Genomic DNA, 144,179 nt, shown 5'->3' with positions numbered 1-144,179 from the left:
GTCCATTCATACTCCTCTATGGTTCTCCAACTGTACCTGCCTACTGCATACTATTCACCTGGTATGTTAACTAATAGAGGGCCTTATCTGGTATTCCTAGTGGTGTCTCTAGTGAACTCTCACCCTGTCCAGCAGTCTGACAAACATCCCTAGGTGACATCACTCCCTAGTCATCTACATGGCCTGACCAGCTAATGCTTTTCTCACTCCTGAGGCCTCAGATATTACTCCTCTGCTCTGTTCTCATGGCTGATGCCCTGCCTCACACTTTAATGTAGAAAGAGAAGCAACTGGAAGAGAATGTTCTCCCGCTCACGAAGGCTGCTCCTGGCTTGCATCTGGAACACTGTCACCTGCTTCCTGTCTGGCTGGAGGTTGAGGATTTAGTGGAGCAGGCCTCTGTTTCTCATCCCATCCTCTTATTCAAAGACTTGGTTTTGGTTGTTATTGTTGTTTTATCCCTTCCCTATTGAAGGATCCAATTTTTCTTCTCTATGGGAGCGTTACTACCAGTTTTAAAATATTTGTATTTATAGATATTCTTTCATCCTGTAATCATCTTCACTTCCAGCATCATTTCTTGGCTTTACTAGAAAACAAACAATGTCAAGATAGCTTTTCTCCATTGCCCCCACTCACGGGGAACTGGAACCACTTGTATGAACCTTTGTCCAATGTCTTCCTGTTTCTCTTCTCCAGTGAAACATCAGCGTCACTTGTGACTTTCTTTCTTTTTTTTTTGTTTTTGTTTTTGTTTTTTGAGACAGGGTTTCTCTGTGTAACTTTGGTATCTGTCCTGGATCTCTCGCTGTAGACCAGGCTGGCCTTGAACTCAAAGATCCACCCGGCTCTGCCTCCCAAGTGCTGGGATTAAAGGTGTGCACCACCGCTGCCCAGCACTTGTGACTTTCATGTTGAACAATCCAATGGTCAATTTTTCTCTGTATCTTTTTTTTTTTTTCTAAACAGCGTTGGACAAAGCTTACCAATATGTTTTTGGTGTTTTTTCCCCTTTTTAGCATTTAGACAAAAATTAGGGGCTCACAGGTAAAGAGCACTTTCTGCACCCACAGAGTGCCTGGGTTCATTCAGTTCCTGGCACCCACATCATGGCTCACAATCATGTTCCAGGGAACCCAATTTCCTATTTTGGCTTCCAGGAGCACCAGGAATCACTTGGCATACTTACATATATACAGGCAAAACATTCATACGTATAAAATAAAAACAAGTCTTTTAAAAGGGAAAACAAAAATTGTATTTCTTTCTGTATCCATTGTTTGCCTATTTTCTTATGTTCAAACATCTAAATTTGTAGGGTTTCAGACTTTAGGTCTCACATGTCTTTTGTGCTGAGATTACTCAATAGATATTTTGTCTAAAGCCATGGAGCCCTATGTCATTAACTCCCCAAAGTTACGGCCCAACTCTACAACTTAAAGAAAGGAGACACTCTGTGTTTTGTTCTCATTATGAAGGCTTCCGTGTCCATAGTCACTAGGTCCCATGAGCTTGGACAGGACATCATGGTGGAATGGGCACACGGAAGAGGTAGCTGTTCACTGTTTGGCACACAGGAAGGAGAAAGAGGGAGGGTCCTGGAACCAGGTATAACTTTGAAATGCATGTCCTTGGTGACTCACTTCCTCTAGCTAGTTCTCACCTCCTGAGTTTCTATCTCCTCCCTCAAAGAGTGTCTCCAAGCGGGGACTCAGCACTCACTCCATGAAGCTGTGACAACAGCTAGGACCATCTACAATCCTGATAATTGCCACAGTTGTCTCTCTAGCCTTGATCTCGTCCATGAACTTCAGACTCCTACCACCTCCCTGTTACCTCAGGACTGCTTATAAGGTATCTCAAACCCAGTGCACCCAAACCCAAATGCTTGGCTTTTACACATAAATATGTTCTTCCCAGAACTTTCTAACCTAGTTCTGGGCTTGACAGTCTACAACGGTCTACGAGAACAGCATTGATGCTTCTCTTTCTCTTGTTCTGAAGATTTCACCCACCAGGATGTGTTGTCTGTTTCAATTTAAATAAACAATATATCCCAAAGTATCTGTCTGATTCATCATCAAACCTTAGTCTCACCAAGCATGAGCCCACTCCCCTGCTGATGCCTTGTTCTGACCAGTAAGATAGGAGGTTAGCATTAGTCTAGGATCGGCTTCTTCCTGGGTGTCTGGAGACTCAAGTATAGGATGCAAATGTGTGTGTGTGTGTGTGTGTGTGTGTGTGTGTGTGTGTGTGTGTGCATGTGTGTATATAACATGCATGTTTTCATGTGTGGGAGTAGGTGGACAGCTTCTATATTTGACTTCTTATTGGCTTTTTTTCACCTGAACTAGCAGCAAATACCTCTACATTCGTCTCTCTGTTTCATTGGTGACTGTCCCAGCCCCATGTCCTATTCACTACTTTCAACCTGGATGATTCTTGTGAATCATAAGCCACTCATTCTCTTGCTGACATCTTAGGCACTTTCCACACCATTGGAAATAGCCCCAGTGTCCTAATGGTGCAAAGCTGTTCATGACGATGGCCCTGTCACACTGTTCCCCACGGTCCCTCTACTGTAGAAGCCCTGGAGCTCCAAACCCATGGCTCTGGCTTCCATTGTATTCCTCTAACCCAGCAGGGGCAGCCCTCTGAAGCTTTGTCCTAAGTATTCCCGCTCTCTGGACTCTTCCTCTCCCACACATCTGCGTTTCTCATTTTCTTCACTGACATTCCTTTTCAAATTTCACCTCACCTCTTCACAGATGCCTTCTCTGTCCTCCAGTGGTTTGCTGAAGCCAGCTCATCTCAGCATGCAGGAAATTCCCTGACCTTTTGAGGTGATGCCGTGTTGGTAGTCAGAACCTGCACCAGTGAGAAAGTTTATGGTATGGAATCAGTAAGCACTGTCAATTGGTGATTCCCCCACCCTTTTCTCCTAAGAGCACAGCACCACATCTGGAACACTATTTCTCTCATTATTTTATTTTTCTTTGTGACACTTAGTACTATCTGTATTGCATACTTCTTCTCTTTGCTGTGACAAAATACCAAACGAGAAAGAAAGGAGAGTTTCTGGGGCTCACATGTTGAAGGTGTGCCTTCCATTATGGTGAGGCAGGCATGACTGTAGGACAAGAGGCAGGCTGCTCACATTGCATCCCCAGTCAAGAAGCAAGGAGTGACTAGGAAGTGGAATCAGACTATAAAGGATTGAGCCTCCCTTCCCCCTCACCCAGTGACCTACTTCCTCCAGCAAGGCTCCCACTTCCTAACGGTCCCATGACATTCTCAAACAGGGGGAAATGAGTGTTGAAATGCATGAGCTTCTGTGGGACATTTCTCATTTAAACCACAACACTAACTAACACTTTCTACATAGTCATTTGCTTTTCATTTTCCCCAGTGGAATGTAAGTGTAATGAAGGCAAAGGTTTTGATCTATGTTTTTAACCATTTTATTTCCAATGCCTGGAACATGGCAGAGCAAGTCAATGTTTTAACTTTTCACTGACTGAACACATACACAAACCGCACACTTGAAAAGTCAAAATCAGGCATCTGTTTTTACTCCATTATCCATCCTTCCTACTCATCCCTCCCCTTCACCATATAACTTCACTACTTCCTCAGTTTCTATTCTTCCCGCATGACCCTGGTCTCCCCTTCCCAACATGTTAACTTGCTTTGGTTCCCAAACCTAGACTCCTTGAGTTTCTAATCAAAAACCTGAGCCGGGCGGTGGTGGCGCACGCCTTTAATCCCAGCACTCGGGAGGCAGAGGCAGGCGGATCTCTGTGGGTTCAAGGCCAGCCTGGACTACCAAGTGAGTTCCAGGAAAAGGCGCAAAGCTACACAGAGAAACCCTGTCTCGAAAAACCAAAAAAAAAAAAAAAAAAACCTGTGAGTTGTCAGTCTCTGGTGTCATCAGGTCATTTTCTGACCCATCTCTCAGGTACCAGAGTTCCACACAGCGAGATTCTGCCTGCCTAGGGTCATGTCTAATTCTTACTCATAAGCTCATATGCCATGAAAGCAAGAAAAATGAGCTGTATAGACACAGCAGAAAACAGGGAAGGAAGGAAGTGGAAGATACTTTCCCATACCTGGTGTATTAAGGAGGTAGGAAGGGTTTTATTTTTAAACAATAATTACTTCCCTGTTTTCCAGCATATGCCTCCCATTTTCAACTTTGTGACCCCACCCCTACCCCTCCACAAACACAAATCCTGTTTAAAATCCTTCTGAAGTATCGAATCCGTATTTTAAAAGCCATTGACCTGAGACGGATTCTGTTGAGCTCTGTCTGTTAATGGACTTAATGTGCTCAGGAGTGAGCAGCAAGGACACTGTCGCTGTAGCTGATGCCCCCGCGTTTCATTACAGGGGCTTGTAGACAATCGATACGGAGGATGGAGATGTATTCAGGTAAATAAGCAAGCATGTTTGGATTCCCTTGTATCTTGTCAGCAAAGTCCTGTGTTTGCCGAGCTTCTCCGAAGTGGGGGGCAGCTGCTCGATTTCTTCAGAGGCTGAAATGCAAAGGAAGGCTGATAAACGGGTGATGGGATCCTTGCTTTCTACTGTGCTCAGAATAGTAAAATGCAAGACAATAACCAACTGTGTTTGCCATACTCTTAGAAAATGAAAATTTTTAAATGATCTTTTTTAAAGACTAGTTAAAAACACAAAGGTACCATGCATGCCCCATCTCCAGAGGAGAACCATGTGACAATGAAGGACATTGTCACTTCTTTCTCCAACCTGGACCCCTCATGTGTCACGAACACTCTCACAGTCACACAGGTGTTTTAATAATAGACTGGAACATGCTTCAAAATGTGTCCTGAGATGTCTTTTTGGAAGGGATTAAAGCTAATACTGATACTGTAAGTATATCAGACAGAAAAGCCCCAAACTAGAGAAGGGAGGCCTGATTTGGGGTACAGGTAGAAGAGGTGGCAGCCAGGCACAGGTCCCCAGGGGAGTAGAGACAATATCCTGGTTTCAATTGCTCCCTCAGCTGATTTAGTAAAACTTCAAATTGAAAAATTGAAGACTCTCCTTTGCCTTAGTGATTTTAAAATAACCCTCTCACCCAGGTGGAATAGATAATTTCTGTTCTTTGTGTATGTCTACATATGAGTCTGTGTATGTCTCTGTCTGTGTTCTCTCTCTCTCTCTCTCTCTCTCTCTCTCTCTCTCTCTCTCTCTCTCTCTCTCTCTCTCTCCCTCCCTCCCTCCCCCCTCTCCCTCCCCCCTCTCTCTCTCGTGTGTGTGTGTGCATGTATCTCTTTTGCAGAAGTGTTTGATTTTAAGAAGCCATATGGAGTATCTTGAAGATCATGAATTTTCTGTGTGTGCCGTGTATATGTGCATGTGTACATGATGTATGTGTGTTAGTGTATATGTACAGGCAAGTGTCTATGTGTGGTGTTCAAATGTCCTTGTGCATTTGTTTAGTATATATAACATGTTGCTTGGTGTACAAATAGCTGTGATTATGAATAAGCATGTGTACATGACATGAGTATACCATATGACTGTGATCCCTTCGTGTGACTTTCTGTATGTGGCAATTATGAATGCTGAGTACATGCCTCTGTATGTCCTGTATGTATGTATGAAATGAATCCATGTGTGGTTGTATTAGTACATTTTCAAAAGGCAGCTTTGGGCAGTCAAATGAAACACAGACATGATGGCACTCTGTTGAGGGAGATAAAAAAGAGAGCCATGAATAGGGAAGGGTGATAAGTTTTTTCCACTCTGATAGGCCTCTCCGCCGATGCAGCAATCCAAATCAGACCGAATCAGGAAAAGGCCAGGTTTAATGGGTTAAGTGTTCCCGGGTAATTCCCCAGCCCCTCAGAGAGGAGGCGGGGATGGGAGACCGGAAGAACCACATGTCTGTTTTCTGGGATGCAGCTTATATACCCTGTGGGAGTGGTCTTGAGCCTCTCTAGGGGAGGAGCTGTGTTTGGCGGGCTTTGAAGGGGCATGTTTAAGGATATACTCTTTGGGTATAGGGATGCCAGGGTGCCAGGGATTGAGGTGGAGTTCCCACCCAAACAAGGAGGTTTCAGAAGACAGAGCATCAGCCGGAGGGAGAGGACTGTGTTTCCTATATCCCCTTTTGCTCTACGGTTTTTCTCGCATCAGCCCTGGAGGTTTCAATAGAAACATTTAGTTCTTATTGACTGGTGTCTTGTGAAAGTGTGTGTGTGTGTGTGTGTGAGAGAGAGAGAGAGAGAGAGAGAGAGAGAGAGAGAGAGAGAGAGAGAGAGAGAGAGAATGTATATGTTTATGAAAGAGGCACTTCCTGACCACCAGCCCTCAAACAGCCCTCCCTCCCTCCCCCCCCCCTTCTCCCACCCTGGTCATTTTCTCATTTGTCATGTTCAGAGCTTACTCTTCGTTCTTTGTACATTGGGAGTGTGTGGCCAGCAGCGTGTGCTCTCCCTGAGCAGCGATAGCATGGGGAGAAGCCCTGTTAGCCCTTCGGAAGCCTCAGAGCTATTCCTGCTCTCTCGCTCAGGGCCTGGGCTACCAGCAAGGCCCACATCCCAGAAGCACACGAGAGCGACAGGCACAGCCGAAGAGGGAGGTGGTCCCGCCCGTGCATGGAGCCTTTGCCGTAGACTTTCAGGAGAGACCTGGGGCACTTAGCCCAAGGTCCGGGCGGGGGGGGGGGGGTCCGGGAGGCTTTGAGTAGCAAGAGAAAGAGAAAGCACGGGATGACCTAGAAACTGTGTGTCCTCTGTGATACATACAGATGAGGACGTCAGAGAAAGGAAGGGACAGAATGATCTGCTCTGTGACCGGCTCTGGGTCAGGCTCCCTGGAACCTAACACCCATGCCTCGTGCTCTAATGACTCCGGACAGAAGCTCTTAGCTTCTCTGTTCTTCAGTTTTCCTACCATTGAAAGTGACATGAAAGCCCATGAAACAACAAAACATAAAATATGCTTTTGTTTCTTCTTGGATTAATAGAAAATGTATAAGGCAGTTCCTACATGATTTGGAACCTGTAAGCATTCAGCAAACTTGGTTATTGTTGTCCCTATTATTTTTTATTGTCACTGCTTGGGTTTGTCCTTTAATCTTCTTGCTGTTCTCACCAGACCCCCACAGGCTGCTCGAACCTGGACAAATAGCTTCTCAGCTATTAAATTTATGAACTGGGTTGAGGCTCTGTTACACAAGGTATAGCATAAAATGCTGTGGGAAAACATTGATCATCAAGAAAACACTGCCTGACATCTATTTACAATCCAGTGGGGTATGGGAGCCACACAAAATTACAAGGCACCTCAAAGAAAGGCATTATTTGATAAATACTCTAAGAGAGAGATAAACAATGGGCTACAGGCCCTCGGGAAGACGAAACACTTCCAGCTGCTGGTCCACTTATTCATGCTGATCCAAGCATGGGTGGCTAAAAGTAATCCACAAGAGTGAAGGGATGGAGGGGAAGACCAATTCGGGGGCTGGAGAGATGGCTCCGTTAACAAAATGCCTGTCTTGTCAGGGAAAGGATCTGAGTTCGTTTCCCCAGATCTCATTGAAAAAGCAGGGAATGGAGGCATGCATGCATGATTCCAGGAAGGGTGAAATGGGAGGCAGAGGCAGCTGGATGCCTGGAGCTATCTGGCCATGTAGCCTAGTCTAGCTGACCATGTCTCATACAGATGAGAGGCCACATCTCAAAAAAAAAAAGTATAAGGTGCTTGGGTAATAGTATTTGAGATTGTCCTCTTACCTCCATATGGACATGCACACACACATTTATTCCATATGCATGAAAAAAACAAACAAACAAATAAATAAATAGTATTTCAGAACTATAGGCACAAATATGTTGCCTAAGAGGAAAACTGCCATATTCTAAGCTTAGAAGTCCAGAAAGATGACAGACAGATAGCAATGACAATAATGAAGGAAGATGAGCTTTTGAAGGAAGAAAAGTGTTGCTTGCTCATCCATGTGGAGGCTTGATCAAGTAAGTTCCCTTCCTCATCCAAACTGGATATCCGCCTTAGCCGCATTCTCCCACGGAAGGCTGTGTCAGTGTAGGATGATACTTCCTTTTCTTCACTCCAGCCCCAGAGTTCACTGGCATTCTGTTTTATTATGTCATCATGGAGTCGTCTCCTATTCTGATAATACTGCCCATTGGAACGGTCATCAGTGAGTGAATTTCCTCACTGCTGGGAGCTGATGACGGTCTATACATAAAGCAGCAAAACCCTCCCGTTCGTCTCGCCACCACAACTCAGAGCCCTCAGTAACGGCACCAAAACCCGAAGAAACAAGCGCGCCTCCTTGAAGCCAAATGATGCTGGCTATAGATCACACCTGCTCCCTCCTAACAGATGCTTGCATGCTGGTGACATATTGGCAGAAAATTCACACTCGGTGGCCCTTGTCCTTTTACTCCCAACTGTGCCGTGTGCTATTGTTAGTATTTTGGCTCAGAATAGAACACATATTGTAGAAATACCAGCTGGCTCCTGCGTACGACACTCGAGTTAATTTTTCTCCAAAGACTGTGTTCCTGTGTTCATCTGGACTAATTATTTTTGTGTTTATCCAAACAAAAGGGCATATTGCAGAAGAGAGAAGTCACTATCGTTTTCTGCACAAGCCTTCGGGGCCATGGTTAAGCAGAATTGGGGGCTCCGAGAGAACTCAGACCCTGTGTTCTGACACCAGAAGATGCTAGTGCCTGAGAGCAAACTTCATAGTTACTATTTACTTACAGAAAATGAGACAACCGCACAACGAACCAAGTAGCATGGTTATTGCTGGAGATAAAGGGAGAACCAAGGCTGAAATCTAGGTTTTGTGAACTCTCAGAATCTCAGCACAGAAAGAAAGAAAACAGGAGGCAGACAGGTAGATACATGCATGACCACGACCATCCCTCTCAGTCCTCAGCCTCGATGCCACCGAGACAAGACAGTGACACCATCCGTACACGCTGAGCTAAGGGGATCTTGCCAGAACCTTCAGATTGGCAAGCGGTTGTTTTTCCCATAAAGCAGGGCATGTAGGCTAGGAACGCTGGAGGAAGAATAGTGTGATTTTCCTCTCAGCTCTTGCAGGGATCCGTGCTCTTCCTAAGCTCACAGTACCGAACGCACGCTGACTGCTAAAAGCACCCATCCACTCTGCAGTTCGGCTGTTTTGTAAAAAATCGAAGGAGCAAATGGGAAGCTCTTGGAGGATGTGTTAAGACCCTTCACTACCCATGAGTTAAATGGATCTGAGAGAAGTCAGATCAGCTTTGTGTCCTTCTCTTCAGGAAATGAATTCAGGAGCACATGCCTATCTGTTCGAGCAGCGTGTGTCCCTTAGTCTCACTCTCTCAACTCACTGTCACCCCTTCTCCTACCTTGCGTGACCCGGTTGAATCTGCCCCCCAGTAGATTATAGGGCCTCACCTCTGAAAACTGTGCTAGTGTGAAAGCAAGGAAGGGTTGGGGAAAAAGAGACCAAGCCATCTAAATGCAAGCATCAACTCCATCTCGATGGTCCCCAGTCAGTCCCTCCTTACTGACTTTCAAATGACCATGAGCCGATACAGGCTGGATGCACAGGTATGGATAGCCTTCTTCAAGACACACTCAAGATGTAATAGAACACAGCTGCTAGCTATCAGTGTCTGTTAAGTGCAAAACGACCTAACTCTTTAGGCATTTGTGAGTTTGGCTATAAACATGGCGTCATGCTACATCGGAATCGAGGAAGACAGCAGTTGCATTTGCTTCCAGATTAATGTCTCCTAATTCCCAGTTTCCTTCAGTGTAAATGCACTGGAGATTTGCGGGGGTAAATAATTTCTGAAGACATTGACCTACCTTCACATTTCCCCCTGTGATAAAAATGAAACAGACTGTGTCTTGACAATGATAGTCTTTTGCTCTGAGTCAAAGCCAAGTAATTTGCTGGGATGTGGATTTTGGTTCTAATGATGGAAAGTCTGTATTCCTAATTCACCAACAGCTATGACAAAAAGGAAGTCACTGCCTCTCACCAGCTGCAGCACTCGGGAGAGCGGCTCCTACACCTCACCAGGGCAACACAGTAGAGCTGACCCCATGGTGTAGGTGTGGGAGAACCCAACCCTGAGGATGTGAAAGCTGAAAACTGGTCCACCCCTTGCTCATCGCTACTAGGTGGCGAAGACAAGGGAGAGGTAGTGGACTGACCAACCCTACAAGAACCCAGACCCAGAACCAGGGCTACATGTTGCCCCTCCCCCACTCCCACCCATCTCCATCCCATGCTCTGTACTCCAGCAGAGTCCTATGGACCCAGGGATGCAGGATCTCCATGACACAGGGCTGCAATGGATGTCCAAGAGGAGTCCAAATGAGGTGTAGCAGAGACCAGGGGCCTTGAAACCAGACCAGTGATTCTTTTCAATAACCACCTGCATGTAAAAATAAAATATATGGATAAAGCAGTATATTGCATGACTCAATGTGTCATACTATAGCTTCCATGATGAGATTTCCCCCTTCTTATTTCTTCCTTTCCTTTTTTTAAATTTCCTCTTAAATTTTATTTTGTTTTATTCTGGGGTGGGGAGGGAGATGGGTAGAATTGGGAGGCATGGTATGAAAGACACAAAGAATAAATAAAAAAATAAATAAAAATTTTAAAAAAGGAATCTGGTTTATTCATTCTTAGTAAGGTAGGCATTCCAGTTTATACCTGGGAGCTTCCCAGCTAGTCTACTTGATTACTTTCCGAAGTGAAGAAGAGGCAGACTGGGTGAGCCTTCCTTATTAAAGATTAAATCAGCCACGTTACTTTTTCCGGGCTGTCAGGGTTCTATACTTACCTCTTCTGTCCCGGTGTCTCTCAAGTCAGAATTCAGGGTTATTTCTGAGCTCTTACATAAAACAGGAGTTAAAAATACCCTTCAAACATCAGCCCTCCCTGCTGACCACACGCTTGGCCGGCCTCTTTCCTCACAGACAGTGAAGCTCAGCCTCAGGCCTCAGGCCTGGCCTGGTTTTATAACAGGTGTGACCAGCCCAATGAGGCCCTTTCAGCTTTCCTTTTCTAGAAATAAGCTCAGCCAGGTCCACAAGTGTGCAAGCTGTCTTTAGTCTCTTCCATATTACCACCGGCAATTGTTTGACCAACTATTCTATTAGATAGTGTATTTAAAAAACAAACCAACATGGATTTCTCACGGCATTTCTTACCTTCACCCATAGAACCTGAAGTTCTTGCAAGTCAATTCTCCCGTTCTGTGGCAGCCCTACGCTCCAGCTACCAAGTCTACACTAATGACGCGTTGCTACTGAACTCTATAGCTACGCTTAGTGGTTGTTTTCTTTTCTTTTTATTGAAAACAAATCTTTTTTCTTCTATAATTTATCCCGATTACAGTTATCCCTCCCCTCTATTCCCTTCGGGTCCTCCCCACCTCCCCTCCCATCCCGATCCACAACCTTTCTGTCTCTCATTGGGAAACAAACAGGCTTCTAAGAGAAAATAGTAAAATATAATATGAAATATTACAATGAGATAAAAACAAAAAGAATAAGACTGAACAAATAAACAGAAGGAAAAGAGCAGAAGAAAAGGCACGAGAAACAGGTAGCGACACCAAGACCCACTTGTTTGCACGCTCAAGCAATCCCATAAAAATACAAATTGGTAAGCCATAATATATACACCAAGGGCCTGTATTGCAGAAAGAGAGAAAATTTACAAATACTAAAAAAATAAAAATTAAATAAAATTATAAAGAAAAAAATGGCTGTGACTCAATGTTAAAACACAAGGACCTCCAAAGATGCCATTGAGTTCATCTTCTGTTGGCTACTGATGGGCATGCAGCCTACCTTAAGAAGGGTTTGTTTCTCCAGTGAGACTCCCATGGGGAAAACTAAGCATTCACTTATAAGTGGTTATCAACTGGAGACAGCTTCTGTGTTAGGGATGGGAGGATGTGTCCACTTCTTCTTTCAGCCCTACGACTCTGTCTGATATAAACCCATGCTGGCCCTGTGCATGCTGCCTTCGTCTCTGTGAGGTCATATGTGCACCAATCCTGTTTATTTGGAGACCTGTTTTCCTGGTGTCCTCCATCCCCTCTGGCTCTTACATCTTTCAGTCTCCTCTTCCACAGTTCCATTGGAGGGTGTGGAGGGACAGTGATGGGGAAATCCTGTTTAGGGCCAAGTGTTCTACGGTCCCCCACTCTCTGCATAATGATGTCTGGCTGTGGGTCTCTGTGTTTGCTCCCATCTGCTGCAGAAGGAAGCTTCTCTGATGACGGTAGAGCACGGCACTGGACTGTTCTACGAGTGTGGGACAATGCCATTAGGGGTCGTTTTATTGCTATGTTCTTTTAGTAGAACAGCAGTATTTGGTGTTGCTTGGTCACTCAAGCCATATCAGGTATGGGCTCCATCTCATGGAGTGAGCCTTAAGTCAAATCAGATGCTGGTTGGTGACTCCCAAGCTTTGTGTGACCATAGAACACCATTGTAGGTCAACGGTTTATAACTGGGTTGGTGTTTACATTTCTCCTTTGATATCCTACAGAGTACCTTCCTGTACCAAAGACTAGCATATAGGGGTGAAGGCTCTAAGTAGGCACCAGCTCTATTTTTCAATGTTCAATGAGTTGTGTATGTGTTGTCTTCAGCAACAGGTTGTTGCTGTCAATTTGTGGAGGGCAACTTACAGTCTTGGCAACAGCCTAGGTTATTTGGGCATTCCCATGACACTGCTTTAGCCAATAACTCATTAGATGTAACCCAAACCTGGTACTGGAAGCTTCAGTTGGTGATAAGAAATGGCAACTTGGGGCTCTGTCTCTCCCATTAGTTGGCAATTTCAGGTAGATTGACTTCAAATATATGTTTCCCCTGTTATTTAGTTATATCTTGGAGATTGCCTTTATATATGTAACATATTTTAGAAAGCTTCTACTGTATTGGGTTTCCATACTACCTCTAGAGTGGCCCTTAATTTTATGTCTCTCCCTATATTTCCTTCCTCATTCCCTTCTCCCCATTTGATCTTCCTGTTCCACCTCCCAGGTCCATCTACAACTATCTATTCTATTCCCCTTTCCTAGGGAAGTCTTTCTGTGCCCTCTATACCTTTCTTTATACCTAACTTCTGTGGTTTTATGGGTTGTAGCTTGATTATCATTGACTTAACAGTTAATATTCACATATAAGTAAATACATACCATATTTGCTTTTGGAGGTCTGGGTTATCTCACTCAGGATGAGTTCTTTTAGCTCCATTCATCTACATGCAAATTTCAGGATCTCATTGTTTTACTTTAGAGGACAGGTTTTCTTTGTGTAGCTCTGGCTGTCCTGGAACTCACTCTGTAGACCAGGCTGGCCTCAAAACTAACAGAGATCCATCTGCCTCTGCTTCCTGAGTGCTGGGATTAAAGGTGTGAGCCACCACTGCCCAGCAAGGATTTCATTTTTTTAATGCCTGAGTAATATTCCATTGTGTAAATATACATATTTCTTTATTCATTTATCTGTTATGGGACATCTAGGTTGTTTCCAATTTCTGGCAACTATGAGTAGGGCAGCAGTGAACATAGTTGAGCAAGTGTTTCTGTGGTAGGATGAAGCATCATTTGGACATATGTCCAACAGTGGCAAAACTGGATCTTGATGTAGATCTATTCCCATCTTCCTGAGGTACTGCCATACTGACTTCCATAGTGGCTGTACAAGTTTGCACTCCCACCAGGAATGGAGGAGTGTTCCCCTTACTCCACATCCTCTCCAGCATGAAATACCACTTATTTTATTGATCTTAGATGTTCTGATTGGTGTAAGATGAAATGTCAAAGTAGGTTTGATTTGCATTTCCCTGATGGCCAAGGATATTGGACATTTCTTTAAGTGTATCTTAGCCATTTGATTTTCTTCTTTTGAGAATTCTCTGTTGAAGTTCTTAATTTTTTTGATTCCAGAGTTCCCTCAATTTGTTGTTGTTGTTCTCCTCCTCCTCCTCCTCCTCCTCCTCCTCCTCCTCCTCCTCCTCCTCCTCCTTCTCTACTTTCATGTCTTGAACTGTTTCATTCATTTCCTTCCACTGTTGTATTTTCATAGATTTCTTTATGGGATTTACTCATTTCCTCTTTAAGAATACCAATAATATTCATAAAGGCTATTTTAAGGTCTTTGTCTTGTGCTTCAGCAATGTTACAATTCTCAGGGCCTACTGGGGTAGGGTGGCAGGGCCCTTATGAAGACATGTTATGTTGACTGTTATTGATTGTGTTTTTATGCTGGCATCTAGGCATCTGGGTTTGGGATGATTGTAATTCTAGCTGCAGATATCTGGTCTTGTCTTTGTTGGGTGGGTGTTTTGTTCCTTGGTTTCTGTTGCTCTCTTAGGTTCTTAGGAGGGTGTGGTGACTGTGTGTTGCCCAGCAAGGAATTTTTCTGGGATCCTGATAGGTGTGGCTATTGGGGATTCCTGGTAAAATGTGTTTCTGTGTATAGAAGCTGACATTTAAGAATGGGGATAGGCTAGGAGAGGGGCACTGAGTGGGTTCTTAGGAGGGAGGCAAACAGGGTGTCCCATCAGGATCTGCTTAGTACCATGGGAATGGGGGCAGAAAGTAAGGAGAGGTCACAACAGGTGGTCTGTTAGAGCTGAGGATAAAACTGGAGGATTGGATTTGGAAGGTGGGGTGAATAAAGATCTGAAGCTTGCCTACTTACTTGGCTGACCTACTTGTTTCTCTCTCAAGCTCGGGAGTTCCCAGAGAATGCCTACTGGAGTTGGAAGCTGGGATGACAGGATGAGTAAGAATGAAATTTGAAGAACATTTGCCTGATTCATTGGAGATGGGGTCAGAGAGGAGGGAGAGGCTATGGCACGTTGTCTACTACAAAGCTGGAGGTGAAACTGGGGAACTGATTTGGAGGAGAGGAGAGAGGGGTGAAGATCCACAGTTGGGCTACCTGCCTCCCTGCCTTGAGTGGCCTGGGGGCTCCCAGGAAATCCATGTAGTGGTTTTAAAACAGCAACAATTCAGTTATCTGTCAAGTTTGTGATTCAGCTAAGATGTTCTGTGGCTCTGGGTAACCTCTGACCCAGCTTCTTGGGCTGAAAACTCCACAGTGGCTTGTGTTCTAGCTTGAAGGTTATTCTTAGGTCATCCTGGACCATGTCCTAGGATGCCTACTTATGGCCTCTTCTTACAGCCTGTCGTTCCTATAGCAGAAGTGTTCCCAGAGGGACCCGCTGAAGAGTAACCATTAATCAGGAGAAAATGGAAGCTGCCCACACTCTTGGATTAGAAGCAGATCTGGTCCATCAGCCTGTATTGTGTTGTACAGGTTAGAACTTAAGCAAGTCAAGTTCCAAAGGAAAGGAGTGAAGTTATTGTTCAGGCAAATGTGCATCCCTCTTCACCCTCCTTGTCTTGAAATAGCATTTTCCTTGTGTGCTTCATCTAGTTTACGGAGCCCCTTTCTTCCTCCCCTTCCTCTTAAGCTCACCTTTGCTACAGAGTCCCAAGCACCGTGTGTCCTCTCACGTCTTGTGCCAACTGGAAACATCACCAGATACTCATATTTACAGGGTAGGCGCAAAACAAACAAAAACATCGGTAACTAAGCTGCACTGATCATCGCTGCAATATGATTAGCCCCATTAGATTCTCTACCTTTGTACGCATTACAGATTTCTCCACTGTGAAAAGTAAGAACAGGCTATATATAAGCAACTGGGATATACTCTTAATCAATCATCTCGAGGCAGCAGCTAGCAGAGAGCAGCGCCTTTGTCTGCTCTAGAACTTTCTTTAAAAACTTTGCAAAGTTCTGAAATGCACACAATGTAGTCACGGGGAATCCAATTAAATGTGTGGATTTACCTGGTAGCATAATATAGGATACAGGAGAAAGACATTGTTCTTAAAATATTTAATGGCCTAGGCCTTAGGAGGCAGAACAGTATAATTGCTACACTGTCCAACTTGCAGCAACAGAAAAGAACCTGATGCAGACTTCGTTACGTACTCTGAGTTGGAGACACAGCATATCCAGACGGATTTATAATGCTCTTTATTATATTAAGATCTGATCATGTGTTATCTGAGACACGGACCCATAATACTTCCTGGGCCATTTGAGCACCGCAGAGGCATTTTTTAGCTATGCACTGCGGGGTAGCAGCAGCAAGAAGTGGCCTGGCTAGCATTGACCAGTGTGACTGTGTTTGGGGGTATGGCTGTGGGACAAGAGGGACAGAACAAGGTCAGTGACTGAAGCACAGACTTAAGTGTCCACGTCACAGGGCTGATGTCTTGGTAGGAGATTCCTTACTTCCCTGCCTTGAAGTCTGCTGGCCAGTTGGAGTCTGATGAGTTCATAAATCTTATAAAGGCAACTGATAAATTAGCTGGAAATAATCACAGACATACTGAAAGCCACTGTCCTGTGTCTCCAAACACCAGTATCCTTAAGACTTTTATTATATCGTGAAGTCTCTGCTCCCCTGGCACAGCTTTCTATTTTGACTATCTCACCCCCATTGATGAGCTGACAGCAAGTGGACCCCAGAAAACTGCTATTCCATCTTTTTTTTTCCTTTATTGGCATGCAAGTTCCATGAGGACACAGCTAATATTTGTCTCATTCTCAATATCCCAGACAATACCCTGGAGTGTTCAATGATTGACTGTAGGCTGAAAAGCATAGTTTAAGGACATAACATAGTTTAGTGATGTCCTTAGTTCAAAGAATTTCTTTCACTGATACTAACTATAACTTTTCAAACAAGCATAAAATAACTTTTTATTTGGTCACTGTCATGATTTTCCAAGTTGATGGTAGAGGTCACTTTAGTGATGTCACTTAAATAGGGAACATTTCTGTTTAGATGCACTTACTATTCAGATGTACTTCACCTTACAAATGAACAGGTGGATGGCATCAGTTTGGTTCCTAGTCTACCTGGCGTGGGTTCTACTTACCTAGTAAAATAGTAAAATTTATTTTGGGAAAACTCTACCTAAACACATTTTAACTTTGAGTTTACTAAAGCTGCCCTGTAAGTTAATATGTAGCATGTACTTACAATTAAATCATGAAATATATATTTACATTTATATTTATATATGCAAACATAAATATGTATATATTTATACTTGTATATATATATTTAAATTCGTCTACCTAAAGTTATACCATGAAATATGTATTTACATTTATCTTTCAATGTAAATATACATGTTTATATATGTATGTGTACATATTTTTAACTTGTCAGTCCTTCCTATATTCTTTCATCAAATATAAATTGGCTTTTAAAGTGACTGATCAATGTAGGTCTGAAGTGGGACTCAATTATGATTGTAAATTGAAGAATTATCAAAAATACAAAGCATTACAAGCCCTTGCAAAATACTCTGCAATAAACGTAGTCCCTTAGCATTATTTTCTCTGCTCATACTCATTAATGCTAACTATAGGCAATATTTTTCTAGTTCCTTATGGTTTGGAAAGTACTTTCACAGTCTTTCCCTGTCAGTCTTCATCATAACTCCACACCTAATATATGGATTCTGTCTCCATAAAACCATAGCTACAATGCTGTTTTTTTTTTTCTCTTGGTGTAAAAGTTGAGGATTGAGTACCTTGATTGACTTGTCATGGTTTTTAACCTATCGGAATTCTCATTTATTTAAATGTCATGCATTCCGGGGCGTCTTAATTACACATAAAGCCCTTTAAATGTTTTCATTCTGCGCAGTCAGTAGACCATCCACGTATCAGGAGTGATGAGGATACTTCACAGGCATCTGGGGGCACATGGTTAAACAAGCTTAAATGCCTAGACCAGGGAAGCATGAAGACATCTTATGACTAAGTTTCCTTCTTTCTGAACAAGTTTGTAATCATTTCACCCCTCTAGAATCCACATCTGTTCATGACATAATGCTGTAGGTCAGCCTGGGTTCTGTCAAAATGAAGCCTGTATTACCAAATCCCAAATTACAGTATGTTTTACTAACCAGTTTTATAGACTAGACATTTCAGTCAGGCAGAAAGGAATTCCCACTGCACTTGAGGGGTAGCAGAGCCTCATGAGCAGGCAGGCTACTGGTTCTGCGTGGGTCTGCCCTGCCCACAGCCTCCAGACACCTCAAGGACAGAGGAGCCAGATACAGCTAACGAGGGATGAAATGGTGGAACCAGACCCTTTGATTTTATTTGCCCTTGTTTGTGGATGTCATGACCTTGAGCTGTGTTCCAGCCAAGAGTTCAAATCTAAAAATAAACCTTCTTAAAGGCAGCAAACTCAATTCCTGGTGATTTGTTTCCTTCGTACGAAGAAACAGGAAGACCAGAAGAGAGTGAGAATGTGCTCCCAGCTACCAAACAGAAGAGAGGAGGGTGTCTCAGCTCGGGCTTTGTTTTAGAACTTGTTGATGAACTTATTCAGAGCTAACGTCAATTTTTTGAGACATCTTATTTGATGCTTTTTATTTGGCTTTACTTGGTGAAATTGCATTTAAATATGCTATTTTATTTCTCAGGAAATCTTGTGAGCATAGTTGCCATTCTAGGGAAAGAAATTATAAACAAATATGTGAAGCAGAAGGAAATGAAGAGATACTAGACTCCTAACATGAAAACAAAATGCAGGGCATGGTCTGAGGCCTTTGAAAAACATGTTTATTCATGCACTAAAATGATTGCCAGTCACAGTTCTTAAGAGAACATGTGTTTAAGTATGTGTGTAATAAGGGTTTCAGATTTATGGCCTAAGATCTATACCTACCATAATTTCGTTTGTCTGTTCATCTGTTTCTTGACATTCCAAATAAATAGTTACTGCATACCTAGCATGAGCCAGGCAGTATTCTTGGATGAAGCTGAGAACCACGAGGGGGAAAAGGTGCCTGCCAGCCTCCTACTTAGGGTGTAGTGGGAAATATAGATAATATTTATAGATAATATTTGCAAGTCAGCAAATAGACACAAACAATTTCCGCCATAAATCAGTGAATGAATAAGGAGGCAAACGAGGTATGAGTCTAGCAGGTGAGCAGGACTGGGCATTGTTTTGGTCCAGCTGAGTTGGTAGCCTGTGAGAAGAGGGCAGAGACTTGATCTAGCTGCCAACTAGCAAGAACTCTATGGAGCTTCATGGATAAGTAATGAATGAACTCCAGGCAGATGCTGACTCCCAGCTGAGTTGCTTAATCACCACGACAATCCCTGGGTACTTATCCGGGGAGAAGGGATTCAAGATGAGAGAAACAGCCTCCATGTTCAGAAATTCAGGACCCAAGCAGCAGACAGCAGACAACTCTTGAGCTTCAGCATGAGGCGCTCGCTGTCCACAGGGTCTCCAGTGGTTTTGGACGCTGCATGTTAGAGGGCTTGAGAGATAAACCAAAGGAAGAGAGCTGCCGCTCCCACAGCAGGACACTTTCTTTTTCACGTTTATGACTGCTAGTAATATGTGACAGTGGCACGGGAGAAGGTCTCCATCCTATGTTGGATGTTCTCTCACCTCTCCAGACCATCAGAGAATAAATACTGCCAGAGAGGTGTGGAGTGGTAGAAGCACGCTTGGATTTCCCCACACCCTCTTTCCTGAGAAGAATTCATTCACTGTAAGTCAGGTAGAGCTAGACTCACTGTGACAGTGACGGTAACAACTTTTTGGCCCAGTCAAAATATGCTTTAAAAAGAATATATATATATATATATATATATATATATATATATATATATATATACACACATCACTGAGGGAAGGGTGTTTGACACACACCCTGCTTGTGAGAATCCATGGTAGAACGTTTCCGAGGTGATGGGTTTTCAGCAGACAGTTTTTATCTCTGAGAATCCTAAAGTTAAAAAGACCGTGGCTGCCAGCTGCCATTCCTGACAGCCATTGCTTCATAACAAACAGAGCTTCTGTGTTGCTAGAGTTTTCCACCTTGCCCACAGTCAGGACAAATCTTTGTCACCCGCCAGTCCCACAGCCGCTCAGACCCAACCAAGTAAACACAGAGACTTATATTGCTTACAAACTGTATGGCCGTGGCAGGCTTCTTGCTAACTGTGCTTATAGCTTAAATTAGTCCATTTCCATAAATCTACACCTTGCCACGTGGCTGGTGGCTTACCGGCATCTTCACATGCTGCTGGTCATGGCGGCATCTGGCTGTCAGTCCTTCTGCCTTCCTGTCCTTTTATTTCTCCTCTCTGTTAGTCCCGCCTATCCTTCCTGCCTAGCCACAGCCGATCAGGTTTTATTTATTGATCAATCAGAACAACTTGACATACAGACCATCCCCCAGTACAGCCAAGTGCAGACCATCTCAGACACCTGCACTCAGGCCCATGGTCCTAATCATCCTCTATGCGGACCTGCTGGGTAACGCCACAAAGAACCCAAGAAGGGCTCCCACAGGACATACAGAACATCCCACAGCACTTCTGAGGGCAGGCAGAGACAGTATCCTGATGACAATTATGAGCCCTGGCTCCATTTGAAGTTATAGCTGTAGATAACCCTTGTATATTCCTGATTTTGCTTTTAAACAAGTTTGCTTGGGGTTTCTATAATAATTAATGGAAGAAAAAAACAACATAATGATAACAAAGATCTAGAGTGGCCACATGAGTGGAAAGGAAAAGACATCCAAGGCTTCAGCAATTGACCCAAGTCAGTAGGTCATGCTAGAAAATAGAGGACTAGTACACAGAAGAAAATGAGACCCACGGCTGTCTAGAGTCATATGTCATGTGCACAAGAACCCCTAGGGAGAAGGAAATGTGAGCAATATTCCGTGTGTTCTACTGAGAGTCTACCCAAGGGCGTTGCCGTTTATTGTTCCTGATAGACTGATGCTCTCGGGTTAATATGGTCACGTCTTAGTTAGGGTTTCCAATGCTGTGATAAAACACCACCACCTAAAGGAAGTTGGGGAGGAAAGGGTTTATTTGGCTTTTGCTTCCACACCACAGTTCATCATCAAAGGAAGTCAGAACAGGAACTCAAGTAAGGCAAGAACCTGGAGGCAGGGATGACCCGACCTACAATGTGCTAGGCCCTCACCAATAAATCTCTAATTAAGAAAATACCTTACAGGTAATGCCTTATGCAGGCATTTTCTTAACTGAGGCCCCCACCTCCCAAATTACTTTAGCTTGTAATAAAACATAAAACCAGCCAGCACAGGCCTATGAACCCACTGGCACTTGAACCCACTTTTTTTTTGATAATTAACATTTTTAGAATGGGTCATAGAAAGTTCTGGATTTTAACATTCATTCAGCACACATGTTCTAGGACCGTGAGGTAGATTCTGGAAAACAGGGACAAGCTTGTTGCTCTTCTGTAACATTTGTCAAAAACAGCTACCAAGCTACCACACTTCTAGCTTTGCCTCAACAGTTGGAAAAGTCCAATGTCTAGGTCAAAAAGAATGTTTTGTTCTTGCTTCTGAGGGGAAAATACCAAAACAAAAGAAGAAAAGAAAGAAAGGAAAGGAGGAAGGAAGGAAGGGAGGGAGGGAGGGAGGAGAGGAGGGAAGGAGGGAAGGAGGGAAGGAGGGAGGGAGGGAGGAGAGGAGGGAAGGAGGGAAGGAGGGAGGGAGAAAGGGAGGGAGGGAGGGAAGGAAAAGCCCACAATGCCTAAAACTTCCAAAAGAATACATATCAAAGAAATATATATGATACTTAAATACTTCAGGCTGCCTTGTAGAAATATTGTGCATGTATTTGGAGTTGTATTTTTAGAGAATCTTTAGAATACAAGAACATTGACAAGAAGGGAGCGGGACAGATCTCAACTGATTCTGGTCCCACACTAGCCTAACCTCGCCCCCAGAGGGGCATGTTTGCTATACCTGACACACCTAATTGACACATCAAAATCACCCAAAGTCTGCAGTCACACTAGGGTTCATTTTTGGCATTGAACTTTCTATTGCTTTGGACAAACATATAATACTGTATGTTATATACACCCACCACATAGGATCATGCAGAAGAGTTAATACTCTAAAAAGTCTCTGTACAGTCAGGCATGGTGAATCAGGCTTTTGATTCCTTCAGCTTTGGAGGATTAGACATGAGAATCGCAAGTTAGAAACCTGGCGGGACAATTTGCAGAGTCCTGTCAGAATACAGAGACAGGGGCTGGGGGTAGATCTCAGTGGCAGGGCGATCGCCTGGGCTTGTCAATTTCTACTCCCATGAACATTGTTCGCTGTGTAAGTGTGTGTCGTGAGATAACTTTTGCCCAGCCTAGAGGAATCAGCTGGCTTACTTTCTCATTCTGGAAGCTGACCTAGGTCAGTCAGTTCCCAAGCCAATGGCAGTATTGCTTTCTGGAGATGGGGTGCACAAGGCAAGGTCATCTTTTGAATCCAGCCTTTCTCTCCTTTCTCTCTCTCTCTCTCTCTCTCTCTCTCTCTCTCTCTCTCTCTCTCTCTCTCTCTCTCTCTCTCTCTCTCAGAGAAAATGGTAGCCTCTTCCAAATATAGCTCTTACAAAAGCACTTGCTGAACACAGCCCTGGTGATCACATCCCTTGTGGTTTACCAAACTGGTGAAGCCGCACACAATGGCGGAGGTACCATTGAAACCATCTTCAGACACTTGTCCTTCTCTTGCCCCAGGCTTGTTACCAGGAGCCATGTCACTGCTTCAGGGATGCAGTGAAGGATGTCACTGCATTTGGGGTGCAGGGATTTGGGAAGCGCAAAGCCCCTGGCAAAGGTTTATGTAACAAAGAGAAGAAGAGACAGTAGGAACTAGAAAGAAGTATGCAGCATCTCCATCTTCCATCCTGAATGGCACACCCAGCTCTAAAGGAAATTCCCAGTGTCTGAGAGATGAACTAACTCAGACAAAGGCACAGCATCCCTGCAAAAGAGACCTGGACCACCCATCCTCTGCTGCCCTGGGCTTATGTGACTACGCTGCTCTTTCCTTTCCTCTCACAGTCTTGCATTGTTCAGCATGCACTGAACATGTAGTAGAAATCATTTGTGGTCCAGGACTGTGGCTACCAGGGTAGCTCTGGGCATATGGCCAGCCACCTCAAGAGCAGAAGAGGGCAGCTGCTCCTGTGTGCTCTTCAAAATATGAAAGAAAAAAGAGGTCTAAATGTCACTGTGCCCTCTCAGAGGCGACAAAGAACAGACTTATCAGAGTTTCCGACAGGGCATGCACAGTTCATTTAAACACGTTCAAATTAACAGACTGTGTTGGCTGAAGGGTGTGTTTCTCTCTGTGTTGGATAAAACCTAATTGAAATGTGGTGGTACCAGGCTGGGAGCACATTCCTCCAACGAAGTAAACAAATGTTATTGCCATCGCTTAGAGATTCTTGCCCAATTAGGTTGATTACAGTGGCCACAGAGAAGAATCCTGAATGCAGAAGGGGGTAGGCATGTGCAGATTGGTTACGTAATATTTATAGACAGTGGTAAAACTTCCGATGATTCAAAATATACAATCACGGTTTTCCACGGACTAGCAGAATGCAATCCACATGTTTGCTAAAAGTGAGAGGCAGAATCAACAAATTCCCTGACATTTGCGTTGATAAGACCTTCTCAGGGGAATTGTAAACTCCCGCTGGCAACTGCTATTTTAAACAACGGCAAAGCAGCTTGCCTCTGTCACCTGTGAGCTTTACCTTAAATCACAACGTGGTCTTTACCTGACTTTAGAAACTCTATCATTTCCTCCCTGGCTGGCTGACTGATGGGAGCATGTTCTGTGTGAAAATAACATGGCTTACACATAACCCATGGAATTCATTTCTATCATGTCCAAAGTATTACTATTAATCTGGCTTTCTTAGATACGGCCATAATGAAAGGTAGTGTTTGCTGTACTTCTACAACTGTAGCTTACTAGGTCAAGGTTGTTTTTGGTTGTTGCTGTTTGGTTTGTTGGTTGGTTTGTTTTTAACAAAGGAAACACTTCAAAAACAACTCATGTTCACCATAGAATATATATTTATAACAATTGAATTGATAGAGTAGTAGGTATGGCATAGTAAAAAAAAAAAAAAAAAAATCAACTGTAAAACAGGGTGAAATTGTGGAAGAGGATTTAATCTCCCCAGGCCTGAGTTTCCTCATGTAAAAGTATGGAGTTGCCCTGTGTTATGCCATAGCCACAAACCATCTGTGATCTTGAATTGTGAGCACATTGGTACTATGGGCAGTCGTCAACTTATTCAATGATGTGGCTTGGTTTGACACATCTTTTTAGATATTTGAAACCCAAAATACCAAATTCATTGAGAACAGAAACACAGTCAAAACTAGAACAGCAATAAAGGAACATAATAAAGAAATATTAATGCATACCCACATATACAAATATATGTGTGAAAAACATATTTGCATTTAAAGTAAATACTTACTTCAGTTCTTGTGAATAATACATGTTTTAGGAGAGCTGGCTCACTATTTATGAAAATGACCCAGTGGGCTTCTTTGAGTATAGAAACTGAACTTAGTTTTGGAATAGAAGAAAGTTGAGGTGGGCCTCCATCCCAACCTTATGCCCATCCCTCTCCATGATCTAAAAATGGGATGAAATCACGACTATCAAGCACCATTTTAATTGCATTTGGCTCGGTATCAAGCTTTCTCCTGTTGATGGCTGCCTAATTGATTTGCTGTCTTGAATTCATTCATTATTAACAGGGGCTGGATCACTAACAGGGCAAGGGTCCGTTCTTGGTAGCAGTACAGTTTGTTTAAATATTCCACCATTGCTTCAGTCACCACTCGCCAGTTGCCAGGCCCTAAGAACACACGGATCACTACCTGGAGACTGTACCAGAAACGCTGAGAGTCCCGGCTCACAAACTTGGAACGTCCATGAATCACTGGAGAGATTGATAAGATGTGTATTTCTGGATCCTTCCAGAGAGATATTGATTAAGAGATGGTGATGGGAGCCAAAAAAAAAAAAAAATCCATTGCTATCAGTCTTTTCCAGGTGGCTGCTGCAAGTGAAGAGAAGGTTCTATTCTAGAAGTTCCAACCTATCACATATTCTCTGCTGGTGAGTCCACAGACTTCCCATACTTGTCACTTGTAGTCTTCTCCTAGGTGTCCTACCTTCTGCAGCCATCATTTGTATGCCCAGTCTCTTGGCAGCTTGAACAACTGACCCTAAGACAACATGAAGTGGCCTTGAACATCATCATAAAATGATACTATAATAGAGCTGTCTTTTTCACACTGGACCTGACCAATGCTTTCTGTAGTGGGAGCAGTTGTGATCACTTCCATTAACATTTCCTTATGGAAGGAGAGAAAGGGCTCCCACTGCCCATAAGATCCTCGCAAAGCATCCTTCCTTGAGATCATGTTGTCTGTCATCAGCCAGGGTCAGTCTCCTTGGAGGTATGCCTGTGCGTTGCCCGGGGATCTCATCAGGAGTGCAGTTTTATGTGAGTCCTCCATGCTGCCACTGGGGCTCTTCAGCGGTGCAGTTTGCTGTGAGTCAGAGATGCCAAAGGTCTGAGTTCTCAACAGTGTGCGTGCTCTTGAGTTCCACGTGCTCCTGTAAGCAACCCTACTACAGTCATTAGTTCACTAAGTAGGATGTGGCTAGAACCCTCTCTTGGGTAGGTTGGAATCTGCTCTATCTAAGGAGAATACGCACAGACATTTCCCACACAGAAAAACTCATATAACAGATACAAAGAGTAGACATTGGGTAGCAATTATATGAATTTTATCATCAATTCACCCCAGTTAAGACAGGTTTTCATGAACATTTTAGACTTGAACCTGACTTTTACAAAATTAAAATCACCTCTGTTTGCTGACATTCTGTGTAGGTCATGTGACATGGAAAGACACAGATAATTTTTAATTAGGATCTATTAAACTACAGTGGAATACATTATATGGATAATTGAAAGAAATCTAGATTCTATCAGTTTAGTAATGATTATACCTAAATATTCCATGGTATATAAAGAAGGCTTCTTAAAGCATGGAGGCAGTGAAGTGAAAGCATAGATATGTTAATTAAGAGAGTTAGATTGATGCTGTATTCTGAAGTAAATAATAATAAATCTTTTAATCAATCTTCCCATAAGCTTTTATCATGCATCTTTGCATGGGGTCACCTGTGCATGTACTAAACCAAACCATCCCTTGGATAAAAAAGAGCAGATGGAAAATAAATTGGAAAAAAAAATCTAAACTTTGGGTACTTGGTTTGATTCATTCTTTTCCATAATTGTAAAATGCATGTGGGAGTGAAATTTATGATCCCTGTGCAATAGAAAGCATCGCCTTGAGGTAGGGGGGTGATGGGACCAACTGCTGGTTTCTGAAATGTGGTTAGGATGTGTATTTAAAGAAGACCCTATCAGGCCTTTATTCTATAAAATACCTAGACAAATAAATCTGAGGCATCTGAGGGTAATGGCAGCTTGAGAGATAATGGATATTCAATCTGGGAGATGGGAGAGAGATAAAACCTTGGCGAGGGTATGTTTTAAAAAAACCCCTCAGACGGCCTGTTAAACTGCAGGATACACTAGTCTCTATAAATTTTCAAAGAGTGTCCTGGGTTTCATCCAGGAGGCTGCTACAGATGAGCTACACACTGTTAAAACTCTCCCTCAGTCTTTGAGAAATTTTAGGGCAAGTCTCATGTAATGTATACCTCATGCCTGGGGTCAGTCATCAGTAGTTCTTGGCAGAAACAATCTGTAATGCACTTAAAAGAACCCATGAAAGGGGGTAAAAAAAAAAACTCCCCAGCATTTTACTACAAATCTGAGCTGGGTTCCCTACCTTGTCTCCTACGCAAGAGTACCCAAAAGTTGAAGGAAAAGTGAAGGAATAACCCATTAATACTTCTGTGTGTGTGCTCCCAGGGAGTTATGTTATTTTACCTAGTTTGTTTGCAGAGAGTACTCTTTCAATCCATAGGCTACAGGAGTTGAGTGTAATGTCTTGTATATGTTTTAGGATGCTTGTGGTCACTTGTATTATCCTTGGAGCAAATGTCTGCATTTACAAGCAAAGTAGTTTTTTTTATTACTATTGCTTTTGCTCAAATTTCCTAGGTGATATAGAGATGGGAAAAGGGTGCAAACAAATAGGGCACTTTACAGTTGGTAGGTGGAATGAGTGTAAAAACCCATCCCTCGTGTGTTCTTGCTCTCTGTCTCAATGTGACTTGTCCCCCGTGACCTTCTGAGTCTGCCATTAGATGAATGCACAAGTTGCTGAGTAGAGGATGGGAGACCAAACCAGGGTGATCCCAACTGCTCCAGCAACATGTTTCCCTAGACAGGTCATCTGTCGGCAGATGTCTTTCAAAGATACAAGACAGTATCGTCAGAGACCTGAACTCATCACGAACATGTGCTTGTTCTGGTTAACTCTGAAAGTCCACCCAGATGACTTAGAGTGGTTAACGTCATCTGAATGATAAAAAGTATTAACGGTTATAAGCCACAGATATTTAGGTATTTTTATAGCCAATACATTGATATTGCTGAGCATATTAACAAATAGGCATTAATGGGGGGCATATATTTTTCAGGGGGCAAAAATGTCTATGCTATGTTTTCAAGCTACCATTTACGGTGAGGGGCAGTTCTTTGACTCTTGGTTTCTGACATGAGAAATATCCATTACAGAGATGACAATAGCATTAAGAAATTACAAGAGAAAAATCCCGAAGAAATGTAGATGGACCTCACAGTGATGGAGGGACATTTTCACACTTACTGTTATTTTTTAAAAGGACCTTCAGATGTGTACCATACATCCAAGCTATGCATCTCATTATGCTATATATTTCATTAGGCTATAGGCTTCATTAGACACTCAAATCAAGAATCTCATTACACAAACCAGACACACATCTCATTATGCTGTGCATGTCATTAAGATCCCAGCCAGGAACAGATGTAAAATAGACACATTTCGGCAAGGCTTTGATTCCAGCCCACATGGCACTCTCATCAACAACTGAGCAAGGATGGACCAACAATTGGGTGACTTTTGAATGACACTTGGCAAACAGGAACCAGCTCAAACAAGCACTATGAAATAACTGAGAAGTAAAAAATAGCCTGGTGTCACATTCCACTTCCCTGTCCACTCTAGGAATGTGTTCCTACTGTCAGTCAGGAATCGCCTATCAGTGAAAAGCTGGTGATGGGGTGGGAGAGGGCATGTGTCTGCAACAATGCAATCATCTGTCATGAGAGACACACACAACAAAAGGTATCATCAATGTCACCTTGTGGTCCCAGCAACTGTGGCTGTTCTGTGTGCCCAGTTGGAATCTCCTTCGGCATCTTCGTGGACAGGTTCCATGGTGACATCCCTGGCTAAGTAGTATATCTGTGGTCAGAAATGATAAAATCCCAACTCACACTAATGTAAGATTAGAATATTATAAAAAGCCCAGAGGTGTGAGAGTTTCAAGGCCAACCCTAGCCAAAAGTGACACCACCTATGAGGACATGTATTCTCTGTCTCTTGGTTCTGATTTAATGGGTGCCAGCTTCGTTGTTAAGTATACTTTCTACATGAGAGGGTTCTAAGCTTTTAAAATAATTTCCATAGCTCCCAATTCTAATAAAACACAGTGGATGTCTTCTAAAAGATACAACCAAATCCTGGAGGATGGTTCCAGCAAGGGTCGAGCAAGAGGCCAGCCTAGCCTAAGTTCCTACCACTAGTTAGTATGCCTTTGCTGAAGGTCATCCTGATTTGAATGTGAATGAGGACCCAAAGCCAAGATGGTGACAGGTAGATGCAAACATGTGTATAAACTGTCCCGGACTCTTAGATCTGGTAATAACGGTGCAATAAATTCACAGTCTGAGAGCTTTGGGGGAGGGGGGGCTTTGTTTTTGTTCACCTGAAAACTGCTTGTCACTAATGAGTAAGGGGTGTGTCTTAAGCATCACGGAAGCTGGATAAATAGCATGGTTATTTCTCGGGCTAATACCAAATGAAAATAATTCTTATTCTAGTCATTTAAGCTTGTGTGAGGAAAAATGCTTCATATATAATATGGCTTCCACACACCATCACGTCTTCTGTTCGAAATAGCTCAGAGCATTTTCTGTAACTACTGTCTGATAGGTTTAGGAAGGTTTAAACGGAAGGAGACACACACCAAGAAGTATGGATAAGGGGTACAGCACTTGCCTAGCATTCAGGAAAGCTTGAGTTTGGTTCCTAGTACTACCAAAAACAAAAGAACAGCAAATACACACACAAAAACCAAAACATAAAAAAAAAAAAAAAACACCCTAGGGGAAAAATACAATTGATCAATGTATGGGTACAAATGACACGGTGAACACCTTCTTGAGAGTAAATTATGAATAGACAGTAAAGCGGCGTCCTCAAGACTCCCCTCTGGATAAAAATAGAAGGACGGGAAAGAAGATATGGAATAGAGGAGGGGGCGGGGAGCAGCCACGAAGGTCAAATATACTGAAGGCAAAATGCTTCCACTTCATGGCCTGCCTGGGGCTGTCCCCAGGTAGTACTCTGCAACTCTGAATAAATAAGAATTTTCTCATCTAGGAGGAAAGTGGTTTTGTTATACAGGACTGTGAAGTGATGTCCAACCAGAAACAGTTATTAAAGAATTTTTTTAGTGGACTTTTCTGCCAGTATTACTCTGAGAAAAGCAATCTCAATATAGCTGTGACCTGCGCGTCCTTGTGAAACTCTCGTGTGCGCAAACACTGCGTGTCCACATTTCTTCCACATTCTTTGGAGATGACGTGCAGCCTCCACAGGCTGCTCAAAGTAGACAAAGCAGGTTCCTTTTTCAACAGAGGGATTTTCTCTCAGAATGGTATGGCTGGAAGATGTTGGAATAAAATGATTCTGGGTCAAATTTAAGCTTCATATTGTAATGGACTCCCTAGAGTACCATGCTTCCCTGAAGCCAAAGGAATAAACCATTTTTTCCTTTGTAATTGATTCTGAATCTAGGAACACCCAGGGATAGAAGAATTGGATACAATAGGGTTGCTGGAAGTTGCAAACTTCTTACACAGTTAAGAACCAGTAATTATTACTTATTATTAAGGGGCAAATATAGTGACTAATAAATCACAAATTATTAAACTTTTAAACTTTTAAAATTTAAATTTTCATCTTTCTTCCCTCCCCCAACTTTGTCTAATATGATCTGTCTTCGAACTTTTTTGTTTTCATTTTCCATTTACAATGACTGAGTTCAGATCACAACAGTCCTGAACGTCAGGAGTGATTGGTCAAGAGTTTCAAATTCTTAGTTCTAGTGATTGGGTAAGAGTTTCAATTCTTAGTTCATTCACAGGCCCTTGGAAATATTCTCATTCTTTGGTTCAATCACTAGCTTTGAATTAAGAGAGAAAAAGGACACGTGTCTGTAACAACTTAACTGGCCATTCAGAATTAGAAGCAAGCTATCTTCAACTCTTTTACTTAATCAGCAAAATTTTGGAAACTCAGATTGAAATGCAAATGTACTTTTTTTAAAGAAAAAAGTCAATGTGTTTGCACAGAGATTGTGACAGGAAGCTCAAGAACTGCAGGGCTTCAAACCAGATAAAGTCCCAGCACAGAGAAGGGGAAGTGGACCCAAGTCCCACCCCTAACCAAGAACCTATTTGCAGTTGATACCTCCAAAAGGGAAAACTGCTTCCTCCAATGGAGTCTCACAGGGTATAACAAGCACACTCCAGGTGAGCCCAATGCTCAGGAGTAACGGCCAATACAAAACAGACTCCATGGAGAGTGTGTGTGTGTGTGTGTGTGTGTGTGTGTGTGTGTGTGTGTGTGTGTAAGTGTGTGATTTTTGCTTTTTCTTAGTTTTTTATTTGGGTTTTATTTGTTTGTTTATCTGAGAGGGAGAGAAAGGAACAACATGACGTTGGGTGGGTAGGGAGGTGGGGAAGATCGGAAAGAAATTGGGGGAGGGGAAAGAGTATGACCAAATGTATTGTATGAAAAAAATTAGAGCCAGTATGTTAGCTAGGGGATTTATCTACGAATAGCCCTGAAAAGAAGGACTCTATGTCTTAATTTCTTTTCCTGTTTCTGTGATAAAATGCTCTGACAAAAGCAATTTACAGGAGGAAGGGTTTATTCAGGCTTACAGGTAAGGTCCTTCGTGATGGGGAAGTAGGGTGGCAGGAGCTTGAAGCAGCTGGTCACATCACATCCATCCTCAGGAAGTAGAAAGGATCCATGCATGCTGGTGCTCAGCCCTCTTTCTCCATCCATGCAATCTAGAATCCCACCTAGGGAATACTGCCTCCCACGGTGGGCAGAGCTTCTCAGCTCAATGAATACAACCAGGATAACTCCCCACACATAAGCCTAGTGGCCTTTCCCCTGGGTGATTCAAGATTCTGTTGACAGTTAGCACTGGGCTTTGAGATGATGAGCTTTGGAATGTGCGTTCATGCCCATAGCGAGTTGGCCGACAGCTCTGCTTCTAGATAACACAGGGGAGATGGTCCTGTGAGGGTCTCCCCCATAGTGCCATCTTTTTGAAGGGCAGGAAAGGAGAGTTAGAGAAGAAACAGGGACCGCAACCAGGCCATTTACCAGCCATAGCTGCGTAAGAGTCTGCTGACCAACTGTCCATTCTGGACCTCTCTCAACCTGTCCCAGAGTTACCTGGTGGTATGTCTGGCTCAAAATTTTGAGCAGAAACACCTGCTGTCTGGACCATGAGTCCTTCACCCACACAGTGTCTCTGCTCTCCTAGCAACCCCAGGTAGACATCTCCACGTTGTTGAGAAACACTTGGCACTTGGATCCCCTTTGACATCCACAATAAATAATATTTAGATTTCCAAAGCTGGAAGGATGGGTTCAGTACTCTAAGGTGGCAGCAGATGCTGAAAAAAAAAGTGTTCTGACCTTTGGGTGAACAGAAGAATTTAAGAAGCTATTGTTAAAATGTGGCACTGGGAAAGCATGATTTAAATGTAAATCTTTTATCTCCAAAGCCATAAAAGACTATGCCTTGGAGGTACAAGAAAATGCAAGCTCTAATGTGCAGCATATAAAAAAAAATAAAACATTTAGTGCTGCAGCAAATCGGCTTTTCTGAACTGCATTTTCCTCATAAAGCACTTGGAGTATATAGTATTTTATTTATATTTAAAAGGAGTTGTTCTTTAACCATCTCATCTCCAGTTCCTCCAGTTGGAGTTGTTAAACTTGGCATCTTAGCTCCCTGGCAACACTGCCTTTCCCTTGCTCTTCGTCCTCTCGGGAGTCCCTTGTGCTTTTCATCGGGCGGGGACTTGAATGCCCTTAGCGGGCAGATTGACCCCCTTGGATCCTCTCCAGCCCCGAGGGCTACAGAAGTCTCCAGGAAGGGTAGAGTCAAGATCAAAGTTCACAGTTCCATATCCACATTATTTGACCCGCTCCATGGCTTTGGGGGGGAAAGAAATAAAAAGCCTGCAATTATTTGGACTAAGCCTCGGGTGTAGTGGGCTCCTGGCAGGCGTTGTATATGGGTTGCAGATTGAGCACAGTGGGAGCCCAGGTTCTTGCCCAGACTTCCCTCCTCCTTCTCCATATGGCTCTCTTGGTGCTGATTGTACCCCTCTCTAAACCAAATCTGCTTTCCCCTTTAGGAGTTCCCGGCCCCTCCCCCATGCTCACCTTCCCATGGTGATTGCCCACCCACCCCTGGCATTTGTTTCTCGGGCCTTTTCTCTGATAACGCACTTGGATTGGGCAGATTTCTTCTCTCACTGTTTCCAAAAGAAACAAATTCCTTGTGCCACTCTTTCTTTTCTGTGAGGTCAAGCACTCTGGCAGCACCTTGAACTAGGAACTCCATCTTTTGGGTCCCAAGTACTGGCAAACAATAGACATTTGATTGTGGTGATCTATTGTGTCCTCCAATATATTGTGCATCCTAATAAACTTATCTGGGGTCAGAGAACAGAACAGCTGCTAGATAGACATAGAGGCCAGAAAATGGTGGCACACACACCTTTAATCCTAGCATTCTGAAGGCAGAGATCTCTGTGAGTTCAAAGCTACACTGGAAACAGCCAGGCATGGTGACACACGCCTTTAATCCCAGGAAGTGATGGCAGGAAGCAGAAAGGTGTATAAGGTGTGAAAACCAGAAACTAGAGTCTGTTAAGCTTTTGGCTTTTAGCAAGAGTTCAGCTGAGCTCCATTCGGTTGAGGACCAGAAGCTTCCAGTTTGAGGAAATGAGATCAGCTGAGGAATTGGTGAGGTGAGGTTAGCTGTGGCTGGTTCTGTTTCTCTGTTCTTCCAGCATTCACTCCAATAACTGGCACTGGATTTGTTTTTTATTAATAAGACCCTTTAAGATTCATGCTACATTTGATCATCCTTTTCAATGTACAAAGAGACGTGATTTACACGTAATTTTCATTCTGAATTTATTTCTTTAACATTCCACATAACCTGAGGTTAGTTTCCTCTGCCAAGAAGCCAGCCCTCCTCTCCTATCCCTATATCCAGACTAGAAACTTTCATCTCCTGTGAAGTCTTACATACCCATGTGTTTCTTCATAGCCCCAGTGCAATGATTAAAGCATGATATGCATAATTTTATATTTATTGCTTCCCCATCTAGACTCTAAGACTATTGAGAACAGACCAGGTTTATTGTGGTTTTCTCTGTGTTTATAATGCCAGGGCAATGCTTGATGTTTAAGGCTACGGTACTATTTTTCTTAGCTGAAAGACGAAGGGTGTAAGCCAATGATTTTCAAGGAGTGTGCGTGCTCACTCATTTTCCTATCTGTGCAAGGTAGCTCTAGCTATTCTTTTAAAATCTGTGCATTTCCTCCCAAGTGTTTGTTACTACCCAGATTGTTGTTTACAACCTCTCGCATTTTGTTGATTGCTCTGCCATGGCAGTCACACATGTATTCAGAACAACTTCAATACAGTCCACATCGTGCTGGCTAACTTTCTGTCAACTTGACCTGAGTGTGTGTGTGTGGGGGGGGGGGAGACATCTGGGAAGAAGGAACCTCATTTGAAACAGTGCCTCCATCACATTGGTCTGCAGGCAAGTCTGTGAGGAATTTTCTTGATTCATGATTGATGTGGAAGGGCCCAGCACACAGTAAGCAATGCCCTGGGCAGGGGATTCCAGCTGTATAAGAAAGCCAGCTGAGCTAGTTGTGAGGAGCAAGCCAGTGAGCAGCACTCCTCCATGGCTCTACACCAGTTCCTGCCTTGAGTTCCTGCCTTGAGTTCCTGCCCTGACTTCCCTACATGGTAGACTACAATTGTAAGCAAACTAAACTCCTTCCTCCCCAGTTGCTTTTGGTCATGATTTTTATCACAGTAGAGGAAGCATGACTAGGACACCCACATACACGCTTGTCCAACCTAAACAGGTACCCTAAATTCTATCATTGTGAAAACTAAATCAGAAGCGTTTCCATTCCTTCAGCACATAGGACAATATGTGTAACAGTTTTCTATAACTTTCTACCTTAAAACCATTATCCCTGTGAAGCATTGCCATCGTGTCTCATATTTAAACAATGTAAAGTCCCCTGTTATACAGTAGATGATTATTGATTCACTCTACCGCACACAGGTTCAACGTTACCATTAGTCAAATGGCTACCGCTTTCTCAGGTGCCATCAGAATGCCTCTCAGCTGGGGTCTCCACATTTATCCCCTCCAAACTCATGCTGGAGTTCAACTTCCACAGAAACACATTGAGAAGGAGAAATCCCAAGGCTTGACTAGGCCACGAGGGACCCACCCTCAGAGGCAGGATAGGTGTTGGTGTATAAGGGAGATGTTTGCTCCACCGTGGCCCCGTGTCTTCCTTCCTGACCTTCTGCCATGGGATGATGCCGCAAGAAGTCCCCTGCTCAACGCTCTGAAGCAGCTCCTCCAGTTTGAACGTCCCAGCTTCCAGAACAATGGACCACTCCATGTCTACTCATTATTTATGGCTCAGTCCAAGGCTCTTCGCAGTAGCACAGACAGACTGAAACCTTGTCTCATCACTCAACAATCTTCCTTTTTGAAATCTAGCATGAGGCCATTATGCATCTTTTTAAAAGTTTATATAACAATGCTTTTCACTGTGCTGGATCATATGCTCATCTAGAAAAGTAAATTTAAAGATAATTCATGGGATAGATAATGGCATTATATCAATATTGAATTTCTTTTTTAAAAAAATACGTTGCCATGTAGAAGCATATTATTTTTTAGGAAAATATACAGGAAAGAGTTTGAGGTATGAGGGGAGTAAGGGACAATTAGTTCTCAAATAGTTGAGAAAGTGTGTGTGAGAGAGAGGTGTAGGCACAAGAGAGTAAAATGTAAACAACTGAGGTGGAAGCTGTTTGGAAGCACCTAGACTAATCTTGCAACTTTTTCTCTAATTTTAAAATTACATGAAAACAAAATGTAACATTGCAAGCTTTTAACGGTGTTATTTATAAAAGTGAGGGGGGGAATAGAAACAACCCACATGTTAAAAATAGGAGCAAGGCTAATTAAATTATGATGCATTTACATGATGAAAAATAAAGAAGACATTACAAGTGTTTACCAAAAAAAAAAAATTGCCAAGGAAATGGAAGGATGCTTAATTTATAGCAAAGTAAAAATAGTTGAAGAAAGTTGTAAATATAATATTAGCTAGTTAGTGTTTCTATTGCTGTGAAGAAACACCATGATCATAGCAACCCTTAAAAAAGAAAACATTCAATTGTGTCTGGCTTACACTTCAGAGGTTTGGTCCATTATCATCATAGTGAGAAGGATAGCAGCTTGCAGCAGACCTGGTGCTGGAGAGGTAGCTGAGAGCTCTAATCTGGATCTGCAGGTGGCAGCCAGAGTGAGCCACTGGGTGTGACTTGAACATCCGATATCTCAATCGTGTCCTCAGTGACACAATTCGTCCACCAAGGCCATGCCTCCTACTAGTGCCCCGCCCTACGTGCCAAGCATTCAAACACAACCCTCTGGGGGCCATACCTATTCAAACCACCACAGCTTTGTAAAAATATATACTTTACCAATCATTGATGGGACGATGGGTGATTTTTTACTTTTCATCATATTATTCCTTTTCTCATACAACTAAAATGACTCATTCATTAATTTTATAGAAAATAAAAATACATTATTTCCTGGTCTTTGTTTTCTTTTTCTAGGATGTGTTTACTGGCTAGGGATGATGAAAGAAAGCTTGTTCTCTAGAAAGGGCTAGTTTGGAGTCCAATGTTAAAATCCAACTCAGTATCAAAATGGCATGCGTCCTATTATCCCACTCTGTAGATGCTTCTAAAAGTCTGTACTCTCTGCTTCCATGATAAGCTTCCGGCATGGAAGAGTGTACTGTGGCTGTTGTTTCCTAGTAGTTCTACGTCACATGGGAGAGCTATCTCCGTGCTGGGATGCTGTCTACTCTGCATCCTTTGCAGTGTCTGAAGCATCGGCTTAGTGATCAAGAAAGCCGAATTTGAAAACTGACTCGGAACTAACCATGTGACCTCGCCAGAATTCTTCAATCTGTCTGAGCTCTAGTTTTCTCATCCATAAAGTTGGCATGTTAGCACTTAGCTTGTCATGTAGCTATAAAGATAACGGGGCTAAGTCGTGCAATTGATGGGTGGTGCGCCTCCAACATGTCAGGCGCTCGTGCCGGTGGAGAGACAGTCTCTTGATCTTTTCCATTCTAAGATGAAAAAGGCGATGCATATTCAATTCTCTTTAACCAATAAGCCCCGGGACCTGCACAAATATCCTATGATTTGATTTTTTGACACTAAAGACAAGATAAAAGAGGACAAATTAGAAAATCATCATATTAATAATGTTGAGGTTTTAGCAAGTCATGTTCTTGCCTTGAAATTCAGAATCTTTTTTTTTTTTCCTGAACTCCAAAAGACGTGTGCTCCTATGCTTTTGTGAAGGGCCGAAGACTAAAGATAGTCCACAAAACCAACCCAAGTGTTTCTTTGGATTCCATCCCCTGTGACACCATTGACAGAGAGCTACTCACTAGAAATACTGCTCTCCTCCCGTAGAGCTACAAGGCTTCAGTGCTCAGTACACTGTGACACGATGGACAGCAGCCACACACAAGCCAATGGCTCTGGAAGCCTCTCCCTCCCCAGAAGTTGCTCTGCTTCCCAAGGGCCTGATGCCTGGGCCAGGCTGTCAGGAGGCAGAAAGGTTTGAAGGACCGTCTCTGCAGCGTTCCCACATTCCAGGAATGGACTTTTAGGGCCTGATGTCTCCCCTTCTGGGTTTCCATCCCACTTTGACCTCCTCTGCCTCCCCGTTTCTCTATTTCTCCCTCTTAGAATCGGAATACTTAGCACACATCTGTCTTATCATCGCACAGTCCTTTCATGGACCTGGAAGTGTTGAATTGTGTTTTGTTTTTTAAAGGGGCCTAGAGCCCACGTTGCATCTAGTTTACAGAAGCCTGCAGGAGGAGTTCTGAGTAATGCTGGAGTAGCTAAAGCTTTAGGCATTCTCAAGGACCAGATGAATGCAGTTCTCACTGTGAAATACATGTGAGTCACTGGAAGCCAGGGGTAGAATGGTAGAGGCTGGATATTGATTAGACACTTAATGGTTTGGTCCCCATTAGAAAATGATAAAATCTTTAGAAGGCAGGGCCTCGTGAGCAGTCTCTTGAAGAGCACTATGAATACCCAGCATATTCCTCCTTCCGTTTTATATTTCTGATATGAGTCTGTACCGCCACATACATCCCAAGTTTTCCATTCAGCACTTGCCCCAAGGCCCAAAGCATGGCTCTATCCAGTCATCAATAGGAGTTACCAAAACTGTAAATCAAAAGAAACTTTTGCTCTGTAAATGAACTGCCTCAGGCATGTTGTTACAGAAACTAACACAGCCCACAGAACAATAACATCAACTTGGAATATTTCAACCCCCCAAAACAATGCATACATTCAGCTTTGAGGAAACCTTGAGAATATTTGGGCTCCTGAATAAAGATGACACTGTCTTGGATCTTTATTATTGCTAGCCTTTTTGGGGAAAAAAAAGATAATCAAAACTCCACATTTTTATAAACTTCCCATAAACTAAAAACACTCTAATACAAACCTGCCCAAAATTAGATCCCCAAGTCAAATTGTTTAAGGGTAAAAGTGGAGGGACCAAATAATTCTAATGGCCAAAGCATTTATAAGAAAGGGGTTTGTGAGCATGAATGTGCTTCCAGCTTCCAGATCCCTCCTCCTCGACCACAGTGTTCTGTCCTCTCTCCTCTTCTCTCTCTTTCCTTTTCTGCCCCCCCCCCTGTCCCTCACTCCTTTGCCCCCTGCTCCCGCCTCTTTTTGCGCAGGCTCACCCACTCACCCACCAGTCTCCATTTCCCATCCTCTAGCAGAGCTTAGCTGGACGTGGATAAATCCTAAGTATTCACTAACACTAATGATGCACCCTGCTTCACCCCAAGGGTGTTTGTGTGGAGGAATGCATATGCGCATGTGTAATAAGGAAAGGAAGCTCCAATAATGAACTAACTAATAATGACACCGAGCTTGAGATTTGATCTTACGATCACTCATTATTTGTTGTGGGGGTGCCCCACAGATGCCAACCCCCAAGACCTTACAGGGCACACTAGTGAGGAAACACTCGTCATTCAGTCAGGTAGTCAGACAATTCTTTAGTATTATTTATTTTGATATAGGATCTTCCTGTGTAACTCTGACTGGCTTGGAACTCACTATGTAGTCCCATTTTGCCTTAAACTTGTGGACTAGCCTCCTGCATAGGCATGTGCCACCATATCCAGGTCTTAGAAAATATTTTTTTCTTTTTTTTTTTAATTTTTTATTCATTTTACATACCAACCACAGATCCCCCTCATCCCCCCTCCTGCCCCCCCTGCAGACACCCCCAGATACCCCTCATCCCCTCCTCCAACAGGGTAAGTTCTGCCATGGGGAACAGCTAAGCCTGGTACATTCGGTTGAGGCAAGACCAAGCCCTTCTCCGATGTATCCAGAGTGAGCAAGATGTCCGACCATAGGTAATGAGCTCCAGAAAGCCAGCTCATGCACCAGGGATCAATCCTGATCACACTGCCAGGGGCCCTTCAAACAGACCCAACTACAAAACTGTCTTGTATTCAGAGGGTCTAGTCTGGTCCCATGCAGGTTCTACCGCTGTAGGTCTAAAGTTCATGAGTTCCTTTGAGCTTGGTTCAGTTGTCTCTGTAGATTTTCCCGTCATGATCTTGACTCCCCTTGCTCATAGAATCCCACTTCTATCTCTTCAACTGGACTTTCAGTAAGAGAGAATGAAAGAGATATGTTGGAAAATATTTTTGTGTGTTGATAAAATATACAATAGTCCAACTGCTATTTAGTTCAGGGCAATACTGGGTTACCCAAAGCATGGAGAAAGCTCCTCTGACGAGGGGATTAAGGTGCTTGATGATTACCAGGGAGCAGCCAGAGAGCATTGTTCAGTTCTCATCTCCTGAGCAGCATGAGTTGTGCCCATTCTACAGGTGTTGGTGATGAAACAGAACAGTTCATGGGCTTAGCTCAGGTAATCCAGCCAGTCATGGTGACCCAACAGCATCTCTAACCTCTAACCGTTTTCCCAGACAGACTTCAGTCTTCCTCCTTCCAAATTGGGTCAGTGAGTGTACACTCATGATGGCACTCATTCTTCTTAGATGTGGTATGGATAATGTGACTCAAACTTTCAGAACGTTCAAACTCAAATCTGAACAACATCACCATCGTTCACAGACTCAAACTAAAGCCCCTTCTTCTTGCTTTTAGGGAGTGAATGGGAAATGGTAATCCAATTCCCCAATCCATCTGTTATTTATGAGAAAAAATAAAATGTTGGCTCACTAGAAATATATACATGTGTGTGTTTATACTGTGTTTATAAATATGAGTAACTATTTTATATTATGTTCAATTTTTAGAAATCTTTAAATCTTAACTGAAAAGGTATCTGATTTCACCAAAGCCAGAGAGCCAGATCTTGACAACATCGCTGTCTTTCAAGCCCCAAAAGTCCATTTATGGATTCATTTAGTGAATGTTTGAAGCCTATTATATTTGGTCATAGTAAGGGGACCTCAGAAAGGTCAGTACCATAAAGGCGCTGCCTTTCAAATATGTCAAACCCTGGTGGGAGGGCCTGCCATGGAAAAGAAGAACTTGATTTCAGTTAAGTTCTGCCAGGGGACACGTGAGTCACCTAATCCAGACCTGAAAGCAAAGGACAAGGTGGCCACTAGGGCAGAGAAGTGGGTGACATTGGCATTGGGATTGACTCAGAGATAACTGGTAGCCAGGTACACAGACAGCCAAGTGACTGCTATGTTCCCACAAGGAAACAATACAGGCTGCAAGGAACTGGAGGAAAAGATGGGTAGGGATGGTACCGGAAGGAAGGGCTGAAGCCAGAAACAGGTTGAAAATTGGAGCTCTGTGATGGAGAAGTGCTGAAATCTTTAGAGCAGATATGCAACATATCGGAACGGCTCTTTGGACAATGACTACAGATCTGACTGTGGACTAAGAAATATTACAGAAGCATTTTTATGTGGAGAACATATCCAGGATGAAATTTTTTTTAAAAAAAGCTGAATTCCACCAGATAAAATACAACTTCATTAACATAGTGCTTGCTATTAAGAAAACTGGTATTTCAACCTAGGTTGAACTAAAATTTACCTTTTCATTGTTGTAAAAATTTTAAAGACAGTATTGAATGAAGACAAGATTGCTGTGCTATTGTGTTTTAAAAAGCAGCTATGTTTTTTTTTCTGACTTTGCTGCAGTCCTAGGATAACCATTTATACATCAAAAATGTACTTGGATAATTACAAATAAATATTAGTTATTCATTAAGGGAGACCTGGCATTTCACTGATCTTAAAATTATAAACCTGCATTTAAAAAAAATAAAACTAACACATGAGTAATTTAGAACTGGCTTCTCTCCAAAAGCAGGGTTTACTTTAGCAGCTTTAACTGATTTGCTCACAATGTTAGCAGGCAATTTTGGAATTGTGTAACCAAAATCTAAATGGCTCTTAATAGCCCCAAAGAATTAATATGTCTTCTACAATGTGAGCAGTTTATTCCCTTCACACCAGTAGATTCTGGTTCACTGATTATTAAATTCGGGGGATTATTTGTAGGAAAAATAGATGAACAAAGTCCTCTTGTAGATTTGCCCTTTTTTTGTTTGATTTTGTTTATTTTCCTTGGGTTTCATCCACCAATAGTAAGTCATTCATTTCTCAAATATTGGGCACAATTGTGCACCAGACATTGCAATGCACTGTGGGACGTGGGTGATGACGTTTCAGTTCCTGTCTTCAAAGGATCCACCAGATGGTGAGGGACACTGGAACAGAGATGACGTGTATTTAAATGATAAAATAAATCCCATGGCAGGAGTTTAACTCGGGTCTTAGAGAACATGGCCGAGCAAGCACCCCCCACCACACACACACACACATGGGTGCAGCTTCTCTGATCAGAGGGTTCCTTTGAGAGCCTGATTCAAACCTATCATTGACGAAAGGCATTTTGAACAAAGAAACAGAGATACAAACATTGCTGAGTGTGTTGGAGAAAGTCAGTTAGTTGAGACTGAACAGAGATCTTTTCTACAGAAGTTAAAGGAATGTGGACTGCCAACGGAGGTGAGGAAGTGAGGCATCTCACAGGGGCTTCCCATTCCATGCTAAGTATCTCGGCAGCTGATAAAGGGTCCTCACCAGAGTTCCATGTGAGCCTCCAGCTTCCTAGGCATAGATCACCCTTGATGTCTGTTTTCATCATTCCCAGAAGGTGTTGGCATCCTAAGCAAGTGAGAGAGCAACAGCTGATTATGAGAAATCTAGAAGTGAAGCCCATGGTCCCTCAGGCAGCTTCCGATATAATAACGTCATACCTGCCACAGGGTTTTGTTTCCAGGCCTTCATGTGTACACTCACATAAAACTAAGAAAAGGCTTTGGGAATTAAATCCCACTGATTTAATTTATAAAATAAATGGAAGAATAAAATTAAAACAGAAAATTAGTGCTTTTAAGAATAGTTTCTCTGAGTGGGTTTCACTGGGCAGACTTTAAGAAGCCTGATGGAAATTCATAGCTAATTTTGAAACATTTGGTGCTTTTCAAAGACATAAAAACAATGGAGAGTGGGATATGAAATGCAAAGTGATATCTCAAATCATGCATGCATATGTCTGCATACATGCTTGAGTACATGTTATATGTGTAGACATGTGAGTGTTCGTTTTCTTTTGCACCCTACCATTTAGGCAACAGTGTGGTTTCCCAGATGTGGTAACTATTAGTAGGGTGAGGTATCAACCACAAGCATTCGCAGAAAAACATTTCAAAGACTTAATTTGAATATTAAGAGCAAACACAGGAAGCCTCAAAGCAAAGCAATGACATCATAAATCTAGGAGTAGGGGGAAATTTGGAGAGGAGAAGACCTCCCTGGGAGCCTTGATCTGGAAATACTCTCAATCTGGGATAGGAACATGAAAAGGGAGACCTCAGCTTCCCGGAGAAATCTGGTTCCCCTCTCTATTACCCACTTTTCTTGTTGCTGTCCTAAGATACAGAACGAAACAACTTAAGGAAGGAAGCATTTGCTGTGGCTTACAGCGCAAGACGATACATCCCACCATGCAGCGGGAGACATGGGGGCAAGGACAGAGAGGCAATGGGTCACATCGCATCTGTCAAGAAGCAGAAAGTGAACAGGAAGTGAGGCTATGCTGTAAAGCCTCAAGACCCGCCCCTAGCAACTCATTTCCTTCGGGGAGGCTCTAAAAACAAACGCAGCACTTTGGGACTATTTCAACACAAGCGCTGAAGGGTACATTTCACATGTGAACCCCAACGCCTCGGAACCTGCCTTCTGGAGATGGAGAAATCTGAGGCCCGAGGAAAATGGTTGCCATGGAAGATCTGGGTAGGAGATGGGGTATTTTGCTTTGGCTGTCTAAGGATTCCTCTCACAATCCGATTTTCTTACATCCACAGTCCTTCCCATTATAGAACCTGAGACTCTTAGGAAGAGAGTATGGGAGAAGGCAGCCCTGTCTTTAGAAAGATAAACAAAAGCTAAAGAACAAGAATACATCCTTACAGCAGTGGTGGTGCACACCTTTAACCCCAGCACTCGGAAGACAGAAGCAGGAGGGTCTCTGAATGCAAGGCCAGACACCGGAGACCTTGGCGGGTTGGACCAAGGTGCCCAGGTGAGGAAGAGGGAGGGGGAGGGGAAAGGGTAAGGGTAAGAAGAGGCTGGGCAGGTACTCCAAGGAGCAGGTCCCCGTGGGGTGATTCAGAATACTAACAACCGCCCCCCACACACACACAAACCATAAAACAAACAAACAAACAAACAAACAAACAAACAAAAAATATATCATTGCATCCAAGATCCTTGCAAGTCATACTTTATAATCACATGAGATGTCTGGAAGAACCTTTTTGTGTGATGCCAACTAGTCTATTATCTGATGCTCAGTGCCATTTAGAAAAACTCAATCCTATTCTCTAAACATCTAAGGCTTGAACCTTTTGACAAGATGAAAAAGGGAAAAAAAAAAAAAAAACAGAAAAAACCCTCACAACCAGAAAGCAATCAGGCCAAGTGGTCAACCATGGGAGAATTGTAGAAAAAAAAGTTTTTTTTCAATTGCAGCCCTTGTGATTAACTGTAGAAAACAAAACTGGTCTCTACAAGTCAGGACCAAGAAAGAAGCATGAAGTTACTAATTATACACTCAGGGGTTTATCCTTCCCTAGATACGGATGCCTAACTGGCTTCAAAATGAATCAGAGTGGCAGTCAAAGGTGGCGGGGACACCGGGCGCTGTGGCAGCAACTGCAGAGGTAATGAAATCCTCTTATAAGCCCACGTGGCCTCATAACGATGGAGCGTTTTCAAAGCTCGAGTTCGTTAAATAGCGAAGACTCAATACTACTATTCACTGTGCCGCCTTCCAAGGGAAAGCCTCCAGTGTGCACTGAATATTTTAGTATTTTCTTAGAAATGATTAGTTTTTTTAATTGCTACAAAAAAAAAGTGTTTGGGCAAAAAAACACTTTCACAATTATTCCAGCAAGGAGGACAGGCAGGAACTAAAGAAAAACAGAATTTTACCAAATCCTTCATTTTGCTCTTTATTTATTTTTTTTAGCAACATTAGTGGACAAAGCCATGGAATAATATTTTGGCATGTGTGCGAGGTGAAAGTGTTGCAGGGTGTTATTTATGATAAAGAGTTGGAGGGTAGAAAAACGTTATAAAAGGAAACGGTATGATACATTGGTAAGCAGAAACTTGGATTGTCGCTCCATGTATTTACACACACTTAAAGGCATTTTCCTTCAGCTCAGAGACTGATACCTGGAAAGAAACTAAAAAACACTAGTGGAAAATATTCTTACCTCTAAAGTCTGCTATCTACAGATGATCAAAGCTTTTCCATTTTTCAACACACCCCCCCCCCAGATACATTTAGTATCTGGATCTATACAGTTCAGATTTAAACTTAACATTTAATGGGTATACTTTAGTATATTTTCATTAAGCAATTTGTGAAAACATTATTTTAATCAACCAGGTCACTGAAGGTGTTATTTTAATTAATTTAACAGGCCGGGTTATTTGGGTCCTATTTCCCCTACCCTTTAGTGCTATAAATAGACCAAGGGCTACATTCTCGCCCGTACCTTCCTCTATATCAAATACTGAATGGATTTCTATGAGTGAGATTCCTTAGTAGGCCATTTTGATAGGCAATGCCTACTGAGAATACTAAGACAGTAAAAGCAGGGAGACAATTGGAAAGTCAGTTTTTCACCTACCTTTTGCTAATAGTTGTCCTTTTAAACACAACCCCACTCACTACTGGGTTCTTAGTATATTTTCAAAAATACTATGGCATGATTTTTTTTTATTATTATTATTATTATTTTACAACACCATTCAGTTCAACATAATAGCCACAGAATCCCCTGTTCTCCCCCTCTCGCCCACCCCTCCCCCCAGCCCACCCCCCATTCCCACCTCCTCCAGATCAAGGTCTCCCCCGAATGACACGCAAATTCGTGGCATGATTTTTTAAAGAGGACATTGGTACACTACTGCAGTTCCTTTAAGGTTTGATTTTTAGTGTCTGTTAGACCATGAATGAAGTTCTGATTAGTGAGGGGACTAATGGTGTGAATGATAGTATCCATTGCTCTGTCTACTATACTTAGGCACTTACTTTCACTATTCTTATTTAAAAAAAAAAAAAAAACTAAGAAAGGACTCAAGACCAAACCTGGGCCACCCATACTGTGCCAGCCACTCTTCTCCTTCTAATCCAGAGATTGTTTTGGTAGGGCATGTGACAGTCAAGGCAGGAAGCAGGAGCCTTTGCGGCATTTGGATATTGTGGCTGAGACAACACCATGGAATCTCTGCTGACTGTGCTACAGACCTATGTGTCTGGTCACCATGAAAAGAATGAGGCTGATTCACAAGAAAAAGAACCAAGAAATACAACCGAGCATCCTGAGACATTGTTTGAACCTCCAATCCAGAAATTGGAATAAGTGGCTGGGGCCAGAAAACAATAATATTGTTGAAAAACTAACTGGCTTGAGCTATGAGTTTATCACTTGCATGAAAGGAACTTAATTTCTATAATAAGAAATGACCATTTCACTGGGTGGTGGCTGAGCATGCCTTTAATCCTAGCACTCGGTAGACAGAGGCAGGTAGATCTGAGTTTTGAGTTTGAGGTTAACCTGGACTACAGAGCAAGTTCCAGGACAGCCAGGGCTATACAGAGAAACCTTGTCTCAAAAAACAAAACAAACTAGCTAACTAATAAACAAAAAAGACCTTTTCTTGTATAATTACCCCTGGTTAGTAGCAAGTAAAAGAAGCTGGACTCCACCTCAAATGAATGCCAGGAGAAGATTCCAGAATAGAATTGCCCCCACAGAACAGCAATGACTTGAGAAACTGAGGTAAAATGTAAGGTAAACCTTAGGCTGTGCCTCTTGCATGTGCAGGTGGCTGTATGCATTGGGAGAGCAGGGAGTTTTACAAACACTGCCTGGTGCACCATCCAAAGGAAAGTTCTAGAACATCTGCCCACCCAAGTGAACTAACCGAGATTGCTATTTGCATATGATCTTCTGTTTTCTTTGGAAGCTCAATTTTATTATTTAGAGACTTTAGAGCAAAATGCCTGTCAAGTTTGAGCCACAGAAAGGGAATCATAGGATTTAAAGCAATTCGAACAATCCTGCATCACCAGGTAGGGAGCACCCACTTCTGAGATCTCCAGCGGTCCGTTTTGCACGTGCAGCTTGGAGGGTTTAGAAGCGACTGCCTAGCATTCATCTTTGAGTGAGATCAGCAGAGCTTGTTCTGAGACTTGCCCAGATGGAGTACAGTGAAGAAGCAACTCGGTACGAGAAGGACCTCGTTCGTAAAAGCATGCAGCCTTGCTCCAAGTACTCGCCGACTCCCGTCACACATGCTCACATATGGATGCACATGAGAGATCACACACTCAGATGTACAAGCACACCGGCTATGATGTCAATGAGCCATCATTGTGATAGCAGGTGCTCATTGTGGGAGAGGGAGAAAGTACTGGAAGCCATCCATAAACGTCTAATGTTTCATTTGCACTTGAGTTTACACTGGTAAGGAGGAAAATGAAGGATGTACTAGCATTTTGTCATTCCCCGACAGTCATTATTTGTAATAAATCCCCAGGAAATCTGGCCTCTTTAATGCTCAGATGCTCCCAATCTATTTGCACGATTTAGCTGAGATCTACAGATGCCCCGCCCCACCCTCTCACATCTTGCTCTCTGTCTCCTTGGTATGAATTGTAGGGGCAAAGTAAACAGTGGGCTCTGTGCAAGTTTCCTTTTTTACAAATGAGCCATAAAATTGTCCATTAATCAGTGCTGGTTCCCAGGGGCCAGTTTGCATTGTGGACATTTCCTTTTCCTTTCCTGATCCCCATTTTGTTGAAGAGATTATTCGGAGAGAGAGAAAAAAAAAATGGCATGGCACACAGTCATAAGCCCCAAAGAACAGAGTTAGGAAAGCCAGCTTTTGTCTCTTCCTGTATGCAGTTTCTGGTCTGAGCCAAATCCTCATCATTCAGCCATTCAGATTCCAGAATTTGCTCTTGTTCACTTTAGACGTACTTTAACATTTAAAATACTCTTTCTCCTTCACAGAGGACGTGGAGTGCCCATTTACTCAGACGAGTGCTACATGGAAGCTCTTTAGTCCCTTAAAAATCCCCATAGGATCTTCAGGGCAGAAAGCCATGGTCACATAAAGACTGAGTCACCGAGAGTCATCCAAGTTCTGCATTTCAGCACCCCCACCCCCGCCCCAGCCCCCGAATTCCTGCACAGGCTATCGGTTCTGACAGCCTCTGCACCTCTCTCCAGAGTGTTTCCTTTACAAGACAGAAAGAAGAGGAAATCTATATGAAGCTACTCAAGACAACAGCAGGCCCAGACTGCCCACCTTTCAGCTGTGGCTTTCTCTCCCGGGAGCAAGAGCAGAGGCCAGCATAGTACCTGCATTATTTTCCCAAACAGCCCAATTGGATGAGACCACACACACACACACACACACACACAAAAAAAAAAAAAAAAAAAAAAAAAAAAAACGAACAGACACCCCTGCACCCTCATCAACAGACGAGCTGTTTACATCAATATATTTAGTACCCATCCGTTTTGAGTACAATAAAAAAAATATGCAAAAGTCAGTACAAAATTAGTGCAAAATGTTGCTTTGGTTTGGTTTGGTTTTGAGGCTTGGTCTTTTATTGTCCAGGCTGGCCTTGAACTCACTAAGCAGCTGAGGGTGACCTTGAACTCCTGATCCTCCTGCCTCTTACTCTTGAGTGCTGGGATTATAGTGTGTTACCATTCTCTGATTTATGTGGTGCTAATGATGGAACTCGGGGCTTTGTACTGACTAGACAAGCACTCTGAGCTGCATCCCCAGGAACCCTCAAATTTTTTGATGGGTCTCACAAACTTCCTTCCTTTGGTTCAGGGTGCCTGGTGCCCCTTTCCTTCTATTTCTTATTTTGCATTTAGCCCCTTATTTACATTTAGAATAAAGCTCCCATACCCTCTCTTAAGGGATTTCTTTATTTTGCTTTACCATTGTCAAAGAACTAATCTTGTTGTCTAACCCAGTGCAGAGGGAGATCCACAAGGATAGAGTAACTAGTGAGAGTTTATATTTCTCAAAGAAAGTCACCCTGAGCTTAACTTGGAAGCTAAATGGTTTTAAAAGTTTATCTCATAGGCGTTAGGCAAAATACTGATCACCCTCTGTAAACTAAATACCTTGATCTAAATTGATGTTCATGAATCTTTGCCCGGGAGAGTGGGTGGCTCCATTATCTGCCTTCAACTCCATAAGCTTTTCTTCAATAACGTTGCCCATCTGAACGTCTGGACTTGCATTGGCTGTGACTCACTCACACCCCGTGAGCCGTTGCTCTCATTCAGAGAAGCGCAAGTCCCTTGAATCATCGATTTTGTTAGCACAAACATGTTGGATTTCGCTAACATACTTTAAGACTTTATTAGCCTACCTTCCTTTACATGTCCTACAGGCTTTGGCAGTTTTGCACATTTAATTGAAACACACTGGCTTCTATAAAAATTAGAAAGAGAGAACATGCTTGAATTAAAAAAAAAAAAAGAATTTCTCATAATCTCTCTGATATGAGCACTTGGACGGCTGACAGTCCCTGCCTCGCGTCCCACAGCGTTGTTTACGCAGCTTGGATCTGAAGTCTCTCATCTGACCCAGGATCTGGTTCAGTCAAGCTGTGTGAAGTCTCTTGGCTTTCGTGGGGGTGGGGGAAGAAGGCTGGGGTGCTGGGGGCAGACGGCACTGTCCAGACTGGAAGCCAAGAGATATCTTCATTATGCATGCTTCCCTTGGTGTCTGTATCACCCAGGAAAAAAAAAGGTCCTGGGAGAGCAGTGGATGGAAGGGCAGCTCCTGTGTCAAGACAAGAACTTGCCAAGTATGTTCCGTCCATCTGCCCAGGCCCACTGACTGACTTCTGTGGCTTCCTAAGCAACTTAACCCTGATTTACCTCTGGGCGAGCCAAGGACTGCTGAGCTCCTCTGTGAGGCAAATCACATCCTCCCCCTTGGAAACAAACGATGCATTTTAAGAGTAACATATGCAGGCCCTGGCCTCACTCTCTGGCATGTTGTGAGAAGCCAAAAGTGATTCCTGCTAGGACAAGGTGGCCCAACTAGGAGTAGGTGAAAATCTCAGATAATCCACCTTCCCCGTGTAGCCATTTCAGTAATTCGTTCCGTATTGACCTTCACAGGAGAGACCAGGTTGTTCTTGGATAGCAAAGCAGGATTGCAGACACACTCACACTTCACTGAGAAGTGAAGGAAATGTTCTACCTCCTCTGTGGGTCCGTCACAAACCCACCCAGGCACTCCCAGAGCCATGCACAGCGACCTGCTCAAACGTAATTCAGGTCAGCAATTTAAATTGGTTTTTCCAGACATGAGGTGAATGTTTCATTTTCTTTTAATCTTTTCATTCTCTTGTATCTTATAAAAAAAAGAGGGCTTGTGTGTTTACAGAGTGAAGCTGTTTATCATCCCATGGATCGAGGCCTGATGATTATGAGCCAACTGAGAAACTTGTGGTCTGCTCCTCTAACTCAAAGCTTTTAGGAGCATCGGCCACCCAAGAAGGGTGACTGAGTCCTACCTCTGCACCAACTAATGGCATGACCTCCAAGGTGAGGAGGTGAGTTCCAGCACGTTCTGGATGTGTGATCTGTGCTTGTGGGCCTCAGTCCCTTCCCACCTCATGTGGCAAGCTCAATGGTTAACACAAGACTCCCAGAGGCCTTTGCCACAGTACTAAAGTTAGAGACGTCTCTAAGAGAGTGGTTCTCAAACTTCCTAACGCTGTGACCCTTTAATACACTTCCTCACGTTGTGGCGACCCCACACCAGAAGTTTGCTGCTACTTCGTGAGTGTAATTTTGCTACTGTTATGAATAGCAATGTAAATTTCTGATATGCAGGATATCTGATAGGGGACCTCTGTGAAAAGGTCCTTCCACCCCCAGCGAGGTTGCCACAGGTTGAAATCCACTGCTCCAAAAACATCGACCCCTCCCCCCTTTTCTCTGGCCACGAGGTTCCTGCTGAGGCTGATCTGGGGGACAGCTGAGACACATCCCTCCTCTAAAGCTCACATAATTTCGAATGACTTCTTTTTAGGAAAATGGGGTAGGAGGAAACACTCAGTACTATATATATAAAACCTTGTACAGAGCTTAGTATTATGGAGAAAACAATTTTAAATGAAATAATAATCTTAAAAACTGAAAATGACCACAAATATAAAATAAGGAAAAAGAATCATTTACGTTTCCACCAGAAAGTTTTCATTGTCTCTTCATTTAACAATGATTTTGTATTATTTTCCATAGAGTAAGAAAATTGATGCTGGATCTACTATGGCTTATCAACATTGGCTTGCAGTGTTGAGCGTCGAGAAGTTAAGTTCACATTAAGAACATGGTATTCAGGAGGCCGTATAAGGCAGATTTGTTTCTGGGTTCGCTTCCTGAATAAGCTTTAACAGTACAGAGGATTTCTAGCTTGTTCAACGGCTAATTTCCTATGCTCTCCAGTTGATAGCATTGATTGCCCAGTGTGCTGATTTCTGTGGAGCACTCATGCATCATAGCTTTCAAAACGTCATCGTCCCCGTGAGGATCTTGTATCACATTTGCAAGAAAATTAAACCTTTCTCCAACGCGCTTATCCTGTCTCTTCAAGTAATCAACCAGTCCAAAAAGCTGACTCATTATTTCGATAGGAAAATTTATTTCTTCTCTGATATGACTTGAAATAAAAACTTGCATTGCAATTTTATTTTGGGGTGGTGAAATATTTTATCAGATTCATAGAAATACATAAGCGTAATGTCGTTGTCTAGTCCACTTATAGTTATGAATACTGCATACAAAGCAAATTCTTGGCAGGAGAGAATTTTAATATTTGAATAGGTAGCAATGAAAATTGAATCCTCAGTTAGGACTGTATGAAAATGGTCACTGGAAATATAATTTTACAGAAACTTCTGGTCTCATAGCTTTCACACATTGTTTTTCCTTTGCCCAACCAACTGAGAAAGAGAATATGAGAATTTTCTGGCTTCATGCCTTTATACCAATAGAGTTACTGTATTGTTAATTCTAACTATGACAAGGCAGAACAGTGGTAAGATCTTAACTGTGCAAAATCTACACACTATTAAGCCTTCTCCACTAAAGCTGCATCTACACTTCCCCAAATTAATTCCTTAGTTTGATGCTAATGTCATTTATTAGTACTGCGGTGAGCAGGGGCCATTGTTAAGGTTACCTTATTTTTGTGAACACACAGCTGGAGCTGGTTCTAGATGTTGCAGCTCAAAACTCATTAACTCCACTGTAAATTCATCAATAAATGAAACCTTCAAAGGAAACCCACGTAGATAGTGATCATGTCAGAGAGCCAGGGTGACTGGAGAGGTACAGTCAGGATACAAGAAACACAAGGGGTATACTAACTGTGGAAGTGATTTTTGAAAATAACTTAGTTACTAAATAAAAGAAGTCCTATTTATGCTTACCATGACCCAACAACACTCAACAATGTCAACAATTAAACTATCTCTTTCCTCCAAAAACATTTTACTGGTTTAAGTTCCAATTGCAATTGCAAAACTAAGTATTAAATGTTAGTAATGTGCATGCAAATCTCAACCTAACAAATGTTTATGGTATTCTTTTCATGCTGTTGCAAATGGAAATTTACTTGTATAGGGTTATGTCCCCAAACATGCTCATCAATACATGTTACTTAGACACCTGCACTTAGAGGGTGAATGGCCTTTTCAAACTCATGCAGATGTTAAGCACCATTTCCTCCCTTACACCTGATTGTCTTCACCTTCCCCATCCAATCTTTGCCAGGGCTCTGTCTTTCTAATGCCTCAGGCCAAAACCCTTGGTGACAACTTGAACTCCACTGCTTTCAATATCCTACCACCATTTCACTAGATACTGTTGGCCCTAATGCTAAAGATATTCAGAATCTAACCTACCCTACCCTCCCCCCCCCCATTCCTGTGTCATCCTACGTCATCTCATCTAGAGCACTGTGATGGAATCCGTTCTGCATTTTCCATGTCAATGAGGCCTCATAGTTAGCAGTGTCTGTGAAAGCATCCATTGTCCTACCCTTCTCTGAGGGGAACTATTGGCTATTGATGGATGCTGGAGGTCATTTCCTTCAGTGTGTCCCCATTGGTTAACCCACCCGCATCCACTGCACATCCATAGCCTCAAGGATGACCAGGGTTAGACTCGTTGGCTCACAGAAGAAAACAGAAAGGCATCAAAGTGGGGAAGAGCCTTGTGGGGAAGAGAAAGGGCTGACAGTGAGAGAAAATGATGAGAGTGAATGAAATTCCCACTATGTGTGAATGAAATTCCCGCTATATGTGAATGAAATTCCTGCTGTATGCGAATAAAATTCCCACTATATGTAAATAAAATTCCCGCTATATGTGAATGAAATTGTCAAAAAAAATATCTTATCAATAAAAAAGACTAGAAGGGCATATATTGGAGCCCACCCCTTATCTGTTTGACACTTCCTAGTGACTGTCCATTTTTCTTTAAAGTGGCAGTTCTCATGATTCACAGGCAGGATGCCCAGGATCCTCCTGCAATTGTGCTTAATTAAAGAAAGGTGAACAAATTAGAAGGAAAAAAATGGAACTTAAAATGTATGTGTCACTAATACTATTTCTAACAATCCATTCTCAGGAGATAATCATGAATTCAATTTCAAATTTACATACCCTCCTTCTAGTGTTCTTTATAACATTCCGTAGTAACTGACATGGAGTGCATATTGTATGATGCAATCTGTCTCCACCCAGCAACATGAGATTATAGGAAGATGTGGCCATACATTGTTTTACATGGGTAGCTTGGTATTTGAACTTGGGACCTCTTGATTTCACACCAAGTACTCTTATGCTCTGAGCTCTCTCTCCATGCCCTAGCTACAGTATTTTTTAATCTATAATAATATGTGATAATATTTATGAAATTGTTAGCTGAAAAATGATTAGACAATGCAGGATAATCTAACCTTAACAAATATATGCACACACATATGTGCATATATTCATACACACACACACACACACACACACACACACACACACACACAACCATATAAAACAAATGTCAGAAGAAAAAAAAAGCCCCTAAAGAAAAACTCAGTTTCTTGAAGAACAGTCCATTTACTAGATGGCTGTTATCTTTATTTTTATTTTCTTATTTTCTGTGTCTTCTTCTACTGCATATTATTTTCATGACTAGTTGAAAAGGTTAAACTTGTATTCCAGACTGTTCATTGAATGGCTATATCGTTAAGTTCACATGAAAATTGTCATAGTCGGGTGTGGGGGCACATGACTGGAGTCCCGACACTTGGGAGGCCGAGGCAGTAAGATTGCAACCCGATGACATACTCTAACAGTCGCATATACTACAACAGTGTATGATACGGCCATGATGAGTTTCCAGTGTTTTCTTATCAAAGAGATTTTCTAATTTTTCCCTCCTTAAGTCCCAGTGTTTGTAAGAACCCATTTACTTCAAGATGTATTTAAGTAAAGTGTATATGTGCTTGCCCTCCTGAGTTTACGTGTACTGTCTGCAAACAGGAGCCTTGAGAGGTCAGAATGGGGGGGGGGGGGGCGTCAGATGCCCTGGAACTGGAGTTACAGACAATTGTGAGTCACCATGTCAGTGCTGGGAATCGAACCTCTGAAAGGGTTGTAAGTGTTCTTAAACCCCAAACCCATCTACGTTAGGAGTGTGGATGGTTTTACATATTTTAACCATTGAAATATATATATATATCCAAAGACAGAGAACTGCAAGGTTCTTCAAGGATCTTGCGTCTGAAGCAAACCTGAATGCCGCTTGCTAGAATTCCTGCCCAAAGCAAGGAAACATGATTATGGATCGAGGTAAATCAGATAGGATAATGTAACCCGGAAGTTTCAAAGTTACCAAAGCTCCTCTTCTCCACCTTTGCAGAGAATCTTCAAGGAGGTGGCGGCGTACACCAAGAGAGGCTGTGCTGGCAAAGCTCTGCTGAACTGCTTGATGAAAAGGCAAAGGAGAACCATGTTATTGCACTTGAACTATGATGTCATTCGAAATGCGTTCGGCCAGCCTTGAGAAGCAGAAACCTCAGCAAGCAGAGCTGGGTGCTCCCTCATCTGCGTGCACATACATGTCCAGACTCATTTTATCCTTACCACAGGAAGATACAGGGGGAGAAAAAAAGAGGAATACGGAGGTGAAGAAATAATGTCAATACATATAACTATTAAATTGCGGGGCTGGCTTTCAAACCCAAGCACTGAACTTCATGGTCTCTTCCTTCTTAATCTCACTCCCTGGCCACAAAAGAAAGAGGGACTCCCCAGCTATTGCAAAATACATTCCTTGTGATCTGAGATATTATTTTTTTTAGAGGGGGAGGGGTTGTATTCTGTTTGTAGAAAGCATTGATGGTATGCAGGTGGTGTGTGTGTGTGTGTGTGTGTGTGTGTGTGTGTGTGTGTGTGTGTGTGTAAGTGGGAGATTTGCTAATGCAATCTTTCTTCTGTCCTTCTGTTGCAGTGAGGCTGAAGTGCCTTCCTGCTGGCAGGAATAAACCCTCAAATAAAGCTAGGAGACACAGTTGCTCTCCTCTGTGAACTGCTTGAAGGGCAGACGATCTCGGGTCCATCCATTACCACATAAATAATTAAATACCCGGAGCCTGCAGTGAGCCCAGGTTGGGCACTTGGTGAAGCAATTCACATTAAATATTGGTGAGCACACACTTGGTCAGTCATTAGCTCCTCCTAGTGGTTCCTTTGGCCTTTGGTCAGGAGGCAGCTAAGGTGTTGCTGTCTTGGAGGAAGCCTTAAGTTTCTTCTGCAGGCAACCATCTCGACCTCTCAGGCCACAAGACCTGACCACACTGGAAATGGCCACAACCCTGAGTGCCAAAGCTGGTTTTGTCAACAAACCAGCTTCCCAGAACCACAGCAGAGCCCTGACTCTTCTGTGCCTGTGGCATTTACCACAAGTCAGTCAACTCCGATGCCTAAGCCCATCTAGAAATAGAGCCCAGCTACAGTTCTGTTCTCTGCTGGAGATGGGTAGGCCTTCGGATAACGGACCAAAAAAGTAAAATATAAGTGACCTACAGCTGCCTTTTAGTCACACTGTGCTCTTGCATGTGAAGGAAAACGTAAGTGCCACAAGAAAGTTTAATCACTTCAAATACAGTAATGAGGCCACAGCTTTGTGGAGGGAGGGAGCAGGGGGGCGGTGATGGAGACCAGCTGCTTCTGATTCCTCCATCCAACCCTCCTACTCACCTCTCCTGTGAAAATGACTCCCCTTTGAGAATTAGTAGGTCCCAGGCCACACCACCGCATACTTGCCATGCATGGATTTGGCAAGGTCCAGTATTTAGGTCTCCGAGGACATCTTGGCAACTCAGAGGGAGCTGAGTCTCACAGGTAGGATAAGCATCATTAGTGAACTGGAAAGAAAATCCTTAGGCAAACCTAAACTAGAATTGCCTGCCTTGAGGAAGCTAATACAGAACAGTGACAGGCAAATCCTAAGGGCACTGTAGTCAAACATTAGGGGGACCCCTCTGTTCCTTCAGGGTGTAAGTGCATGCTCTATTGTCTAGGTTGACTTGTCAGGGCTCAAACTTGCCAGTCCATGTGCAATCACGGTTAGATATAACCCCTGTAATCTACCCCACACTAAGTCAATATACATTGATTTTTATTATCCGTGCCATTAAAATTGGGCATTAAAATTCCACCTGCCCCGCCCCCACTGGAAGTCACATCACAGAGATGAAAAGGGTTGGCATGGTTACTCACTCAGGAATACTTAGAACATGAACATTCCCATCACACATGCTTGAGAACACCCACCACCACCACCACCACCACCACCACCAAACAGCCTGGGCTGTTCAGAAAGGCTTTAAGCCTTTGAAAAACCACCAGCCATTCTGGATACACTTCACTGTGGAGAGAGCTTGTCTAGAAAAAAAACTAGGGATTGGAATTAGAAATAAATCTAGGTTAATATCCTGGCTTTGCCCTTGAGCAGGGTCCCCGTAAGCAAATCTGGTGGCATCTGTTGGTTCCAGCGTAGAGGAGTGCCACTAACACCCGATTTGCGGATCTGCCTGTGGGAAGGGGCTGATCCTGTGAATGAACTACTTAATCGAGACAGCACCAAGTCAACTTCCAAATGCCCAGTGCTCTGCCCCTTCCCTTTCCTGTCAAATTGCTGTTCCGGTGAATGTGGGTGCAGGGGTGTCAGGGGGCAGGGGGGAGGTAGGTGTGTGCTCCAGAGAATGTGAAAACTCTGGAATGTTCTTTTCCTCCTATCTGCTGCTTGGAGATTGCCTGGTGAGATCCTCTTTCCTCCATCCCCCAACTGGCACATCTAAAGGTAGCTAAATATCCTTGGGTATTATAGATAGATCAGTGTCCCCAGAATGGATTGGCCTGTCTTGGTCTGTCTCCTCCATTTACCTTGTGTTGTTCTCAAAACCTCTGACTCCTCCCTAGGTTCCTGACTCACTCAGGCAATTATTCAGGAAATATTTATGATGAGCCAATCCCCCTGGGATACCAGGGTGAGCAGTGCCGTCTCCGCTCTACCTTCATGGCGAGCCTGTTCTTGAGGAGGAGACGGACAGGAGAATACAGCAAGCACACAATGCTTTAATTATAACCCGTGACCCTCGGGCAATTGCTATGACAGGGCTCCAGGAGACAACAGACGTGTCAGTAACTGGGGGTGGGTCATCAAGCTGCATGTGCCGATGAAGTGAGGATCTTTGGAAAAGAATCATTACGGGAAAAAAAAAAAAAAAAAAAAAAAAGTGGGGATCTCAGCCAGGAGTGTCCCATACAGTATTGCTCGATGGGACCCATGTAATTAAAGTGGGGAAAGGGGGTGTTGGGGGATGAAGGGCACCCCATCACTTTCTTCTCCAGATTCTCCTCCACTCCCACAATGCTGAGCTCCTGCCTAAGGACTGAGCCACATAATCTCCTGTGGCTTCCTCTTGTGTTTATCTAGCACCTTATTTATCTCTTGCAACTTTTTCTCTGTATGGGTCTTTTCATAAGCCGTATCCCCACTGCTCTTACCTGCGCACACCCTCCCTCCTCTCCCTGGAGTTGTTTGATAGTGTCTCTTACAGTTTCTGTTGTTTCTCTGGTCTCACAGATGCTCCCAAGGGTGACATGGGTGCCAGGATCCCAAGACTGCCTCAGCATACTGGTTTCCCATAGGACTGTCACCCAGGATAGACCTTTACTTCATACTCTGCAGGGTACAAAACACTTCTAACAGCACTTTCCCTGAACAGTCTACAGCAGTCAGCTCCCGCCAAAGAGTCACATGCTTCTGGTGGCCACCCTGTCCGCTGGGCTCTTCCCAGCATTTTCTCCCGAAGGCTAACACGGAGCCGTCCCCCGCCCCCCACCCCCTGCCCCTAGCCGATGCTCTTTCTAGAGGGCATCCCAAGTTCTTTTGGCACATTTTCTACCTCCGTCCTCTCCTCCTCCTCACTCTCGCCACCCCACGCAGATCCTGTGCTGATTGACTAACGTCACTGGCTTATGTACCAGGGAATCAATCAGAAGATGCCTTCCCACGCAGAGCAAAGCTCTTGCCTCCCCGCCAGCAGGCTGCTGCCTCTGACATTTCCTGCATGCCCAGACTGAGCCTTTGGAAGCCTCGCCCCCTCTTGTCGCTCTGAACCAGTGGTTCTCAATCTGTGGGTCGTGACCCTCGGAAAACATGTATTTCCAATGGTCTTAGGAACTGAGACACCGCTCAGTCGCAAAATTACAGTTATGAAGTAGCAACGAAAATAAATTCATGGTGGGGGGTGGGGGTTGCGGAGTCTGGGCACTCAGGGGCCTGGCAGCGGTTGCTCTGAGTCCTGACCACCATTCCACACTGGCCTGCTGATTCTCCTTTGCACCCTCAGCTGAGTCCCGATTTCTTCCTGCTGGCGCTCTCTCACTGTTTGAATGGAATCCAGGCAGGAAGGGCTCCCTGAAGCCCTAGATTCCAGCAGCTCACCCCTTGCAGCCTTCCAGATAAAGGATGTTGGACCAGCTTCATGGTCTTTGGTTCATAAAAAGAAATCAGCTCACCAATGTCTTTACCCAAGCCACTCAAAGATCCCTTTGTGCAGACAGTGCCTGCTGGCCTGGGCACTGTCCTAATTTGATTTTTAGAAGCTCCTCTTTCTGCCAGAGTGCAAGGGAGCTCAAGGACTGAGGGAATTGATAAATGGATTGTATTTGAACCTTGATAGAGGGTTTTTTTGTGTGTGTGCCCCTTTGAAGCCAAATCCTTCCTCTGCAGTCTAGAAAGAAAAGAATTCCTCTCTTGCTGTCTCTTCCCACACAGATGTTCCCTTCTCATGTTTCTGGTTCCATTCCAGGTAGCTTAGCTAGATGCAGAAACCACTGTTTCTCCTTATCCCAAATCTTAGCTTCCCCCCTCCCCGCCCCCTGTACAGACCAGCTAGGAAATACAGAGAATGGAAAAGAATTCAATTTACAAATCATTCTTATCCAGGAATCAAGAGCTAATAGCTGTTCACACATCAGAGTATTTCTTTGCAGTTTTCCGCGTTATAGATGCAAAGAATAACTAACCACATGTGTTCTCTCTCTCTCTCTTTCTCTCTCTCTCTCCTCTCTCTCTCTCTCTCTCTCTCTCTCTCTCTCTCTCTCTCTCTCTCTCTCTCCCCCTGTGTATGTATGTGTGTGTCTGCTCTGTCTCTCTCTTTGCCCTCTCTGTCTCTCTGCTCTCTCTTCTGTCTCTGTCTTTCTCTGTTCTATCTCTGTCTCTCTCTGCTCTATCTCTGTCTCTCTATCTGTCTCTCTGTCTGCCTGTCTCTATTTCTCTCTGTGTGTGCTCTCTCTGTGTCAGTGTGTGTCTGTCTCTGTCTGTCTGTCTGTCTCTGTCTCTGCCCCCACCTCCCATATGTTAAAGAACTATCACTTGGCACATCTTTTAACCTGTTCTGATTTCATAATTTATGTCTCTTTCAGTCAGGATTATTCTTTGATCCAGCTGTTGACCTTTAGAACAGACAGGTGCATCCAAACACATGTTAAGATGTTCACCAGAACAACCATCATATTTAGTTGTCTATCAGCTAAATATCTTAGAGTCCCAAAAGTATGTGATGGGACACAGACATTGTAGGCTAGTCATGGAATATAACACTATGAGAACATTAAAAGTTATAAATAATACCTGCATTCAGTACACGTGTGAACATAGAATATTGTTTAAAAACTCATTGCGTTAAGTGAAACAACCAGACTTGGAAAGACAAGTGGGCACACTATCTCTTTTATAAGGAACCAGATTTAAAATTGTTTAGGTGTGTGTGTATATGAAGAAGTTTATGTAAGTCCTTAAACTTAGAAATGGAATCAGTAGAGGGGGGAGAGATATTAAGGGTGAAGAAAAGTAGAGAACATAATGGATTCTACATAAAATAAAGGCAGAAGGACAAATTAGTATATTTCCTGGGGTGTATGCATACATGGATCTCATCTTTGAGAGAAGACCCCAAGTATCGATTTTGTTTATCTGTGGACAGATGTTTTCTGAGTATAGTGTGTTTACAGTCTGGTTATCTCAGTGCATTAAAAATCAACATTTGTGTTTGTGCAAAAATTTAGAAAGAGAAAAGCCACTTGGGATCATTTTCTTTTCAAAATCATTATTTTTCTCAAAAGTGACAGTCCGTGGCTGAATGCCACAGTGTGTTTAACTACTTCCTTATCTCAATTCCCTGATGCTATATTGAAGGGTGGGGTGGTGTGGCATAGGAACAAGAACTACTGGACTAATTTAGGGACAAGCCTGGACTAGACTCGCAAGTCCTCAGTTTCAAAAGCCTAAAAAAACCTCATCTCCCTTCCTGGCTGGCATAAACCTAGTAACAGAGGATCACAGTGGTGTGTGTGTGTGTGTGTGTGTGTGTGTGTGTGTGTGTGTGTGTGTGTAACAGACATATATCTACACTCAGTGTCTTACATTACTGGTTTCAAAGGGTAGTCGGGGCTATACATTTGCACCTCAGTATTCTCTGACCCCCAGGATGTAGGTCACCAATTTCTACTCTAATCCCATCTCGGCTTTCTCTGTGGCCCATGGGGCTGGAGTCCCCATTCGACAGCATTAGAACCTTCGTGTGGCATGATGAGGAATGCAGATTCTGGGGCCTCGTCCAGGCACGTAGAACCTGATACTCTAAAGGTTTGAAAGTCCAGGGACCCGCCCACTACCATGCTTGAACTGGTTCTCCGGGTGCCTGACGCTTGCCTTCCTGAAACCACAGCAGAGCCAGCAGGCAAAAATCAGGAGAAGACAAGCCAGGAGGAAAGTTAGGGTGGCCTAGGTTAGCATGTCTTTCCTTTCTTAGCCTGCCGGCCCTTCCACCTCATTGTCTGCAAATGAACCCAGAAAATCCTAAGAACCTGGATTTCAAGGTCAGATGGCCTGCGCTTACAAACCAATTCACTCACTTGTGAATTCTATGAGTTGATGTGACCTGCCTGACATCTTCATTTCTATTTTTTCATGTACAAAGTGGGATGAAAGCCAGTTCCACCCTGTTGGCATTACTATTTGAGCCTTGTTTGGCTCCTAAGGATCTGTATCAGATTATCTCCATTACTGTCCCCAGTCTTGCTGTTGCCTTTTGTCCCATCAGAAGTGTCACATGCTGTGAATACCTCCCAACACCTACATACCCGGCATTGGGCTTCCCAAGTGTCACAGGTTGACTGAGAATTTTCTTCTCCTCTAGACTCTATTAATGGTTAGTTTCAGTGGGTTGAGTTGTTTTCCTGAAAAGCATTCTTTGTCATAAAGCAATACCTGTGAACATGACTTCATCATATACATTACCTTTATACATTGCTATCATTTGGGTCTTAAGTGTTCCCCCAAGGCTATGTGTTAAAGATTGAGTTCCCAGGGTGGTGTGATTTGGAGGTAAGAGAAACTTCAAGAGACAGGGTCCGATGAAAAGCCTGCTGTTCATTGGGAGTGTGACCTTGAAAGAGATGATTTGACCTTAATTGCTTCCTCTCTTCCTTGTTCTTTCCTGGATCTAAGGTGAGACTCTTGCTTGGCTATATTCTCTGGTCATAATATGCTGCCCGGTCACAAGCCAAAAGCAATAGGCCCATTCATCAGGATCATCAACAATGGATCGAATCCTCCAAAACTGTGGACCAAAGTAAACCTCTCTGTAAGTTGAGTTATCTCAAGTCTTTGTTATCCTAATAGAAAGGGGACTAACAGAGTTATCATAGAGTTAAGATGAAGCCAGTCACACCATGGAAGGGCAGGCCCTAGCTCTTCTATGATGAGGAATGTTCAGACACAGAAACACACAAGAAGGAGACCATGTGGCATGCAGGTGGGTATTGGAGTTACACTATATAAATCAAGAACAAAGATTGTTAGCAACTGCCAGAAGGTGCATGTAGGCGAGGAAGGCTACTCCTCCTCTACCACCTTTAGACTGAGAATGGGCCTGCCAACACCCTGACTTTGGACCTCTGTGTGACAGTGCATGAGTGCTATTCTGTACATGTACATTCAGTTGGTGGCAAATTGTTGCATCCACTCTGGCAAAATTATATGTGAATGGTTTGTATAATGGTTTGCAATTATAAAAAAAAAAAAGATACTGGTACTTCAGAGATGGGAATTTAGGGTCAGGTAGTACACAGAGAAAAAGTAATCTTATTCAGTAAGAACCATCAAAGTACATCGTGGTTTCATCAATCACAGTACAGTGATTAATGACAATCATTACGACTCCATGCTGTTGCATAAAGCTTAACTTGCATGTGTGACAGCAAGACTATGTGAGGCATTGCACAAATGTTTCTCTCCCAATTTGAAGGCCAAATACACCCAAGCAGTAGGAGAGTAATTTTATTCATTCAGATATTTTCTTCCCAGTACAAATACTTTCATAGTTTAAGTTCAAGTACATAGACTCTTGCAAACTCTGCAACAGACAGACAACCAGTGAATGCTTACTTATTTTGCTCCTACAGATAACTGAACTGCAAAAAAAAAGCTTTTAGAGAACTAATGTTAAATAAAAAGTATGAAGTACATTTTTGGCTAATGTTTTGTGAAAATAATACACGTTAAAGAAGAAATGCCTCTTGAAGGAAAGTCTAGTACAGTTACACTGTTCCCCTCTCAAAGGAACAGAATTCAATCCCAAATATTGCCCCATTTCTTACCAATCTAATATGTGTGAATGAACCTCTACTGTGGCTATTATTATTGAATAAAAAATTAAACAGAAAATATTGTCCCCAAACACAGCAGGCTAAATAGAAAATATGCATCTGTAAGGCCATGTTTAAAAAAAAAAATTACAGAATATTAACCCCTTAGTGACAGAATTTCGTACTCAAGACTTGCATTTTACAGCTCTGGTTGATGGCAGAAACTTCTGCCTTGTTTTACTTTCAAGAAATCCTTAAAACCAACAGAAGTTTGGACGGTGGGTCTGACTTTCACATGAACACTAACTGCCGGAAAAACCCACCTCAATCTACTCACCCAAACATGCTTTCCTGGGATATGTTTAGTTCTCAGAATAAACCATTTCTATCCTGTCCCAAAGCTTAGGAAGATCAGAATACAGATGATAACCACAGCTAGGAATTATAAGCTATGGGAACCTGAAAAATTGTAATTATTTATCCTGGAAAAGGTAATTAGCTGGCAGATGCCTTGCCCTAATTAAAACACTCTGTCAATTACCTGGCCCCATTTATCAACATCTCCAACTTCTCCAGATCATTTTGTTGCTCAAATTATTATGTGCAGGGATATTTTTCCACTCCCTTCATTAGACTAATATGCTTCTCCTCTTGTATACTTAGAAATGATAGTAGAATCTGGTTCCACTACCTAACACCTCTCCAGGCACTTTCCCATGAGAGGAAAACACTTGAGACATCTTTCAAGATCATCCCACTTTAATTATAATGAGTTTTAAAATATTAAATAACGATCACATACAGTCGCTCAAATAAAGAGTAAAGAAAAATGAAGGTCAAGAGGCGAGATTCACGTTGGAGAAAGTATTTGCATTGGAAGACTTATTGAGCATTAAAAATAAAAACACCACCCACATTGTTACAGGTCTTGCAGAAAGGTATAATAAAAGTCCAAGATTGTCTTTAAATTTTAATGTACCAAAAAAATGAGTTTTCAAGAGTCTTTCCTACACTGCAATAATGGGAACGCCAGCTCTGTATGAAGTCCACCAAGGGCAGGAAGGAGACACAGTAGTCATTTATATATTTGTTTGCATTTTACACAGTGCTGGGGCATAAAAAGAGGAGGGCTAGTTCTGTCTTGATTTACGACTTCGAAAAAGTATGGAGTTGTGGGTTGGTGAAATCACCCTGAGAATACCAGAGTCAAGTTGGGGCATCACAGCTCCAGAGAGAAGGCAGCAGCAGATAAATTGGAAAGAGTTCAGAGACAAGCATAGAGAATGATAAAGGAATTGGAAGACATGACTTATGTGGCAGATCGACGCTCCCGACGATGCATCCATTGAGGCTAGCTTGCCAGAGTGATGAGTAAGGGGGTAACATGATAAGACTTGAAAATCATAAACAGCCAACTAGGAGAGCAGGAGGATGGCTGGGGTTCGAGGTGCTTGTAACGTTCAGAGACGAGACAAGAGGGAGTAGTTTGAATGTCAGGAACAACTATACTCAACAACGAACTCAATGTTGCTCAGTAAGGTAGCTTAATGATCGCTCTTAGATCATTGGATGTATCAGAGAAAGGAAAGAAAGCCCCCATGGTAACCATGGTTACAGTGCCTTCCCAGGACCATGAGTTTTTGGACACAACCTACCCAGATGAGTCAAACTAACCATCTTGAATGATGATGTTGATGCCAGATCTTCCATAAGCTACTAGGACCCGTGTACATAAAACATCTGGCATTTTAATGGAACCCTTTCTTAAAGGTATATAAAACAGCTGAAATAAACATCTGGAGAAATACAGGAAGTTAAAGCATTGTATTTCTTAATTCTTTTTAAGATTAACTCTTTTTAAGGTCCACAATAATACATCATTGGAGGGGGAAGTTTTTCATCTTATTGATTTCCTTGTTTTTAGGTTTGCCTGTTTTGATTTTCACTTTTGTTGTTGAATTTTTTTGGTTGTTGCTTTTTGCAGGGAGTGGCATGCTATGATTTTCTACTTGAGTATTAGGAATCAGAGCACAAGTCTTCATGTTTGGGCATCAAGGACTTTAGCGGCTGAGCCATCTCAGCAGTCCAGAAAGCCATTTTACTGGGGCTAACAGGTCAATGCCTCAAGTTGTTCCTGCCATCCAGTTTCTGTGTTAAACACTCAAGTCTGCTACAGCCATGGGAAAACAACCATGAAGGAGATAGAAACAAGTGGTGTGACCATGTTCCAATAAAACTTTATTTATAGACATGATGTGGATAGCCTATCACTTCATGGGCTGTACCAACTGCTTGTCCTTTGACATTTTACTCATTTAAATATGTAAAACATCTTTAGCTTGAGTGGTTAAGAAAAGTTAACAGGGAGGTAGATTTCCTAAGCTAAGAGGCTGAGTAGCGTTTGATTTCATTTCTAGTCACACTGTCTGTATTATATGACTAAGCAATTTCAGATGCTACGTGTGACATTAAAACCTGTGAACAGAGAGAAAGGCCTTCAGCCACAACACAGTCAGCAGAAACTTATGAAAGCAAAGATGATGCCCCTGAAAACAGAGAGGTGTGTCCTCATCAAATGTTATCTCCAGGGCCCCCTAAGATTAGCTACTGTTCCTTCAAAATAATCAGGTGGATTTCCCCTCCCCCCAAACCATGAACAAGGAAAATAACAGGCAAGCACAGTGTCTACTTACTCTATACTCTTTCTTCAAGTTCCCTTAAAAGAAAAGGCCCTGCCACCTAAAACCTCCTACCTCTGCACCACAGAAGAAAGCAGAGACGATAGATCATTCTGCAACCGTCACCCTTCCTTTTGGATGTTCGAGTCCTACCTGCTTCCTTTCTGCAGGTCGGATGGCTGATAGGCAGTGGTATTTCCATGTGCTTCGGAGTCACTAGGCTGCAGGTGAATGGTTACTAACACATGGCCGTTGAAACAGAGTCCAACTCACCATTGGGGTTGGTCAGCCACTGAGCTCTTCCTGTAAATGCTGAAGTGCGGGGACACTTCTCCTGTGCTTTTTTTTCATGCAACTGTTTGGAATTATTCCCTGTGAACTGGAATGTTCATCAGACGGCTAGCGTGAACCCTGTGTAAACAAGCCAGAATCTCAAGGCAGCATTCAGAGATGGGACGGTCCTGTCAATGGAATGATTGTTTTAAAATTGATGCCTCCAGCTCAGAGAGTGACTCACGGCATGGCAGCCTAAATGTTTACCTAATGTTGTCTAGGAGAGAAAGACGGCTTTGGCTTCTGGTATTGTCAACTCACGTGTGGGGGGGGGGGGGAGGGTAATACAAATGAATATGCATAGATATTTGTAACTAAATAGGAATGACTAGTTCCTCTCAAGCTTCATTCAGTGTACTGAAAACAAGCTGTGACTTCCCAACTGCAGCTTTCCCCCAGATTTATGGGGATAGTTTTGCGGTTTTCAATATCTTTTAATAGGCGTGCAGCATCAAAGCTGGCAACGTTTACTAAAGTCAATAAATAACCGCATGGTATTATTTGAACGTCTATGTCCCTAAAAGGTAACAAATTCACTACTTGTGGGGGAAAAATATTTCATGACACGAGCGTGGAAGACAAGCGAAGAAGAAACATACCTGCCCCCTAACAGTTGTCAGGCTGGTTGAATTACTGGCGCTTTGTAAATCACCTTCAGCAGTAAGAAGTTGCAATAAAAGAATATTGTCTCTGCAAAACAAATTGCAGGTTTGATCATTGCTACTAACTTAAAGGCATAGCCCATACCACCACAGAGTGCATAGTCAAATGGGAAAATACAGTCAATTCCACAGCAAACACATACTAATTTTGATAAATTTGTGTGTGTGTGGGCGCGCGTGCGAGTGTGTGTGTGTGTGTGTATGTGTGTGTGTGTGAGAGAGAGAGTATTTAGTTCCCAGTTCTCTAAGAAAACCAAAGAGAGAAAAACACATAAATTAGAAGACATACTAAAGTTTTAGAACAATGCCGGGCGGTGGTGGCGCACGCCTTTAATCCCAGCACTCGGGAGGCAGAGGCAGGCGAATCTCTGTGAGTTCGAGGCCAGCCTGGGCTACCAAGTGAGTTCCAGGAAAGGCGCAAAGCTACACAGAGAAACCCTGTCTCGAAAAACCAAAAAAAAAAAAAAAAAAAAAAAGTTTTAGAACAAATGGAGGGGCCAGGGATGTAGGTCAGTTAGTACAGTGCATGCTTGGTATGCACGAAGCCCTAGGCTCAATCTCCAGCATGTGTCTGCAATCCCAGCATTCAGGAGGTAGAGGCAAGGACATCAGCAGAGTGAGTTCAAGGCCAGCTTGAACTATATCAGACTCTACCTCAAACAAAACCCAACAAAAGGACAAATGGAATATGTGCCCGTGGGACGCTGATTGGGCCCAACCGATGGAATCTCAGAAGCCAGCAGGGTCAGGCCTGGTTAGTACTTGGATAGGGCAACAGTTATAACCAGTTGATCAAAATAGAACCCATGAGAACAGTGACACAGGAAGAGGTGTTCTAGAAAGTGGGAGGTAAGGAGGGAAGAATAAGGGGAATCCCAGAGCTCCAGCTTGGCTTGCAACCGATCAGGAGTGTGCCTTGTGAGGACTATTGTGAAAACAGAGCTGCATGTAAACTCATAAAGTCAGGAGTGTGGACTCAGCAAACTGAAGCTCTGTTACTCTCTGTGTGTCCAGGTACCTCAGCTGCTGTTCTTATGAAGGGACACCATGACTGAAGCAACTCTTACTCCGTTTTAGAGGGTTAGTCAATGATCACCACGGCCAAGAGGAGGCGTGGAGATGGAGAAGTAGCTGGGAGCTACAGCCTGATCTGCAGGCTGCAGGCAGAGAGACAGACCGACACTGGGCCTGGCATGAGTTGAAATCTCAAAGCCTACTCCAAGGGACACACGTCTTCCAACAAGGTCACACCTCTTAACCCTTCTAATCTTTCTCAAACAGTTCCACTCCCTGGTGACTAAGTGTTCAAATATATGAGCCTGTGATGCTATTCTCATTCAAACCACAACACCTAGGTAAGCTATCTAGCATTCTCTTCTTTGGGTTTTGTTTTTCTTTCCATCTCTAAATGGGAGTAGTGCCTCCTTCACAGATTTAGAGTGGGGACACATTGTTTAATATACATAGAGATGTCTAGAGCATTGCTTAAGAGTAAAACCTGTGAGCACTGGTGAACAGTAGCTTGGGCGTCTTGATCCCTTTCTCTTCAACAGCCAAGATGATCACAGTAGTCTTTACACCACATATAACCCCTCAAAGGCAAGTCCAGGCTTTACCCTAGTCTGCTGTCTCACCCAGTAGCTCCTCCTTCCTCTTACCAAAATCTCCCTTTTCCTAAATCCCGTCCTTCCAGATTGCTAACTATGGCATGCTACAGGTGATAAGCTAACATTTCGGAAATGTGAGGCAGGCTCTAGCTCTCCTGCCCAGCTCTCTCCCTATCAACTCATTTGATTTCATTGGACCCCGTGGGGTAAGAACAGAGAACTGAAGAAGGGATGCTTTGAAGAGTGAGTAGATGTCACCGCATCCCACAGCTAACAGATGACAGACAGGGGCAAAGTAGAGGCCGAAGAGGCAGGGCTGAGCTCTCTACAGAAGAGAACTGCCACCATCCTGCCACTGCGAACCTAATTGGGAGCCAAGGCAAAAACATTCACACGCGCACACTGGTGTATCTGAGCAAAGGGCCCTGGGGATAGTGCCAGAACTCCTCACGCCGGTTACAAGCACACTAATAAGGAAGCGCTGGTGGGAAGGGCATTATGACTACTGCCCAGTCTCCTCCTCTCATCATTTGCCCGTAACGTTTCCTCTGCCAAGCTCCACTCAGCTTTACAGGAGTTAGGAGAAATCCACCCTGGGTGGGAGCCCTGAAAGGTGGGTTTGTTTCTTAAAGGAGACGAGACTTCTTCCCACCTTAAATCACATAAATAATTCAGCTCTATTTCTCAACATGAATGTAAACACCAATCAGAATTTGTGTGTGCCTCTCACACTGCTTTCATTAATGAAAAATATTCATAGTTACACGATAGATGAGAGACAGAGAGATAGATGATATGGAGATAGAAAGTTCCATATGCACTATATACATACATAGGTAGATACATAGACATATAGATACCTAAGTTCATGTTTTAATTCATAGTTAGCAATTCACTTATTCATTACTAGCTTCCTGATAACTGTTTATCTTCATCAGGTGACATATGACAGACCCAGCTTTGACACACTTCCTTCAGTAACAGTCTCAACAGTGAGGACTTGTTCAGTAGGTTGGGCAGTTAAAATACACAGCACTGGGCAGAGCGTCACTCAGCTTTGGAAAACCTGGCAATTGTTACCCAGTTCCTGGTGAAAACGACTAGTCAGAATCCATAACACCAGGAAATGGAAAAACAGCTTCCCTCCCCAAAATGATGAGAACTAAGGAGAAAAGGATCCAAGGGCTATTTAGAATGGCACAAAAAAATGATGCGCATAAAGTGTTTGTTATGAAGTCTAAAGTCCAGCTGTCAAGGTGAATGCTATGAAACAGAAGCGGAAAAAAAATGCATTTCCTTCAAGAGCTCCCAGCTTCCCCAGCTAACTGGCTGGCTCAAAGAATGAATGGGTACCTGCTGCCAAGCCTGACAATCGAAGTTTGGTTTCCGGGACCTGCGTGGTGGAAGGATTGAAAAGATTCTCACAAGTTGTTGCCTGACCTCCGCACCCTACTGTGGCACAGCCACACACTTGCACACACAAAATAAATGATTAAATAAGTAAATATAACAAAGTTTTAACAAGAATCCAAAGCCTCAGATTGAGAAGTCCTACATTTGCTCTGATGGGCCCCCCGTTTTTTTTTTTCATTTTTATGTATGTATAGCTATTTTATTTATTGTGGGAGATTAGAATGAGTGTACACACACACACACACACACACACACACACACACACACACACACACACACACACTGAGCCTAGAAGCCTAGAGACCTGCCTAGAAGCCCTATTTTGAGTGAGGACCAGCCTGGACTATATTCAATGATGGCTACAGTTCTGCTCATCTCTGGAGCAGAGCAGACTAGACTGCCTTTCCTGAGTGTTTGCCGGCTGGTGCCTGCAGTGGAACACACAGACACCTGAACTACACAAATACAAGTTTTACTTGGTTAAGCAGCATTCTCCATGAGACAAGAGGTCAGTCTTCACACAAAGGAAAGACCAGAATGGCATGCTTTTGTGGCAGCCATGTAGCTAGCTCTTGAGAGGAAAAGGGGTTAGAATGAGTGGGCATGGATGAGTGAACACCATGTGCAGTGAGTTCCACATTGAAAAGTCAACACACTTTGATTCTGGCCGTTTTTTTTTTTTTTTTTTTTTTTTGCTTGTTTTTTTGTTTTGTTTTTAAATCTCTGCATTTTCAGATTTTGAGGCAATAGTTCCTTAAAGCTTCTCAGGATCAGTGAACGCTGTAAAATCCTCCTGATCGCAGATTGAGCTGCAGTTTAGAAATGCCTTCTCAGGCACGAGCTGCGTGACAGGTAAAGTCAAAACACGAAGTTAAGAAATTACGCTTCCCTCTCCCCCTCCCTGACCCAAATACTGACATGCCCAGACCACTCGGAGAAGTTTGACATCCACCGGGCACCCAGCTGTCCAGTTCTCCTTTTCTACCTTGCCAATCATTCATTTGCTCATAATTCATCGCGGTGAGTGTGATTTTAAAAATTAATTCCCCTGCTAATGGTCAGATGTACGGCCGAGTATTTCTCTATGAAACTGACTGCATTGTAAGGGGGAAAATGCAATTTCTAAACTGTCTTCACACTGAGTTTGGATGGGTACATTTTCCATCCAGGAAACTAGGTCTAATTTATGATTCAATCATTTTTTAAAGATAAGCAATGGCTTTAAATTTCCAGCAGGTTAAATTCTCAAAAAGATACACATGTCTTTAATTTTGGAAGGAAGACAGCCTGTACCAGAAGGAAGCTAGAGGGGAGGGTTCTTGTGCCTGGGGTGTCTACAGTGGAGCCCATCTCATGTAATCTTCCCATGTGTCTTCTGGAGAAGGTGTCATTAACTTCATTTTATGGGTTAATAATACTATTCAGGCATAGACCGGCCAGACAATCGTATGCAAGGGCCCCACATACCACCTTAACAAGCCATGCCTTCCTGTCCCCCATTACTCTGTGCTTGTGGGATCAGGGTCAGGGTGACCTGGTACCCTAAAGTCTTTTTCACTCTAGGGCTTTTCATGCTGCTGCTTCTCTGGCTCCTTCCCACACTTCCCACGCAGCCGAGATCTGAGACCCTCCACGTCCACTCTACCTGTCCCCAAAGCCATTTCGATTTCATCTCGGTGCATGCTGCCTGTGGACTTCAGCAAACGGTATCTGGTTGTTTGGTGAAGCCCTGCTCTTTCACCCACTCATCCGACTGAAACCTTCACATGGGAAAGTCCATTGCATCCCCAGCATCAAGCAGAACACTGTAACCACACAGGCTTCAAAGCACCAATGAGTTCAGAAGGAGACTTCTTGCCATTTGCCTTGTATTTCCTTGGGGCTCTTGATAAGAGGGTAAGGTGCCACCGTCGAGTTGTGCCCCCAAACTTCCCAATCCAGGCACCTCTAGAACACTCACCACCACGTTGGGGCTTTGGCCAAAGACACACAGGGGGAGGGCACGAGCTGGAAGGATTACTGGGAAGAAGGCAGGGACGCTGTCATTTTCACAAAGAGAAGTGCAGTGATATCAGACTCCACAGAGCAGAGGCAAGTAAGAGTTCTACAACACTAAACAGAAGTTCATCCAGAGGCCGTATTCTTAATCAAAGTTGTCAAATATTTTTCCAGAAAACCTCTGCATATGTTGTTCCCTTTTTTCCCCGTGACTTGGATATATTGTTTTTATAATTAGGAAAAAACGCAAGCCATTTCTCTGTTCTTTTTATGATACCAGGAGGTGCAAGCCACTCAGCTGCCTCGCTCCCCCTTCCCGTTGCCCCTCGGAGTGATGTAGTTGCTATTCATAAGCCAACACTTGATCTCCTGAGCTCAGGATGGAGGGGCTCTGATCAGTATTTCAAGATCAGAGCACACACGTTTCAAACAAACAAACAAAAAATAAACAACCCTCCCCCCCAAAAAAAATGTGAAAATCATTTTTTTGATGTCTCTCCAGGTCATTCTGCATGGTCACTATTATATCTGAAGAGTGAAAATGTGAAAATATGCAGGGGTGTGTGTAGTTATGTTAGACAAGTACTCATCTTTCCCATGGTTCATTGGGACATGAAAATATTTCAAAAAACCTTTAGGCATTCCATGTCTGTCAAAAGCAACCTTTGTATTCTACATGGGGCATGTATGGACAAATATTCATTCTGATCAACCAATTCATGGGCAGATAGAAGTTCTCTGACCGCCCAATAGAGCACATGTTTTTTAAGGTTAAAAAAAAATTCAGACTAGCAAGGTGTCTCATACTGATAGCTATTCAATGGGAATCTGAGAATTCATTGGACACTGTTGTGAGGTATTTAAACAACCCAACAGCAAACAAGGGAGTAATATAATCCATCTTGCAAAATAAAAGTCTTGTTACCATGATTAAAGACATAAACCACTAATCCAGGGGATGTGTACTTATGAAGAGGCACAGATGACATACAGGCACGCACGTCTTTCTGTGTTTTATTCCTGTCTTGCATTTGGTTCATCTTTAAATGATTTGATAAATATAACAATATCAATGGTTAAACATAATTTTGTAAACAATGAAGAAAATAAACCAGGTTGCATTAAATATTAATGTGCCATATGCTGCTTTAAAATTATACATAAAAGAGGAATTTTTTTATATACAAATACACAATTGGATAAAAAGTGAAGATTTAATTCAACTGGGATTTGGGGGCATTGCAGCTTTAAATAAACATCTGGATTTTCTCTGAACTAAATGCATTAGTTGGTTTTTAAACCACATACAATGAATATATTTAAATAATTTTTAGGAATATGGAAAACAGAAGGATCTTATAGAAAGACAATTAGAAAGAAAGGAGACTGGTTTTTCCTGTGTGTTCTATAAGCCAACTCTGAAAGCAATTAAATAAAAGATTTTTCAAAAAATATTTTTAGCATCCACGAAAACATATGAATGTCAAGGTTCAAATTTCATCTGTTCTCTACCACAAAAAAAAAAGGCCTCATAGTCTTAGGAAAATAACTTAGACACTCTAGGCGCAATCTCCCATCTCCTCATCTATAAAGATAAGAATGGTGTCTGTCCCGTAGTTTTACAAAGATTGGAAGAGAATGAACTTGAAAAGCTGGCATCAAATCTTCCTCGCTGTAAGTTCGTCGTCCCTCTGGCTGCTATCATTATTCTTTTATTATTATCGTGATTGCTTTCCAGGATTTTACTGGGCTTGTTAAAAAGCCAGCGTTTCACTTACTGTCACGCCGCTTCTGATCCTACGTTTTAAATACAGCGCAGATAATGCATGAGGAGTCAACAGACCGTTTGGACCGCCTGCGAGTCGTCCTCAGTGCTATGGCTGTTGGCAGATACTGCGTTAGGAAGAGAGCAAAGATCAGCCAGATCAAGAGCGCATGTGAAGAGGTGTTGTTAAGTTCAGGCTGCATTAGGAAAAGCTGTGCCATGGTGAGGCTGCATGGCATCAGTGCGGTGTATACAGAAAATGCAAGGCTTTCTGTGCCCGGCATCTTGGATTTTTCCCCTCGTTTGCGAAGACTGGAACAAGAAATAGTACAATTGGCTTGTTGCTGATGCCCACGCGCTAAGCACTTAAGAACAGCCTGCGTGAGCCTTTGAATCCTTCCTGGCTGGGCTGATTTCTAGATCCTTCGGGATTAAGTGCTCATTGACAGCTAAGCCTGGGAAATGTCTTGAGGGTTACATTTGGTACCAGTTCTTGTTAATAAATGTTAAAATACTTCTCTAGAAAATTGGATACAAATCCTGAGCAGACCGAAATCCAATTCTAAGAAGAGCAGTCAAGTTTGGGAGGATTTCTTGTCTGTTTTAGTGAAAGCATAGGTCTCACTCACGGCAAAACACATTTAAATATAAAGACTCCAGGGAGCCGTCAGTACTTCCCTATGTGAATTTTCAGTAAGGGGGAAAAATGGGCCTTTCACGAAAAACAGTCTCCAACTACTCCCTTCCACTTGGAATTCATAATTATGCTTAATCTGCCGCTCTTCCTGGCTTGCTTACAGATCCTGTTGGCAGGTAGTGAATGCAAGATCATTTAAATGGGGGGTCCCCTTGGGAGTGGAGCAAAAGTTTTGAGCATTTACTGGTTCACAATGGAGGGAGGCCAGCTGTTGTGGGCGGTGAACTCACCCCCCGCCTCCACCCCCGAAGCAACGATGCGCATGCGCGGCTTCCAATCCACAACCTGGGAAAGACAAGCCGGCTTGCAAAGGATGACCCAGTGTGGGAATGGGGAGACAGCCAAGCACCCCATGATCATGTGCTGGCCTGCAACAAAGCCAGACAGAAAAGCCGGGTGAGCCTGAGACTTAGCCTATGCCCGGCATGGTGCACACTCCTCCCTGGGTCGTCTTTCCTTTGGCAGAGGTCTGCCCCTAGGGGCAGGTGCTAATGAGACCAAGCACTGGGAGATAGGACAGGCTTGGCCCCAGCAAAAGGCTCATTCAGCGTTGCCCTGTCTCTGCCACCCACTCAGGATCCGCCAAGCCCAGCTTAAGTTACCATCCTCACAGCATACCTAAGGATATGGTTACTTCCATACCCTCCTAGAAGTGAAAGAGGCGTTTCTCAGTGTGTGTGTGTGTGTGTGTGTGTGTGTGTGTGTGTGTGTGTGTGTGTGTGTGTGTGTTCAGCGTTTTGCTGTATCCTGTTGCTTCAGTGTATTTTTTATATTTAAACTAGATTCAAAAGCAGAGCATTATACCAACTCCAAAGGCAGTTCTTTATTTTTATCGGAATCATTCTCTCATTTATTCTTTTATATCACTGACTTATGCATTGGAATAAATATGCTTGAGTATTTGGGGCATCAGATGTAATGCACCTTGCCCTTTTAAAAGCTGAAGCTGTTGCTAATGAAATTCCTTCAGCTGTTTTTCAGAAAGACACTCATCCTCAAGGCAGCACCATGGTGCACACACTTCGGGTTTTACCTTTTATTTCCTCTTGGGAAAAACAATTTACAAACAAGACACATTAATTTTACTTTTGGTTTCCATAGTTTCTTAAACCTACACACAGGGTGTGTGTGTGTGTGTGTGTGTGTGTGTGTGTGTGTGCATGGCATTCATCCCGAATGCCTCTGTAGTGCCTCTGTCTTATTTTGAGGAATTCCCCTAAATTAAGTCATGGTCCAGTGAGTGCTTAAATGGCAGGGACCATATTTGCTGTGGGTTGTGGGGCCTGAGGCAGGGCTTAGGTGCAGTGGCTGCAGATGAACTTATACACAGGTCTGGTAGTCTCCAAGTGAGAAGGAAATATCTGGGATCATTTGTGTGGTCCCCTGGCATCTTTAAATTCCACAAAGACTCACAATGGCTCAATATGCCATTTAAATAGCAAAGAAAAGGAAAAAGGCCCTGATCCGAGGAACTTGTCTTAAATCATCCTGGGAAACTGCTCAAAAACCACACAGAAAGCACAGCACAATTCAACAGGTTTTCATTACGGGGAATATTTATGAAATATGGTTGGGAACTGTTTTGTTGTTTATGATAACAGCTGGCTACAAGCCATACAACACACACAAGTGCATATCCCCATTTCTAAACAACAGACACTAACCAATGCCAGTTAAATCTACTCCAGCGCTGTTCGGGTGACTGGCATTTAGCTCCTTTTTGTGTCCTTGAAACCCTGGCAATTTGTGTTTTTCTTTGTTCAACCAGATTCATTGAACTTGTCTTTTGAGCCTGGCACTGTTCGTGCCTTCCCACCCACCCCCCAAGAAGTTCACAGCTACATGATTTATAGTCAAGAAGTATTTGCACAGGACAAAATGAATAATGGGAGAAAGAAAATATGAAGTGACTAGCAGTTTTTATGATTACTTGAAGTCACTGAGTTAAAATACAAGTCCAAGAGCATATACTAGTATATGAATAAAGGAATGGGAAAAACAGAAATAAGAGGTAAGTAAGCTTGGGTCGGAGGGAAAGAAAGGTCAAAGGAAACATGAAGAGAGCCTGGAACAGCCCAGTGCAGCCTCGAATTAGCAACAGTGCAGGAAGTACGAGATCTTTTGGCTGATTGTCTTATCCCACTATTTCCCATGATTCCTCCTGAACAGAGTCCAAACGGAGTTCTATTCATATGAGGTCTCAGAAATCCAGGAACAACGGAATTAGGTCTGAACACCATAGAGGGGTTGTAGACAGCTTGTTACTCTTTCTTTTCCTTTCTTCAGCTTTACTTCTTTGGTTTTTCTGAGACAAGATCCCATGAAGCCCAGACTATCCCCCCCCCCAAAACTTGCTTTGTAGCCAGAGATGACCTTGAACTCCTAATTCTCCTGTGCGTACTTCCCCGATGCTGGGATCGCAGGCCAGTGCCACCAAGCCATGTTGGGTACAGAACTTAGAGCTGTGTGCACAATAGGCAAGCATTTTACTGGGCTATACACACAGGCCTTTGTACAGATTTCTAAGGCATTTGTATTGTGAGTCCAGGAACCATGATCCCATCACTAGTCCTACAACGGCAGAGGCTGCTTGATGCTTCCTCTTGCAATGAGTTAGCTAGCGTCAGGATCCCAGGTGCAGTGTTCTTTACTGGGTTGTTGTTTCTTAAGTACCTTTCCCTTGCTGTTCATGTTTCTTCCTGCTAGACTAAAAATAATCATTGTCAGGAACGTTCTGGATCTCTGCAGCCTGAAGGAGCCCGGCTGCCTTTCCTTTCTGTTTCTACAGTGTGGCATCGATACACGGAAGGTGGCTTTCAGCTGCCATCTTCTCCTACTGCTGTGTGCCCCTGGTGATCTTTCTCTGTCTTGTAAACATCACCACCCTCTTGTCTATAATCCTACTGAAAACACACACACACACACACTCATCCCCCCTCTGGATGGTGAGCTAGTCACAACTGGTCTTACTATCTGTGGTTTTTTGTTTTGAATCTGTTGAAAAATCAGCACTGCACTGACCCTTCTTCTCGGCTGCTAATGAGGTTCCTCGTCCAGGTGTCCAGGGCTGGGTGTCACTTTATTTCTCCTTTGTGATGCTATGCTTTTTCTTTGCTTGCCTGTCTCCTGGCTCTTGACCTCCTCAAAGTAAATATTCCTCACTATTACTTGTATATAGCTATGATTGAAACATGTATGTAATTACACATATAGCATCCTTTGCTCATAACAATATGGCTACAATCCTGATTCTTTCTGATCTTGTCTAATGCGCTCCATCTTCAACAAAACATGAACCACGCTTGCATTTTTTCTAATCCCTGAACTTGGCCAGGTAGCCCTGCCGCTGAACCAACCATGGCTTATTATTTTCTGCCTCTTTTCCCCAGCCCCAGCTCTCTCCCAAGTGGTTTCCTTGTTGCCCTTAAAAATCACAACTCAAAAAATCTTACAAAAGATGACTTCCTTGTGGGGACTAGGTTAAGGGATGTAAACGATGAGGCTGGAAAAGCCCTTTGTTCTAGAAAGCAAGCAGAAGGATGTGTTTAATCAGTGATAGAGATGTGTACAAGGGACACAGAAGCCCAGTATGAAAGAGCTCTCCGGAGCCAAATCTGAGACACCCAGATCAACAAAATAAATATTATAAGATGATTCAAGGTATTGAATAAAGTGGAAATCAAAGAGAACTCATGGATATTAAAAAAAAAAACCGTAAGTAAGAAAAGAGAAAGTCAGTTCAAGGTAACGGGAAGGGTGGGATTAGAAACCAGCATTTGGAAACTATCATCATAGTTAATGAGTCAGGCAATAATTAGATGAACTGATCATGAAGCTTTCAAAGTTGGAGAAGTAATGGGAGCTTTCTGCTAAGCATCACCTCAAAAGATGCTTCCTGATTACCAGGGGGGAAATGGTAATTTCATTGTAAGGAAACATTAGCTTTAAACAAAGGATCCGATTAGAAATGGGGACCAATTAACCTCATGTGCATGTTGATATGATGCCTAATGTTGTTTCTCTTGTATTCACACACACACACATGCACACAGTGTTGCTCTAATGTGAATGTACAGTTTTCCTCATAGACTCATGTATTGTGAGTACCTGGTCCATAACTGGTCATGTTGTTCAGGGAGATCACGGCCACCCCAAATACAGTGAGTTCAAGGCCAGCCTGGACTACATGAATGAGAACCCTTTACAACAGAGAGAGAGAGAGAGAGAGAGAGAGAGAGAGAGAGAGAGAGAGAGAGAGAGAGAGAGAGAGGAAGAAGAAGAAGAAGAAGAGGAGGAGGAGGAGGAGGAGGAGGAGGAGAAGGAAGAGGAAGAAGAAGAAGAAGAAGAAGAAGAAGAAGAAGAAGAAGAAGAAGAAGAAGAAGAAGAAGAAGAAGAAGAAGAAGAAGAAATGAAAAATAAAGAAATGAAGAAAGACAGAAGGACAGGACAACAGAAGAAAGGAAGGAAGAAAGAGAGAGAGAGAGAGAGAGAGAGAGAGAGAGAGAGAGAGAGATCTGTGTCCCCCAACCCAATCCATTGTTGTCCCAGTTACAGGCCAGCAGGGAAGACTCCTGCAGGCACACTCCCCACCAACACCCCTGATCAGACCCTGCAACCTACAAGACCCACCCCCTACCCCAAACCCACCCATCCCCCTGTGACCTTAGTGGCTCCAAGATACAGAATCTACCAGATCTGATTGGACCAAAAGCTCTGATTGGACCAAGAGTGGTCACCTGAGACATAGACACAGGAAGCACAGATTGGACCAAGAGCAGCTCCTTCAGACACAGACACCTTTTGCACCTATTGGAGGAAGAAATGCATAGATGCCAGTGCAAAAATGCATGCAACAACATAAAGAGCAATATGGCACCACCAGAACATAGCGATTCTACAACAGCAAGACCTGAACATCACAATGTAGAAGAAGCAGAGGAAAGCATCCTTAAAAATAACTTTATGAAGATGAAGAGACCTTTAAAGAGGAAATGAAACTTCCCTTAAAGAAACTGAGGAAAAGACAAACAAAAAATGGAAGAAATCATTAATTCCCTTAAAGAAAACCAAGAAAAAGCAATTAAACAAGTGAAGGAAACAGTTCTAGACCTGAAAATTGAAATAGAAGCAATGAAGAAGACACAAACCGAGGGAATGCTGGAAATAGAAAATGTGAGTAAACGGACAGGAACTACAGATGTAAGCATAACCAACAGAACACAAGAGATGAAAGAGAGAATCTCTGGCATGGAGGATACAGTAGAGGAAATAGACTTGTCAGTCAAAGAAAACACTGAGGCCAAAAGAGTCATAATACCAAATGTGCAATGTATGTAAAATGAATAAAAAAATTCTTAATAAAAAAAAGAAAGAGAAGAAAGAAGACAGGAGAGAGGGAGGAAGAGAGGCAGGGAGGGAGGAAGGGAGGGAGGGAAGGGAGAAAATTCTTCCCTGGCTATACAGTATCTTTCATATTTTATTTACCTCTTCTGTACTCCACTTGCTACTATTTATTTTACCTTTGACTTTTTTATCACTAGTTTATCTGTGTGGTTCTTACCTGCCCTGCTAGAATATAAACTCCCAGAGGAGAAAATGCTTGGCTTTCTTACTTTTGATAAGAGCCATTGCTAAAAGTGTCTGTTTATGATTCTAAATTTCCTGACCTGTCTCACTCCATTTAGCATTGCTATTCTGGGTTCAGTCAACCTCACACCCTAGAGAGGAGAATTCTGGCTCCTTTGACATGGATTCTCTTCCTTCATTCTTGTTCAAGTACAGTTCACTTACCAAACCTCATCAGTAGCACCACTTAGAGATGCTACCCGGATTCCCTTTAACAAGCCAACAGATTCCCTTCTGATTGAGAATAGAAATGTTAAGGTCGCCCCCACGGCTTACAAAGTCCTTTGCTTCCTCCTGCAGCTTTCTTCTGCCTTTCTCTCCTTTTCTGAATCAGGGTCACTTAATAGCTATTTCCTGAGATAAGGATTTTTTTCCCTTCAATCTCCTCCATTCCCTCATAAACCCACTCATATATTGCCTCCAATACTCCCTGATTCATTTAAACAGTCTGCCCCGTGCTACCAAAGTATTGTAGCTCCTTAATCTAAGCCATTTCCGAAGAAGCTGTTCCTTAGACTCCAGATCATTTAGATCTCACTGTTATTAAACCTGTCATTTTCTTTGTATTTATAATCCTGTCTGACTATTGACAGGAAGGGAAATACAGTTAGAGCACAGTTTCTATGAGCTGGTGAATATTCTATCCTTAGCCTAGGCACACAGTAGATGCCTAATTAATTTGTATGAAATGAATCAACACTTAACACTTACCAGACATGGTAACTATGGCAACAGGATAGTTATAAATAAGATTTGGGATACAACAGGTCTTTATATCCAGTGAACTGGAGCAGTCAGTCATTTTTCTTGATACACTGTTTATGACCAAGACATGGATATTGTCCATAATCAACATTCTCTAATATAGAGAACATCTTACTCAGCAAAGCTATTTTCATATTTATCGTAGACCTTTTTGATTCACGAGTGATAAATGTGCAACTCGTGCTCACAGGTGTCCCATGAGAGCTCATTGTCCCCAGAATTACATTCATAGTTTACCCCAACTGAAGGGACTCTTGATATGCTGTGGGCACAACTGCCTAGCTCAGTATCACCACCCTGTACTGATCAGGCTGACCTCAGCTAAGCACCAGCTGCAGGTGGCCCACCATCCTATGGTTTCCATTAAGGCACCAACATCTCTCAGCATGCCCCTGGCATTCTGTGAGAGGTTTGTTATTTTGCCTCCATAATTTGGGATAGACAGGAACAGTTGCTGTTGAAAGCATAACAATAAGAGAAGTTCCTAAGAAGGTAAATTTAAAAAAAAAAAAAAAAAAAAAAAGGTGGGGTGCTTTTCTATGGCTTTTCTAGTCTCTTTTGGAAACTTCCCCCACATCGGTGAAAACAAGATAAAACATCTGTGCTTAATACTCTTAAGTCTTGGCTTCTAGTAAAGGGGGTGGAGTCTAATCCCAGAGACCTGATCCCTTAGCTCCTTCCTAAGGGCAGGAAGGAAGCTTCATTTTATAAGCAAATATTTGCCAAGCTCTCATATACTGTTATGCTAATAATCAGAATGACACACAGTCACCCAAGGAACCAAAGTATCATACTGGAAAAAAAAAATTTAGAACCACACATACTTGGTTTCCAATCCTAGTTTTACTACTGTGTATGACTAATAAGTGACCTTGGTTACAGTATTTAATCTCAGTGGCCTTTCAATTTCTCAGAGGCTTTAACTTCTGCCTCAGTAGGATTTAGGGAGGATTAAAAGAGGAAACAGATGTTTGCCACCTAGCATGGAGTCTGACACAAAGTCAATGTTCATCGATTAGACCATGCCCGTTGTGGTGGCCTGGCACATACAAGGCATGTGATAAATATTTGCAGAATAAAGTGAGAACTGCCCAGGCCTTCCTCTTTATACTAAGCCAAGACCCACACCATCTCCTAACTTTCCTAAGAATCACAGGAAGAATTTGCCTGTGTGATTGGTTAAAATCACATCGTGTGTCCTCATAAGCATTGCCAAAGGGGTTATAACAATGAATCTTTTCAGATAGAATAAAGCAGATAAGTAATTTGGTAATAGAAACTGGTAACAGAAATTTATTTTGTTCTGCTGTCCAAAAATCTCATACAAATTGCAAAACCTTATTTCCTAGCAGGTGGCTCTTCCAGAAAGAAAAGAAAAATAAAGGAAATTTAATCCGTAATTAAACTAAAATGAAATTTCATTAATATATGCATTGAGGCCCATTGACCAGAGTCATACATTTGATTCTGAGTTGCTCGGTACTTCAAGAAAACTGCCTTAAATTGAACGAGAGTCACTGGTCACTCCAATGACCTGAAGTCACTCGTCCCAGCCCCATTGTTTATGGTGGAGACTTATGGTCAGGCCTCCAATCCTGCATTTATCCTTCAGTCTGGACACAGATGGACTACATTTCCCATCTCCCCTTGTAGTCAGACACAGCCATCAACCATAGCCCAGTCAACAAGACAGAGCCTAGAAATACAGTCTATCATCTCGTGTGTGGTCTACTGACACCTCTCGTTCAGCTCTTCCAAGTTTTTCTGCCCTCAGCAATGGAGAGAGTCTTGAAGTGGGCCCAGAATTTGCCATCTGAAGATGGCTGTGCCCCTCTAAAATTCAGTCCCTGGATGACCTCTAGAAATATCAATTCCACCAACACGTTTATCTGCCTCGCGGTGGGCATGTGAAATAAACTGCTTTTGTATTGAGTCCTAATACAGATGGTGGCCCATTTGCGAGAGAAATTATCCAGCTCTGACAACATACTGCCAAGAAATGACAGGCTCTCTGTACCAATCATCCCACACACAAGTGAAAGGAAGGCGAAAATCAACCAACATCACAGTGAGCACAGAACATATGCAGAATTCCTAAATTATCTTCCTTAGAATTTCTTATGCAAATTGAGGCATTTCTTCTGGTCCTTGCTTTCTCACATCCTGTGGCCCCTCGGTGCGTCTTGTACTGAACAACTACTTTCACTAGCATGGCAAGAAAGAATACCCTTTACTTCATTTATTTCCACATTTCTATCATCAGTCGTAAAAAGAGATGTTGCTTCCATGTTTTTGTATGCAGCGCATGGCAAGAATCTGTATACCCTTTCTTCACTCCATAGGAAGAACTTCTAGAGGACAGAGCCAATGTCACTTAACTATGAATACCTGGTAAGCACAGGCATACAGGGGAGGCACTAGGTAAATGTCAAGCTCCCTGTGAGTAAAGCCACATTGTCATGGGAACATTTCATACTCAGAGTTTCTATAACTATAGTCCACTAAGAGCATACACGGTGCATAAGATGTTTGTGCAGAGATACTACGGGCTACTCCGAGAATGGTAGTCACAAGAAAGACACAAGAGAAATGTCCTCTTCTCTCAGTAATGAGTTCTGGGGAAGGCACAGCACAGCAGGAGTACTGAGCTGCAGTATGTAACCCCAGCAAAGGGCAAGTGCTGAACTAGGAAGCCCGGAGCGCCTCTGGTTCTGAGCCTAACGCATTTGCGCACACATCTTCTGCTACAGTTCTTAGGGGCTATTTTAAGATTCGGCAGCCTTTAAGCCTTTTTTTTTTTTTTTTTTTAAGAAGCTTTCCTAAGCCTTTTTTTGTTACACAAAGAAAAAGCTGTTTCTCCAAAAATAAAGAGTTGCTGAAAGCCAGGAGCTTTTGATTTAACAGAAAACTCCAAACTCATCGATTTTAATCAACGCTAAAGTGGGAGATCTCAGAGTCTTAGATTCTGTGTGTTTCTTAACATCCAGTGTTTTAGAGAATATTTAATTAAATCAGCTAACCTGGAAAAAAATATGCAAGGAGAAAAATACAGAGAAATGTCTTGAGGCTTACATAGAGGATCCTTTTATTCATTGCAAAAGCTGAAGGTTCATGGGCCTAGAAGCCAAGAAAAAATAGTTCATTCATCTTTAACCATATGCATGGATAGGCTGCTCTTATATTTGCCTTGCCCATGCTAATTCATAACTGTCAATCAACTATTAAAAACCTTAATTATGTATGATGACATACAATGTCACTGTTTGCCACTTAAATGGAGTCTTCAGTCTGTTTGTATTCCCTATTCATTGCACGTCCAAACAGTTTTAATATTGTTATGTAAGTGATATACACATATAATGCACAAAAGGCAGGAGAAACAAAGAATTAAGCAACTTCAATTAGTAAAGGAATTTGGACTTGTTTTAAGTTTTATCAACCTTTCTAAAAGGCTTCATAATGTGTTTTCTTTTAGCTCCTACAATAGAAAATTTATGGGATAACATTTAGAACTCCTAAAATAATCTGGGTTTTGTACAGGAGCAAAACCTTCATAGCTACGAGTCCATCTGTTCAATTTCATGGCCACATATGGACACCACCACACTTCCTGCCTGTTTTTGAAAATAAAAAATGATCTTGCGTGACCTGTTTACATGTAAGTATATTATTTTCACTCTTGCTCAATGAGTTTCAATTATTTGGTGAACACGGTGCATAAAATGGATACAGTTTTTTCAAAAATATATTGAGGTTGCAGAACAAGACCTCAGGATGGGTCTCACGGTGGAGCTCTCTCCTAGCCTCCACACAGCTCTGGGCTAGATCCCCAATGCCACACAAAAGTGGAATCGTTACACAGTCTTGTCTCTTTTTCTAAACTGTTGTCTCCATCTCTCAGACATCCACGTCCACCCACATCTTGTCTGTATTTCCAGAGTTCCTTTGCACACACACACACACACACACACACACACACACACACACACACAAACACACACACACACAAATTTAAAACTACTGTGACAATTTTGAGACCAACACAGATTCCACCTGTTCCTTAAGGTCCTTGTTCTATCTTTATGAAGGAAAACGCTGAAGATCACTTATAAATTCTAAAAATGTCCTCCAGATAGCCTGCTCTAAACAACAAAACCATTCTTGTCTCATTATCACAGAGAGAAGGAATTTACTTAGAGAAGATCAAAATGGTAAAAATCAAAAGACACTATGAAAGGCAAAGGCTAATGTATAAAACACGGATTGTAAAACAACAGAAAAATGCTGCCGTCTGGACACCTTGACAAAGATGTATCTTTTGTCAGCTGCTGACTAACCTTGGTGGGACTGGTGAGGTCAGACTCATTTCTAAACTTGAAGGATAAACAAGAAACATGCTTTAAAAGTCACTGGACTCATCAGATGGTCCCCTTTCTAGTTACTAACAGTTCACTGCTAGGTACGACGACAGCAGAGCAAATAGAAGCTTCTAGTGGCATGTACATCCTAATGGGAAGACTTGATCCTTGAGATACATGAGGAAGGAAGTCGTCTGTGTGGAGATGTTTAGGCAGGTTTGTGAGATGATCTGTAGGTGGGAAACATGAAGGAGGTGATGAGGATGGATGATGTGTTTTGGGCACAAGACTCAAGAGGAAGAAGTTGCATATTGGCAGAACCTGAAGGTTCTTGACAATGAGTTAGAGCAGTGGTTCTCAACCTTCCTAACGCCATGACCCTTTAGTACAGTTCCTCATGTTGTGTTGACCCCCCCAACCACAGAGTTATTCCGTTGCTACTTCATAATTGTAATTTTGCTACTGTTATGAATCTAATATAAATATTTGTAAAGATAGAAGTTTGCTGAGGGGATCACGACTAACAGGTTGAGAACCACCAAGTTAGAGTCTACTAGGAATGTGATGGACAGATACTTTCTCAAGAGGGGAATGACATGCTCTTGTAACCTCTAGGGTGTTCACACTTGAACTTCTTCCATATATTTGGTCACTGACTTCCCACATAGCTTAATTTAAATAAAAAAATCCCTTCTATTCTGTTCATTCTATTCTATTCATCCCCAAACCTCCACTGTAAGGGTAATAACAACACTTTTTTTTCTTATAAAAGTCCTGAAGAGGTTAAACAGCTCTGCCTCCTAGGTCATGAGCCCCTCAGCTTATTTGGCGGAGTCTCTAGCAAATGTGTTTAAATCTTGATATCCACTAGGATCAGTCCTTTCCATGACTGCAGGAACTCTTCAGTCTGAAGTTTTTCAATGAAAAAAAATTAAGGGCTAAGATTATAGATCCACAATGACCTTAGAGGCTTGTATCAGATTTCGTGGGGAGACTGACCTACCTACTGTTACATGTACATAATAATAGAGTGTCACGTCATTGAGCAATTATCTTTAGAAATCTGAACTTTTCTATTTCATTGCTTATCTTGACTGACAAAGGATTTTCATAAAATAAAGTGCAGATGTTTGAAATGGCTTATTACTGGAAAAGAATGGTTTTCAGTTTGCTGATAAGATGCACATTACTAGAACACGCTTGTGTTTGCTGCAGAGGAAAAGGAAGAAGAAACATGAGTTCCCCAAGATGAAGAGGGGAAAAAGCCAAAACCACTTTCCAAGAATGAGAAACTTGGCAGCAGCAAAATACTGTCCATTTATCTGAAACAATTTAGGAATGAGTATCATCGGGAAGAATTCTTGCCCACTTTACTGGACGGACTCAAATCTCTTCCTGGCAAAAACGATGGATAAGGGTCAGTGAGGTGGCTCAGAGGGAAAAGACTTCCACCGCCAAGCCAAGAGATCAATCTCTGGGCGCCACATGCTGGAAAGAGAAGCCCAATTCCTGCATGTTGTTCTCTGACCTTAGCTCATGCTCCATGGCACATGTGTCTCAGTCACATACATGTGCATGTACCTAATAAAAGAAAATAACAATAAATTTTAACAAAACCAATGGGTACACAAGAAATAATAACAGAACCTTTTTATGTAATATAAAGATATTAAAGTGTGTAAATATATCCAAGCAACACACACAATTAATTTAAATTATCTTAAGCTGCACCTCCTACCTGCTCCTGCATATCTGCTTAGCAACATTTTTTTCTTTAAACAGATAATACTTTGTGCGGAGCAAGATAGTGACTATTTTTATATCATAGATGAAAAACAGAGATCAGGGGCTGGAGAGATGGCTCAGCAGTTAAGAGCATTTACTCTTCTTCCAGGGGACTGGAGTTCAGCTCCCAGCATCCACATCAGGCATCTCACAACCTCCTGTAACTCCAGCTCCAGGTAAGGGCATCCTTCTCTGGAAGCTACCAGTTCCACACTCACAGGAGTACATACACAAACCTAGAAACACGGAGACACATAATGAGCATGAAAATAATTTTTTAGAACAGAAACAAAAACATAAAGAAAATTAAGTCTCAAAAGACAAGATCTGTTTCCGTCATCTGTTACATTTGAGAATATCACCCTAAAGTTAGCTTTTTAATTTCTTTGTTTTCTCTCCAAATGTCACCTTTCCAGAAAGGTAAGGTAACAAGGGAGGAGAACTATGTATGATAAGTTTAAAAATCAAAACAAAAAAATTTCCTTCTTGCCATAATAAATAACTCTAAGGCCTTAACCTAATCTACTGTATGAACATGTTCAGTGAGTTGTAATGGTGATCCTCCTGCCTCTGCCTCTTCATCATATACTACTGGCGTGTGCCACCACAATTGGTTCTAATTATAATCACATTTCTCTCTCACCATGGAGTCCCATCTCAACTTTATGAAGACTTCCACAATAATCTCTAAGCTATAATAGGCCAGCACTGACTTAGAGCTCCAGCCAATTCTGCATGCCAGCCACAGTCTCTGTGAGATGTGCCTCTAGGGATCAAGTTCTCAGTTCCTAAGTCGCTTGATGCCATATGGGGGATGTATAAAAATATAGGTGCAAAGGGAGGCTGGCTTGTCTTCAGAACAGTTGGACTAGCTAAATACATGACAGAAACCAGCACTGGCCTGGATAAATAGTAACAAGACGAGAGGTTTCCCCTTTACTAAAATGAGAAGAGGGATTCTGGATCTGAGGCATGCCTCGATTGGAATGCTTTTTTTCAGATGACCCCAAGGAGGGCTGTGAGTTATTAAACAGGACTTCTTCTGTTTCCTCATGAGTTGGGGTCAGGTATCAGCAGGACGGAGAGCACACAAGTCAGGAGGTACGTTAGAAGCTCCATGAGTAATACACTCTCAAGCCTTGCCCCAGACCTAAACAGTGAGGACATGAGTGTAGGTCAGTATGCTATTCAAGAATAACTCTTTTTCCTCTCTCTCTACATCCAGTCTAGAGAAACATTTCTCCCCGTCAAACCCTGAAATTGTGAATCTTAATCCAGTCCTATGCATAGCACCTTGCTGTGTCATTTGGAGGAAAAAGAAATTTGCTGGTGAGGCTTTAAGAAAGGAGAGAAGGGGTTCACATTCTGCCTTCTCCGGGGTCCTACTCAACCATTCTGACCAAGTACAGTGAGGGAGAATCAGAGGCCAAAGTGGACCGCTCTTCAGAGATTGCCTGTGGAGCCAGGCATCAGGTGAGCTTCTGGAGGGCCTTTTGTCAGAGGGGAGGAGAGCAAAGGTCACTTTGAAGCCTGCTCACACACTGTGATATCAGAGTGCCTAATGCATAGGAAGTGTTGGCAGCATCTGTCAAAGTCTGGGGCCCCTGGATCACAGCAGTGAGGGATTCCCCAGGAGTATGACCAGTGGGTGAACAAGCACAGTTTGAGTCTCCTGATGACATGCTACTTTGGGCTCGTGGGAAGCATTCCTTTAAGTGTGGCCCTAAATAACTGGGGGTCCACTGCATTGCAGGTAAACCTAAGTCCTGCTACTTGGAAAATTAGCCTATTGAGGTAAAGGATAATTGGTACTGTAAGGCTCTTAGACACTGAGAATTGATTATAACATTCACTCAGTTTAGCCATGATTGATATTCAAAAAGTTACCTGAAAGATATTAAATAATTACTTGACATGCAGCCCTGTTTATATCTTGGTCATAGGTTTTAATATAGGTGTCTTATCATATATTTATTAAAGTATAAAGATATAAATATTTTCATAATGCACATATAAGTATCTTATTTAACCCCTGTTTATACTTTAATTATATTTTTGTCATCAGATATCCTGTGTTTCATATATTTACATTATGATTCCTCACTAGCAAAATTACAGTTATGAAGTATCAATAAAATCATTTATGGTTGGGGGTCACCACAGCATGAGGAACTCTATTAAAGGGTCACAGCATCAGGAAGGTTGAGAACCACTGCTCTAGAGCAATCATTTTGTATGCAGGACATCATCAGAACAGGAGCTGCTACTACATCACCACAGTTCCTGCCCCAGAAACAGCTCTGAAGTCTCTAGCATCATTTTCTGGAACAGGTTTGTTCTCCTAGAGATGTGAATCAGAAAGTTTTGCTGTAGACAAAGTCTGCCCCACTGCCTCTTTTCATGAAGTGTAAGAAATAAGTTTTTTTTTTATATTTTCAAATGGCTGAGGAACAAACTCAAAGGGCAAACTGTATATTATGACATGAAAATTATGTAAAATTCAACTATCGGCCTCCACAAATAAGGATTTTATTGATGCACAGCCATACCCATTCATTGATACATTGTTACTCTCATGCTATAATGATAGAACTGAATATTTGTGACAAAGACTATGAGCCATAGGAAATTAAAAATGCCTGCAATTCGGCCTTTTCCAAGGCAAACTTGTTTCCCCTGATATTAGAGAGCGTATCTACAAGGGGCTGGGGATATATAGAGCTCAGTTGGTGTATGTCAGACAAAGCCCTTGTGTGATCCCTGGAACCATGTACGCTAAGCATAGTACAGGTGGGGTGGGAGGATTATGGTTCAAGGTCATCCTTAACTACATAGTAGGTACGAGACCAGTTAGGAGTCTAAGAGATCCCTTCCTCAAAAGACAAAAGCAAATGAAGAAAGGAAGGAAGGAGGGAGAGAAGAAAGGAAGGAAAGAAGGGAGAAAGGAAGGAAGAAAGGGAGGAAGGGAGGAAGGAAGGGAGGGAAGAAGGAAGAAATGGAAATGATTTTTTCATGGAACCAAAGAATAACAATGGTGATGTGTTTGGTGTAGAGAGCATTTTAAGGGGCTGGTATCAACTTAGAAAGGACTCAATACATCTTATCTGTAATAATACATATTCTTTTATAACTCAATAACAATCATACATTAATCATCTATATTTCTGTGCAATGTGGTAAAATGCTACTTGGCACAAGTTTGTAAGAAATATGATACAAAAGAATGAACTGACTTTTTTTCTTCCATAACCATGATTCTTAATCTTCCATGAGGACTAGTCAACTATCTGAGATAAGACTATAAGCTTACCCATATTGGCTGAATGGTGGCACCTCAAAATAGATCTCAGAGTGGGACTTTATTTGGGGATGGGGTTTTTTAATGGGTAGTATTTTTTTTTAAAGATTTATTTATTATGTACACAGAAGAGGGCACCAGATCTCATTACTGATGGTTGTGAGCCACCATGTGGGTGCTGGGAATTGAACTCAGGACCTCTGGAAGAGCAGTTGGTGCTCTTAACCTCTGAGCCATCTCTCTAGGCCTTTAATGGGTAGTATTAAAGGGTGTCACATGGGTATAGCTTGTAATGCAGTTTGGTTGTTACATTTACAAAGAGGGAATTGTCACAAAGAGAAATATCAGGGACACACAGTAGCCATGAAATGGCCACGCAGAGCTGGAAAGTTAGCTCAGTGGTCCAAACACTTCCTGCTTTTGTCAAAGACTCCAGTGCTTAGTGCTTAGAAGCACACATTCTGGAAGCCCAATTTGTGCCAGGGCTCCAATCCTGGCTCACTAGACTTACTAACAATGGGACCTTTAAAAGTGCCATGTCTTGGTCCATCCCCGTACAGCTCAAGTAATACATGTGTCTACGTTGTACAGTTATTGAAAAGATTGTGATAACTTAATAATTAGAAGATAACTTGGTCCAGAATAAGGTTTACTATGACTGAATTTAATTTCTTTTTAGATTCCCAGCACCTACATGGCAGATCTGATGCCCTCATCTGGCTTCCATGAGCACCAGACACAGACATGGTACACAGGTATACATGCAGATGAAACACTCATGTACATAAAATAATAAAAGAAAGAAAGTTTTAAAAGAAAAGGCCACCCGAGGACATATCCAGACATCTGTATCCGAGGACTTCATCCCTCAGCTGGTTCTCCAGAATCCTGACTTTTCTTTCGCTGCAGTCCAGATTTTGTGTGTGTGTGTGGATTGGTTTGTTTGTATTGTAAACTCCCTTAAGAAAGAACCTGGTACTCAAACACTCACTCTGCTCACAGGCTTCTCCCTGACCTATCAGAATCCGAGGTTAAATTTACACTCACAAGTTCTCACACAACAGGTGTGTTCCTTCTATATCTTTATTTCCCCAGCTCTCACTATTCCTTCTTGATCAGCAATAATGTATGACTCCTTTATTTTTCCTCCTGAATATTACATGGGTAACTTTGATCAAAGGTCTTTTGATGTAGGGTTTTGTAACCACCTCTTCTTAGGTCATTGTCTGTTCTCACCCTAATTTAGAAAGAGTCTCTGTTCTACCTTGAAAGGAGTTGGCAAATCCTTTAACTATACAATATCTCCCATGAAACTTCAGCAAACTTCTGGATCTGGGACTTTTCTAAGGGGGACTCAGCTCTATTGTATGCTCAGGCATTTTGGTGGAGGCAGGGGAATGCTTAGTGGTTAGAAGCACACATTCTGGAAGTACAATTTGTAGGCTCCAATCCTGGCTCATTAGACTTACTAATAATGGGACCTTTAAAAGTCCCATGTCTTGGTCCCTCGATGTATACCTCAAGTAATACATGTGTCTCCATTGTACAGTTATTGAAAAGATTGGGCTAATTTAGTAATTAGAAGATAACTTGGTCCAGAATGAGGTTTACTATGACTAAATTTAATTTGTTTTTGCATACACAAAAGGTGATTAATACATCCCTATATCTCAATACTTGCCTCCTCAACATGCCCTTTGTTACTGGGCAACTAGTTTTTGCTGAAGCTGTTCATATGGTTTTAGATATGCTGTATTGCATGAGGTCCAAGACAAAACTATTTTATCCCAAACTACATACTGTGATATATAGAGGTTTCTGAGTAATTGGGATAATCTCTTCAACTACCTACATACAGATGACATTCAAATTATACAAACCTTAGAAGTCATCTTCATATTTAACACATCTGCAGGCTACCAGCACGACTGATTGCTGGTGTGAATCAGTGAGAGCATTCCTATGTGTTATGTTCATGTGTAATTTAAGATGACTGATCAATAGGTTTGTAGATCTCGGAGGGGGGATTATATTCATCAAGCAACATTTTGAAAAGGCAACCAGGAGTAATAAACTTAAAATAACATGCTTCCCAAGCTACTTTAATTAGGTGGCTGGGAGAGATGCATTTCTCCTCTTTTTTGATTTATTTCTCCTACAGTGCTAATTTTCTTGGATGAAGTAACAGGAACATTTTGGGGTGGGGTATTCACGAATACTTTCTTGACAAAGAAAGGAACTGATGAGGTCTTTAGAGACAAAGAAATGAAGACTTGAAGCAAATGAGAGGATTTCTGAACTCATAGTGAACTCATCAGCTATTTATAAGAATGCTTAAGACTTGTTCAAATTCCACAATTGAAATACGTTTCCACTCAATTATTAAGCTGCAATGTTTCATCTTCTTAAGCTGTATGCATGACTTCCCTTTACAAGTGAAAAGAAAAACGTGATTTTAAGGAGAATTGTGTATGTAGCTATTTATCATACACTACACACATCTGTTTGAACACTGTTGTCCTTAAATAGAGCAATTGTTTGGGTATTGTTGAAACATTGGGAGAAGAAAGACATACAATTGTGGTCAAGTTCAGATGTATTTTGTACTGTAGTGGATTGGGTCTGACTGCCACTTTTACCTCCGATCAGCCTTAGGCAAGTTACTCAACGTTCCTGAGACACAGCTCCATCACCTGTAAGGTAGCAATTACAGTATCTCCCTCACCCTGTTTTAATGACATAGTGAGTGATACATAGAGACTCCTTACAGCACCTCTGAAATGTGGCAAGTGTTTAGAGGGTGACAGTCTCTGCAGGCGGGGTGAGCCAATCAACCTCTGACATCTTAGCTTTCAGTAAGGACCGGAGAGGTGGTTTAAGGGGTGAAGAGCACGGGCTGCTCTTCCAAGACAACCAGCACCCACGTGGTGTGTCACAACAATATAGCTCCAGTTCCAGAGACTCTGAAGCCTGCTATTGGCTCTGAGGGCACTAGATACCCCCATAATGCACATCCATGAATGCCATATAATACAAACAAACGAACAAAAAACCACCCAAACAAGCAAAAAAAAAGTAAATAAATTCTATTTTTAAAGAATCTAGTTTATTTCAAAAGTGTTTGGTCAGTTTTTATTTTTGAGTATTTTAGAAACTGTTTGAGTAATGTATGAATGTCTCCATAGAAATCATATAAGTCCAATTTATGAACCAGTAACATCTCAGAACCCATTGCCACCTGGATGTACTTGACATAACTTCAGAAGTTATTTCCATGCAATTCTCTATGCTGACTTGAGCTATAGACATAGGGAGAGTAGCCCTGTGTGGAAAGCAAGGTTCTGTTAGCATCCTTGTCCATTCAGCATTCAGCTCTGATCTGGTATGGTAGTAAACTCCAAAGATGACCTCTTTCTCCCAGAGGTTTCAAAGGTAAAAGGAAGACAGAAGTGAGAGAGATTATTTCAGTATGATGATCATAAACAGAAGGTTCTATAGGAAAGCAGAAGGGAAAGTCCATACCAGTGACTCCATTACTAGACTGAATTGTACTATTGTGGTTGCATAGTCTGAGAACACTGGGGGAAAGGCTTGGTTCGCCGTGTTTCTGTGACTGCCCACAAGGGAAACCACACTAGAAGGGAAAGGCTAAGACATGACCATCAGAAATGAGCATGGATGGAAAGGATTAGGTAACTGGTCTACAGAGCAGAGCCTTTGCAGGGAGGCAATACACACACACTCAAGTCCAGGAAACAGCCAGTCGTATTATACGGGTTAAGGGTGAAATCTCGGTGACACATTTCCCAGGTTAACTCAGCTACTCAGCCTTTACCTGTGCCCAGGTCCTAAACTTCACCACACCCCTATCTGGGCTTGTAAATTAGGGAGGACTTGTTAGGAGAATTAATTCAGATGACACAAAGGTCCTGGTGAGCACAAGGCGGTGCCCATGTAGCATTTGTCTCGGCTTGAGCTGCCAAAACAGAATGAGATGGACAGTTCAGAAGGCTAGAAGTCCAAGATGGTAGCAGCATGGGTTCCAGGGAATGCTCTGATAAAACCACACACACTTGTCCTCACTGTCCTGCCTACGGTCTCCATCAACCTTCCTTCTAGACCCAGCTGCTCCCATCCCCACTCATACAGGTACTCGGTAATATTCATTGGCACAGCCTCATTGCTCCTGGCATGTGTCCTTAGCCTTTTCTTGTAGAGGACCCTAACTTCCCTTCTTTGCTTAACAGGGAGGGGCCAGTCTGCCAACCTTATCTGGGACAAGCTGAGGAAGGTACACCACAGAGACCCTCTCCCACCACTGTCAGGCTGGCTACAGGCCCTCTCCTCTCCTGGAGAACATTTACAAACGCCCATGCGTGTACTCCAATGTGAACAAAGGGTAAGCCCTGTGGATAAGCACACAGACCCTAAAGTGCCACCTCCTAGGCACAAATCCAAGTGGCACCAATTATTTGGTTCAGCCATTTACTTCTTTGTACCACAGTTTCCTTGTCTATAAAAAGGAGATAAAAAGTTACGATGCATATAAACTGCTTAGCATGAATAGTTGGCATAGTCCTTGTTGTTGGCATATAATTATCTACTGCTTTGCCAGACCTTTTAAAGTCAGTAATAATATAGCAATTCATACTTGTATCCCTAGTGCCTACCACAGAATCTATCAAGACAAACACATGCACATACAAACACACACACACACACACACACACACACACACACACTAAACCACACATAAAAGCTCATCTCAACAACAGAACCCTTTTCAAAGCTATTATTTTGTTTTGTGCCATGGTCCCCACTGACAGTGTGAAAAGTCCACAAATTCATTCTCCAATGTTTTTTAAATATAGACAATGAAATGTGTCTAGTGCTACAAAAAAAATCCAATTATACTGAAATAAAGTCATCAGAAATATGTAAAAATAAACTTGCGGCACAATAACATTGCATTTCTGATTCATTAATAACAAAATCCAGCAGAAGATTCAGCTCCAGTCATGTCAGAGAAACAACAAATTTGAACAACATTGAGAGCGATGTAGAACAGTGAAAACTTCCTAGAAAAATAACCACTGACCCTACTGCCAAGTCCAAGATCAAGGCTAGCACTGTGGGGCTGTGTTGTTTTGATTAGCAGTGGACGGAAATGCTGAGTTTCATTCAGAGACTGGTGAAAACGTGGATAATGTTTTCCTGCCCCCCCCCCACCCCCAGTTAAGGCACACATCATGAAGCTTGGTTTTCGGGAGTCCATGACATCTCCTAGCAGAAGCTGCACTGTGTCTAGATGAAACTGTGGGTTGGACTTTCTCAACCCACCGGCCACACGAATTGAACTCCCTCCCAAGAATGGACCCTGCCTGCCTGTCTTTCTAGCATGCTGGAGCTCACTGAATGAATGGTGAAACTTCAGAAACGAAGTGCTTTCTCCAGGCCCTTCTTGATGCTTTCTTTCCAACGCAGTCCAGTGCAGGAGCCTCCTTCTTAATGGCTTAATCATTGCATTCAGAAGAAGAAAATATGATACTTGGGCTTTAGGTGGAGAAGAAATATGTCCCATTTGCAGTGCCGGTACTGTGTCGAAGTGCGAGGCAATTTGCACCAGAGAAAGCTCATTCTCCTTTGGGCTCGAGCCAGCCAGCTCAATAATGCTCCCTTTTATCTGAGTAGATCCAGGGCTGTTGCCCCGTTAACATTCAACCTCTCCTGAAGCCCAATCCTGCCTTTTGAATAAGACCCTGAAATCAGATAGGGTTCCACATTCCGAGTTCCTCCCTCTCAACTATCAGGGGTTCACATCATTTTATTAGTGTATTAACTGTACAACTAAAGGGCTTCACTGTGACATTTCCATACATTCATGTAATGGACGTGGATCATATTCTCCCTCTCTGTGACACTCTCTTGTCCCTCACCTCCCCTTGTCCCCTTTCACATACCCAACAGTCCTCACTTTTCTGTTATGTTACCCTCCACTACATATATGACTGAAGTTCCATGATGCTTGCTTATCTTTCTGAGTTTGTTTTTGTTTTTTAAAGTTCCATTTTTTTTTCTTGCAAACACAGGATTTTGTCCTTTTGTCTGGCCGAATAATACTCCCTTGTGCATATAGACCACACTTTCTTTACCCATTCATCTGTTGATGGACACCTAGTCAGGCTCCACCTCTCAGCTATTTTGAGTAGGGCTGAGGTAAACACGGATGTATAGTAACACTGTAATATGTCTTTGATTCCTTCTGGCTTATACCCTGCAGTGCCTCAGGTGGGCCATACATGACTTCTATTGTAGTTCTTTAAGAAACTTCCATAATGATTTTTACAGCAGATGTCCTAATTTACATTCCTACTGACAGTATATCCATGTTCATTTTTTTCCTCAAATGTTGATTTGTTGGTTTATTTGTTTTTATTTTCCCGGTGATAACCACTCTGACTGAGGTGGAATGGGATCTCATTGTAGTTTCCATCTCCATTTCCCCAACAGCTAAAGATCTTGAAAATCTTCAATGTATTTATTCACCATTTGTATTTTTTCTTTTGAGGATCACATGTTCCATTCATTTATAGACTTATTGCTTAAATTCTTTGCTCTTTTGCTATTTAATATTTTGAATTCTTTATATATTCTGGATCTCTCTCTCTCTCTCTCTCTCTCCATTATGAAAAGACCACAGGAAGACACCGGAGACAGTCACACTAGAGAAACATCTTCTGTGCCTGTAACTACAATGTTGGCAGAAAGCTGAGAAATTGTGTGGAAAATCCAAATTGATCTTCTGAAAAGACTAGAGCGATTAGAAGAGTGTCTCCTGCTTTTAATTAAAGTGGCCCCTGGCATGAGAAAAGCAGGAGATGTTAATGAACTCCTCCACACAAGGCGACCTTGAATGTGTCTGCTGCCCCTGACTGTACAGTGAGGCGGCATGGCACTCGTCATGTGAGTGGGCGAACCCTACTGGATGCCTTTTGTGGAAAGCACTTCACAAACCACCAGACTCCACGACAGGACAGCTTTCGCTGTGAAATCACCCGTGTGTCCCCTCCATTTCCCTTTGCTGGAGAAGGATTGCAGATCATAAATGACAAGAAGGATAAGAATAATTCAGTCCAGTGAACATGAAATGTAAGTCCACTTGTGACAACTTTTTGATTCATCAGTGACCTTGAACCCAAAGAGGGAGTTTCACAAAACTAAGGAACACTGGAATTTTCTTAATTTTTTTTTCTTAAATTCTCGAATAGTGAACATTTGAAGTAGTCATGATCCAGGCATTGCCCGGCTCAGTGAAGACTGTCATGGATGGTCTCAAACATTCACTAACCCAGAGCAGACTGCAAGTACCAAGCGTTCCAAGTCGCGTTCCCAGCCTGAAAATCACTGTCACATGCTTGGGGAAGTTGAAGCAAAGCTACTTGAATTCATCTGCCATTGGATTATTTATAAAACAGCTAAATCAAATTGAACTGGGCCATTGTTCTAAAGCATTATTAAACTCAGTTTTCTGGATCCCCAAGGGCTGTGAAATTCATAGACCAGCTCAGAGAATTAAGAGTTTGTGTGTTTACAAAATGGCTAATCCCTATGATCCTGGAATTTAAAAAAAAAAAAAGTTTCAAATTCCAAGAATGATGAAAGGCAGAAGTTTTTTCCTCCATTCTATCCTAAGCCATTGTGAAGACATTTCTATACATGTCCGTGCCCGTACCACTCTGCTCACTAACTTTCCACTCCCGATAATGTTTGGGACTATTAATTCAGTCGATACGAACAGCTCAACAATTAGTTTTGAGGTGGTGTTTATCTTGCACACTTCCCCCTGGTATTTGAAAGTGTCGAGGGTTTATGAATATGTGGCAAGAAGCTCAATCCAACTTACAGATGTGAGTCGTTTGCAAGCAGACGCTAGAGGTCTAAATTAAATTTCTATCTGTCTGTCTATGATTTGAAAGCCCTATTTTTCTTTACATCATGTTATTAAAACTTAGTATGAAAACCTGGACCGACAACGTCCTATAAATTTAATTCTAGAAATTACAGTTTGGGACGTTACCATATATTTGAAATATCGATATCTGAAGCTATAATAACACACAGTGATTTTAAAAGGACAAAACTTGATATACAGGATTCCCACAAACAACAGTTGACATATTTTATGAAGAAAGGAGAGAACAAGAGTTCATTTTTGGTTTTTGTTGAGACAGGGTTTCTCTGTGTAGTCTTGGTACCTGTCCTGGATCTCGCTCTATAGACCAGGCTGGTCTCGAACTCACAGAGATCTGCCTGGCTTTGCTTCTCGAGTGCTGGGATCAAAGGCGTGCACTACCACCACCCAGTGAGGTATCTATTCTTTAATAATAAAAGTAGGTGATTCTTTCTCCTTAAAATGTAGCCTCCAATTTGTCCCAGCTCATCCTCCCGATGGGTCATGTGGCTGGCCAGGAGCTAGGTGATGAGTTTACTGAGGCAGGTGGACATTATTTTTACAGTCTCACATCCAGTTTGCTGTCTGTCATTACAAGGACTCAGTGTTGGGAACTGACAGGTTTCAAATATTGATGGGCAAAGGCAGGCAGATGCAGACACTTGGGCCTGGTCCAAGATATCCAAACCCTGCCGGTCTGTAACGTGAAGCATGAAAACAGGCTGTATTATGAAATGTCCTCAGCCTGCCGTTTTCACACTGGATAAAATAAAACACCCAGGGAGAAAGCTGCCCTTTCTGCTACTTTACCAAAGGGCCATCTTGAAAGTGTCGGCCCCCAAGGCTTAGAGCCCCCCTGTTTAGAACAGCCACTACCACTCTGTAAGAAAACGGGTGAATTTCATCAAATGAACTTGGCCCTGGAAAAAACTGACTCCAGAATGATTTTAATTCATTTTTGTTTTCTTTGATGTGTTTTAAAACAGAAATTTCTCCACCTGTGGTACTCAAGAAGGGACCTGAAATATACTCTCTGCTTCACAGTGATGCCTCCTATCAATACAGCTGAGCAGTGGTGGCGCATGCCTTTAATCCTAGAACTCAGGAGGCAGAGCCAGGTGGATCTCTGTGAGTTTGAGGCCAGCCTGGCCTACAGAGTGAGATCCAGGAAAGGCGCAAAGCTATACAGAGAAACCCTGTCTCGAAAAACCAAAAAAAAAAAAAAAAAAAAAAAAAAAAAAAAAAAAAAAAAGAAAGAAAGAAAGAAAAAAGAAAAGAAAGAAAGGAAAAGAGGCATTCCACACTGTGTTTGCAAAAGTCTATGGTGGGTATGCATGCATGTGTGCATACAAGTAGTATGAGTGCAAATGTAATGTGTGTGTGTGTGTGTGTGTGTGCATGCACACATGCGTGTGCAAGTGTAGTGTTTAATATGAAGAAGTAGAATAGGGAGAACCCACTTGAAATCCTGATGCCAAAGGAAAGGGAGCAGACTTCAGGATTTGAATAATTTCATTTAGTCAATAAAGGGATAAATCATCCCGCAACAGCTATTTTTCCTTGACGTGACTTTGAATTAGAAAGTCAGTCCATCTCTGCACAGCACTTATGCAAATGCTGGCGATAGCAGTGTAGCTGATCACATTAGAGCCGCAGGTTACTAGATTACCTGTGTGGCCATGATGAAAAGATCAGCACGTCTTCACGCTGAGATGAACCAATACCACGCGTCGGATCATGTCATCAGCAAATGTCATTTTAATAGGACCACAAATCATTGTGACACCAACAACCTCAAACAAATCCTCCGGATAGTTAAAAATGCTGATTTCCGTCCCCAGAGGCCTGTGAAAGCTGTAAAACAAAACAAAGAGAATGTCTTTATAATGTAGCAACATCTAGATGGCAAGGTGTTCTATTTAAAATACCCTACATAGCTAGAAGAGAAGCCATGCTCTGATTCTGCAAAGACTGTGGAAGGTTAGTTCTCAACAACTTTGATTCAGTTCTCAACCCATGTGCTAAACACGGGAGGTGGGATAGATTTTTTTAAATGGCAAGATACCAGGTAACACACACGTAGGTTTTATTGACATATATATTTATGATGTTTATGTATATTTGATGTTCATATATGACCATCAATATTTGAAACCTGTCGGTTCCCAACATTGAGTCCTTGTGATGACAGACAGCAAACGACATGAAACTATAAAAATAATGTCCCCCTGGCTTGTCCCTGTAATCAATGATAGTTATTTTCTGGAAAGAAAAGTACAGTGAGCAACATTTGTTAGGTAACCTGACTTCTATAATGCCCTTATATAGTGTAAGCTGGTGTTTTCCCCTAACAGATTCACTCAAAACAAAACAAAACAAAAACAAAGAAACAATATAATACTGACAAGTAATTTATGCTCATGATATCCCATGATCCTTCCAGAAAAACAGATCATTAAATGGTACAGTTGCTGAATTCTCTGAACATGAGTTCAATTGGCCCACAAAACCCAGCTGAACACCAAGGTTGCCTTGGCATGCGACAGTAACTACTGCCTGTTTCCCTAAAGACCTATCCTCTACATGATATGCATAAAGCAGGGATACACAAGATAGGACATTTGCAATATTGTAGTCGTATTAGCTTAGTTCTGGTCACTAGAAACTTCAGAAGAAAAAGGAGGAAAGTGGTAGAGGAAACCCAACTGGATTTGGTTCTTTTTGGTGTTCTTTAAGAAGTGTATTTCAAGTGGTCTCGGAAGTTATCTAAAGAATGCCACCCTCTACCCCTTGAGAAGTACAGATAAGGCACGTGTGTGGCCTTAATAATAGAACAGAAGGCTCAGAGGAGCCAGGGAAGGTGCTTGGGGAATGTGTTCTGAGCTCTAGACTGAGAAGCCCTACTTGGAAACTCAGTTGACGGGAAACTGAATGTGACCACAGGCTGTATCCAAATGAGGGAATCTCAAGTCTCACTTATTTGGAAATTTCTGGAATACAGAAGTGTTTATGATGTGTTCTGTCTACAGACGGGAGTCTGTGATCACACCTACACTGTTTTCAGTGTGCAATTATTTCAGAGTTAATAAGACAATACCATGTAAAATGGCCAAAGATTTCTGAAAGCGCAATTGTGCCGAGGTTTGGGAAGGAATGAAAATCACTTATTTTTCCAACCGCTGTGGGTTCTCTAAGCTCACTCCCTGTGCAACCTAATCCTTGGTGCTTGCACCCACAAAATTAAGCATTCCTTCCAAAAATTACAAGCAGAGTACCCATCTTTCCATCCAATACTATTTCCCGTGAGCAAACATCAAAATGCTTTCTTTTACCTTTTATTTATTTTAGAAATATAGAAGTATCTCTGGAAAAACACTTTGTGAGTTATCTCCTTAGTGTGTGTGTGTGTATGTGTATGCTCATATTCATGTGTGGGTGTGTACACACATGGAGATGCCAGGGGACAAACTTTAGTGTCTGTCCCTCAGACATCATTCAGCTTTCTGAGACAGAACTTGCCCAAGTGTGCAAGGCTGCCTGGCCAGTGAATCCCAGGGGCCTAACTGCCCTCAGTAACCCATCACTGGGATTCCAAGCATGTAATACCATGCCTGACTTTTTTTATCCCAGTTCTGAGACTGAACTCAGGTCCTTGTGTCTGCAAGGCAAGCTCTTAATCGACCTAGCTATTGCCCCAGACCTTTCTCTCTCCTAGTCTACAAATACAAGGTCTGCTTTCACAGTCATCACAACCCATGGGACTACATTTAGACCAAAATGCTTCAATGCTGAGCATATGGTGTTATTTACCTACATTTCAAAATGATGGTTGAGGCTACTGTCAACTGGTGAGGATGGATATACTAGTGTACTGTGAAAATAATAACATGATTTTCCACCCTGTTCTTCAGTTCCAAAGCCTAATGCAAATTCCTACTGACAACAGACTTCTCTAAGGAACTCACAGGGACTGCTCATAATACACAACAGATATTATTTCTCATATTTCATTCTTGAAATATTAAATATGTGCACATAAACAATAAAGAATACACAGAGAGTTAATTTCTTAATCAAAGAACACATTGGGTCAATCTACCAAAACAACGGTAAACTTGGGTGGGAGGGTTAAGTCCTGACTGTAACAAATGCAGGTCTTCCACTTTTAAGGGTGAGCTCCAAACTGTGGGGTAGGGTGTTGGTGTCCCCCTAGCCTGAAGCAAGGGAGTGTCCTCATGTGTGAGTTGTGTTCATTATTACAAATCAGCATTGGAAGTACAGCCTAAAAGAATTCTTGAAGGGTTAATTCTCCAAAGCAGCCAGGCAAAGAATGTGCCTCCTCAGAACTTTAAATCCAAGCCATACCCAAACTGGCTACAGATGCAAATCTATAAGACTTTCTCAGAAAGTTGCATTAGGCAAATCAACATTGGGATGTCGAAGGCTGGGAATTTTTTTAAATTGTGCTCACCTATAAAGGTTATTTAGACATTAAAGTCATTGATATTATTACTTTAAAATACTTCGAAGGCCTGAAATCTATCCAAAAAATGTTTAGAATTATAATTGCTCAGCAAGTAAAAGCTTCATCATAGATCTGTGTCTGTTCTTTTCCTGGCATTCATAAACCTTGCAAGTTAATGTACCTGCAGTCGTGGCTCATTTGCTCTGTTATCTTTGTCCTCTAAGACTACTTGTCCAAGCCAGTCACTGGGCTGGGCACCAGCAAACACTGACAAGTGAAGAGAGATAGCTTTCCTACCTATATCATTGGCTAGTGGCACATGGCATCCCTTCTGTTAGCCATGTGACCTCAAAACAATTTCTTAAACTATGAGCCCGAGTGAGTGTCCCCTAGGGTAACACAAAGATAACAAAGTCCCCATTGCAGCGCTGAGAAGCCAATTGAAACCCAGAGTTGTCAGTCAGCTGATGGGAGTTATCATTTAAAATAGTCAAATGTCAAGTCATCTAAACAAGGTTGTCTCTGAGAGGAAGGAAGAGGAGAAATGGCAGGTGGTTCTTGAAGTCCTTTTAGTCTTCAAGAAAGACTGAAGAAAAGATGTCTGTGTTACCAGGCCAGACAGCCACTTCCCAAAAGTACCAATGTCAGATACAGTAACCACAGAAGTTTTGATGCATCTTTCATGATGAATTTCATCTGGTATGGGGAAGAAATATGGAAGTGTGCCCCCTTAGAACTGAAATTCACCGTCTGTCATAAGAAGTAGCCCAGAGGACTGCGATAAAAATATGAATGGTATCATAATTTGGTTCCGGAGCTACGTTTCTGTTAAGCGTGATACAGCTTAGGAAAATCTAATAAAACATCTGACAAAAGCAATAGATTCTGGCTGACAGCATAGCCCAGGGCCATGTGCTCCCACTGACTAAGAAGTTAAGATGTCATGAAGTTCTCGAGCCTTCCCTTCACTTTACCCAGGAAGGATTGGTTGTGAAGTGAAGCACCCACGCTGTCATATTTAAATTTTAAATAGATTCATATGGGAAAACACGGGTTTTTATTTTTTTCATTTTAGCAAGATTTTTGTACTCATTTCCCATGGAACCAAGAGTCAAGAGATGAGCAGAGTCTTTCCACAGATCATGTTGGGAGCTTTGATGTAGCTACGTTCACAGCTACACACAAATCCCAAACTGGCAAAAGCTTTAACTCCCATTGAAAGGAGAAGGTAAGTGTTTCCCAGGGGAGTCAGTTCGGGATAAAGTTCATAACCACTCTCCTGGGATTTTCATTCCCCTCTACCATGAAGCTGCTCCAGACTTTGGACCTAAAACAGCCAGTCTCAAATACCTGCTTAGGCCTGGATGAATGTTTCTCTTGAATTCCTCATTTTTCTAATATATGATAGTCATGTTTCTATTCATCTTTTTATGTAGGTACATGCTAAAAATGCAAGATACGAGGGTGAAAGGTATGAAAAGGATGTAAATTTAATAAAAGTAGCTTGTTAGGCGAGGTATTGTTTGTAAGGATGATTCAATCTCTTCTATGGTCAAACCCATGGATTTACACCAAAGCCCAGATTCCTCACCATCTAATAGACCACCAGCTTAATCAGATGTAGAATCTAAAAGGTAGAGTGTGGTAAAAAAAAACAGACAGAACCCCTAGTCCTCATAAATAATTATATAGTGGCCTTTTAATTACCCTGGAGAACAATGGAGAGAAATTAAGAAACAAAAACAGGAGAAATGGTCCCTGGGCCTTTGATAAAAGCTCCATGGCCTTTTTTTTTTTTTTTTTTTTTTTAAGAATAGCTGCTGGGATTATCAAGAGGAACGGGATTCAGAAGAGGTCAGAATTGAAAACAGAAATCCTAGTGATCTGAAGTCTCACACAGTGAGGTTGCGTGGGGGGCTCACAGATCCTGAAGTGCACGCCCCATTTCATGAACTAACAAGAGACCGCTTTGAAAAATCATCCAGGTTTCTCAGTGGGACAGACTGGATTCCAATTGTATGGAGAGCCAGCGAAGGGAAAGGACATGTTTAACCCATTCAAATCAGAGAAAGAAGAAACTGTCAAATGCATTCGTGCAGGTCCAAAGATACGATAAGGGCTAAAATGCTCAGTTTTTGTATGAATGTTGGGTGCCAGTAGCTGATGTATTGTGCTTGACACAAGAGGGTGAGCGCTTATAAAGCAGAAGTCAGTAATTAATTCCAGATCTGGGCTTCACAGGATTCAAAACCTTATCAGGTAGAGAAGTGAAACTTGGTTGTGCTAGGTCCTATCACTTATACTATCAATTAATACTATCTATTAATTGATCCCCCATACTATTTCCATTTCATCTGCCTTGTTCTTTTTCTGTTTATATAACATACCCCCAAACAAAATGAATAGGATATTTTGACAACAGAATAAAGAAATTGGTGTTAGGATAATATGCCAACCCCTTTTGTGTGTGAGTAGCAGTATATTCACTGAACAAGCATTTTTATTTTACTGAAAACAGATTTTTTTTTGGCTTACACAATATATCCCAGTTTCCCCTCCCTCTACTCCTCCCAGTTCCTACCAACCTCCCCTTCCCCCAGATCCACCTCCTTTCTGTCTCTCATTAGAAAACAAACAGGCTTCTGAGGGATCATAATGGAATAGAATAGAATGTAATTCAATATAATAAGATAAAACAAAAAATGCACATTGGAATAGGACAAAACAAAGACACAGAAGGAAGAGAGCCCCAAAACAACGCACAGGGAACAGACGCAAACACAAAAACCCACGAGGCCACACACTCAGGGCTCCCCAAAACACACGAAACTGGAAGACCTAACATATACCCGAAGGATTTGTAGGGTAAAAAGATTATATATATGACCTGACATAACAAGACAAGGCCCCTCCAAAGATGCCATTGAGTTCATTTTCTGTTGGCCACCTACTGCTGTCCATGCAGCCTGCCCTTAAGATAAATTTGTTTCCTCGGTGAGACTCCCTTGGTGGAAACTAAACTTTAATTTTCCCATGGTTATAATTTGGAAATAGCTCTTGGATTAAGGGATAAGGGCAGGTGTCCACTTCTCCTTTCAGCTCTAGGACCCCATCTGTTGTAGACCCAGTGCATGCTGCCTCAGTCCCTGTGAGTTCATATCTGCAGCCATCCTGTTGACTTGAAGAGCCTGGTTTCCTTGGTGTCCTCCATCGTCTCTCATTCTTTTTGCCCCCTCTTCCATAGGGCTCCCTAATCCCTAAAGGGAGGTATTTGATTGAGACCTCTCACTGAGGACTGAGTGTCCCAAGATCTCTCACTCCCCTGCTGTGGGTCTCTGTATTACTTACCATCTGACGTGGGAGGAAACTTCTCTGATGATGGCTGAGCAAGGCACTTATCTATGCATATAGCAGAATGTCATTAGAAGTCATTTTATTGCTACATTCTTTTAGTGAAAACAGTAGCACTTGATTTTACCATAGGTCCTGGAGTTACCTAGTCTCAGGTTCTTGGTCACCCAAGTAGTGTTGAATATGGGTTCCATCTCAGGGAGAAGACTTTAAGTCAAACCAGATATTGGCTAGTCACTCCCACCAGCTTTGTGCCATCATTGTACTAGCATGGCCTTGAACTCAGAGATCCACCTGCTTCTGCCTCCCAAGTGCTGGGATTCAAGGCTTTAGCCACCACTGCCCATACCACATCTTCTTTATCCCTTCTTCTATTGAGGGACATCTAGGTTTCCAACTTCTGGCCATTGTGAATAAGGCAGCAGTGAATGTGGTTGAGCAAATGTCTCTGGGGTAGGGTGAAGCATTCTTTGGGTATATACCCCAGGGTGGTAGAGCTGGGTCTTGACGTAGATTGAGTCTCATCTTGTGGGGGAAGTGTCACACTGATTTTCATAGTGGCTGTACAAGTTTGCACTCCCACCAGCACTGGATGAGTGAGTGTTCCCCCTTAATCTGTGTTTTCGTCAGCATGAGCTATTGCTTGCTTTTATTTTATCTTAGTCATTCTGAGGGGTGTAAGATGAAATCTCAAACTAGCTCTGATTTGCATTTTTCCCGTTGACTAAGGATGTTGAACATTTCTTTAAATGTTTCTCAGCTATCTGTTTCCTCTTTTGAAAATCATCAGTTTAGATCTATATCCCATTTTTAATTGAGTTATTTGTTTTCTCGATATCTGGTTTTTTGACTTTATATATTTTGGATATTAGTACTTCATTGAATGTGTAATTGGTAAAAAATCTTTTCCCATTCTGAAGGATGCCAGAACAAGTACTTTTACATTACAGCTTTATTTGTTTGTTCCTTGAAATGATTGAAAACATTGATAGATAAAATTAATGAAATTCTTCAAATATGACAAAATTTATAAAGTTTATAAATGTATTGTGAAAGTATGCCTACATGTGTGTACACATATAACTATACAAAGATGTGCATATGACTGATGCTATCTTCAAAGAATTAAAAAATGCTCTAAATATACTGTTAGAGCATTTTCTTCTTAATTTTTTAAAAGGATTTATCATTTCATTTTATGTGTATGAATGCTTTGCCTGCAAGCATGAATGTGTAACACATGCGTGCCTGGTCTCCATGCAGAGTTCAGAAGAGGGCAAGGGGTTCCCTCAAGTCAGAGGTGGGTGTTCCCAGCATCATGTGGGGGTTGGGAACTCGGTTCCTCTACAAGAGCAGCAATGCTGTTAATCATTGAGCCGTCTTTCCAGCACCTGTGCTATTTTCTTTTTTAGTCAAGTCTTTTGGATTTAGTTCCTTTAATGATGGGGCATTTAATAGAGATTACCGAGATGATATTTAATGATAGCAAAGTTATGGGTAAATAGACTCTTTCATAGATTGTTGGCCAAAGTAAAATTGATAAACAGTTTTTAGAGAATAATTTGGCAATACAAAGTAAATATTGTTTAAAAATGCATTGGACCATTAATTCCACTTCTAGGGATTTATGGGGTATCAATGTACATTAATGAATTTTCACAGGTATTTTTTTATAATTTGATCTGCAGACATAAAAGCAGACCTTTTCAATGAGTGATAATGTACACTATGATAGCTATGGAAACCACTTACTTCCATATACCAGTTAAAATTATGACACAAATATGTATGTATTGACATGGAAAGATGTTCATTATTAAGTGAATAATGGATTTGAAAGAGGTTACAGGACCTGATACTGTATAGTGCTCTGTGGGCTTGTGCATCTTTTACACAATTGTTGGTTTTTACCTCATTGACAGTGTCCCTGGTTTATCAATCAAGAAACAAATCCCAGAGATCTGAAGTCATTTGCCAAAAATAAAACAGCTAGCAAATGACAAATGTGAGCTTTAAATGTGGGCAGTCTGGTTATAGAGACGGCTTTCTCACTCTCTCCAGCATAAGACCTGTCACTGTCTAGACACATGTGGGGACTTGCTCATAAATTCACTTCTGTATTCAGACGTACAGAAAACAAAATATAGAATGACATCCATCAAGACTTCACATGGTTATCCTTGAGTGACCAGATTTTTACTTTAATTTCTATTCAGCCATGCAGCCTGTGGTGAACAGTATATTGTGTGTGTATCCATTTTTAAGAGGGGGAAAGAACTACAAATATATTCTGCTCCGTGTAACCCGAGTACATGCCAGGGGGAGCAGGCAGCAGGGTTGTCTTCCTTACCAGCTCATGGATGAAGCAATGGAGAAGTTGCCAGGGCCAAGGACGATGTGCTACATGTCATCACTGCCCCTTGAACAGCATGATTCTCACAGCTTGCTTGAATAAGAGAATGACTCTCCAGGCCAGTGGACTACTGCTTGCGTACTTTTTAAAAATGCCATAGTTGTTTGAATGAATGCATGTGGCATACAAAAGTCTGACTCCGTAGTTTTCTTTAAGGGGTTGACTCTTGTCAGGTCTAATATACTCCTACCACGGACCCACAAGTGTGAATATCCAGGCAGCATAAATTGGACTTGGTGGACTATAAGAAAACAAAAACAGAAGAAAGAGAGCACAAGCTGAGAGGGGGTGTTGGTGGGTAGACCTGGAAGGAATTAAGGGAAGGATCAGAAAGTAAACACAATCAAAGTACATTCCATGCATGGATGAGATTCTCAGAGAATTAATAAAAATATCATATATGTATATATATATATGTATGTATACATATATATATGTATACGTGTGTGTGTGTGTGTGTGTGTGTGTGTGTGTGTAGTCTGGATCTAGCACAACCAGTTTCAGGTTGCCTTGTTAAGCTGCTGCGAGTCCTAGAATTTGTTACCAGGCCTAACTGAAAGCAAAGTCTTTTTGCTTAGAATTTATACCTGTAAGAGACGGCAAAGCACGGCTCACCACCATTCCCTTTCATTTTGCTTTCCCATTCACCAAGGTGGCTTGCTCACCGCCATTTCCATCCAATGAACCTTAAGAAAGGCCTGCTGGAGACACCTGAAAAAGCATCATCCTTTCACACATCTGCCCTAGATGAATGTAAACCCCAATTGCTTCAGTCTCTGGAAGGGACTCATCCCATCTTTCCTGATAGAACACACGGACACTGCCTCCCAACTTGACTAAGTAGCTTTCTGCTTCTGTCTCCAGTGGGCAAACTAGAGAATCTCCGTGAGGGCAACGTGGGCATATGTAAACAGTTCCGCTTCCTTTTTCATAATCTTGTCCTTTCTCCTCCTTCCCTTCTGTGGCGATGCTGTTTCTGTCGTCTTGCAAAGACTGACCGAAAAGGAGGACACCCTCAGTTCGGCTTCCTTCCAGTAAGCCTGCAACGCTATCTAGGCTTTCAGAAAGAGTTAGGCTTTCAGGGTCTGAAATTTTAGCCACTCCTGCACACACTGCTCTTGTCGGAGCTCTGCGATTGCTTCATTATTTCTCCCCTGGGGATTCGGTGGATTCGGTTCAAGCACTGTTGAACGCGATGCTGTATTAATTGCCCTGGAGGGTAGCGAGGCCTTTGAACTGTGGCTGTGAGGGATATTTTGCTGTAAGACATGTGTCAGCACTTGGCTGGTTAACTCTAAGGCTCTGCTCTGCAGCATGCTGGGACCAAGGATCTGGAAAACCACTTTCCATCCTAATCTTCCATCTGTTTTCCATCATGGAGTGAGATTGACTGGCCATTCGAACAGGGAAGCGTCATTCTGGAAGAGCTGGAATCTAAGTACAAATATTGGACTGTCAGAGAATATTAAGAACTTTCCATCCTCTTTTCAAGTTCTCCCAAGCAGCTGGCACAAATAGGTAAGTGGGTGATGCAATGGGTTAATTGGCTAACCTTTCACCCCAACAGGAATCATCTGTGTGTAAGCTATATGTCAGCATTACAATACTGAAATTCAAATTGAAGACGATCGCTATGCTTTCACTAAGAAGTTGAGCCTTGTTTTTCATTGGCCTAATTGTGAACTCATTCTAGCTTTCCCATACCACTCCAAGGTTACTGTTACTTCAGTCAAAGGCAGCTTCATCTCACAGGCAATCAGCACCTTTGTTCTAGAGAGCACTGGATGGCCGATGCACCTGGCCTGGGTTCTCCTTTTCTCTCACCCTCCTCAATGGTAGCTGTCATTCCTATTGCTACAGAAGCAGACAACTAAAAACCTTTATGGTTGCATGGTCAACGCAAATGCACAATCTAGATTATATTATCAATGCGCAATTCTAGTCCTGGGCTTCTGAATAAATAGCAGCCCTGGTGTCTTCCAGATGCTATAACCTCTTGAACAAGATTGGCCAATCGTACCTTGTAGACTCCCTGATTTACCAGTGATACAGCTGTGAATACATGTGGTGCTGGGAAGAAGTTGGTGAATTCTAAATCTCTCTTGAAATAGTATTTGTGAGAGTCATTGTTCTCAAAGTTCTAGGACCAAAAAAAAAAAAAGTGAATGCAAAAAAAAAAAAAAAAAAAGCCATTGATCATCTTTCCACAGACTCTGCAGCACTTGGTCTCTTCACAGCAATAGTACCCCCTAAGCAACCTCCTTTAGAAAGGAGGGTGAGGTTGAGGAAAAGAGAGGGGGGTAGTTGGACTTCTTAGGAATGCTTCAACAGTAGGTGTTATGCAAGCTGTCAAGGGAGCAGAACATTCACTAGTCCTGCCTAGCTCTGAAGCCGATAAACTCCAACAATGACCAGCATTGCAAGATATCCCTATATTCACCATAGGGAATCTGAATATAAGTCACCCCCAGAAGCCCATGAGGAACGACCCTATTGGGAAGTGTGGCTTTGTTGGAATCCGTATGGCCTTGTTGGAGGAAGTGTGTCACTCTTGGGGCAGGCTTTGAGGTCTCATATATGCTCAAGCCACACCCAGTATGTCAGTTCACTTCCTGTTACCTGCTGATCAAGACACAGGACTCTCATCTCCAACACCACATCTGCCTGCATACTGCCATGTCCCACCATGATAATAACGGACTGGACCTCTAAAACTGTAAACCACTGTGGTGGTTTGAAAGAAAATTACTCCTAAAGGGAGTGGCATTATTAGGAGGTGTGTGGCCTTGTTGGAGGAAGTGTGTCGCTGTGGAGGTGGACTTTGTGGTCTCTTTTTCTCAAGCTTCACTCAGTGTGACAGTCAGTCAACTTCTTGTTTCCTGCAAGATATAGTAGATACTTGGCTATTTCTCCAGCACCATGCCTACCTGCATGCTGCCATGTTCCCTGCCATAATGGACCGAACCTCTGAAACTGTAAGCAAGCCACCCTCGACCAAATGTTTTCTTTATAAGAGTTGCTGTGGTCATGGTGTCTCTTTACAGCAATAGTACCCCCTAACTAAGACAGCCACCCCATTAAATGTTTTCCTTTATCAGAGTTACTGCGGACATTGTGTCTCCCCACAGCAATTGAAACCCTAACTAAGATAATCCCCAAAGCTGTGACAGTGGTACTTTTATCTGGGAGTATCCAGCAGTTGTCTGATTGAACTTAAGGCCTGCTAACAAGGAGGGAACTCATGCTGGTACTTTGAACCTAGCCAACCATATGTGGCCACAGAGGTTTTAGACCCCAGAGGAGAGCCTAACACTGTGATTTTCCTAAACCTGTATTTCTGTGGCTTTATTCTAATTCTAAATTGTTTTTCTTATATCCACACATAAGTGCAGCTCCTGCTTCTCATCACAGAAACCTCTCATTGCTACAGATGGAGAATAAAAGAGGTCAAAATGAAAAGAATAATTTACTGTGAGGTGCCCAACACCAGCAGATATATCTGGCAATACAATCCCTATACCTAAGATTCAAGGAAGATCTGAAAAGAGCAAGCAGAAAGATTGTAAGAGGCAGAGGCCCTATATACCGGCTGCTAAATAGTGTCCACTAGTCATGACAGAAAAAAAAAAAAATGCAGCCGTGAGATCTTAACAATATGGCTCCCTAAACAAGACCAGCACAATGACAACAGTTACCATGCCAACATGGGAGGAGAAATTCTACACATTGCCACTCTTGGATGAAGGGTGGTCAATGGCTACTGGGAGAAGGGAAGCCAGTCTCCTCCAGGGATGAGTGCCTGCATAGGATGTCCAATCCCAAGCAGCTGGTCTGGATACCTGTACATGTGAGTAATGCTAAATGGGTTCAGATGGTTGTCCAGTCAGAGGTTGTAACAATAATAACTGAAGAAGAGATCATGAATTTGGGGGGGGAGGAGGGACAAGAGGAGCTGGGATGATGTAGATTCAGTGAAACTTAATTATGGTGTTTAGAAACTGAGGCACTGGGAAGTGGTTGCATTGCTTTAGGACATTGGATTAGAACTCCCATGATGGAGTCTCAAAGACTTTATAAGGAGAAGGAGAGAGGCCACACACACACACACACACACAGATGCATAAGTACTTTCGTCATTATGTGCTGTAACTAACACAGGGCCCTCACTGTGGCTGGTAGCACAGGCAGACTTCCAGCCTCCAACACAGCAAGCTAAAACAACTTCTTCACCAGGCATCTTGCCTCGGGTAGATCCATAGAGTAACAACAAGCTGACTAATACAGAAACCCAGAGCTAAGTAAATGTTTTGTTGTTATTAATTAATTTAATTTGTTTGGTCATACTCATGTGATCAAGCTGACTGGTTTTCATTTTGTTTGGATTAAAAAGAATACCTAGAAAAAATAAAGCATTATAGCAAAAAAATTATAATTTCTTCCCTTCAGAAGTCTTATTTTGAAGTTAAGGCATCAAAATGACCTCTAAGGAGCTGCTACATAAGCTGAAAGTTTCATTTTGCAAGATAGAAATAGGTTGTCACCTTGAAATATTTGGAAGAAAAAATAATATATATACATATATATGTATGTATGTATATATATATATGTATATATACATATATAACTTTTGCATTTCAACAGGTAGAAGTTGTATTTCTCTGTGGCGGGTGCTATCTTCTTTACACGGCAGCTTCCGTTGTTTGAGGTGACTGTGTGGCAGATTGGTGCCTCAGGTTTAAAAAAAAAAATAAAGAACAAAAAAACATAACCTCTTGAGTCCTTTCATTTCCAAATGGGGGCACAGAAACAGAACCCACTGAGTTTGGTATTTGGGAGGCTCAGAAATCCTATACCTTTCAATAAAGTAGGCAACCATGGGAAATGGGAGCTATCTGACCATTTTAATCATTTTCTTCACCTTCAGGGAGGAAAGAATACAAAGACGAGACAGAAATTCTATGTCTTATTTAAAATAACAATGAAAATATGGTATAAGGCATGTAAGGAGATGCATGTAGATATATGGTGATCCAGCAGTCTCCAAGAGATTTTACAGCTTTAGAAAAACATCCCACCAAGGTTTGGTAGATGGTTCCTGGGCTAAGAGCATTTTATTACCCTTACAGAGGACCTCAGTTCAATTCTCAGCACCCAGCACACTGGGCAGCTCACAATTCCCTGTGACTCCAGTTCCAGAGGATCTGAAGCCCTCTTCTGGACTCTGAGGACACCTGTACACACACATTCACACTTACACACCCCACATCCAGATACATACACACACACACACACACACACACACACACACACACACACACACACACACACACAATTACAAATCTTCAAAATAAGCAAGTAAATGCTTCTTAAAGTCATATAGGACCAGGAAGATTAAAAGCAAATGTACTGGTGAGTATACAAAGTTTTCACATCTTTCCTCAATCTAGACACAGGTCTTTAAATCATTTTCTACAGCTAACTAAAGCAGGAGATAGTCAGCAACATGGTGGGTTTGGAAAAATATCTGGATTGGAATCATCTTGGTGACTGGACCTGGCTGTCTTTGGGTAGGCCGACCTGAGTCTAGATAATTCCTGGTTTTTGTTTGGGGGATTTATTTTTAATGTGGGGCCAAGTCGCTAGTCACCATATCTAGACAATGTGTACTTATTGGAGGTCACCCATCCACATTCACGCGTGGGTTCATTCTGTGATGGCTTCCCACCCCTGCCTAAGTTGCCGAGTGGCTCCTGCAGTGTCTATGAACACGAAGTGGGAAGAAGAAGTAGAGAAATTATACACAGCACCGGAAGCAGAGCTGGAAAGTGACAGGCACTGGGAGAGAGCTTTGAGTGAAGATTAGAAGAAGCAGTGCTGTGTGTGTAACTTTCAGAGCTGTGTATCACACATCAGTAGTCTAGGATCCTCAAATAGATTTGGTTGTAAACCTTAAAAAAAATCATTAATTAGGTTTGTTCTTTGATGAGCTCATATATGTGTAGAATACATTCTGATTACTTTCTCCCTCCCATATTCCTTTATGCCCCACCCCCACCCCTCCTGTCAGTCACTCCAACTCTCTACCAGTCCCTTTTCCAGATTCATTCATGACTTTTGGCTTTATTCTGTGACCCATTCAGTTTAACCGGGACCATTGGTGTGACCCTCGCCCTGGCGCTACCCACAAGAGCCTGCTGGGCCATTGTGCCTTGCTAGATAAAGGGAAAGCTCAGCGACTCCCCATCTGAACTGATCTCTGTGTGCTTCCACAGATGAAAATAGAAGAGGTTCTAGGTAGGCCTAGGACAAAACTAATAAATTAACTCTACAGAACAACAGATGAGTATCCATCGTTGACGAATATCTCACAGCCTCCCCGCCCTGAACTTACACATGGCAGTCACCAGCCTAGAACTCATTCTACAATTTTAAGTTAAATAACCTCATGCCAAAAAAAGCTAGATTTTAAAGCAAAAGAAAATAGTTAAACTTCTCAAATCCCAACTGTCAAACAATACATTTATACTAACTGTAGAAATGCACTTTGGCAACCATCTACCAAGACAGCTTATTTGAGGGGCACTTAACAAGTCAGTTGCCGAGTAAATCCGACAGATGAAATATGAGCGCTCCCCTTGACTCTGTCTTATGAAGTTGCCATGGTACAGAGTTTTTCAAGCATTCTTGAAATTTTCAGACCTTGAGTTGATTTCCATGTTGATATTTAATCTGATTAAGTTTAAACCATCTGTCTATAAACATTTGGTATTTTTTTCCCTCTAGCTTAAAAAAAAAATCAGATATACAAGAAGTAAAATGTAATAAACCAACTTGTGGTGATTTCATTAAGTTGTGGTATTTTAGCATCATTTATTGCTTATGAAAATTGAACCCATTTTAGTAAATGTATCCCTTCGTACACACAGAGACAGACAGACATACAGACCGAGACAGGGAGATACTTTCTCTTTCAGGGATAACACTATTAAGTTAGAACTCAAGAGTCAGTGAGAACCAAATTCAACGTTAAGTTATATTTGCATTTCTTTTCTCAAATGCAAAAGCTGTGACTTGTATAAAGTATATTTGTTGATGACTATTGATCTGAAACCCCTTTTAATACACTCCTACTTATAAAACAATTCTATGGCAGAGAAATATTTTTGCATTGACATTAAAAAGTAAATAGACATGAAAAGATGCTTTCTAGGGCCAGAGAGGTGATTAATCTAGTAAAAGTGCTTGCCACCAAGCCTGAGTACCATCCCCAGAATCTACACAGTGGAAGGAGAAAACTGACTGTTGCAAATTCTCCTCTGCAACACGCAGACATGCACACACACACACACACACACACACACACACACACACACACACAGGCAGAGACAGAGACAAAGACAGACTAAGAGAGAAAAAATAATTTAAAAAAGCTGTGTAATAGAAAAATAAATCTATATGCTTTCAAATTATACACACATATTTATTCTAAGGTCAAAGTATGTAGAAGTCAAAAAGTGCAATGTGCCTGTGTGTGAAGATACACGTAAGGTGAATGCCAGCCCCCTGGAGCCTGATGGTGGTGGCCAGCATTCTTTCATTCCTTTAAAGTCTGGCTCATGCCGGGCGGTGGTGGCGCACGCCTTTAATCCCAGCACTCAGGAGGCAGAGGCAGGTGGATCTCTGTGAGTTCGAGGCCGGCCTGTTCTCCAAAGCGAGTTCCAGGAAAGGTGCAAAGCTACACAGAGAAACCCTGTCTCGAAAAACCAAAGAAAAAAGAAAAAACAAACAAAGTCTGGCTCATGCTGTGGCTATGTCAGTGGGTTATAGAATGACTGCTAAGTGGGGGTGGTTGGCTGCCTTTTGGCCTAGAAATAGTTAGTTCTGCTTAAACTGGTAGGAGTTTTAGTTATGGATAGGTTTAGTGGTTTCCAGAAAGAATGTAAGAGAAAAAAAAAAAGCACCATTATTCTTAAATATACCTTGCAAAATAACAGCCTGCAGGCTGAGAAAAGTCATAAAATGGAAAACATTGCCATTCAGCCGAGTAAAACAGACTTCACTCTTCTCTGAGAATGTTATTTGTTCTTGTATTTATTCTTGTGCTGGTAGGAAAAATAGCTGCCGCCCCCTGCCTGAACAATGCAGCCTGGGAGACTCCAGTATTTAGAGGGTATTAACACCCACACAGAACTCATACCTCTATTTGTGAGCAAACATTTACAGGGATCATTACTCAGAAACAATTTGAAATATAAAATGATAAGTAAAAATAACACCTGTCGCTTGTGTGTCGATTCCTGCGATCTCCTCACTGAGTTTCTCTGCCAGCCCACAGCAACAGCGTAAGAGAAGAACATCTTGTTCCTGTTGCAGAGAAGAACATCTTGTTCCTGTTGCAGTCTAATGGTGGCTGGCATGCTCTTATAAGTTGTACTCAGCTATCTGACACTTAGAAAAAGTGAGAGAGAGAGAGAGAGAGAGAGAGAGAGAGAGAGAGAGAGAGAGAGAGAGAGAGAGAGAGAAAACATCTACTTGTAATATGTGGGCAAGGGATGTATTGCTTAGCTAGGATACCTGTAGATCTGTGACCTTGGCCATGCTGTCTTCTACTTGGCCACCATACGGTTTCTCTCCTTATACCCCACCATCCTAGGTTCAGAATGCAGACCCCACTGTTTTCCGACACCCATGCCTGGCCCTGTTGGCCCAAGCCTTTCTTGTTGCTCTTCCATGCAATGCAGCATGTGTTGCTCCTGCTAACCAGCAACGTGTGTGTCCTCATCCCATGTTAGTCCTCCTCTCTTGCAGCCTTGTCCTGGCCACTGCTTGTCCCTGCTGCTAGGACCCCAACCACCATCCTCTCGTGCTTTTTTATGCACGTACTCAAGTCAGCTCTCTCATAAAAATGAAAACCTTCCCTTTTTTATCACTAATTCTTCAATCTATTACCTTTCCCTTATTGTTCTTGCCTTTCCTAGATATTTGAGGAAAGAATTCTACTCCTTCTGTCCGTGTCCTCACAAGAAACTCTTTTCTGTTTAGTGGGTGAAATGTGGCTTTAGTCCCTCACATTTTACTGAGGATCTCAAAGCTACCCTGAGTGAAAAAAAAAAACTCTTACAGGTACCACCACACCAAATTTCAAATTATATCACAGAGCCATAGTAACAAAAACATCATGGTACTGGCACAAAAACAGACACATAGATCAATGGACTAGAACAGAAGATTCAGATATAAACCCATATCCCTATAGCCACCCAAGTTTCAACAAAGACAAAACTATACGTTGCAGAAAAGACAGCCTCTTCAAATGGTCCTGGGACACTAAATAGCCACATGTAGAAGATTGAAACTAGATTGTTATCTCTTGCCCTGCACAAAAACAAAAACAAAAACAAAAACAAAAACAAAAAAACAGCTTTAAAAAGAACACAAACTTTAATATAAGAACCAGAACTCTAACCCTACTACAGGAAAAAGTGGGAAAAATACATCTCAATTCACAGGCATAGACAAGGATCTTCTGGATAGGACCCCAGTCATTCAAGAAATAAGGCCGATGATTGACAAATAAACAGATAAAGAGACAGACTATGGAATGGGAGAGAATCTTTGCTAACTATACAGATGATTAAAAAAAATTATCTAGAATAGACAAAGAATTCTGAAAAATAAGACAATAGGAGATCAAGCAACCTATCAATAAATGGGCTAGTGAAATAAACGATTCACAATAGATGAAATCAAAAAGACCAGTAAACATAAAACAGTATCCAACCTCACTAACCATCTAAGAAATATAAACCCAACTATACTGACATTTCACCTCAGTCCAGTGAGAATGTCAGTCATTAATACAAATGGAAGAGGCTGGAGAGAGAACTCTGTGGCTGAGAGCTCTTGCTTTCTTTCAGGGGACCCAAGTTTGGTCCCCAGCACACAGATTTACTGGCTCACAAACACCTGCAATTTCAGCTCCAGGGGATCCAATATCTTCTTCTGGCTTCCATGGGTACTCACATGCTAATGTACATGTGCATAGGTATACACACACAAATAACGAGAAATAAATCACATTTTGCTTTTTTTTGTTTTTAAGGAAACAGTGGTGCTGACAGGTTATGGACAAAATGAAACCCTTGTATACTGTTGTTGAGAATGGGAGCCACTATGAACATGAATTTCTCAAAATACTAAAAGTAGATCTACCACAGGACCCAACTATATCCATCCTGGGTATTTACCTAATGGACTCCAAGTTGACACATCACAGACACACTTGCACATCAGTGTTGGTGGCAGCACTACCCACAAGGGCTGAACTATGGACCCAACCTTCTGTCCAGGCGCAGAGGAACCAAGAAGGAAAATGTGGTGTGTATACACAATGGGAGCTTTCAGCCAGAAAGAATGCAATTATGCAACTTGCATGAAAATGGATACAAGAAGGGATGGTAACATTATGAGAACTAAGCCAGCCTTAGAACAAATGTGTTTCCTGTTGTTTGTGGTTCTTGTGCTTTACATCATTCCGTAGAATCATATATGCGCAAATAACATGCAAATAGAGTCAAACCACCTAGGAGAACAAAGGAGACACACAGGAATGGGGAGAAAACAGGAACAGGGAGATACAGAGGTCAATATATAGTATATACGTATGAAAATCTTAAACATCAATTTTTTAACGAGTTCAGATCACCAAAATCACCAATTTTTTGCCAGTCTTCCTTGGATTTCATTTTCTCAGCCTTGTTTGGGCAAGTAGAAAACACTGAGACCCAGAGACCAAGTGTACCCACCCCTGCCACAGAGCAGACCTCCAGGAAGAGGCTACCTGGCTCCTGTAATTGCACAATGATACTTCTTGCCAAGGAAATTGTCTTAGTTAGGGTTTCTATTGCTATGAAGAGACACCACGACTGTGACAACATTATAAAGGAAAATATTCAATTGGGGCCAGCTTACGGTTTCAGAGGTTTAGTCCATTATTGTCTCAGAGGGAAGCAAGGCTGCGTGCAGGCAGACATGGTGCTGGAAAAGGAGCTGAGAGTTCCACATCTTGATCCACAAGCACCAGGAAGTGAACTGAGATTGGGCATAGATTGAGCTTAGAAGACCTCACAGCCCAGTTCCAAGTGACACATTTCCTCCAACAAGGCCCCACCTCCTAATGGTGCTGCTCCCTATGACTTTATGAGGGCCAATTACATTCAGACTACCACAGAATATAAGCAATGAGCATATTGACCTCTTGGCCAATCCCCCGACTTCTCTCACCCTCCTTCCCCATCCCTCTCCCCTAACTAACAGCAAATTGCTACAGGGTGCTCAGGCCAAGAAATAACATGAGAATATTCTTTATCCTCAAATCTCCCAATAACCACAACCAGGCATCTTGGACTGTTGTATAGCACAAAGTAAGTTTCTCCTGTGTCAAGGCACTATGTTTCATGTGTGAGTCTGTCCCTGAGCGTGTGTAACCCGTCTGCAGCAGATGCAAGAGGCCTGTCCTCTGCTACGTGTTTTCTCCCCGGGGATTTCATAATGTATACAGCCTTTCTAGTCCCACCTTATTCTCTGATGTGCCTTTTCCTGTTGGAGCCCTGTGAATGAACTCATTCTGGTCTCGAGACTTGTCTTTCCCATCATTATCTTCTCTAACTCCATTCCATTCATGATCATCTGCCCAAGGCTCTACTGGCCATGTCTAAGATGAGACTTCAAGATATTCTTGTTCACAGCCATGGAAGCCCAGCTTTAAGGCAACACTGCAAACAGATTTTGTGTCTTGTAAATAAAGTATTATGATCAGATGCAGACAAGTCTAAAGAATAATATAAGGCTCAACTGTAAACTTACTGCACCAAGGTAAATCACAATAAATGATTGATGTAGACCCATTCAATTTTGTTTGTTTTGTTTTTTGAGACAGGGTTTCTCTGTGTAGCTCTGGCCTCCTGGAACACATTTTGTAGAAGAGGCTAGCCTCAAATTCAGTGATCCACTTGCCTCTACCTCCTGAGTGCTGGAATTAAAAGCATGCACCACCACCGCCAACCCATTCAATTTTTATATGTGGCTATCCTTACAGATTTTTAAATAAAATTGAGGCTATAGTTTATATATTGTATCAATGCCTACTTCCCCAATGCCATGAACACTTAAAAATTTGTATTTGTAGCTTATATAGTATTCCATGATATGACATGTATTAATCAAAGTTATAGATTATAATCCATAGACAATGACTGCTTGATTTAAAGAGAGAAAATCATCAAAAGTATATCATGATTGTCAGATATCAGAGAAGACTGGGAATCTAGGTTCATAAAATGATGTGAACAATGGAAGGCTATGAGTCTAGTAAGAACACTGATGTTTCCACCATGTATCCAGACTCCGAAGCTCCCTGTCCCAACACCACAACCAGTAATGACCCAGAAACTGGATGCTGCTTCCAGCACTGCCTTTTACTTTTCCAGGGTAAAACTATTACTTCTCTGCTGATTTGTGTAATTTTTTTTTATTTGTATAAATTTAAATTTGGGAACTAATGGATCTGATTGGTGAGGCCCAGGTCAAATGTCAGCATCCTATCAGAAAGGAAGATGGGGGACAGATTACGGACTGCATTATCTGCCTACCAAATCCATACATTAAACCCAACACTTCATGCCTCCTGCAGCAACATATTGGGATAGAGCATCCTTAAAGAGGTAACAAGTTCAAATAAGGTTATTGAGGAGACCTCTAATCCAATGTGATGGGTGCCCTCATACACAGGGAACTTGGGGATCAATGCATCAACGGGTACAAAAGGAGGCTCTATAAAGAAGTAGGGAGACAGCTGGATGTAGGGGCTCCTCTACCCACTCTACATAGAATTCAAGATCACGTGAGCATTTGGCTAGTGAATACAAACAGGCAATGTCCTAAGAATTACCTTGAAGAATTGATTCTCTTAACAGACTACAAATTTGAATTTTAGATACCCCAATGCTGGACCTACTTCCCAGATATAGACTAATTGTCCTGGGTGGCATTTAGGCAATCATTAGTTTTCAATCTTCTCCAGTTGTTTTCAATGTATGGCTAAGTTTGAAAGCTATACTTTTACAAACAATTTAAAAGGAAAATCAGATGAATTATTTTTAATTGGGGAAAATATTAATATTTCTTCTGAATAAACAGAAAGAGGTTGTGTTTATAGATTGCAAGATCAGCAGCAGCTAAGATGTAGGAACTCTCTGCACAGTGACGGGGAGATTCAGTATAATTGGAATCAAAAGCTGGACAAAATTGTTCATACATCTTGATGAGAACATCAATCTAAGGCTTTTGTTTGTTTTCTGTTTCGAGACAGGTTCTTGTGCAGCAGACTGGCCTCAAACTTGCCATGTAACTAAGGATGACCTTGAACTCCTAATCTTCCTGCTCTCACTTCATCAAAACTGGGATTACAGGTGTATGTGTGTGTCTCTGACCCATCATGAAATATCTATGAAAGAAGCAAAGACTGAAAAGCAGACAAAGTACTCGTGAATAGGATGGAGGAAACTCTCCACTTGCGCACATACATAGATTGATGAACTGGATCAATTAAGATGTAGAGTGAGAAGTGTAGAAAGGTAGCAGACAAGGAAGATGGAGACAGAATCCAAGGATGAATAAGATACTGATCTGTAAATGAGGTTATGTTCTAGATAACTAGGTAAAAACCCAGAGGTACTGCTGTATGGGAACACTGGGGGAAAACTTTACAAATGTCCCTACCTCATGCCATAAACAACTCTCCAATAAAGAATGTGAATGTCAGAAGAACTTTCACCATTTTGTTAGGAAGCGTCTATGATCTTACAGGGAGATGATTAATTAAAAAAATTTAAATATTCTTACCATGAAAGCAAAGAAAATAAATTATGCCTTTTAAAAAAAATTGATATACTTAAAACATCAATGAAAAGCTGGACTGAGTATTTCTAGAAGAACAAATTCAGATGAACAGCAATGGGAAAATGTTCACTCTTCTCAGAAACCTAGAAAGTGTGCATCGCAATTAACACTGGCAATTGTATTGGATTAGAAAATACCATGAAGTGTGAGGATTCAAGGTATGGTGTGTCTTAGCAATTTATTACATGATTTGGAATGCTTATTAGTTTGTCCGTTTGTTTGTTTGTTTGTTTGTTTTAAAAGAGCTCTTCGAGGGCCAGAAAGAAGGCTCAGTGAATAAAAGGGCTTGCTGCCACATTTGATAACCCAAGGATGACAAAAAAAAAAAAAAACTCAAGTCTTAGAGGACAATATAAAGCCTGGGACCCTTTAGTGACATTTGAAAGCAGAGGTTCAAAACATCTTATTACATAGAAGCCATGTAACCAAACTGAATGCAGAAAGAAGATCATAACAATACAACATGGTTTCAAGAGGCACAGGTATGCAATCCAGGGCAGAGTCACCAAACCATCAACTCAGGTCCCAGCCAGGAAACAGCACATAGAGACTGGGGGAGCTTTTCCAGTCCCTGGACAAATGCAAAGAAGTCATTCTGACCTACTTAGCTTGATTGCCAGCATCAAGGTACAGAGGCAGCATGACCTTGAATAGGCTATAAGAAGGAGAAGAAGAAGAGAAATGTATACTAGAAAAGCAGCCAAACACCCACTCTACTTCATGAGAAATTAATTAATAACCAACCATATTTTAAATTATCATGGGAGCCAGATAGATGGCTGAAACAGTAAGGGTTTGCTGTACAAGCGTAAGGACCTGAGTTCGAGCACACCCCCCCCCCAGACACATAAAATACCAGATGCTGTGACACACACTTGCAATCCCAACATTGGAAAGGTGAAGACAGATGAATCCCTGAAGCTCTCTGGCAACCGACTTAGCCTTCTTGGTGAGGTTCAGGCCAGTGAGAGACCCTGTCTCATAAAACAAGGTAACTGGCCCCTGAGGTTGACACACAAACAAATCCACCTGAACTTACATATTGTCCATACAAACATGCACATATATATATGTATATATATGTATATATATATACATATGTACACATATGAACATCCACATGTTAATTGACTAATTATCAAAATTAAAACATGGCAGACAATTTTTGATATGGGTATATTAGCTGCTTTGCTCATCCCTTTGACAATATGCCTGAAAAAATGACTTAAAGGAGATAGTTATCTTCACAGTTCCAGAAGATACTGGTCATCACGGTAGCTGAAGCAACATGGACTATGGTGACATGAGCTTGGGGTTCTGCTGGCTCATATCTTGTCAGGTCAGGAAACAGAGAGAATGACAGTGGACGTAAGACCAAGCTATAATCCTCAAAGATCTACCCCCGGGTGACCAGCCTGCACCAACCAGACACCACAAACTCTCAAAATAGTGCCACCCTCCAGGGACCACAACTCCAACATTCAAGGCTGAGGGCATACTTGACATCTAAAACACGGCAAAGAGTACCAAGCGTTCTTCACCCTAACAGACCTTTTGTTTCGGGTATCATATCATCCTGATTCCAGGCTCACTCTTTCTTTCATTTACATTCTGGGGAAGTGGATCTGAGCATCAGAACCGGTGCTGCCAGGCAGCCAAGTAATAAGTATGCAATTCACTTTCACTAGCCAGATGCAATGGGATTCCAAAAAGCCCTTATTTCAGATGCCTTAATAATGCTAATTTTTTAAACCAAAAAATGAAGTGCACAGTGTTTCAGGAGACAATTCATTAGCCTTCCAGATGAGTTCAGAATGAAAAAACAACTTTGCAAGTGGAGTTGGAAACGAAGTACCAACCACACTTGGAATTCAGACTAGGGATCATTTCTCCAGTGGAAAATGATTTCCAATCAGTCGGTTCCCTACCAGCTACTGTTTGCTATCGGCCTCAAATCGTTGACCAGTTGCTACACTATGCTTAACCAAGCAGATTCTCAAATGCCACCTCCTTGAAAGACCGTGGGCCGTCATCACGTCATTAGCGCAGCAACACCTCTGTGGGTACCTGAGCATCTCCACTGGCCGCGGTCCAGACATACTTCTACTGCTTTGACATCATTTGATGGTGGTGCACTGCTTTCCAAGTCTGGAATCAAAACATACCGGCATTTAAAGTGGGAAGGAGGGGTGGGGAGAGAAGGCTCAGTGGGTGACGTGACGGTCATATATCCATGAGCACCAGTACCTGTATAATAGCCAATCATTATGGTCTGCCATCCAAGCACCCAGAAAGCAGAGACAAGGAATCCACAGTGCAAGCTGACTGGTGGACTAGCCACCTCAGTGAGCTTGGGGTTCAAGTGGGAACCATTTCTCAATATGTAAAGTGGAGAGCAGCTTGGGAAGATGCCTGATGTCACCCTTTGCCTACAACCATCTCCCATGTGAATTCATACCCTCCACATGAGTTCACACACATTGAACAGATGTTCATATACGTATACAGTAACACACAGGTAGGAATTAAATTCCATCAGATTTGAAAATTCCTTTGCAATATTTTTGACATTCTTTTTTTGGGTGGGGGATTTCGAGACAAGGTTTCTCTGTGTAGCTTCGCACCCTTTCCTAGAACTCACTCTGTAACCCAGGCTGGCCTCGAACTCACAGAGATCTGACTGCCTCTGCCTCCCAAGTGCTGGGATTAAAAGTGTGTGCCACCACCACCCGGCATTTTTGACATTCTTATGCCCTATATGTGCACACTTCACTGTCAGGGTGGCATGCACTAGAATAATTCCCTAAAGTGTCCACACTTTAAGCTCTGGACCCTATGGGCAAGCTGCTCATGCTACACGTAAGACTTTATAGCTATGATTAAGTTAAGGACCTTGACATAGAAAGATTATTCTGCAAAATCATTGTGACATTTGCATTTTATTCCTTTCCCAAACACTCAATTCTTTAGTTAAGATAAAAAGATAGTCTTCCATTTCATCGGATTTGCCATTCTTGGATATTCTTTATCTCCCAGTATAATGGGACTATATTAAGCATAATGTTGTGGGTACAGTTCTTCCCAAGCCGAGCGCTTACTTCTGTTTCCATTGTAAATGGTGAAATGTGCCTCCTTTGTGGCAAAAGAAACTTCTAAAACACATCAATCAATCAACGAGCAAAGAAGAACCACAGTTCTGACCTACTGTACTCTTTGCTGTTTTTCCAGATGTTAAGCAGCCCTGAAGTCGGGACTGAGTCATTGTGACAGCTCTGTTTCAGCTGATGACTCAAAGTAGCATTGCCCAGAGGCAGAGGATGAGGGACCTCCTCAGCAGACATGTGGGAGGCTGATGGTGACCACACTACCCAATGTGTACACCTTGCTGTGGAGGTTGTCATGTGCTACAGGACACGCCTGTCGCCTCTGCTCCTACTCCACTTCTGTCCTTTCCACCTGCAAGCCTTGCCCAGCAGGGACACCCAGGCCAGGTCTCACCTTTGCTACATACACCCTGTTTGATATTTCTTAACTGCTTCAGTTTCCTTCCAGAAAACATAGATGGGGCATGCAGGTGTTTAACTCACACCGGAACCATGTAACCACGTGTGTACATTATTGTTTTCATGAGTCCTGAAACTCTCATGTCCAGCAGACCAAAGGCAGCCGCCTTTAGATGTTCAGGTTCTGTGAGAGCAACTACTGTCTTGGGTCACATAGCAAGCCTGCCGAGTACACTTAAATATGTAGATATTTGTGTTCCCATCCCAGCACAAAGAGAGTAGAAGACAGGGACCATGTGCAAGTCCCGGGAAACACACACACACACACACACACACACACTAAGCAATCTTCCCCATGGATGAGTCACCTAATTGTTCACCCAATATCAAGAGCTCAGCCCTGAAATCATACACATGCAAGCAACACTAAACACGCAAAATTAACTAATTGATTTTTAAATTAAAAAATATTTCAACCAGTTTTAAAACCAACATCTAGTGTTGATTGAAGGGCAAGAGTGTCTGCCTAGAGGAGAACAATTTGTGGAAGGCAGCAGTAGCTTCCGGTTAAATAGGGAGCGGAGGGCTGGAGAGATGGCTCAGCCATTAAAGGCTAGGCTCACAACCAAAAATATAAATAGGGAGCAGAAAGCCTATCTTGGAGACAAAGCTTGGGAAGTATATGAACATCAGGGCCCAGCAGTGTCTAAGAGTAACACGCTGGCCTTCTGAACTCTCCTGTTGACACAAGCAGCTTGATGCACCAACGCACCAGGAGAGAGGTGCACCTGCTATTTCCTATTGCTGCCCAGGTGGTATCGTGTTGTAATTCCCCTTTCTCACCTTCAAGTCTAAGAAAAAAATCTCCACACTGTGACTGTGTGTGTGATGTGAGGAGGAAAGAGGTCCAAGAGTCTCCTCCAATAGGGAAATAGAGTAGTGGATCAGCACAAGGGAATAGGTCAGGATTCAAAACACCCTCGAAGCAGAAATGAGAGAAGAAATAAGCACAGAGAAGCCCCAAGGAGCTCAGAGAAAGGAGCAGCAGTGTAGAACATGGAAGACAAAAGATACTTTGACTATTAAAAGAAAATACGGCCAAAACAGCTGTAAGAATTGGTGATGGAGTAGGCCAATAATTAGGATTGTAATTTTTAGACAAATTTTTTGCAAGAAAAGCTGGGAAGCTGTTGATCATTATAAATATACAATTTTTAATTATAAAACTTGGGGTTGGGGTATGTGCAAATGAGCACAGATTTCAATGGAGAATCATCTCTTGGAGCTGGAGTTATAGCTGGTTGTGAGACACCAAACTGGGTGCAAAGAACCAAGCTTGAGTCCTCTGAAAAGCAATAGGTACTCAATACCATTGAGCATATCCCAGATACTAGCGATCATATATATATACATACATATAATATGTATTATATGGACAGATATATAATTCTATTTCATCCACTTTATAGATGAACTTTTAAAAAATAATTAATACACACACACACATATATATGTATATATATATGTATACACACACACACACACACACACACACACACACATATATATATATATATATATATATATATATATATATCAATGATTCTCAACCTATGGGTCCCGACCCCTTTGCAGGGGTCAAATGGCCCTTTCACAGGGGTTGCCTAAGACCATAGGACAACACAGATATTTACATTACAATTCATAATGGTAGCAAAATTACAGTTATGAAGTAGAAATGAAAATAATTTTATGGTTGGGTCACCACAACAACATGAGAAACTGTATTAAAGGGTCACAGCATTAGGAAGGTTGAGAATCAACTGCTTTATAGTATAGATGTTTTGCTTGCATCTGTGTACCATAAACATGCAGTGTCCAAGGCGGCCAGGAGAGGGCGTTGGATCCCCTGGAACTGGAGTTAAAGATGGTTGTCCTTGGAATGCAATCAGGCCCCCATAATCCCATTATCCCATAATCTCATAGGGAGTGGCACTGTTAGGAGGTGTGGCTTCGTTGGAGTGATATGGCCTTCTTGGAGGAGGTGTGTCACTGTGGGGATGGGCTTTAAGGTTTCATGTACTCAGGGTGTCTGTTGATTTCCTGTTGCCTGCAAGATGTAGCAGTCTCACCACCTCGGCCTGCCTGCCATGCTCCCTGCCATGACGATAAATGACTGAGTCTCTGAAACTGTAAGCAAGCGCCCTCAATTAAATGCTTTCCTTATGAGAGGTGCCATGGTCATGGTGTCTCTTCACTGCTATAAAAACCCAAACTTAGACAGCTGTAAACCTCTGTGTGGGTGCTGGGAACCAAACCTGGGTCCTCTGTAAGAGCAGCATGCTCCCTTAGCCACTCAGCTATTTCTCCAGCCTCTAATGACATATTTTAATTGTATTTCATTCAGTGTATAAGTAAACTTCCTAATGCTTTTCATATCCAGAACAAGAGTGGATCTCTGTTTTCTATTGTTGTTAATTTTATAGGTAACAGATTATATAGCCTGAAGAAAATTGGCAATTCTTGGCCTCCTAAAATAAAGTTGATTTTTTTTTTCTATTTCTATTTCTAATGTAGAAAAAAAAGACATCTATTTGTTTGTTTGTTTGTTTGTTTGTTTTTCTAGAGAGTGTTTTTCTGTGTATCCCTGGCTGTCTTGAAACTCATTCTGTAGACCAGGCTGGCCTCAAACACAGAGATCCACCTGCCTCTGCCTCCCAAGTGCTGGGACTAAAGGTGTGCACTAAAAACACTGTTTTTTCGAAGAATTTTCAAATCTATGTTATAGAATGAAAATTGAGTTTCTTTTACTGTGAACTTAAGCAAAAGGGTTTTGTTTGTTTTAAGATATAAACTTTACATTCATTTTTCATGAATAAATTCTAGAAAGCTAAAATTCATAAGGTGGATATGATCAACAGAGTTATCTGTCCTGGACAAGTGGGTTTTTTTTCTAAGAATGTTCTATTCCGCCCGCTTTGGGCTATCCATCTGAGGTAGAGAAGAAAGGGATTATTATCCATGGCAGCCCGAATTGGTTCTAAAACCGGGATCTCCCAACTACACAACAATGTGACATCCCTGACCCCTTCCCTGGAAGAGTAACTATTTCCAGCCTCTAGATAGAGAAGTCACACTGTCCTGCTGCCATGAAACATGGTGGACTGTGGTCTAAACGACAGCATTCATTTCTCACAGCTTTGGAGGCTAGAAGGGCAGCATTTAGTCTGGAAGGGCTGGTTTCTGGTGGAGCTTTCTTTCCTGTCTTCCCTCTGCATGCTTGCCTGGCTTTCCTTCTGTGTGCTTTCCAGTGTCTGTTCCTCATTTTATATGGACACCAGTTGTTGCTGGAGGGCTTCTCTCCAGGTCCCCCAAGCCCCGCAGTCCCACAATCCACATATAAAATAATCAGTCAGACGCTTATATCACTTATAAACTGTATGGCCGTGGCAGGCTTCTTGCTAACTGTTCCTTTATCTTAAATTAACCCATTTTTATAAATCTATACCTTGCCACGTGGCTGGTGGCTTCCCAGCGTCTTCACATGCTCCTTGTCCTGGCGGTGGCTGCAGTGTCTCTCTCCTCAGCCTTCCGCTTCCCAGAATTCTCCTCTCTCCTTGTCCCACCTACTTCCAGCCTGGCAACCTACTTCCTGCCTGGACATTTGCCATCAGTGTTTTATTTATATATAGAGCAATATCCACAGCACTTCCCCTTTTCTTCTTTTTTTAAAAAGGAAGGTTTTAACTTTAAAATGGTAAAATTACATATAACAAAACGATTATAGAGCAAGAATTACAGTTACAATATTAAAGAAGATGTCCTATCTATCTTATATTTGTGAATTTAAGGTTTTATATCTAACTTATCTTTTATCATAACTGAGGAAACTACAACTATCTAGTTTTCAACCACATCAAAGACCTGAGAAGGAACATAATGGTACCTGAGAAATGGTAGACGGATGCAAGCAACTTCGGGAATCTTGCAAGAGTAGACCAAGACACCTGGCAGCCTGGACAGTCACCTAATGTTTCTCAGCATTGTTGGTGCATTCAAATTGGCTACAGGCCTAGAGTCTCTGACAGACCATTTTTAGAAGCAGGAATTCTGAGAGACCATCTTACCCTGTCTTGGCAGAGTACAGTGGTCGTTTTCCTTGTGTCCCGCTTGTCCAGAAAGGACAGCATTATATTTGTACTGTCAGCCATCAAGGCAAGGGCAGTTCTTTGCCCAGTAGGCCATTTTGTGCCAAGAAGACAAACTTCCCAATGGAAATGTCTTAGAAGCCCAACATTCTCTCGGGATCAAATTGGTGCAGCCAGGAGCAATTGTGTCTCATGTCAACAGAATTCTAAGTTATTTAAATGCCATATTCTCTAGGTCTATGAAGTGTTTGAAGATTATCTATCTGAAATATATCTATGTATACCTAGAAGACTTAACTAACATGGCTACAAATATGATTATCATAGATGACTGATTATTAATCTATTTTTAATTATCCATTACAATTTTAAATGAGTTAAACATAATACCTCAAACAAGAATAGAAATATATATATATACAGTACAACAAAATTAACTTCAAGTTTGTGTCAGTTAACTAAAATTTATACCAATGTAAAACATTTTAAACATAAACTAAAATCTATACCAATGTAAAACATTTTAAACAAGTTGTTCTTTAAAAGTAGGTTCATTAATCTACCCTTTTATCTTATCATCTACACATCCTCCTATATATCTAATCATATCCCCTTTTACTTTTTTTGAAAGAGATCACATTTATAATCAACCTGTTTTAAATAAAAATATTTGTTTTTCTCTGTCCCACACCAGAGGGCTCTTCTGATTTGGGACACAAGAATCTCTTAACCATTTTTTTAAAAGCAATATGTCTGGGTTTAGAGGGGGAGTGAGCCAATTCCACCTCTAAAGCCAGCTTGGTATATTTGGGAATTTGGGCGTAGCATCTCTTACTACTTCATGCTGGAGGGGGGCGCTGTATCTTATGGGGAAGCAAAGAAAATTTTAAGCCTATGGGGTAGTCCGTGAGGCTGTATTGTGTGAACCAGTTGCCTTGAAACCGCTCTGGATGTTGGATCATCTGGGCCATGGTGTCATCAGAGACCTTTCAGGGGGTCTTGGCTGGTGAAACCTGATGTATCTTAATCTGGAACAAATCCACAGTCTTTGGCTTTCTGTGGAAACAAAAGCAAAACCTCTTTTCCAAAGTAACATATCCTTATATCCAAATTTTGAAGTCAAGGTACCTTTAAAATATACATTTTGGCATAACTGAACAGCTTTTGCAATCAAATGTTTCTCTTCAGTTACGAATATCAAAGACAACATAATCCAGATTGTCTGTGTGGTAGCCATCTTTACGTGGCTTATTTTTTATATTACCTTGAGCCTATTTGCTTTAAATTGCACCATTCTAAGACTGAAACCGCGCTGTGGCAGCTGGCTCCGCCCACTTCAGCTTCCCAACACGGCAGTGGTACGTTTTCCGCCAGCTCTGGGAGTCATCAAGTCTCAGAAATAGTGGGTCTAAGCTTTTATCAAAGTAGCGTGTAGCCCAGAAACCTTTTTTTTTTTTTTTTTTTTTTTAAATACTAGTAAAGACTAAATCTACCACACAGCGTAATGTGCCGCTGGCAGACGCCTCATTTCCGCCATACTGCCGGTCAAACGCACACGCCAGGAACCCGCCAGTGTTCAAACCCGCGTTTTGCGGTGTCTAGCTGCTCGTATGAGACAAGAAGCAGGAACCTGTTTTTGGCTCTGTTCAGAATTGGTTATTAAATATTCTCAGGTTTAAGGTGGAAACTCGAGCCGTTGGGCGCCATTTGTTGCTGGAGGGCTTCTCTCCAGGTCCCCCAAGCCCCGCAGTCCCACAATCCACATATAAAATAATCAGTCAGACGCTTATATCACTTATAAACTGTATGGCCGTGGCAGGCTTCTTGCTAACTGTTCCTTTATCTTAAATTAACCCATTTTTATAAATCTATACCTTGCCACGTGGCTGGTGGCTTCCCAGCGTCTTCACATGCTCCTTGTCCTGGCGGTGGCTGCAGTGTCTCTTTCCTCAGCCTTCCGCTTCCCAGAATTCTCCTCTCTCCTTGTCCCACCTACTTCCAGCCTGGCAACCTACTTCCTGCCTGGACATTTGCCATCAGTGTTTTATTTATATATAGAGCAATATCCACAGCAACCAGTACTACTGGATCCAGTCTTCACCTTGAAGACCTCCTTTCATCTCAACTGCCATCTTTCAGGAACACATATTTCCAAACAGAATCACACTGGGAATTAAGGCTTCGTGTGGGAATCTTGGGAGGACACAAGCCAATCCATGTGCACCAGCCCAAATTTTATTGTTGCTGTGTGACAGAATTTTCCTGGAGAGACACAACACAGAAGTATCTCAGAAAAGGATCCCATGGTAGACCAAGGTAACAACTGCATCAATGTCCAACTGACTGAACCAATGATTTGGGGTGTGGGTGGGGAGTTACTGTCAGGAGTGTGGAGAGGGATTACTTACAAGGAGCAGAGAGGACTCAAAAGCAGCTGCATCACCCCAAAACCCACCCCAACAAGGCTGACCCCCCATGAAAGATGCAACCCTGGAGCTCACTGCTCAATTTGCGGGCAGGTCTGAGAGATTGGCTCTCTCCAACTCAGCTGGTCCAAGTCTCCTCCCAGCATCATTGACTGCTTCTGTAAAGCTAGCCTCAGCCTTCCCAGACATGGAGGTCTGTAGGCTTTGCTGGAAATAGCAGAGTCGTATTATGTAGTGAAAAGGTAGGATCCCATGATTCTCGTTTTTTGTTTTTTGTTTTTTTTTTTTTTTGCAGAGAAGTGACATTTCTGGTTTTCAGTGGGAGATGTACAAGTCTGAAAATTAAACGAATATTGATTCTAGATTGAGTCATACAGTATTATAATAAACAGTTGTGTGTGTGATAGATAAAAACAGCTGTGCACATTTTAGCCCGTACCCAAATGACCATTTATTTTTAAATTAAAAAAAAAAAAACAACCCTCACTCCCTGTATCCCAAAGCTAAACATATTAATATAACACTGAACATTGAAAGTGGCTTAAAAGTTTGGGGCCCTGTTAATGTTAGGGAAATCCAGCATCAGCAATCATTCCACCCAGGAATTTCACCTTCAGTTTTCCTGACATTTGAAAAGGTCCACTCCTCCCTCCTTTTATTATTCATGACTTAGGGGGCTTTCCAGCTGTAAGGCATCTTTGAAGTTACAATCTTCATAGGGCTATTGACTTTCTCCAGCAGCATCAGCCTAAATCCTCTTAGAGACCATGATGGCCAGAGCTTTTGTTCTGTAAAATCACTCCCTGATGGGAAGAACGCAGGCAGAACGGAGCAACCTGGCAGGATGAAGATTTAAGCTCCTTCCACACCTAGCCCAGTCCTCACCGCCACACTCAACCCCATCCCCACCCGCATCTCCACCTTTGGTGGGGCAAGATATTATTACCAAGTGTTCAAAATTGTGGTCTCAAGAAAGCCTCACCTTCGAGGACTCATTGCAGAATCCTCACTTGGAAGCATCATTCCCAGAAGCGTGTAGGCAAAGCCAAGCCGGAGCCCCAGAAAGGAATCTTGAGAGCTGACCGAAGGGGTGGGCATCTGCACTCATGTATCTAGAGTCACGTGTTTTCTTCTAGGGGTACTTTCGGGAATCTGTTTGTTTGCTTTTTTGAGAATGTCATACATGACGATAATATGTTTTGATTCTATCAACTCCTCACTCCTCCCCCTCCAACTCCACTCGGTCCTCCCCACACCTCAGGTCCTCCTCCTCCTCTTCTTCTTGTTCTTCAATAAAACTCACTGAGTCTGCCTAGCGCTGCCTGCCCGTGCATGGGTGCAGGGCTGTCCAATGGGGAACGGGCAACCTACAAGAGACCAAGCACCTACTCTCCCTCCCCTCCCCCCGGCAGCCCCCAGTTGCCTATAGCTCCTTAACTGAGAGTGAGGCCTTGTGGGCCCTTCCCCCATCCGTACTGTACCATTGACTGGCTTGATCTTGTGCGGGTCTTGGGGTGAGAGTTCATGGGTGCAATTTCCCTGTCATATCCGGGTAACCTAATTTGCAGCAATCTTCCTGATCCTTTTGGCTTTAGAATCGTACGCCCCGCCCCCTCTTCTCTGAGCCTTAAGGGAAGCAGCACTGGAATTATTGGCATACAAAGTCTTCTTTTTTTTTTTTTTTTCATTTTTAATTAGGTGCTGAGGATATGAAATCTGATCCTCATGCTTGCACACAACTGTTATTGCCCACTGATTCATCCCTTCTACACACACACACACACACACACACACACACACACACACACATACACACACCCTAAAATCTGTGTGCAACCAAAAACAACCACCAATAACTAAAGCAATCTTTGCAAAAGGATAACATTAGAGATATCATATTGTCTGTCTCCAATATAAACTGCATATAATATTGCAAACCAAACAGCATGCCACTAACAAAATAAAAACAAAACAAAGGCCAATGAAACAAGAGAGAAAACCCTGAAGTAAATCCATGCATTTACATCCACGTGATATAGAAAGATCAATCTCCCAGTTAACGGTGCAGGGGAAACTGGAGATTTCTCATGTGGGAGAGGAAACTGCACCTTTACCTCACACCACATATACAAAACTTCAACGTGAGAAGCAAGGTCTAAAACTACCAGAAGCAAGCATAGAGAAAGCTCCCTTGCATTGATGTGGGCAATAGTATTTAGAGATGTGGCCCCTAATTCAGATTCATAACTATCAAAATTACAGTTATGAAGTAGCAACGAAATTTATGTTTGGGGATGACCACAACCTGAGAAACTATACAGCATTAGGAAGGTTAAGAACCAGTGATCTAAAGGAAGTGAAATTAGCATGTCTAAGAAATGTCTGCCAGCCAGGTGTGGTGGCACATGCCTATAATCCCAGCACTGGGGAGGCAGAGAGGCATGTGGGGCTTTGTGAGTTCAAGACCAGCCTGGTCTACAGGGTTCCAGGACAGCCAGGGATGTTACACAAAGAAACACTGTGTCAAAAAAAAGAAAGGAAGGAAGGAAGGAGGGAAGGAGGGAGGGAGGGAGGGAGGGGAGGAGGGAGGGAGGGAGGGAAGAAAAGAGAAAGAAAGAAAGAAAGAAAGAAAGAAAGAGAGAGGTAACATATATATTAACTAGGTAGACTTAGCCATCCCAAAGTGTATCTCTATATACACATGTATTTATATGTGTATATATAATCAAATGTATAGAGTAAATGCATTTTAATTTTTGCAAATTAAAAAAAAATCAATCAAAGCAAACAAAAACTGAAACTCCTTTGTGTTACTCCTGAGATTTTTGCCAATGAGGTAGTGTGGATGAATCTAGAGGAACAGGAGGCTCAAATCAATCGCTCAATTCTTAAAAGGTAGGACTGGGAGAGCTTCCCAGTTGGTGGCACAGCCAGTCACCCAGTGAGGGCTGACATCTCTTCCACCATGCCCTGTCCTATGCATCTCTTTTACATATCTGCTCCTGGCTCTATCCTTCAAAGGGACCCAGTACATGTGTGCAAAGTGTTTAGTGAGTGAGTTCCTTTAGCTATTTTCGCAAATTTCCAACCCTCAGCAGTGGGAATGTGGCAACCAATGTTTTATAGTCATTTGATCAAAAGTACAAGAGACACAAGACTGTTGACTGAAGTGGAGTCAAGTGCACTGAGATGCTCAATACACCTCCATAGTTGTCAGGATTGAGTTGAATCATGGGACATCTGACTGAGAATTTCATTGCTGGAGAATACAATTGAAAGCTATTTTGCCAATGAAACATTCAACATACATTAAACATTAAATTCATCTTACTGTGTTCAGATTTAAGACATCAAAGACATGAACTGTAAAAGCCTTCTGATGTCCTACGGATGCTCGTAAATCATGATGAATAGAGAACTCTGAACCAATGAGGTGGTATTTATCTGAAATGGAGCTAAATGAATATGCTTTCTTATTAAATCCAAAGCAGCCTTTCTCAGGATCTCCCAGAACTTCCAGAGTGTCCTCAACTGCTTTTGCATTATCCAGATAGGAATGTTTCCTAATTGTCTAGTTGATGACTGAAAGAACAGTAGGTCCCACCCTCTCTAAACATCACTTAATGTGTTTTCTAGCAGTGCTGGATTCCTGACCTACTGTATATACACACAGGACTCCACATTCATGAACTCTTTTATAACCACTATTTCACTTGATCTCATTTATTTACAGCCAATACTGTTCCTGAATTATAAATAGCATAGTCAAACTCAAGATGCTAGGTAGAGCTCAAAAAAAAAAATTCCAATGTTCTTTCAGGTGATGTGCTGTGATGGTAGCTCATGTACATAAATGAACAAGCTGGGTGGTCCCAGTCATTGCTCAGATTTTCCTGTTTGCCTTTGCAAAATTGAAATGGGGATTTAAGAGGCGTGTTGCATGGCTTCAGAACTGCCACAGAACATATTTCAAGCTCTATTTGCTCCTATGTCTTATGCCTAAAATGGATGACAAACATTCCCTGGTTTTCTCCATATTTATGACTTAAAAATGATTCTCAAAAAGGTATTTTTAGACTATCACTGATGAAAGCCCTTATTATCATAGGTAGAGACGAAAGGCCTTTGATGGCTCAAAAACTTCAAAGAGGAGGGGGAAGAAAGGAAGGGTCGTTCTTAGACTGCTGAGGAACAGCATATCGTTCTTAAAAGAATAATTTAGCAAAAATGAAACAAATACAGTGTGAATAAAATACCTTCACATAGAAAGGAAATTGTGACTGAATTTCCTTGCTTGCCCTGCGAGGAGCCAACGACAGTGTTACACTTGAGATGGGGACGATAATGATAGGAGCCCTTGCCAAGCTGTAACACCTATACAGCCAGTGTACAAAGCAGAGGCTTGTAAACTGAAGCACAGATTTGGATGATGGAAAGTGTGTGCTCATCCATGGAGCAAGCAGAAAACCAAAGGAATCTAAGAGTTCTCAGCCAGTCACACACCCAGCATTCCTTGACATTCCCAGGAATTCACATATCATACAAAATAGAACCTGACAAAGTGAATGAGCCAATTGACTTAATATTCATGCAAATTTGTCCAAATCACCCAAACTATACACACCATCATGAAGCTCTATAGCTTTAGTTATAGCTCTCAGTACCCAACAGAAAGGTCAAATCTGTCAGCATCCTTCCTGTTCCAATAAGATTTGTATCACCAGAGTCATGGAAAAAGTTGCAGACATCTAAAGAAAGCAATTGAAAACCCAAACCTAGATTCAATCTATGTCCAGTTTCATGGAGCTTTAAAAGGACTTCTCTGCTGAGTCGTGCTGGGAACTACCACAGACCTAGAGTTCAAATCCCAAGTCGGCCATCTTAGTCTCTAATTCATAAGCTGATGAGTTCCAGATTAACCATATGAAGATTTGGGTAAAAAAAAAAAAAATGGGATAACAATGGCTTGTAAAATATTATTAGCCAATCAAATACTGTTACTGCTACCAAGATCAAGAGAACATAGGGTTTATCCAGCTGAGATTCAATATATGGCAAGCACTATGCTGAGCTCAGCTTGGCTGGGTGGCAAGGGGTGACGTAAATGACAAAGGGGTCTAGCACATTCTTCCATTCCTGCATTCACCAAGCGCCTACTGTGTGCCAAGTGCCGTACTAGAAACAGGACAGACAGAAATGATCAGACAGAGCCCCGATTTCTCCATGCTTAGCTTCACATGCAACAAGGGATGGCATCCCAAGCCGGCTTTGTTTGCTCAGTTTTACATGGTGTTAATTTTTGTCTGCTCCAAGTTTGAAAACCACCAAGTTAGAAGTAATCTCTCTCTCTCTCTTCTGTAGCAGGCACTGTTTGCTGCTTTACATATACTATTAATTTATGTGAATATCCAATGAGGTAGTTGCTTGTGTTGTCCCTAATTTCAAGGCCAAGTCTTAGACAATGGAAAGGTCAAAGAATATGTCCAAGATTATACAGTGGGGTTTTCAGGATTTTGTGTGTGTTTTTAATTTCTTAAAGTACAAATTTTCTCAGCTTTATTTTTGTTTAACTCTGTTTGCATTTCCCCCCTAACTAAAGTGTTTTACATGGTGAATGGTTGTTAATAAACAGTAGCTAGCCTGTGCTCAGGCCTTACACTGGCTAGCCTGTGCTCGGGCCTTACGCGCACTTCTACGGGCAGGACCACAGATGGTGAGCAGACTGGACACTGAGGAAGGACAGTGTCAGGGCAGGCTCTGTCTGAACACCTAGTAATGACAGCGCCACGGAGCCTGCAATCCTTATTGAGCCATAAATTAGACGAGGAGGAGGAGGAATCTGACAAGGCTTTCATAACAAGATCAAAGAGATTATGACAGATTGTGAAAACACAGCCTTATTTTTCAAGTTGCTAATTCGTCTCCCTTCTGCTTCCCTGGGAAGCGGCTTATGAAGGGCCCTTTCACAGAGGGTGTTTTTAACGTTGGGGGAAGATGGCCTTCTCCACTGAATGGCTTAACCTTCTGAGCCAATGGGGCTTTTGTTTGCAAACGGCAAGGTGCAAAGTCAAAATGAATCTTTGGAAATTGGTTGGAACTTGACGTGGTGCCGTTGGTTTTTGTTTTTTTGCGACACCAGGGATTGAAGAAGGCAGGGCACTGAGCTGGCTAGACAAATCCTGCACCACTGAGCTGCATCCCCAGCCACGGAATCTGAGTTTTCAGGCAACATAATCATGGGCTATTGTGGGTTTTATAGAAGTAAAATAGAATACACCATAGGAGATAATGTTGCTATTCTTAACCCTGGTCTCTAGTGGAATTATGATTAAATCTGAGTCCTTCCTTATACCCTCAAATATAAACATCCTTTTAAAAAAAATCAGTGACAAAATGGTCAAATTGCTCATTACCTTGATCAAACTGAAGCATCTCACTTTGCGCCTTACAGGCCCCCAGCCCACATTTTAATAGACAGGTTTCATAAGAGTGCCCCATGGTTTTCTCTTCCCTTTCTGTACAATAGTTTAGTAGAGGTCAAATTGAGGGAACCTTTTTTTTTTTTTTTTTTTTTAAAGAAAGGATTCCAAATGCATTAGATATCTCTGGCCAAGAATTGTCAAACTAAGTAGCAATTAATATACACAGATCCCTTACAGTTTACAAAGCACAAAGAGGAGGCTGAGAATGTTGACAGCAGGCAGGTGAGAGGTATTTTGCCTCATAGTCGTTTGTCTCTAAGGACTGTGAGCCAAGGTCAGTACCAAGTAAGGCAGAGGTCACAGGAGCCTGGACTAGGTATCTAAGGTTGGTGGCCAAATATTAAAGTGAGAGTATTCAGCAACCTGTATAATGTTCTCATATAACACTGACTCAGCCCATGCCCAGAGTACAGCGAAGGACTTTAACCTGAGCTGGGATGAGTCCCTGAGCATCAGCAGAAGAGGAAGACAGGCCAGTGGCTTACATATGCAGGCGTGTGCTGCCCTTATGTATAAAAGAACCCAAGCCTGACATGGCCAAGGCTATGACCATGGGAGCCAGTTGCTTGAGTGAATCGAGAACTGAATCATTGACATTTTGTACAAAGCATCTCAATTGCTTTTCATAGGGCTGAAAGGGAAAACACTGTCATCATTGTAGAGATAGGGAAAATGAGGCTCTGAGGATCTCAATGTTTCCTTTAAAACCACAGTGTAAAGAGTCATCAGGTCAAAAATCTGAAACCCAGATGGGCAGGTGGCAAGGTCAGAACGCTCAACCCAGGATAATGTTCTGAGGAAAGATTTTATATTTCCCCACTACACATTTGGTCCATCATTCCTAAGTGTTCTGGGAGGAGACAAATATCAAAGGAAAAGGAGGGGCTCAGAATAAAATGTTGAGTTTAAAACATCACAGGTTAAAAACTGTTTCTCACCATGAGTATTCACTATACAGTGTGAGAAAAAAATCAGAGCATGAAAGTTGTAAAAAGTATTTTCAGTATATCATCATAAAGAGTCCAGCACTTACCACGAGAACACGGCCCACAGAATCAACTAAGCAGAACTCACAGGGGCTCCCAGAGACTGAAATGGCAACCACGGAGCCTGCATGGGTCTGACCTAGGTCTTCTGCATAATGTCGTGTTTGTGTAGTTTGGTGTTCTTAGGGGACTCCTAACAGTGGGCTCGGGAACTGTCTCTGACTCTTGCCTGTCTTGGGGACCCTTTTCCTCCTACTGGATTGCCTTTTCCAGCCTTGATATGAGTGAGGTATGTGCCTAGTCTTATTGTAACTTGGTATGCTGTGTTTGGTTCATATCCCCAGGAGGCCTGCCCTTTTCTGAAGAGAAATGAGGAGAAGTGGATCTGGAGGGGGGGAGAAGTGGATCTGCGGCGGGGGGGGGGGGGGGGGGGGGGGGGGGGGGGGGGGGGGGGGGGGGGGCGGCGGCGGTAGGAGAGGAGGGAGGGGAAACTGTGGTCAGGATGTAATATGTAACAGAAGGAAAAAATTAATTAATTAATTAATTAACAAAAAAGAGTCCAGTGTTTAATTTTACATCCTACCTGTAACTCAAGTACTGTGGTGGCAAAGATTGGTAGAAATCTGCCAAAAACTCATGATTGAAGAAGTTACAGCCTGTTTCACGCATTATCATGATTCTTGGGTGGATCAGGGACCTAAGTTTAAAAAAAAAAAATGCTCTCATTCCTCAGCGTGACAATTGGTCTTGATGGTCCACCTGACTGGATTTAGAATCGCTGAGGAGACAGAACTCTGGATGTGTCTGGGAGGATCTCTCTTGAGAGGTTTAATGAAGGAGGGAAAACTCACACTGGATGTGGGTCCTGTGATCCTGCGGGCTGGAGTCCCAGAGGACAAAAACGTGGGGGCCAGTGGAGTGGGGGAGAAAGTGAGCTGAGGCCCACCATTCATCGCTCCGGGCTTCCTGACTGTGGACACAACGTAACCAGCTGCCTCCTGCTCTTCAGACCATGGCTAGGGCTGCTCTTCTCAACATGCCTTCTCCACTACAGTGGATCATGCCTTCTCCACTACAGTGGGTCGTACCTTCTCCACTACAGTGGATCATGCCTTCTCCACTACAGTGGATCGTGCCTTCTCCACTACAGTGGATCGGACCTTCTGAGGCAAAGTAAACCCTTCCGCTTCTTCAGCTGTTTTGGTTACAGCAGCGAGAAAAGCTCACTAAGGCAGCAGGGAGCTTTGAGGGTATACAGGAGAAACACACATCAGAACAGGACTATTTATTCAACATGATGATGACCGCAACTTGGGAAAGGTTTCAGGAGGAGAAGGAAAAAAAAAAAATCAGGTCTACTTTTATTTAATGACTAAGGGAAACTCCGGGTAAACAAATCTATTTCATTCCTATGTAGACTGTAAATTCTGCAGAACCAGACAGCTATTGGGAAGTAAATATCACAAGGAATGGTGTGCGCAAGTACGCCAGCAAAACTTTACAAGCCATTCAGTGCTTTTGCTTTATGGATGTAGAGACTGATTTATTTATGCTCTGCCTTATTTTTATAGGATATGAGGTACATGAATCCACACCATAAAGTATGAGAAAACGTAAATAAGGACACAAAACCAGAAGCAGGGAAAATGTATGTAGGAGTATCAAACAAAGGTAAATAGAGGGGGGAAATCGATGGACAACTGTAGGAGGTAGGTTGTCTTGTTCGCTAGGATCATTCATCTGCAAATGTGACTTACACTTGCCAGCAGTCAGTGAGGGCTTGGAGAGATAGACGAAGTCGCGTTATTGTTTATGAACCGATGTGTGTTATTGGAAGCAGGGTTTTTCACGTCACTGAACTCAGAGTTTTCCCCCTTGGGTTATTTTTTTTCACTTCCTCATAGGGCAGGGGCAAACTCCAGCTCAGCCAACACCTGGCTTATATTGACCACACCAGAGGCCCCATGCCGTTCTCAAAAGGGAACAACTGAGTGTGCTTACTCAACACCTGCTGAGCTGCTGTGAGAGGTGTCTGTCTGATCCATAATTATCTCTGTGCTGTTTATGTTATTGCCTCTGTTATTGGTGGTGAGTTAGTTTTATGCCATCTTTCCCAATACCTGGATCTTCCAGCTTGGGGACTACCCTCCTGGTTTACAGATAGCTCTGGATACCCGCAGGTGCACCATTTGGAGTCCCAAAAGTGTCCGCTGCCATTTCTCTTGTTATCCTGGATTAACGACCCAACATAGTCCTGGCTGTAGTTCTAAGTCTCCTCTCTCCATCTGTAGAACTTCAATTTGAGTGATTTCGAATGGATCCTTACTATTAATTGACAGGCTAGTGGCAATCCACCATGGAGAAATTATCCCAAGAATCCTTGTGAGCAAATGAAGCCATCAGTTGAAAAAAGTCAAACAAGATTAAAAAGATCCAGGCAATGCCTTTATTTCTCTTCTCTATAGGTCAAAGTCCACATATTATTAATGTATTATTAAATATATTATATCATTTGCGTTATCTGTAATGTGTCCCTACAACATCGGGGCAGATGAAAGATATTTGCAATGAAAGCTGGCACAGTGCCCAGCACGTCATGAAGTACACACCACACGGAGTTCCTGATGAGGAAAGCTTAGGAAGGGTGAGAATCATTCAGAAGCCCTTCAGAAGCACACAACAAACCCTGGGGAGAGTGATCTCCATTCAAGGAAAGTCTGGTAGAACCAGGCTAGTTAGCTAGGCCAGAAGAGGCCACTGAGAACACCACACCAGTAAATCCATGTTGTCATGATTTCAGTAGGAAATCTCCCCTAAAAGGCCCCTGTGTTCACGCATGTATTCAACAGTTGGTGGTGCACTTTTGGGAAGTCGTGGAACTTCAGGACATAATAGCTGATGGATTGAGGCCTCTTGAAACAGGTCTTGGGGGGGTTATAGCTTCTGGTACCCTTTCTGCATAAGCCATCACAAGATTTTTGCCAACACCAAAGAGACCATGCCAGCTGCCATGCCTTCAGGGTTCCAAAGGACCGTAACCTCAGAATGTGTGACCCCAAATACTCCTTTCCTCCCCGTTCCTGAAGGTATACCAGTCACAGGACTAAGAAAAATGACGAATGCACATGACTATGCAGCCTCAGCTATGGAGAAGAGCTCAAACAATGATTATTATGACTCACACAAAGAGTAGGGGCCAAAGACCAGGGGCAGGAAATGCAGAAGTCCTTCTCTCTACGAGCTGAGCTTGGTCCTTTGATGATCCGTTTCCATAACCATGTGGCGAAGAGTCTGAAACTCATCTTTTCCCCAACATTTCCTTTATCAAATGAATATCTTTATTGCTCACCAGCTGCAATATCCTTCCAGGGTTTTTATATTTTACATATATGCCTTCTATTGTGATAGCAGACACCTGACTAAAGGGGCTGATGTATTTGATTCCGTGCCGAAAAACTGCTGTTTTTAACGTGCCTTGCTCTAACACCTCACTCACTACTACACCTCAATGCTAGTCAATTTCAGTGGTCTGTTTAAATCTAGATCATCCATGTCAAGGTTATAAACATGCTAGCACTCAGAAACTGACCCTATTCCAAACCTATGTTATTATTTAAAGTTGTTATAGATGGATTTGGTTACTAATTTTTAATGGCACCGGGACACACTACCACATAATGTAAACAGTTTTTCCTGGCACATAAATCAACCTTCCCTCTTTCCCAGAGTAGCCCCTGGGGCAGCCGGTATCCTAGAAGTGCTATTTATTTGAAACTTTGTTCCCAAAGAGATAAGAATTGACAACCTAGGAAGTATGAACATACACACTCATGCATGCGCGCGCGCACGCGCGCACACACACACACACACACACACACACACACACACACACACACATACACACACCTCTTTTATGCACAGAGATGTCTCAGACCTCAGGCATAAAATTTCCATTATTTGGGGTTCATTTCAGTATTCAGAGATATAAATGGGTCCATTTGGTTGGATTTATCTTTGTTCAATTAAAGTTGAATTTATGTAATATCATCAAACATCGGTATTGACATTCGATGGCATTCAAGATGTTATTTACACTCAGTCCTGGACATCCGGGCAACTGTTTACATTAGGTTCAAGCCCACAGCTCCTTGTTTGTTGAGGTTCACCTGACACACTTTAGCCCCATAAAGATTCCTGAAAGAGGCTCTCTGCACTAAGGCAACTCCACAGAAAGCCGTGCATATGCAATATAGAGTGTGGTAGCCATCTGTCTAGAAAAATGCATCCATATGCTTCCTGGTACATTTATCAGCTCGGACTTGAGCACAGACTTTGCAATCAAATTGGAAAAAGGGCCATTCCTAGCTCCCTCAGCACCAACACTGACCTCCAAAGGCTCTCTATTTCGTCTGTTCTTCTTGTATTATTATTACATATACTGTTCTCATATCCCACAGAAATGGCAGTGCTTTCATATTCTACAGAAAGAAACAGGCTGACGAAGTCTGAGACTTATCCCAAGTTCCATAGGCAGTAAATAGAAGAACTGCTGAATTCCCAGAAAGGGGACAACACACTGTATTATACTTACCTGCTCTTGAGGGAAGGGAAATACATACACATATTTGTACACATACATGCCTACATAATACACAGACACAGAGGCACATGTATAGGTGAGCATGTATGCTGTACATATGTGCTTCATAAATGCATGCATATGTCTGTATCTATAGACCATAAGGCTAGCAAATGTCCCCACCTCTTTGCTTAAATAGCTTAGTGTTTTTTAAATATATATTTAATTAAAAAGTCAGGGTTTGATTACCTAATACTTTGAAGTCTTTAGAAGAAAGGCCTAATAAATTGCAGACATTATTGGACTCAACTTTACAAATAGAAGGAAGCTTGCCCTGG

At 42.2% G+C, this 144,179-nt stretch overlaps 1 long non-coding RNA gene across 2 annotated transcripts; it reads right to left on the bottom strand.

The window, feature by feature from the left end:
- Positions 1-41,269: 41,269 nt before the first annotated feature.
- On the bottom strand, positions 41,270-99,355 carry LOC121822036 (uncharacterized). Of its 2 annotated transcripts, none has more exons than XR_006062971.2 (3): positions 99,199-99,355; positions 41,819-41,902; positions 41,270-41,442 (listed from the first exon to the last, which is right to left on the bottom strand). It is a non-coding gene; the product is annotated as an uncharacterized LOC121822036 (long non-coding RNA). The 2 variants fall into 2 exon arrangements; XR_013044062.1 differs by lacking the exon at positions 99,199-99,355 and adding an exon at positions 56,820-57,606.
- Between the last annotated feature and the right edge of the window lie 44,824 nt (positions 99,356-144,179).

Source organism: Peromyscus maniculatus, chromosome 13, assembly GCF_049852395.1.
Source record: "Peromyscus maniculatus bairdii isolate BWxNUB_F1_BW_parent chromosome 13, HU_Pman_BW_mat_3.1, whole genome shotgun sequence".
Classification (NCBI taxonomy): domain Eukaryota; kingdom Metazoa; phylum Chordata; class Mammalia; order Rodentia; family Cricetidae; genus Peromyscus; species Peromyscus maniculatus.
Note: the sequence above shows the minus strand (reverse complement) of the source record. Positions and strands in the feature narration are given on the sequence as shown.